Source organism: Cavia porcellus, unplaced genomic scaffold (genome assembly GCF_034190915.1).
Source record: "Cavia porcellus strain 051 isolate PalLab524CR breed Dunkin Hartley unplaced genomic scaffold, mCavPor4.1 scaffold_34, whole genome shotgun sequence".
Lineage (NCBI taxonomy): Eukaryota > Metazoa > Chordata > Mammalia > Rodentia > Caviidae > Cavia > Cavia porcellus.
Genome location: NW_026947517.1, coordinates 9,913,565 through 10,057,743, shown reverse-complemented (window position 1 = coordinate 10,057,743; position 144,179 = coordinate 9,913,565). Strand labels below are relative to the sequence as shown.

The 144,179-nt window shown below is 38.9% G+C and overlaps 1 long non-coding RNA gene across 1 annotated transcript; it reads left to right on the top strand.

Annotated features, from left to right (window-relative positions):
• Positions 1-48,089: 48,089 nt before the first annotated feature.
• Positions 48,090-100,948, top strand: LOC134474623 (uncharacterized). Its single transcript, XR_010045498.1, has 5 exons — positions 48,090-48,213; positions 60,266-60,327; positions 93,827-93,877; positions 100,529-100,655; positions 100,855-100,948. It is a non-coding gene; the product is annotated as an uncharacterized LOC134474623 (long non-coding RNA).
• Positions 100,949-144,179: the final 43,231 nt, after the last annotated feature.

Genomic DNA, 144,179 nt, shown 5'->3' with positions numbered 1-144,179 from the left:
GAAGAGGAACTTAATTCCTTCCTGGGAACTTTTCATCTGAAAACTGAGAATATTCTGTGGTGTCTCATTAGTGGACCTGGACATCTAGAATGAGTCTCCTTTTCTCATCTCTAAAATGGGGGGCCGTCTTAGGACTCATAGGTTTTGTTCATGCGTAGACTTGTTTTCAACCTCTCTATCGAGGTGATCTGAGCATGCTAGTATACTTAAGTGTCCCTTGTGAAATGTAACTTTTAATATGAGAATCCCTTTTCTGCAGGGACCATCCTGTGAGCCCATTACTAGGAGCCTCTGTGGACCAATTGGAGTGTGGGCTTTGCTTCATACCCAAACCGTCTTGAGAAGCCACATGCAGGACACCAATTCCATATCCAGCCACAGTCTCACCACATTGTCAGAAGTCAGGCAGCAGAGAGCCTGGCAGAGGTCTTTACAGGAAGCACAGTGCAGGCAGATGGGCCTCACAGCCTGAAGGAGCCTATGGACCTGGCCTTCTGGATAGATCTCCCAGAATGATCCAGATCCCTGGACTCCTCCAAGGAGGAGGATCACATCTCTACCCCACAAGCACCAAGGCTAAGAAGGGGAGTTCTTACCTTAGCAGCCCAGTGGGACTTGGCCACCAGGAATCAGGTCCTGGCCATATGCAAGGGCCTCAATCAACAATAGTTTACAATGCTGAATGGGTGGGGTCTGAGTGGATTCAGACCTCAGGGTTACTAAGGATGAAATGGGGGCTCCATGCCAAGTTTGGCCTTGGCCCCATGAAGACCTACTCTGGAGGCTGTGATGATTCTGATGGATGATCTTCCATCTCACTCACTGTCCAATACTTGGTGGTTGCAGTTTTTTTCTTTGGAAAGGAGATTGGAGAGTCACTTTGTGGCTTCAGGGTTTGTTCAACACAGGAAATCTTGAGAACAGCAAATTTTCCATGGCTGTCAGATGTCATGGAAGAGCAGATAGATGTCATTAACCCACAAATGTACATGAAGACACACTGTGTGCAGACACTTTTCTGGGCATTGACCATGATCCTATAAGCAGAGCCAGTGCAACCACTGCCCTTTTGAGTTTTAGTGTTCTTTGGAAGCTACAGAGTCACCCTTGGCAGCATAACAGATATTGCTCACCTCAAGGCCATTGTTCTGGTCCCCAGATCTCCCTAGATGTGGGGACAGACCATAAACAAGGAGTTATACAGAGGCAAAGAGAACTGGGCAAAGCATCACTGCCTGAGCTAGAGACTGCAGCCACACAGGACAGACACTGATTGATCCCTCACTTCTCAGATATTCATGGAGTGGCAGCCCAGAGCCCTTGAGTGCAAAGACAGGGAAGATTACACTCTCTGCATTCACCACACTGAATTGCCCTGGGGACGGGCAGAGAGAAATTGTTTCAGGATTCCCTGTACAAAGCAGAGGTATGATTCAACTGAGCAAGATCTCCCTCCCGCTGAGATTTCTGTCAGCCTCTGAGAGCTCCTTGGGCTGTAACTGCCCAAATATGGCTGGGTGAGGATGGGGATGGATGTTGAACAGACTTGACAGGAGGCCCATACACCCCTCTCTACAAGTGAGCTGCGCAGACATTGTGGCAGGAGAGGCCAGGCCTCTCACTCTGCTAGCTCCCTGTCTCCCCAGGTCTTCTGTGCTTGATGCCCCATTGGAAATATATGCTCATGTGGATCCTCAGGCTGAGCTTCTTCTGGAACAGCTGGAGCCTCCCGAACCACAAGGGACTGAGCCATAAAATAATTAGCCCTGGAGTGTGGGATGTGGGCTTGTGGGAGGTGATAGCCTTGGAACTCAACAAAGCACCCATATGCTTGCTGACCCAGGAGTGTGACACACTCAGCAGTCAGTGTATGAATACAGTCAGGGAGGCTTTGCTGGGGCTTTATTGGTGCACATGGCTGCCTGGACAGGCAGTGGGAAGGTTTTGCTCAGGAAGACCATGGACAGTTGGCGATCTTTTTACTTCCTGCAACTACATGGCCAGGTTCAGCCCATGTAGAAGTTGCACCAGCAGACCTTGTGCCAGCTTCACCTGCAACTCCCTCACCAGCTGTGATCCCAGAACAAGAGCCAGCACCTGGATTCCTTTGTCCAGCAGCTGGAGATCTAAGGCTCCTGGTGCCTCTACTCAGGAGTCATCTCTTCAGGTCTACCTGTGGGCAGCTCTTGACCCACACCTTCCATTCCCCTCTTTTCCAGATTTACTTATTACTGTATTCACTGCTACACTTATTTACCAGAGATATGTTAGTGATAGAACAAACATAGATAAAATTTAAGATTTTAATGTTGTTTAAAATAATCAGCTTGCTGGCATTCAGTGCATTCTCAATTTGAAGCTAATTTCCCCAAGGTCCACTTCCAGAATACATTCTTCAAATGTTTACACAACGGTGTTTTCTTTTCTTTCCCCTCTTGCATCATCCCAGCCACCACAGATTGTATATTCTCATAATTAACCTATATTACATTTCCCCCATCAGTGCCATAAAGTTCAATTTGTTCAGAGAATGCTGCTAATGACTTTCTAGGGTTAGAGTTAGGTTTAGGATTTGGATAGACTTTTAAGTTTAGGGTTGGGCTAAGTGCCCAAATATTGTATCATTACCCACTGTATTGGTAATACAGAAAGAACAATCAAGACAAAGCAGCACCTTGTGTTGCCAATGTCTTAGTCCTGAGATGTGTGCTCAATGCACAAAATTTTGAGAACAGTCACTGGTTGTTGGATTGTACCACTGGGGCCTAATTTCCATTCTATGCATCACATTTGCAATGGACCTATCACCAATGTAATCAGCATACACGGTATATAGGTACTAATAAAAATATACAATAATCTGTAAGCAAAACAGAATGCAAGAAAATCTATTCAGACATGTGGGAAAAAAGAGCAACTGATGAAAAACCTCATGCAGGGAGGACAAGCTCTAAATGGTCAGCAGTGGGTCCTTCATGCGGATGCAAACCTGTAGAGCAAAGCATCAGCTGTCCTCAAACTACATCCTCGCTAATGGAATTTCTGGGCTAATCTTCCTATCATAGGAATATGCACTTTTATACTTTTGTCTATGCACTACCTAACAGAGACACATAGAGGACTCACTGTGTGATGAGTACCAGAGATCTACAGAAGCAGCTCAGTCTTGGGGAGACAAGAGAACCCACACTGCCAACAGCTGGTGTTGACTGAGTCATGGAACAGAAAGTGAAAACCAAACAAAGGAAAGTCTTCTGTAGGAGCCCTCAGTTTGGCTCCAAAGTCCTGCCTTTGTAACTCTGTTCAGATCCCTGATTTCTAGCAAAGTGGTCAAAACTGCTGTCTCTTTTCTAGCCTCAGGATACAGGCTCAAAAGTGGGTCTAACAGAGACAGCTGGAGGTGACGCTTGCCCCTCCGTAACTGCTGTCTTCGAGGAGAAAGCCCCTTGTCTTCCTCCTCCTTCCTCCCCTGTCTCTCCCACTAAGTTTTAAAGGCTGAGCTGCTGCCCAGCAGTCTGGGAAGAGATGCTCAGCAGGGCCTTCAATACACTTTTATCAACATACTTTTATATGTGACATACTGTGTCACATACAGACAGTTTTCCAGTAAATTATCATGAGATGGAAAGATGTAGTAAAAAGTGACAGTTAGTTGGAAGGAACCCTGCTTTATACACCAAGATGCCCACACCAATGTGGTGGGGAAGGAAATATATGGGATTCTTGCCCCACTCCGTGGCCACTCAAAACTCAGCTGCCCCATTGCTGATCACATCCCACCACACTTGACTAAATTTTCATGGACACCAGGACTCGAACACTAGGTATTTCCCTCAGGATCCAATGAGCAGGAAAGTGAGAACTCAGCAGTGCCTGGCAACTAGCTGGCCAGACAGAAAAAAGAGATGACAATGTCCATGACCATCTTACCTGAGGGTCGGTCACTGAGAGGTACATTATGCACAGGTGAGCCTTGGGCCATCTCCTTTCCAGGTGCTGTCCACTACTGAGGGAACCAGAGATATACCAATAACAGGGTGATGACAATTCCAGGCCTTATAACATGGTCATTTGGTCTTGGGACAGAACAGAGATGTACTGTAACAGTTGGGAAGAATTTGTCCCCAGACACAGTTGGGCTTGGGCACCTTTATTTCCCTTCCTTCCAATGTGTGGTCCAGATCTCAGGGTCCTGCTTCAAGGTCTGGTTCACACAGCCTTTGTTCACTGGCCAGATCCAATTCTGCTCATCCTACAGGAGCTATTTCAAAGTTACTGTTTCTACTTGGATTGTGCCAGACAGGAGCATCTGCATTTGTCTCCCCACATATCCAGATACACATGCATCACATGGCAACTCACAGTTTAGATCAGCTTCTTCGATGCTCCACAGATTGGAGTTTCCAGACTGACCTTGAGACCTCTATTCTAAGCACCATATTCTGAGAACTTCTAGACCTGTTAGCCAACATTAAGGGCTTCTAGGAACCTCAATCCTAGGCCTTGGGCCAAGTGCAACACAGGTTGGATTAAGCTTGGTCTAGCTGATAACCAATACTTGTGGGAACAGGATTCTCTCTCAGACAAAAAAGGATGGAAGGGGCATAGAGCAGCTCCTATGCCAGCCAGGGCTTGCACAAGCTCAGCTGTGTGCTCTTAGAAGGAGAACAGAGTATAGAAGGAGGAGGGAGGGATGCCTGAGGAATGAGGGAATGGAAGAAGGAAGATTAGAAAAAGGCCCCAAATTACTCAGTGATGGACACCACTCACTGATTTTGTTACCCACCATAACTTTTGGGTGACAGCAGACATAAGTGACACTGGATTTTGGGCAGCTACATGTGCATTGCCTCCTCCTATGACTCCATTCAATGGTCCAGTGAAGATTGGAGTGGAAAAGTGGGGCCCTCGGTATACAAAGTCTGGTAGGGGAATGACAAAACAATGACCTTGTGGGAGGATGTCCTGGGCATGGGGCAGTGGTACACACTTTGTGTTGCCCAATGTGGCTGCCAGACATAGCCAGTGTCCACTGCCACCCTGACCCAACGCCCCCAGGCAAGGATATCCCTAGCTATTCAAGAGGGCCATCCCTATATCCTGACAGACACTGGGGTCCACACATATCTGAGAAGGGCTGCCCAACTCTATGAGTTCCATAGCACCCGATCCTGCCCTTGCTTTGTGCTCTCCCTCATAGCACTCAGCTACAAAGTGGTGCCACATATTAAGAACAGATGGCTTGCAGAGTACATGGGGAGCTGCCTTCAGGATGGTTTGTGCTGGACATGGGTTCTCCCTACGATGCATTAATGCTGTGCCTGGTTTTAACACACTATGATACACAGGAAAAATGAGTCTCCATGTATTCAAGGATCAAGGGAGGCTAAGATATGCTGGCAAGTAGCTCCACCCATGTGAGAGAGGGGCCAATGGACCCTATTGTCCTGGCCGACAGACTGGGACTGACTCACTTCAGACCATGGTCCGACCAAGCTGCTTGAGAACTGCACGTCTGCTGCTAAGAGAGCTGTGTTCCACTTCCAGGTCAGAACATTTGTGAATATTAATGCCCTGTGGGGTACAGAGGAGGGATGGAAGTGGGGCAAATGTCCATCACAGGGCTTAGGAAGTGATCACTAAGACACAGGCATAAAACTCAGTCTACATTCTTAAGCTGTATCCGAACAGAGAATTGGGCTTTTGGATGTGATGATTGGCTTGGAACAGGGCACAGGGAGTTTAGTTTTGTGGGGTATTAAAGTGCCCTGTGTCTGTGGTATGATATTGTCTCAGAGTTAGGGAGGTGAGTGGGTATTTTAGTGGGTAAGATCCCCAGGGAGAAGAAACCACACAGAGCCAACATTAGCAATGGTAGTAAACAAGCATTTTTATTATCCAGCCTGTATATATCAGTGATCCTCAGGCATTATTTCTTGCATACTGTCACAAGCCTGAGCACATTCATGGCTGTCTATGTTGACTCATGCTTATATAACTATGTCCATGGTGTGCACATGCCAATCGGTTGGGTGAGGTCCATACAGGTCCTCATACCCTTTGATATTGAAACAATATGCAGTGGTTTTTCTCATTCCACCAACTCAAAAATCAGGGAAAATGTGCTTATTGTAAGTGACTCATAGGGTGGAATCACGTATGCAAAGAACACGACAACAGTAAATGTACAGCATAATACCACTAATCCCACTGCAGTGCAGGTTATGGCCATGCAAAGCTAGGTGTATCCCAAGGATTCCCACCACTGCATGAGCAGGTCCTGCTTCAAGGAATCAAAGGCACAAAACTCCAGGTCCGTTACTTTTTTTTTCTTTTTAAAAATTTTTTATTTAAAGAAAGAAAATACGAAAAAGCAAAAAGGTATAGAATATAGAATTCAAAAAAATTAACATCATAAAATCACTAGTTGATACATTACTGATTGTTGTCTTAAAAATAGTTGTTAAAGTTACAAAAACAAAGCATAAAAGTCGCTGAACACTGAAACATTGACAGTGCAAACCCTCTTGTTCAATGATCTAATAGAAATTTAGTAATATGGTCATCTATCTTACATACTATACATACCATTATATCCTTTAGAGCACTTTTCTTCCCTTTCTTTTGATATCTATTGTACTCTTTTGGGTCCCATTACTTTGTCAGTTTTTATTATTTTTACACTAGAGAGAAAATGTGACATTTTCTAATGTGAGTCTTACTTATTTCAGTAATGAGGATATTCTTGTTACCTTCATTTACCTATAAAGGCCTCAAGATCATCCTTTTCTATAGCTGAGTAGTATTCCATTGTGTAAAAATACAATTTTTTCATCCACTTGTGGTTGATGGGCAGTTTGGTTGTTTCCAAGATTTAGCTATCACAACTGTGCTCCAAATATGGGTGCACATATATCACTGTGACATGATATTTTCAATTTTTCTGGGAAAATACCCAGGAGTGGAACAGCTGGATTAAATGAAACTTCCATCCTAGTTTTTTGAGGAATTTCCACATTGATTTTGATAGTGCTTTCACCAGTCTGCATTCCCACCAACAATGGAGAAATTCCTTTTTCCCTTCATGCTTGCCAATATTTGTTTCAGTTTATTTTTAATGGCAGCCATTCTTCCCAGAGTAAGATGAAATCTCAGTGCTGTCTTAATTTGCATTTATCAAATCACCAGTTATGGTGAACATTTCTTCATATATTTGTTTTCCATTTGTATATCTTCATCTTGGAACTGTGTGCTCATCTCTGATGTTCATTTTTGGAAAGGGCCTTTGATGTTTTTCAATTCTTTATATGTCCTGCATTTAAGTCCTGTGTCTTATATCCAGATGCTTTCTCAATCTGTTAGGTTTTTTTTTTCCTCACTTGTCTGATTTCTTTTGAAGTATAAAAACTTTTAGTAATATGACATCCCAGTTGTTGATTCTTTAAATATTTCCAATGCACTTTGCGTTTTATTCATGAATTCTCGGTCTACTCCTATATCTCCAAGATTTCTACCTACCTTGTCCTCCAGTAGACTTTTGTTTCTTTTTTAATATTTAGATCCTTGATCCACTTGGACTTAAGTTTAGTGTATGGTGATAGTTATGGGTCTAATTTCAGTCTTTGGCATGTAAACTCAATGTTTCCAACAGCATTTATTAATGAGGCTATCTTTTACCAGTGAAGATGTTTAGCCACTTTGACAAATGTAAGGTGGCTCTGTGTCTTTGTAGTAGTGTTTGCATCTTCTAATCTGTTCCATTGATCCTCAGTTCTATTTCTTTGCCAGTATCATGCTGATTTTATTACTGTGGCTTTGTAGTATAGTTTCAATTCAGGAATTGAGACGCCTCCTGTCTTGCTCTTGTTGCCAAGAATCGTCTTTGTTATTCTAGTTTTCTTCTGTTATCAGATGAGTTTCAGAAATATTTTCTCTAGATCTGTAATTATATTAATGATATTTTGATTGGGGTTGCATTGAATCTGTGTAAGAGTTTTGGAAGTATGTCCATTTTCTCAATGTTGGTTCTTCCTAACCAACAGGAAGAAATATCCTTTCATTTTCTAAAATTCTCTTGAATCTCCATTTCCAGAGTAGTATAATTTTCAGCATATAGTTCTTTTACATTCTTAGTTAAGTTGATTCCTAAGTATTTCATTTTTCAGATGCTACTATGAAAGGCTATATTTCCATAATTTTTCTCTCATGGAGTTTTTTGCTTGTGTGTAGGAATGCTACTGATTTTTAAGTGTTGACTTTGTTTCCAACTATGCTGCTGAATTTGTTTATTACCTCTAGTAGTCTTTCAGTGGAGTTTTTGGTGTCTTCTATGCAGAGTATCATGTTGTCTTCAAATAATGATAACTTAACTTCTTTTTTTCCTACTTTTTACTCGTTTTATTTCTCACTCTTGTCTGATTTCTCTGGCTTGTATTTCCAGAAGTATATTGAATAGGAGTGGTGATAGTGAACATCCTTGTCTTGTTCCTGATTTTAGTGTGAAGCCTTTCAGTTTTGTCCATCTAGTATAAAATTGGCTGTAGGTTTGTCATACATTGTCTTTATGAAATTGAGGTACATAGTGTATATTCTGAGTTACTATAGGGCATTATCATGAACAGGTGTTGTATGTATTTATTTTCCATTTGTATATCTTCATCTGAGAACTGAGTGCTCACCTCTGATGCCCACTTTTGGAAAGGGTCTTTGAATTTGGGGGCTTAACATTTTTCAATTCTTTATGTGTTCTGCATACAAGTCCTTTGTCTTATATCCAGATTCTTTCTCACTCTGTGGGTTTTTTTTTCACTTTGTTTGATATATGTTTAAGTACAAAAAACTTTTTAGTAATATGAGATCCCAGTTGTTGATTTTTTGAAGTATTTCTCATGTGGTTGTGTTTTATTCATGAATTCTCTGCCTAGTCCTATGTCTTCAAGATTTCTACCTACCATGTCCTCCAGTTAAATTTGTTTCTTTTTTAATATTAAGATACTTGATCCATTTTGACTTTAGTTTAGTGTATGGTGATAGGTATGGGTCTCGTTTCAGTCTTTGGCATGTAAACTCAATGTTTCCACTAGCATTTATATATGAGGCTATCTTTTTCCAGTGAACATGTTTAGCCCCATTTGACAAATGTAAGGTGCCACTGTGTCTTTGTAGTAGTATTCGCATCTTCTAATCTGTTTCATTGATTCTCAGGTCTATTTCTTTGCCAGTTCCATGCTGATTTTATTACTGTGGCTTTGTAGCATAATTTCAAGTCAGGAATTGAGATGCCTCCTGTCTTTCCATTGTTGCCCAGAAATGCTTTTGTTATTCTAGGTTTCTTCTGTTACCAGATGAATTTCAGAAATATTTTCTCTAGATCTGAAGTTATGTTAATGATATTTTGATTGGGATTGCATTGAATATGTATAACAGTTTTGGAAGTATGACCATTTTCACAACATTGACTCTTTCTAATCAAGAGCAAGTAATATCGTTCCATTTTCCAATATCCTCTTGAATCTCCATTTTCAGAGTAGTATAATTTTCAGCATACAGGACTTTTACATTCTTAGGTTGATTTCTAAGTATTTCATTTTTCTAGGTGCTATTGTGTAAGGCTACATTTCCGTAATTTCTCTCTCATGGAGTTTTTTTGTGTACAGGGATGTTATTGTTTTGTGAATGTTGACTTTGTATCCAGCTATTCTGCTTAATTTGTTTAATTTGTTTGTTACCTCTGTAGTCTTTCAATTGAGTTTTTGGGGTCTTCTATGTCGAGTATCATGTCATCTGCAAATAATGGTAATTTAACTTCTTCTTTCCCTATTTTTATTCCTTTTATTTCTCCCTCTTGTGTGATTGCTCTGGCTAATTTTTCCAGAACTATATTGACTAGGAGTGGTGGCAGTGGACATCATTGTCTTGTTCCTGATTTTAATATGAAGCCTTTCAGTTTTTGTCCATTTAATATAACATTGGCTGTAGTTTTGTAATAAATGGTCTTTATGACATTGAGGAATATAGTCTATTCTGAGTTACTGTAGGGTTTTTTTTTATCATGAACAGGTGCTGTATGTTACAAAGCTTTTTCTGCATGCATTGCAATGATTACACGATTGTATTTTTGCCTCTGTTGATGTGGTGTATTACATTCACTGATTTGTTTATGTGGAACCATCCCTGCATTCTTGGAATAAATCCTACTTGTTTATGTTGTATAATCTTCTTGATGATTTGCTACATTCTATTTGCCTATATTTTATTGAGAATCTTTACATCAATGTTTATTAGTGGGATTAGTCTATAGTTCACTCTTTGGTTGGATCTCTCTCTGGTTTTGGTATCAGAGTGACACTTACTTCCAAGAATGAGTTAGGGAGGACTACTTCTCTTTCAGTTTCATTGAAGAGTTTAAGGAGTATTGGAGTCAGATCTTCTCTGAATTTCTTATGGAATTCAGCCCTGAATCCAGCAGGATCTGGGCTTTTCTTTGTTGGTAAGTTTTTAATCATGCTTTGGATTAAAGTAGCTGATATTGGGTTATTCAAAATTGGTATATATTTTTGATTGAGCATTGATAGGTCACGTGTTTCTAGAAATCTATTTCTTCTGTTTTCCATCCTATGTGAGTAGAGATGTTCAAAGTAGTTGTTCATGATGTTCTGAATTTCCATGGGATCTATGGCAATTTCCCTTTCAGTCCTTATTGTGTGTTTTTTTCTTGATAAGTTTGGCTAGAATTTTATCAATTTTATTCTCTCAGAAAACCAATTCATTGATTCATTTATTCTTTGTATGGTTTTTTTGGTTTCAATTTCATTAATTTCTTCTCTAATCTTTAGAATTTTCACTCTTCTATGAAAGTTTGGTTTGATTTGCTCTTCCTTTTCTAGAAGCTTGAGATGTAGCATTAGGTTATGTATTTGTGTTCATTCCATTTTTTGATGTGACTACTTATTACTATGTATTTCCCACTTAGGACTGCTTTGTGTCCCATAGGTTGTGGTATGTTATTCTGCATTTTTATTGTATTATAAATACTGTTTTATTTATTCTTTAATTTCGCCTGTAACCCTTTGGTTGTTCAGAAGTTTGTTATTTAATGTCCATGTATTTATTCAGATTTTGCAGACTTTTTGCCACTGATTTCCAATTTTAGTGCACTATGGTCCCATAATACACATGGGATAATTTTGCTCCATTTGCATTTACTTAAAAATATTTTATGGGATAATATATGGTCTATTTTGGAGAATACCCATGTAGAGCTGAGAAGAAAGTATGTTCTTATGTGGTTGAGTGTAATACTATGTAAACATCCACTAAGTCCATTCACTTACAGGTATGACTCAGTTCTTTATTTCTTTGCTGACTTTTTGTCTAGTTGATCTATCTCTTTGTGACAGTGGGGTGTTAAGGTTTCCTATTGCAATTTTGTTCTTGTTTGTTTAGTTCTTCTTTTCCATTAGGATTTGTCTTACATTGTTGGGTGCTTCTATATTTGGTGCATATTTACTTATAATTTTTAGTACTTCCTGTTGTATTTTTCAATATACAAGTTTGTAGTGGCCTTCATTAACTCTTTTAATCATTTTAGGTTTGAAATTCACTTTGTCTGCAAACAGAATAGCTATCCCTGCTCTTTTCTGGTTTCCTGTTGCATGGAAACTGTTTTCCATGCTTTGATTTTTAATCTGAGTTTCTTTTTGAGTCAGATGTGTTTCTTTTATGCAGCATACTGTGGAATTCTATTTCTTGATCCATTCTGTCAACTTGTTTCTTTTGATGGGTGAGTTGAGCCCATTTACATTTATGGATATCACTGATATGTACTGGCTTGAATTTGCCATATTTTGTTCCTGTTTTTGGCCTCGTGCTTTCTTCCATTGTTTAGTTTTCTGTCCAGCCTGGTGGTTTCTTTCTGTTGTTCTGGAGATTGTGGTCATTTTTATCTCTATCTAGCACGTCTTTCAGTATTCTTTCTAGGGTTGGTTTGGTGGACATGAATTTCTTCAGTTGTTCTTTATCATGGAACTATCTTGTTTCTCCATTAAATTTGAATGAAAGTTTTGCTGGATACGTCATTCTGGGCTGAAAGTTGTTTTTTTGTAGGGCATGAAATACTTCACAGGAAGCTGATCCTTAACCTGAAGACTTGTGCTGAAAATTCTGCTGTGATTCTAATAGGCTTTCCTTGATAGGTGAGTTGTGTCTTTTTTTTTTCTAACAGTTTTCAGTATTCTGTTTCTATGCTGTGTGTCTCAATCTTAATTATTACATATCTGGGTGTAGATTTATGTTGGTTGTGACTGTCTGACAGTCTGTATGAATCATTTTTTGTATATCAGACTTTTACTGCCTTTGGGAAATGTACTACTATTATTTCTCTGAATAGTTTAGTTACATCATTAGTATCAACTCCTGTACCTTCACTGATGTCTACTACTGTTATGTTTCTCTTCACATCATCTTGAAGCTACTGAATTGTTATTTCATGTTGCTCTGCTGTTTTTAGAAGTTCTACCCTATCATGATCACTATGTATGACACTGTCCTCAAGCTATCCTCAGCTTCTTATAAATAGCTATACCAGCTTTCAATAGTTTTTTGTCTTGGATATCTCCTTGCACTTGTTTCATGGATTCTGCTTATTTTCTACATTATTCATTCAAAGTTTCAATCAATTTCCCATGATCTTGTCTTTTTCAAAATCTATTTCTTCTCTAGCTATGTTGTGCAACTAGTTTAATAAGGTTGGTATTTCTTTTTTTTTTTTTTTTTTTTTTTGTCTTTTTCCTTTTTATCGGTACCAGGGATCGAACTCACGACTGCCTGCTTGCAAGGCAGGCACTTATGCCGCTGAGCTAAATCCCCAGCCCCTGGTATTTCTGTCTTTACATGGGACATTCTTTCTAATTTGATTTCTGCTATAGCCTCATGGTTTTCTCTCTTTACTTCAGTTGCTATCTTTCCAGAGATTTCTGGTATATGACTTTTAAGATCCTATATTTCAGTGTTACCTGTACTTGCTCCTGACTGACTAGATGTTTGAGATTGCATTTTGCCCATTCACCTTGTCATTTTCATCCTTTGGGTACATATTTGGTATTCCAATCCCAACACAGTGTGGATTTTAGGGTCCTATTTCCTCCTGCAGGGCCTGTTTTGTGAGTTTTATATTCTTCCTGAACTAACTAGCCTAAAAGAATAGATCTAGTTCTTGCTATTGCTATGTCTTCAGGTTGTTGCACGTCACCAGATCTTCCTGTCTATAGTGTTTGTGTCAGCTGAGGCCCTATTGTGTCACTGTGTGTTTTATAAGCTCTTTTAATTTTCTCCAAGTGAGGGCAGGCCTTATTGGTGTACAACTCAACTTGTCTGATGTTCTCTGTGTGCAGTGTTACTCACTCTCTTGCCAGGTTTGCCAAGGACTTGTAGTTGGAGGGAGCTTCATTTTTGCTCCTATTTACCCATTGCAAACCTCTATTTTAGGGCACACTCACCACACTGATTGGAGCCTGCTGACAGCTTCTGTTTGTGTGAGGGGTTCCTGAGTCTCTCACTGAGCCAGCATGGGAATGCACTGTACTCCAAGGTTTTAGCAGAAAGTGTCAAAGTCAAATATCAACTGTAATACTAGGTCCAGGAGGTTGGGGAGTTTGTGTGGGCACAAATTGCACCCACTCAGATCCCGATTGTGTGGGCCTGAGTGGCAGTCCAGTGTGTCCTTGGTTGCCAGGTTGTGGGGCAGATCCATGGTGGCAGTCTGGGGGGTCTCAGGTGAACATGCATTTATTGGAGGGACTCTTGTTCCTATCTCTTGTTGGTCAGAGATATAAATGCCGTATTCTGCATGAAAGAGAGTGCAAGTACCTTGTTGGGCTGTGGTTCCCAAATCAAGGCTCATGTGGTTTTACAAAACCAACTTTCACATTTGAGAAGTTTCATACATGAGCAACACCAAGCCTAGGAAGTAAAGTTAATGGCATGGGCCCTGCATTAACAAGGGTTTAGGTCCATGATTTTTGTCCTTGGTAGCAACACAGCCACCAGAGAAAACTACCAGGCCATCTGTACAATATGGTGGCACCTATAGAACAGTTTCAAAATATTGCAGTGTGTCCATAATAATGGGTTTGATGGTGTCGTGGGTATATGGGAATACTGAGGTGGTGTCCTGGTCAGTGTAGGGAGAGTTATTGTCAGCCCTAGCTGACACAGACTTAAGAGGTTTCCACAGTAAGCCAATCAGTGGGCATCACCCTGATGAGCTTGTTGCCACCCCAAATGTCTGTGTCATTTTTCAGTGATACACAGTTACACAGGTGAAGACATATCCACACCACAATGGGGTGCCCAAATGCTGCATTTACCTGTTGAACAAAAGTGGAGCTGCATCTAGTTATGCTCTTTAGTTCCCTGTTATCGATCCCCAGACACTGTACATAACAGGCCCCAGTCCCTGTGGTGCGGTCATGCTCTCCATATTAGCACTTGCTGGTCTGGCATCTCTGATCCCAGCTGCTGCTATCAACAAGTTTATCAAAGTCTGCTTATCTGCTCACAGGTTGTCCTTTTCACATTCTGTAGAACTTGTCACATAGAGGCAGTGCTGGCTGGAATAAATTTGGCACATCTTCTGTGGGCTCAACTTTGTGTTATCAGCCCCATTTTCCCATAGCTATACACCCATGTAGGGACAGTTTCACTCACATTTTAATTCAACTGTCTCACCAGCTCCCATATTCTAGGGCTATAAAGATTGCATATGTGTATCATGGATAGAGAGGAGCAGTCCCTCAAGTCCCCCTCCTTGGGCTAAGGGCTCCTCCACCTCCACCTTCTGTCAAGGAGCAGGTGTGAGGGAACTCACAGAGACTGTCCTGGTCATGGGGACTTAACCTCAGAAGGAGGTGGAGCTCCCTGGTTCATGCAGTGTGACTTCAGCAGGAGCCTGCAGTGATTCGAAGGCCTCTGTGGGATCCACATGTCTATCACTTCTGAAGGCCTTCAACATGCTCTTGGGAGTTATGGACCCTTTCCAATCTGTACATGTCTCTTAACATTATCAGTAATCAGATAAGTGAATATTCATCTCACAACGAAAAATCCTGCTCATGTATTGAAGAGCACTAAGAGCCAACTTTGTTTTTTAGGTCAAAGTACACATATTGGTGTACTTTTTGCATTGCTAGTGGTATATTCACTTCAGAAATCATTTTGGTAATTAATTTAACAGTAGCAGATCTGACTACCTTAACATTCTGTGCATCCATTCCTATGTCATGAAGACAATTTCACAAGATATTCACATCAGCTTTGTTTTCATAACTGAAAACTACAATGTGAATATCCAATAACATCTAAATGAATAAAGAAACTACAACAAGCCATGAATTGAAATTCTAATAAAAAATATAAAAACACTGCACAGTAAACTCATAATGCTTGATTGGTGAAAGAAGGCAGAGAGGACAAATTTTGTCCAGTCATTACATACATTTGCAAAATAAAAAAAATACAAGGCAGGTCAGTCTGTGCCTATGTGATACATGAGATAATTCTCTGTTCTAGTAAGAGTTGCTGTGGATCAGGAATCCAGGAGGCTTTCGAGGCTGCTACCATAGTAGTTTGGTGCATAGAGCTACATACTCAGTGGACATGCCCCTCGGGCAGGATTTGCTCTCAGGCTTTGTCCTTTGTCTACAGGAAGGACTCAGGACAAAAGCCTAATGTCTCCTCTGTTTTCACTTTTCTCACTCAAGGTTCATCAACCTCTCCTCAGGGAAGCTGCAGAGATAGCAGTGACTTCTTTAGAGACAGAGATCCAGAGAGGGACCAAAAAAAAAAAAAAAAAGAAAGAAAGAAAAAGAAAAAAACCCACCATACTGCGGAGAACAAATGAAAAGATCAGGAGATTGGTCACAGTTATTTTCTGTGAACCTTTGTAGTACCATCACATAATCTCTGCCATATTCAGGTTTAAGAATGAGTCAGGAACTGGGGAGAGAGCTCATGATACAATACTTGCTTACCAGGCATGAGGCCCTCGACTCAATTTCAGCACTGCTAATGCAAAATTAAAATAATAATAATAACAATAAGCCACAAAGTTAGGACCATAGGGCTGGGGATTTAGCTCAGTGGCATAAGCACCTGCCTTGCAAGCAGGCAGTTGTGAGTTTGATCTGCAGTATCGATATAAAGGAAAAAGACAAAGAAAAGTTAGGACCATAATATAGGGAACAGGCTACTCAGGATATCACAAGATGAACTTTCAGCTACTGAGTAGGAGCACAGGCCATAGGCCTGGTGGCCCACACAGGTGTGAATATAGGAGCTATGGACTTAGACATGGGGATGTAGCTCCATTCATAGTGCTTGCTCAGCCTGTGTGAGGTCGATTTGAGTCCACAGCATCAATACATAGAAGAAATTGAGATGCTTATGGAAAATATGGATGTTTGAATCAATGCATTTCCACACCCTCATGAAGCCACAAGTGAAACATGTCCAGGAGGTGAGTCTCATTTCTACCACAACACAGCAGGAGCCAGCATTGTGTGCACTGTGTTCCACCTCCATCTAACCCTTTACCGGATTTCACTTCTAATTCTGTTCTCTATGTATACGTGACACCAGCCCACAGATTGTACAAATGTTATCTCACATCACTGATCATGCTCCCAGGTGGCAGATGCCAGGATGACCTCCATAGAGAACACTAACACCTTGGAAAGCTCCTGAGAGGGATGGTGTCTTGTCTAGGTTGACATAAGAAACAAGAACAAGTTTTATCCAAATTCCTGACTTGTGCATCTGAGCGGAGACCCTGCCTGCACTACTGTTTTTTCTTAGCCATGGGATATATTTGCATCCTGCCAAGGGTCCATCACTTGGGTGAAGAAGCTGTTGTTTATTGTGAAGGACAATGGAGAGTCATTCTGTGGGATTCCCTATTATCCAGAGCAGGAATTTCTGTGAGATATCATGGTCCACACAGAAATTATGCAGGAAGCTGGTGGATGCATTTAATTATCAATTTACTAGGCTCTGATAGATGTAATGACCAGATTAAACATAAACACTGTTGTCTTGTGCTTTAATGTTGTGCAGGCCACACAGTCACCCTGGAGAGAACACTATGTAATACCCACATTACTGTGAATGTGCCTGACTTCCAGGCCTCTGTACATGTGAACATATATTATGGTAAGGGGGGTTCCTCTAAGGCACAAAGAATGAGGTGATGCATCATTATATAAACTGAAGATGGAGGAAAGGCAGTCAGAACCCCCACTCTCTGTCCACTCACTTTGCAGATATTTATAGTACAGCACCCCTATAGAGTGACTATGAGTAGAGTAACACTGCAGACACCACTCTTGCTCAGAGACAACAGGCCACAAAGGTTGGAAAAGGGAGGTGTATGTCAGGCTTCCCTGAAGAAGGGAGGACAGGTGCTCACAGCACTATTAGGGACTTCTGTCAGCATGTGAGGACCACCTGGGCCAGCACTACCCCATTCAAGGCAAAGAAAAGGCTGGGGCAGGGCTCTGCAACTGCAGCAGGAGGTTGATGTCCAAATATATAAGATGCCCAGTTGAGTTAGGCCAATCTGAGCTCACTGAAAATGAGAACTGAAGTCAGAAGGGTTTGATCTGGGTCTGTGGGCCTCTGGGGAGTGCATGGGACACTTTACACAGACAAAGACTCCAAGACTCGGGGCCTTCTGCAACACTAAGACATGCAGAAGTGAGTGGGTCAAAGAAGAATGGGAAGCTTTCCTGGGGTGGATTTGTGCACAGAACTGTCTGTGACAGGCACCGGGGAGTTCTAGGACCTGTAAGGAACAAGGATAGTTGGTGATTTTTCTCCTTCTGCTGACACAGGGTAGTACCTAACTGAGCTCAAGTCCCACATGCAGAGTTTATGCTAGATCCATCTCCAGTGACCTCATCAGCTTTAGGATCAAAGTGAAAACTATGGCCAGAAAGCCTGTGTTGAGAAATTGTAGAGCTGAGACTTTTACTGCCTCCACAGCAAGCATCCTGAACTCCACTTAGGGCCACTCCTGCAAAGCACCTGCCTTTCCTTTCCCCTCTCCTTGTACAGTTTGTATTATTTTCAGTTTATATTTCTACAACTAAGTCTGTAATTCTTCTGCACATTAAATTCTAGTACAATTTACCTTTAAAGATAAGATACCATTTGTTTCATCATGTTCAATTCAGTAGCATATACGTACATCATCTATTTGTACAATTTCCACATCTGTTGATTTCCAGCTCTCTGCTCAGTATTGGAATTACCCATACCCCTGTCCTCTCCTGCTATACCCCACCCACCTCTGACCTTTTTCTCACTGCAATTTAGTACTCTGTGTCTTTAATAATCATTTATCAGATTATGTTCAGTCAGATTTTACTGGAAGACACTGGCTGCTGTTGCCCTTTGATAGAAGAGAAAACCCCAGGTAGACAATTCTATCAGGAAAATGTAGAGACCATTGTGTATCTACTCATCTTTTCATTTTGGAAAATGTTCCCATGACTTCAGTGATAGAAGGAGCTAGAAAGGTCTGATTCATTGCATTTGAAAAACAGAAACAAGTATAATGTAGAAACTACAGCAAGAAACCTTTCCTTACAAGCCATAGTCAGACAGATAGTTTGTGATACAGGTGGAAAAGAGGTGTCATGAGTCCATTCTGTGAGAGATGAAAAATTCTTATAAATCAAAAGAGAATCACCACAGGTGACCAACAAGGGCAGAAAACGCTGAGCCTCTAAAGCTGATTCATGCAGGCACACATCCCTGAGATGTGCTGTGTCTCCATTTGATGGCAGATTTTAAGGTAGGTGCTGAACAGCACTGGGGAGAACATGGGGGCCGAGCAGAGCCCCATCTTGCAGCTCCCATCAGAGTGCTATGACTTACAGAGGTTTATGACTTACAGAGAGCTGCACAACTTTGCAAGATTTCTTTTCAGGAGTTTGATTCACAGCTGTTTGAAGCAGGAAGGAACTGGGACCATCCCCATCTTCCACATAAAGGGTGTGGGGCATCAGTGTGGGCCACAGGATGCAGGGAAAGCTGGGGGGATGCTGAGATTGGTCTCCCTGGGTCCACAGGAAAAGAAGCCAGGGAATCTGATCATGAAATAATACATGAGTGTGAGAATAAGGATCTCGGTTTTCAAAGTGAAATGTCTCTTACATTATGGGATTCTGTCCTATATCCCAGATCTCCCAAACTAGTTTATGGTGGAGGTTAAATAAAAAGTGAGAAATTATATGATTTCTAGGGTTCCACTTTGAGGGTAAAGACAAAGGATTCTTGGTTTCAGTCCATTTATTTTAGGACCAAGGACAAAGGGCAGAGAAACTGAGGAAAGTACAATCAATGAGCAGAACCTTGGGAGTCACTTCAAGGATGTCTCCAAGTAATGAATCAAGTCAATTCAGTAGCACTGTCTTATCATGAAGACATGGTAGAAGTGAGACTGTAGGAGTAATCTTTGCATCTGCAGTTTCTACCTAGTTAATTGGTGTTGGAGCCAGACTGTACACAGCTGTAGCCTTATCTTGCCTTTTGAGGTATCTCTGGCCTCACAAGCCACTACAGCCCTCATCCAGGACCTGTGGTTCATAGAGGTTCACTTACTATGAATCAGCTCCCATGTGCAGGCAAGGGGCCTGGGCCTAGGACAGATTCACAGCTAAACATAGAGAGACAATTAGTAAAATTTAAATCCTGCTCAGAGCTGCTTCAGCTCCTAGTGGTTTCCAACATGACATTAAGGTGCATCCACACATAGACATGTAAGAATCTATGTCCAAGAATGGTGTCTCAGCACTGTAGTTCCTTGTGGTTACCCTGGCTCAAAATAAAAAAGAATATTAAAACAGAAGTTAGTCTAGTTCAGTGCAAGGCCCTTGTCATAGTTTATGTCTGTGGCCCCCAGGCCTCATGCATTTATATTATGCATTTGTGACTGGTTCATTGTTTATCTCTTGTACTGGGGGTGTGAGTGCTACACTGACTTAGGGGTGGAGCCAGGATGTGATGTAATGACAGAAAGAAGGCCTGTCTTGCTCTTTTACCTGTTTCCTCCTTGCTGTTTGTAGTAGCCATGAACCTTGGCCCTGCCATGCCAGCCTGCCTTAAAGCCAACTGAGTATGGACTGAAACTTCCAAAAATTGTAAGAAATAAACCTTTCCTTTCCCAACTTTTGGCATCAGGTATTTTGTCTCAGCAACAAGTATAAAGTAACTAAGACAGCCCTGCTTTCAATTCCTAGAATTCAGTTAAGGAAAAAACAAACAAACAAAAAAACCAAAAAACTGGGAGCAAGGCGAAGGCCTGCAGAGTACCATTGCTTGGGCTTTCTGAAGAGCAATGTGCCCCAAGTACCTTGAGCCTTCACACCTTTCTTTGGCAGTCTGATTTTAAAAAATGATCAGTTTCACGAGGGATGGTGAAAGGAGGATGTTCACCCAAGAATACAAAATCTCAGTCATGGTGGAGAAGAAATTTTGAATTCTCTACTAAACATTATGGTGACAACAGTTAATAAGAAGAATAGCTTTCAAAACTGCTAACCAATGGTATTTGCAGTCCTAGTCACTGTAAAGGAATTTGTAGATTAGTAACGTGGTAGGTACATTAACTAGATTGATTCTTTCTACAAAGGAGCCATAGATTAATGGCACATTTTTATCCCATAAATATACATAATTATTGTGAATTTCTAAGTAAGGATAGCCTGTACCTATACTCCCAGCACTCTGGGAGGATCACAAGTTTAAACCCAACCTGTGGAACTGAGTGAATTATTTAGACCCTGTCTCAAAAAAAAAAAAAAAAATTTAAAAGTGCAGGGGCATATAGCTCATGCAGAAATCCCCAGGATCACTAAACATAGAATATAAACTGCATAACATGAAACTGCATACCTCATACTAGTTTCATACTATGCAGTTTTAGAGTATATAGTTATATAAAGTATACTATAGTATATAAATATACTATAGTTTTATAGTATATAAACTGCATAGTATGAAATCTTTAATCTATAAGGGGTTTCATATTTTCTTTATTAGTATCTACTTGTGCTACATTAAAATAAGAGGAAAAAGTGTTTCTTCATTTTGTTCTGAGATAAGGTCCTGCTATGTACTGCAGCCTGACCTTGAACTCACCAAGTATTTCAGGTTAGCTTGGCATTCCCTGTTGATGCACCTGTCTAACCTTCCAGAGCGCTGGGATTACATGCATGAACCACCATGCCCAGCAAGAAAATGTTTTTTTAAATTTATTTTAAAGAGAATGAAGCCAAATGAAACAAAACAGAATAGAGTCAATCAAAATAAAAAGACGAATATGGTACATCACTTAAAAACAAAATCCAACAGTAGGTTGTGTGGCCTGTCTCTCAGTCTGCACAGAAAATGACTCAACATCTTTTTGAACTCTAAATTTTCCAAGGTAATTGGACAAATACCTAGATTTTGAAAGATGTAAACATGCCTTGTTTAGGCACCAGTTCGTGTCAAGTGTCACGGAAAGAACAGAGAACTCTGAATTAGTATTTCCAAATTCTAGAATTTATCCCAAGAAAAAATGATATATACTCAATGCAATTTTTCTAAGAGGAACTAGACTTTTGTACATGGTCAGTAACAGGATAACTAAATAAAGCTCTACCTATGCATATAATATAAATATTCAACACTATGCAAATATATAAATGATATGAGCAAAACTGGGTAGTAATGGTTAGAGACAGCCGAATATGGGCAAGATGTGTATTCTGTAGAAAGGTTCAATTATGTGGGTGAATTATCTTTATTTGTGGATTTAAATTTTTAAACCCTACTGATCACACTTTGCCTTGTTGTCAAAGCCCCATGCTGCATTCAGTCTCCTCACAAAATCTAAACACCCAAGTGGCACCAATATTAAAAGAAGCAGAAACCCCTTATCAATGGAAGGGACTTGAGCCAAAAGCATGTGAAGGTAGAATAATAACTGCTATCTTACTGTAATATCTTGGTCTTCTCTCAGTCTCTGTAGGGAGGAGCTTGGAGTCAAATGAAATCCTCATTTGGGGGGTAAATGTCCCTGGCTCAGCACAGCCAGGCTTAGTGACAGCAGAGGCCATGTGAGACCTGAGCCACCTCCCGCAGGTCCCACACCAGGGCTGGGCTCCCAGCAGCGCCTGGTGGGGACCAGGGACTTGGGACCGCGCGCCAGGCCTGGCTGTGCAGACCCCTGAAGGAGAGGAGGGAAGAAGGGAGAGAGGGGCCTTGCGGGCTGAGGTCGGGGTCGCCCCCAGAGCCGTGCCTGCTGCCCTGGGCCCGCGACCCCGCCCGCAAGACTCCCCGCCCAGGCACCTGCGCCCGCTAACCTCAGGGCCACCGGCACACGCCGCCGCTTACAGCCGGCTCCCGCCCGCCTACCTGGCCCAGACCCCAGCCCCCGCCCCGCCGCAGGCTAGGCCGCTGAAGAAAGAGCTTTCAGGTCTCCAGAGGGCTTCTGTAGTGGCAAAATGGCGACTCCGTGCACAAGACCTGCATCCACTGTGAGGGCAAGGCCAGGGGCGGCGCGGGACTGAGTGGGATGTGGAGGCGCAAGGCGAGGGACAGTCCGTGGGTGCGGCCACGCAGGTTGGGTCAGGTGGAGTGTAATCTTCGCTTGAGGCCAGTCGTGGGCCTCAGCGGCTAGGGAGGCGGGGCAAAAGGCGTGGCCAGAAATTTGGGACCCAATAGGTATGTAGTCCTCCTGTGGGGGGGGGTTAGGGTTAGGGTGAGGAAGGGGGCATGGCTTTGGGGGTTGGGTCAGGCTGAATGGAGGTGTGGTTGCAGGTCTCTGAGGAGGCTTGTGGGAGACTCTGAGCCCCAGGCCTGCTATGACAGGAAGCAGAGCAGTGGACTGAGTCTAGGGCTTGGAATTTATGGATGTCTGGACTCAAATCTTCCCAGGCCTGACACCTTAGGCACACTGCTTCTCTTCTGGGAGCCTCAGTTTCCACTATTGTTATTCTCCTATTATTTCGCTTTGAAATATTGTGGTGTTTTTCCATTAAAAAAACAAACCGTTATGAAAGGCAATACTCATCTCTTGGCACTGCTGTGAAGATCCAATGAAGAGCTCTTCCCATGGTTCCTAGCATATAGCAAGTGCTCAGATACAATTGTTATTTGTGTTGTTGTCCTTTTATTACAGAGAAATGAGTGTTTTCGGTATCCATCATCTGATTTCTTTATATCTTAAAAGTATCTTTATATGGGGGCTGGGGATTTAGCTCAGCGGCATAAGCACCTGCCTTGCAAGTAGGCGGTAGTGAGTTCGATCCTGGTACCGATTTAAAAAAAAGTATCTTTACATGTTAATGTAACATATTAATAAGCATATGTAGCACTTATAGGTGTCAGGCCAGGGCCCCTTTGAGACGCTTTACATATGTTAATTCTTACAAGAGTGTGAGTTAGGAATTATCTTCATTTTCATAGGTGTGTGAGCCTACACACCAACATTAAATACCTTTTCCAATAACAAAGCAGTGGACAGAATTTTAACACAATGGACCCAACACCAACATCTCTGTTAACTAATCCATAATTAGCACAGCACCGCTGCAGTTCTGCTTTGGATTTTTCACATGAGTGAGGCATGAAATTGTGCATGGGAGGTTGCACAGGTAGCTAGTAGTAGTTTGTGTCAGGGTTCACTAGAGGATCAGATTTAATTTGTGTGTGTGTGTGTGTGTGTGTGTGTGTGTGTGTGTGTGTGTGACAGATAAAGATTTACAAAGGAGGCTTAGGAAGGCCATCTGCAGAGTCAGGTGGAGAAGAATGCAAAAGAGCCAGGTGCTTATTGGAGATGCAAAAGGTCAACACGTAAGTCTAAGGCCTGGAGCTCACAGCAGAGTCCTGGGAAAGTCTATGGCAGGAAGCCGAACAATCTGTGCGAGGATCCTGGAAATGACACCTAAGTTGATGGCAAGGACTCAAACTCTTCTGAAGAGGCAGAAGCCAGACTTTCTCCTTTCCCTGTTTACTGCCTCCAAGATACAGGACTGTTGGTTGCCCACCACACACAGGGAAGGTCTTCCATCTTCAATGAGTCAGTAATCTACACACAAACACAAAACTGTGATAAAACAATCACCTAGGTGTTCTTTGCTTGTTGGCTATTAGTTTTTTGAGACAGGATTTTCTTTGGAGTTCAGGCTGGCCTTTAACTCACTGTGTTGCTCAAGCTAATCTCAAACTCAGATTTTCCTGCCTCAGCCTCCCAAGTGCGGAGTTCACAGGTGTGCACCACCTGTTCTTCCTTCCTTTGATTATACTGATTCCAGTATTCTTGCCATTTTCTTCTGAATCAATTCTGGAAGTCCTCTTATAAGGATCTTTAGTTTTGCTTTTGTGGCTGCCTCATTGTCTTGAATCAGTTCAAACTGTTTACCTTTCATGGTTATTTTGATTTTGTAGAAGAGTCAGAAGTCACAGGGTCCAGATCTGGTGAATCAGGTGGATAAGAGCACACCATAGTGTATATATGAGCCGTTCTTTCCATTGGATGGCACTCAGCAGCAGCACTCACTATATTTTTTATCTCAATTTATAAAGAAAAACTCGCAAAAGAGGACTTCCAAACTGCTCCAGAAATTGCAAGAACAAATGGAGATGTGAGTTTGAAGCAAGGAGGTGTATTTTATTTAATTTATTTTCAGAATGTATTTCTTAAGGAAGATTAATGAGTATGTATCTCTTATTGTAGTAAATTTAAAGAATTTGAATCCTACCTGTAAATTTTGATCAGGCCTTGTACTTCTTCCTTGAGGTTATTAATTAAGCTTCTGCATATTCAGTGTCATTTATACAAAATGATTGGGACAAGAAGTGTTTTGAATTTCTGATTTTTTTATTTATTGGAGAACTTGCATAAACATAATAAGTTGTCTTTAGGATGTGACCCAAGTCTAACATGTAATTTATTTATAGTTCATATATACTTCATACTCTGAGCCTGAAGATAATTTTATACAATATTTGTATTAATTCTGTGGTTAACATGTGTATTGTGTTGTTTCTCTGGTGTGGGAAACTGAAAATGTAGATAAGGACTAAAATAAAATAGATATTTGAACATTTTCTAATGAGATGGGGAATTATGGATGGAGGAGGGAGAAAGGAAGAAGGGAAATGAAAAAAATGATGAGAAAAGAAGGAAACAAGCCTTCTATAAATAAGGAGGGGAAAGGAGTTGAAGGAAAGGTAGGGGAATGGAGAAAAAAAAATTATATCATGTATGGTACAAATTTCCCACGATTAACATGATCAATATTTTCATCTAAAATGTACCAATAATCTTAATTAAATAACATTTTGTGTTTGAAACAAAATTTCTTTTTGTGGAATTTCTCAATTTAGCACTACATCACTACTCAAAAGTTTTGGATTTTGAAGCATTTCAGACTTCAGGTTTCAGATTAGGAATTTTCAGCCTATGATTGGATAGTGATTTGATAAATATCCCCCCTTCCTCAGTAGACCATAAGCTTCATGCTGAGAGTATGACAGCAGTCTCTGCCTCTAGTGGTGTCATAGTTTATGTCAGTGCCCCTCCCAAGCATCATGCAATAATGAATGTGGCCAAATCCAGTATTTCTGATTGGTTCATTGTCTAGCACTCAGATTGGTGGTATGAGTGCTACACCTGCCCAGGAGTGGAGCCAGCATACAGTGTACCTAAAGGAAAAAGCGTGTCTCTCTCTTTTGCTGTTCATGCTTGCTGTTTGCAGCCACGATTAACTGCTTCCCCACAACTATGTCACTTTGCCTTGGAGCCAACTGAGTATGGACTGAAACATCTGACCTGTAAGAAATAAACCTTTCCTTCTTGCATGTTGGGTGTCAGGTATTTTGTCTCAACAACCAATGAAAAGTAACTCACACAACTGGTAATCAGTTTTTCTCAATACCCAACTCAATCCCTGACAGAAGAATAGTGTGCTCTTGTTGACAGAAAGAAAACCAGCAGTAGCTCACAATTATAGATTTGTATCACACAGAATTTCACTGCTTCCAAGGCTCTGCAGTGAAATGAGGTCTCATCAGTTTTCCTCTCTGTAGGCACTAAGCTTGTCATTTCTTTTGCTTTATTATAGCAAATAATGCTCCTCTATCCATGTTCCATTCTCCCTATGGTCTTAAAAATCAATTGTAAGCTTTTATACAGTCTCATGCTGGGCATGGAAGTCAGGACCTCCTGCATGCTAGGCAAGTGCTCTACCCTCAAGATATGTTCCAGTCCTCCCTTTCTTATTGCTGGACTTTAGGCCATGGGAATGTACTGCAGTTTTAGCCCCAAGATGGCTGAAGTTATTTGACAGGACACTGTAATCAATAACTACCCAACTGAGCCTAGTAAAATCAGAAAATTGAGTGCCAATTATAAAATTTTGCAATAAGGCAATGAGTTTGGGAATGCTTTGTTATACAACAATGGCTAATGAGCAAGATAGGAGTAAGAGAGGCACTATTCACAATAACCAAGGCAAGCAATCTGTCTAGGTATGTGTCAGCAAGAGAATGGGCAAAGCAAACGTGGCATGCACATGTGCACACATGCAGGCGCAGACACACACACACACACACCCTATTCAACCATAAAAAAGAATGAAATCCAGTCATATGACAAAAAATTCAGGGAAGTGGAGGATATCATGTTAAACAAAATAATTCAGACAGACAAATATTGCATGTTTTCTCTCATATGTGAAAACTAAAAAATAAAGTAGAAGAGCGGCTATACAGGCCTGTGAGGAGATTTAGGAGAGAGAAAGAAGATAGGAGAGGGGTTGACAAACTTGACCAATACACAGTATATGCATATATGAAAATATCATAATGAATCCCCTTACTCTATACAACAAGTATGCATTAATAATTATAATGTGTAAAAAGGAAAAGAGATGGAACAAATTTTAAAGCATGTGCGCAGGTACACGCTAATGAATACATTGCTTAATTCCTTGTTAATCCCATGCACCTGGGGGTGTTTGCAGGTAATAGGAGTGCAGTGATTGCTGGGAAAACATCATTGGCCATACATCACACACTTGCATGTGGAACATGAATCAAGAGGCCCAAGAAGCTAAATGATGGAAGGTCCCCTCACCCCAAGCCATGTACTCTAGCAAAAAGATCCCCTGCCTTCATAGGGCAGGGAGGTAGCTGCCAGACACCAGGAACAGGGTCTGCATGCTCACTCTCCTATTGTAGAAATGACCTTGAACAGATCTGGTCACTTTTCCACACTTAGTTTTCTCACTTACAAATGATCACTTATGTTAGCAGCGGGATAGAGACTGGAGGAGAGAAACCGCATTTCCATGGTGTTCATGAGTTAGAGGTGGCCAGAGGAAACTGTTTTGCAGCATCTTCTTCAGCTTTGCATCTTGTGCCATCAAGGTTGAAGAACAAGGCTCTTGTTTCCCTAAGGAAAACAAGAGGACAATGGGTGGTCCTGCAGTAGGAGTCAGCAGAGGCCTAAATCAGGTTACCATGCTGGGGAGCTTTGAAGTTGCATCATTGAATCCTCTAATTTTTGTTTTTCTGTTTGTCTCTCAGTCATTGTTTTGGTAATTATGGTAATATTTACATATTTAAAAAGTACAACAAACAAGGAGAAAAAATTAGAAATATTTGCTCTTTTTCTATGTAGAGAGGTAACTATCTTTGGTACATTTTTTAGCCTCCCTTTTCCTGTTAATGATTTATTGTAGATGTGGTTCCAGGGTGATTAATTTAGGTTTACATCACTGTAACAGGAATCAGTGAAATGAAATAGGAATTAGAGTTCTACCAAGCATTAAGGACAGCAGCCCCAAAATGGAGTCAGGAAGTCCAAAATGGAGCCTGCTGAGTTGTGACCTTCCAGGGACCTTACAAAACATCTGCTGACTGTCCTGCAGTTTTTTGGGACCTGTCCAGAGCATGATCATGTAGGACATTGGCTGAAGGGTACATGGGGTGTGCATGAGCACTGTGTGAACACTTGTTGGCCTGTATTGTGGACTCAACGAAGATTTTGTTGGGTGAGGTCACAAAATTAGAGAATGTACCTTTTGAAGACATCAGCAACAGTGGTAGGCAGAGTGGAACAGAGCAGAAAACCACTGTTCTTGATGTATAATTCTTACACAGGTTGTTATCTCATATTTACATTCTTGTGCAGTGCTCTAACCTGTTCATATGAGTTCACCTGTGCTGTCATGGTTAAATAACTGCACCCCATTGTGTGCCTGTGCAGACAAGCAGAGTCATGTCCTCAGTTGTCTTTAGATGTCCCTGAACTGCTGTGAAGCAGTCTGAGTGGTTCCCCACAACAATACATAGATTGAACCCTGAAAAGTAGGTAGTCTTCCATAGGGTAGCTCTTTTCTAAACCCATTAACAACTTCTAGATAAAGACTCCCTCTTGGGTATCCTACTCAGGACCCCCTCCTTGCTGGTGGGAACTTTAATCCCTTGCCTTTAAATCTATCAGAGAGGAGGAGGCTAAGGGGTAAATTGCTTGTGAAGTCCCCAAAGACAGCAGTGAGGCAGACCTCAGCACATCAGCAGCAGCAGGCAGCAGGCAGGGAGAGTTGCGTCTTTATCATCCAGCCTCTCTATATGTTGTTATGTTTACATTCTTGCATGCTGGCCTCCCAGTGGTGCCACAGGCTGATGACCAAGCCTCTACCACAAGGACTGCTGAGGGACAATTACAATCCAAAGCCTCACACACACAAACAAGAAGCGTTTCTCATGTGTGCATCACTCAGGGGCCAACACTGGTGTCCAACTAATGTTGCCTGCACTTCCTTCCCCTCAGTGACACTGCACTTCTTACAGCAGAGGGAAAAGAATTTTTACTAATCACTCAATATCAAGTACAAAAAATAGATGTCTAAAGAAATGGTACATGGGAAACCGTGTTGCAATTCAGGTGTAACCCCTCAAGGCAGCCCCATAAAACAAATGCAGTGAAGTTTGTTGTAGAGGATTCCCAGAGTTATTTTCAGAGACAGCTCCATGATTACACAGACTCCTGAGTCACATGTGCATCTGACTGTTAGTTAACAAGGATGTTCCTGCATGAGAAGTGTTGGAGGAGTGAAGATATTCATTTGTTCTCAAAGTCTAAGGAACATCCTTCCGTTTCACCTTCAGTGGGTTTGCATACTGTCCTGTAGCCATTTCTTGACTTACCTCAGAAAGTCTTAGCTTTCCTGATTTTGTTTTATTGTCTTTCACAGCCCTGACTCTTAAGGCTTCTAGTGGGTAGTGACATGTGTCACTTGCATTCGTGTCTGACAACTATTCTCTCCTTGCCCGAACCCTAGTCAGGATCCTCTGTTCACCTGACAGTGTCTGAGAAGTCTCCACAAAGAGGAGATGGGGACCTCCACTCATCCTGGGCCTGGTGCAGAGGTTCCAGTCTTGTCATGGAGGAGAATTGCTATGTATCCCTATGAGAGGCTCAGGTAAATTTAGTAAGCAGATTCAAAGATGCAGGCAGTCAGAACAGAGTGCAGGTGCTCAGAGAATGAGGCCCATTATGGGCTAGGGCTGGGCAGTTTCTGTGTTATGGGGGATGGAAATCTGTGAAATTTGTGAATCTATAGAAGACAGGGGTTCAAGTTACAGGCAACAGGCAATGGCCCATTTTCTAGGTAAAAGGCAAAAGAAGGCCCAGTTTAAGGCCTTATTTTATCTTGAAGACAGTGGATTTTTTTTCAGTGAGTTTCTTGGAAGGAAAAAAAGACATTGTAACTGTATACATTTGTATCCTGAAGCTGGGATTTCCCAGGAACCATCTCTGGCTATACATGGCCTTCACATTTACCAGTCCTCTGGATACATCTTCACAAACCAAATTGTGCTGTCCCAGCAGCATTCCACTGAAACTACAGGTTTTGCATTCTTTACCTTAAACACAATGCATTTGTAAAACTTCCTCCAGAACAAACACTCATATGGCCTATTATAGCACAAAGTCCCTGGGGTGACCAGAAGTTAATCTAGTCTAAGATAATCTGTTATCCATATCTGGGTCAAATGGGACCAGCAATCCTAGTTTTTTGAGGAATCTCCACACTGATTTCCACAGCGATGCACCAATCTATGCTCCCACCAGCAGTGGAGGAGCTTCCATTTCCCCCACAACACCTCTAGCATTTCTTATTGGTTGATTTATTGACATAGACATTCTTTTCAGGGTGAGGTGGAATCTCAGGGTTGTTTTAGTTTTTCACCTATATTTATTTCATATTTCTCACTCTCAGTTCATTTTTGGCTTCTGTGTTCATATCTGCATTGTCCAGTTTTAGCAAGTGTCCTGCTAAGGCAGTTGGCCACAAGCCTCCATCCCTGATGTCTGATCACCCTTAACATCTGATTGGCTCCTCATCCTCCACCATTATGCAGCTCATGCCTGTTCAGCCTGGCCTGCCCTCTGCAAGCATCCCGTTAGGCTGTCAGGAAACAGCTCCCTTCCATCTGCTGAGTGTTTCCATCTGAAACACTCTTACTGTTGTCAGCTCCCTGACCTGACCCTGGCCTGCAGCTGTACATCCCTAATTTCCTAGGTGCATGTGGAGTTCTCTGTCCTCCATTGTTGAACTCCTAACAGTGACATCTGCCTCTCTCAGGATGGTCCCCAAATTGTGAGAAACTTTTGACAACACAAATAGGGCCCAAAGTGGTGGCACAGAAGACTGTGGCAACTTCCTGAATGAAATAAGTCAAGAAAAGACCTGGGACCAGCTGCCTACTGCTTCCTTGGTTGGTTGTTCTGTCCCTGTCCCAGGACAATTTTTATTGAGATCAGGAGAATCTCAGGTACAGAGTTAAGACTGCATATGTTTAAAGCATGGAAAACTAACAAGTGCTCTCTGTCACACAGTGTACATCTAAAGGTTAAACAGCAGTAAAACATATTTTAACATCTCTTTAAAGTTGGTCATGGTACTTAACGTTTGATCTACATCTACTGGAATTTATTAAATAAGCATTTTGTTATTGCATAAATAAGATATAATTGTATTGGTTAATAACTACACACACACACACATATATATATATATATATATATATATATATATATATATATGGTCGTTAATGCGCTATCCTAAATTTATTAGATTTCTACAGATGTCTGTTAAAAAATCTAAATTTTGCCTAAAGTGTAAAATCTAAGTAAATGTACACAAAGTTTTTATATGGCATTGAAACTAATTATTGCCAACCTCACGTTATGTCAAATACATTTCTTTTATCAAGGATGTAGGGTTTTATATGATATAGCATGTGAGAAAGACATCTTATCATATTGATGACTCTAAACTACAGTTGTAGGTGAGATCTGGGGTACGTAGGAGAGATGGCGACCAGAGGAAAGTGATTCGGTTGATGACTTTGTCCCAGTCCATTTGTGTGCACATGCGGGTTTGGGTCAGAGAGATGCTGTGTGCAGAAGGTCCCTAAAGTGATGTTTGCACGGTGACAGGGCTTGGTTGATTGGCTGGCTTTGTCTTCTGCAAAAAGTATTAACCAGCATCCCTCTCACTCAGCCCAACTGCACCAGGAGCCCTCTCTAGTCCAGCATTGTAGTTCACAGAATGGACAGGAGGTGGCGGCGGAGCAGCGAGTCAACTTTGACAAGTTTTGTAGGAAGACAGCAAGGAAAGTGCAGCTTTGGTAACAAGGAATAATAAAGGAAAATGTTGAATTCAATGAGTTTTCATAAATGAAATGAACATTCACCTTTTATGCTCTTTTCTGGCTGCTTCTCCTCTCCTCCCCCAAGATAAATCCTATCCAGAGATTAGTTTGTCCTGTTTTTATCAGTTATACATATGCGTGTTCATTTTATATCCATATATGTACTCTTACAGTTTGTGTTTTTTGAGGGTCTGACTTTTTCATTTATCTTTATGTTTGCGAGATTTACACACTGACTCATTCACAAAGCCATTACATTTATGACCTGCTTCATGTAGCTGTAGATGTCTTTCTTCTCATGGCTCCTTCATTTGTTCCTTCTCCTGGCTGGTCTCTTTCACTCACAGGTTGATTGCCATCTTGAACTGTATAGTGAGACTCTGTCTCAGAAAGACAAAAAACCATTAAGTCAATGAAAACACTGGGGATTGCATTTGTTACTGTGGATAAATCTTATGCTTTTGGGCTACTGTTTTCAGCTTTGAATTATATTAAATCTGATACAAGAAACAGACCAACAGATGACTTGAGTATTGCATGTGTTGCTCTGAAATGAAAGTAGTATGAGCCAACCTTTAACAAACTATCAGTGTGCATGCAACAGCCAAGATAACATTAATTGTGTGAAAGCATAACAAATGCAAACCTTCACTTTTCAATAAAAGGTTGTATCACTCAAAGCTTTGTGATTGTGTTTTTCTCTCAAGCAAAATATGTCAATGGATGAGCAGTTTTTTTCTAAACTAAAACTTCAGTTCAGTATTCAGATCTAGTTGCAGTGTAGGCAGTGCAATAAATAAGTGGGTTTTGGCTTGCAGTATGGGCGCTTGTTCTCTAAAAGGTTTCCCCTAACTGATCCAGGAGACCTAAAGGGTGAGGATTCCATGCCCAGGTCTCCTGGCTGGCCTCTGGCACTCACTGGAGTCCCAGCCATGGACGGGGCATTCAAACAAGTTCTGATTCCTCAGTTCATGCAAGGCAGATCCCAGCCTGAACATCAGTTCACTGGAAACTGTGAGAGTCAGCAACTAAGTTTGGGACACAGCCAATCAGAGTTCTGATGAGCTTGTAGTAGCAACAACTGGTTCATCTAGCTCTTTCCCCTAAAACACAGGAAGTGGAGCATCAACACATTCACCCTGCAAAGGGTCAGCTTTGTGGGGCATCTGGGCTTCATTGGGGAGTGGGGAGCTGCAAGGTGTGGGTCACTAGGCTACTGGTTTCCATGGTGTAGAAGGGGACAGTCTCTAAAGAGTTCACATCACTGCACAACTGACCCTAAATTGGATGTGGCTTGGATCCAGTCCCTCTTTTTTCCTACTGCCTCATGTGCCACACAAACCCATCAGGTGGAGTGTAGTCTGAGGCTCCCAGGACCAAGGAACAGGGACAGCAGCTTGATTAGATTCTGTGACTGCTCCCTGGCCCAGCGGATCTCAGTGAGAAACCCAAACCACATGTCCTATTGATGGGGTTGTAAAATGGACTGACTGCTGTAGGGAACAACATAGACATCCTCTCCAAATTCTATAGAATCTTTCTATGATTCAACAATTCTAAATATGTTTATACATCTTAACAGAAATCAGGAGCTCAAGCAGATGTATGCATTCCCATGTTCACAATAGGATTATTCCTAAGAGCCAAAACATGGTAAAAAAAAAAAAAAACCCAAATGGTGGATGAACAAAAGGTGCTATGTATATATTCTGCAATATTATGTTAAGGGAAGTAAAACAGAGAGAAAAGGAAATGTTATATGCTTCCAAATATGTGATGGCCCAGAAGAGTCCATTTCATGGAGACAGACAGTATAATGGTATTTCTAGGAGTTGAAGGTAGCTAAATGATGCTATTGTTGGGAGGGTTCACAGTTTCTGTTCAGAAACAGAGTTTTGGAGCAGGACGGTGCTGATAGTTGTACAAGGTAAATGTTCGTAACTCACTGACAAAATTAGTGCATTTTGTGTTGTGCATATTTTAACATATTTTCAATAGTAGATAGGAGATGATAAATTGGACAGAAGAGATGAGTGAATTTAGGGACAATTTTTTGACACCCTGTTCACATTTTGAGGAGTAATACTCTCCCAGGTCCTGATCATAACACACATCCCATATATTACTCAAAAGACAGAACTTACAGTTAAAAATTCCGGTCTCCTGACTGTGCGCATCAGATTCTTCACTTACACTCAGTGACATGTCTCTGATGGCTTCATTCTAAGCAGGGAGAGGAGAAGAAGCATTTGCAAAAGATCTCCGTGACCAGTGATGTCCTCAGGAGGCTCCCACTCTACAGGTCTGTAGTGGGGTTAGGGCCACTCCTCATCTGCTCTTCTTTCTTTATTAAGGCAAAATTCAATCTAAAATTCAGCATCTGTCCTGGAGCAAACAGCTCAGAGGCAATTCATGCACTCAGAGTTGTGAGAACCTCACCATGCCTGGTAAAGAATACCTTCACCATCCCAGGTGATAACCTAGGTTCATTAAACTGTCATTCTCCATTCTGCACATTCAGCCATGATCCACTATTGTGCTTCCTAAGGTTTTGCCTGTTCTGGATATTTATACAAATGGAAGCATAAAAATAAGTAAATATTTACATTTGACAAAAATTTAATTTTATTAGTCACAAGAGTTCTAAATCATGAAGAAGACATTTAACAGTATGTTTGTACACAGCTCATTATTTAAATGCATAAAAAATTGTAAACAATTCCCACATCTGACCTGAAAGTAAGTGTGAAATTACGGTAAATTCTACAAAAGCTGTGTAGGTTGAAGCACATATGTAAACATAAAAACAATTGTCTTGGTCAAGGTTTCCCATTAGCAGAGCACAGAATCCAAGACCCACAACTTGGAAGAGGAGATGTTTAATCTAGCTTATGGTGTCAGCGGAATCCGTCCTGCCTGGTTTTAAAATATTTTATACAATAGATAGGATATGATAAAGAGGACAGAAGAGATGAGTGGATTAAGGGACATTACTGTAACTCTCTGTTCACTTTTTGATGAGTAGTGTGCTCCTGGGTCCTGATTATAACACACATCCCATATATCACTCAAAGGACAAAATTTCAGTTGAAGCCTCCACTGTCCTGACCGTGCACACTTGTTTTTTCACCTACACTCAGTAACACATCTCTGAGCCCTTCATTCTGGGCAGAGGAGGGAGAAGAAGAAGCATTTGGGAAATGTTTCCATGACCAGTTCTGTCCTCAGGGGGCTCCCTCTCTACAGGTCTGTAGTCAGGGGTAGGGAGACTCCTCATCTGTGGTTCTTTCTTTACTAAGGTAAAAGTCAATCTAAAATTCAGCATCTGTCCTGGAGCACACAGCTCAGTGGCATTTCATGCACTCAGGGCTGTGAGACCCTCACCATGCCTGTTAAAGGACATTTCCACCATCCCCAGTGGTAACCTAGGTTCATTAAACTGTCATTCTCCATTGCCCACACTCAGCCACAGACCACTACCATGCTTTCTAAGGTTTTGCATGTTCTGGGTATTTATATAAATGTAAATATAAAAATAAGTAAATATTTACATTTTAGAATAATGTAGAATAAGTTCCATTAGTCACAAAATCTCTAAATCAGGAACAATACATTTAACAGCATATTTGTGAACATCTCATTTAAAAGGATAAAAAAAATTGAAAACAATTCCAACATCTGACCAGAAAATAAGGGTGAAATTATCGTAAATTCTATAAAAGCTGTGTAGGTTGAAGCACATATGTAAACATAAAAACAATTGTCTTGGTCAAGTTTTCCCATTAATAGGACACAGAATCCAAGACCCACAGCTGAGAAGAGGAAAGTTTAATCTTGCTTATGGTTTCAGGGGAGTCAGTCCTGCCTGGTTCCAAGGCAGGGACACCACAGCAGGAGGGTTTGATGGAGCAAAGCTGCACAGTTCATGGTGGCCAGGAAGCAGAGTGGAGGCACAGTGCCAGGGAGGAAGGGGCCAGAGACCAGATGGAGTACCTAGCATCATTCCTCTATGACCCGTACAGATGAGCCCAGAAGTACACTTTACTAATCCCTTGGACAGCTCTCAGGCCCATCAAGGTGACCATGAATATTAATCATCACATAGCAGAAATTTTGTGATATTAAAATTATATGTGCTTTACATATATGCATATATACAGTATTTTGAGGTTATTTCCACCTTTAAAATTCTAACCAAAGTCAAAAAATGGTGAATTTTGTGTAATAGAAATAATCTTTCCTTAGGTAAGTTTTATAAAATCAACCCAAAAAGACTGAAAAACGTAAGAGCAGGATTTAAAAATACTCACAGGAAGAGCCAGAATCTTAATTCTGTTGTGAAGAACTACTCTGAAAGACAGTTAAACATTCAAGGCATGAAATATTCAACTTCACACTAAGTATCTTCCCCAGGGAAATGAGTGCTACATCTATACAAACACAAGAATGACTGCAGCAAACTTATTTTTAAGACTAAAACTGGAAACAATACACAAGGCCTCAGCTGATGGACGCATGAGGATTTGTGGTTCATTCACACAGTGGGATGTGATGGCTCGGCCACTGACAGGGAGCAGCACATGGGAAACCTCACATGGTTATGAGGATTTAAAAAACTCTATTAGCTCCCCCCCAAACAAAAACAAAAACACTCTGTATAGTGTGTGGTTACAGACCTGTCACCTCTAGAAAATACAAAGTGATTCTCAGAGATAAAAAGCAGGTGCATTGCTTAGGATAGAAGGAAGCAATTGTGAGGAGCCATAAGGAAAATTTGGACATGACTTTTGCATCACCACTGGGTGATGGTTTTCAAGGGGCTCATGGAGGGCAAGATTCCTAGGGGTTGTTTTGTTGGTTTTTCAGTTTTAGTTTTGTTTTGTTTTTGGTATTTCGGAACCAAATTCAGGAACCTGTGGGTGCAAGGGAGCACTTTGACGCTGAGCTATATCCCTGGCCCATGTCAAGATTCTTCTAATTTTGTACTTTAAACCTGAAAGTTCATTGTATGTCAAATATAATGAAATAAAATTGCTTTTAAAACACTTTTCAACTGAGCTACCCACCATAGATTTTGTTTACTGATAGATTTACATACAAGCAATTTGTTTATTTATAAATTTATTTCCAAGCAGTTTTGTTTATTTATAGATTTATTTATAAGAAGTTTTGTTTATTTTTAGATTTATTTATTTCTGGCTGTGCTGGGGTTTGAATCCAATGCCTTGATCCTTTTATCATAATTTATTTCCAGACAGGGCCTTATTAGGTTGCTAAGTTGTTTAAGTTGGTCTTGAATTTCATCACATTTATTAGCATTTTTGTATACTGAAATATAACAAGGTTAATTAAATTGTGTAGTCTCAAGTAAATCAATAAATACAACTTAACAAACAATATCTGGACGTTACAGTACATGCCTTTAATACCAGCACTTAGGAGGCTGAGACAGGGGGATTGTTGCAAGTTCTAGGCCAACCTAGTTTACATAGTGAATTGAAGGTCAGTCTGAACTACACTGAGATGAGAGTCTCAAAACTACACTGAGATGAGAATTGAAGGCCAGTCTGAACTTTTGAAATGAGAGTCTCAAAAAATAAATTAATAAAAAAAAATAAGATAAAGACATGGACTAAGGCAAGTGTTTATCTTCTAGTCCAGAGCGTTTGCATCTTCAGAGGATTTACTTTAGAAGTTGTTATGGTCGGGCTGGGGAATTAACTCAGCGGCATAAGCACCTGCCTTGCAAGCAGGCAGTTGTGAGTTCAAGCCCGGGTACCGATAAAAATGAAAAAGACAAAAAATAAAAAATAAAAAAGAAGGATTTATGATTTGCATATGGGTGTTCCCCCAAAAGCCTCATGAAATCACAGAGGCAGCTAAACCTAGCACCACTGACTGGTTCATTGTTTGGTGCTGGGATTGATGATGAGAGTGCTTCACCATCCTGGGGTTTGAATTACTGGAGTAAAAGAGGTCTTTTGAGTCTATTTTGTGAGAGAAGTGAGATAGCCTTGTAATTCAAAAGGAAATCACCACCTGTGAACAACAGGTGCAGAAAACACTCAGCCTCCTAAAGATGATTCATGCAGGTACAAATCACTGAGATGTGCTGTGTCCCCATCCAATGGCATGTTTTAAGGCAGGAGCTGAACAGCACTGAAGAGAACATGGGGGGCAGAGCAAAGTCCTGTCCTGCAGCTCCCATCACAGCTATATGTAGACCTGTCCCTAGACCTCATAGGACTAAGAAGAGAGATTTCTCCAACACAGAATGCTGCCAAAGATTTCAAGATTTCTTTTCAAGTGTTTGATTCACAGAACTGTTTGAAGTAGGAAGGAGTTGGGACCCTCCCTAGCCTCCATGTAGAGCATGTACAGGAGAGCTGTTTGGAGGATGCTGCCCATGGCTGTCCGAGAGAACTGTGCCCTCGGCCATAGAGGTGCAGGTCTAGGTGTGAAAAACTCATGGCACAGCAATGTTTTCCAAGGGTCATCCAGTGCCCTGGCAGTCTACACTGAAAACCAGTGCTTCCCAAAACCAGGGCCAGCACTGGGCAAGGGCATTTGGATGTCAGAGTGGCCAGTCAGGTGAGGGTTAGCCCTGCCTGATGCAGCTGAGCAAAGTGTATCACTCTGGAGCTGAACCTCCAGCAGTCCACCTCACTTCCTGCTTCAGGTCTGTCACCAAGGATTTCAGAAAGAAGCAAAGCAACAGAACTGAACTTTGCTCAGACTAAATCATTTAGCTTTCTTTGAAGAAATGATTGAAAAAGCACAAGTCTGAGAAAAACAAGGCAACAAGGCTGAGAATAGCATTCTGCATGTTGTATAAATAAACTGACCCTTTAAAGTCATGAAAATAATGCCCATGGTTGGGTCTGCAATGGCAGACGTGTGAAATCACATGCATGCAGGTTTTACAATTGCAAAAGAAAAACTACAAATAAATGCTACATGTACATGATTTCCCTTTGGCACTGCACTACAGGAAGGAAAATCCCAGCAGCAATCTAGATTTACTGAGCCACCTCTGTAAATCCAGGGCAAAACCTACCAGATGATTCCATCAGACAACTGTGAAGGCTCAATAGATCTGCTCCCTGCTTGATGCTGCTGCTGGTTGACAATTTGGAGGTGTTTCTATCTTCATAAGCCATCACTGCCTCTCTCAGCTCATGGATGCCAGGATGTGGATCAGACTTTGTTTACATAAAATCCCATCATGATTTCAGGATGGGTGGCAGCCTCTTGTTTATTGGAAATTATTTTTCAAGTTTAGGCATAATAAACCTTACAGAATGTGCTTAGCCAGCTGAGGGGAAGTCAGAGTGTTTGAAGTAAATGCAGGAAACTTATTTGTCAGTGGGAGATTCAGTTGCTACTGAAGCACATATTTTGTGGGTAACATGTATGAGTCAGGGTTTGCTGTACAAAATGCTGGAAGGCACAGAAATGTCCCCAGGTTCAGTTTCTGCTTTGATTCCCTCATTCTACCAAGCTGGGGAGTGGATTCTCAGTATTCAAGCACGTAGAGTTTGAACTACAGTACAAATCGGTAAAAACTTCTGTCAACTGAGGAGTGAAAAGAAAAGGAAATATTTTTTAGGCAAAATGCAGTTCTAAATACATGCTTAAATAAACAGAGAAACCAGAAAAAAAGGAGAAGAAAAAGAAATGTAATGACAATGCTGTGCTTTGTTCCAGTGCCATGGCCTCAGTCAGAAAGATAGACTCAAAATTGGCAGATTGGAAGGGTCACTGTTTCAGTAGTCATTCTATCCTGAAGGCTAGAGGGTATGCCCAGCCCACTAAGCAAGATTAATGCAGGGCAGTACTTGAATCTTGGTTGAAGCTGAGACCAGGATCCCGTAACTGAAGCCCCTGGGGCTGAGGTGGCAGACTCTTTGCTGCATCCTGGCTGCTATGCCTTCCAGTGCCTGCAAGGCTACAGCAGGGATGTGGTGGGGGAAAGGGGTATAATGCAGGCCATGCTGGGCTCTGCATGTTGCACACTCCCTGCACTACCTGAAAGCAGGAATGTTCAGGATTTCCTTGCAGGAAAAATAGACTCTGTAAAAAACTCTTGCTGTCCTCTGGCAGTTGCAGGCACAGGTGAGCACGATGGCTTCTAAGGTAGAGAGGGCAGAAACACACACCACAGTGGGATCCTCATGGATTTATGTGTTGGAATTTTTAAAAGTTAGTCATGAACAATGTGTTCGCTTGCTGAATATCAAATCCCCTTATTTTGTATATATATATATAGTTGTATTCGATGTGTCTGTATTGTGCATAACTTTCATTATGTATAATGAAATTAAATCATCCATTTTCACATACCCATTCAAGAAATTAGCCACTATTAAATATTAACTGAATTGAATAAAAGGAATATTGAATAGAACAATATAAATAATGTAATGGAATGGAAAATAGAAAAAATTCCACCAAGGCCCAAGATCAATGGGCTGCCCTCCAGGAGGGCCTCTTTTTGTTCTTCCCTGCAATTTGGGTCTGCATCTGTTCAGTGCTGAGTGGAGAGAGGCCACCCCATGAGCTCTTCTATCATCTCAGGTAGGACTGGGGACATGGCCAAGGAATTGGCTTTCTTTCCACATTTTCAGCGGCCTAGGACAAGGCCTTGTTTCTGCATTTTCTGTGACTGTAATTTTATAATTGACTCAGCAGCTCTGCTGTGACACACTCATGATTTCTAACTATCCACACTCATAACTGAGGAAGAAGAGATTATAGGTGTCTGTCAATCGCATTTTATTATACTGAGGTATGAGAAGTGGAATTTCCAGGTTAAATGTATGTAAATTGAATTTCCTGGTCTTGGAATTCACACTAGAACTAAGCACAGAGTTCGGGCCTGGAAGGGGAAGCCCAGGAATGCTCATGTCTCTGTGGAGATCTGAAGTCTGGGGAAGATGGACCAGACAGATTTGGAGGACACCTGGGTACCTAGTAGGTAATCATGGGCAAGAAAGGCCCAGGTCCAGGCCTTCTGATCCATCAGTCAGCTTATCAGCAAGGCAGCACACAGAGCAGGGTCAATAAGAGAGGGCTGGAATGGCACTGTTGCCAGAGTTACACCCTGTAGGCCTGAGACCTCCCTGTCTCAGTCAGGGGAGCTCTGTATGAGAAGGTCAGCCTGTTACAGAGCCCACCTTGACTGCACATCTTACACCCAGATGAGATCTCAACTGCCGATGTAGACTCACCACAGCTGTGGAGCAGGACAGGTGTTTACACAGAGCAAGTGAGGAGGTAGGGACACTCCTCAGGCAGGTAAGGGTAAAAAGCCTGAAATAAGAGACCTGGCCCTAGCCTGCCCCAGTGTCCTCAAGGAGTAACTGCACCCTGCAACAATGTGCATTAAAAGACTAAGTAACTTAACAGATTACTGACAAAAATATATACTGTAGGGGAAGTTGGAAGATACAAAATAAATGGCTATGTCCCTAAGTAAAAAGAGACATGATCCTTAATGGGTACATGATCTCCTTTGGTGTCTCTGACCCACACCCCCAGGAGAAAACACACCATTCACAGAGCTATAACAAACATAGGCGATGGGTCAACAGTCATAACTTCTTAATAACAACAATAAAGGCCAGGATACAATAAATGCCCTACTGAAATTTATGAAGTGTATACTAAAGAATAAATACTGGATCTGGCCATGTTGGGACTAAGGCAGCTGAACAAGAAAAAAAATTCTCAGACCTTTCTTGCAAGTACCCCTGGTGGGATCCAGGAGGAGAACCACTCACCATCTCCAGTGAGCCTACTGGTGCATGGACTAAGAAACATACATCCCACTTGCTCACCCCCTGGTTAGCAACAAGAGGCTGAGTTCTGAGCACCTTTTGGAAATATGACTGTGTGCAATTTAGAAAATATGGGAGATTTCCTTCTATCTTCTGTTTGAAAACAAATGTCATCTTTAATCTTTTGCTTTGTTATGATTAATTGTTTTGCTCTATTCAATATTGTCCTTTTACTGGTTTTTAAACGTTCTTTTTTTGTTTTATTATGCTATAACTTATTGAGTGGAAAATTACTGTGAAGATAACGAGATATACTATGGTACCTCTTACTTGTTATCATGGTACCCTGTTGTAAAGTTCTGTACCGATTTCACTGCATTGTCTCCATTTGGTTTTTCGGGGTTGTTTTTTTTTTTTTTTGGTCATTTTTGTTTTTATCAGTACTGGGGATCAAACTCACGACTGCCTGCTTGCAAGGCAGGCACTTATGCCACTGAGCTAAATCCCCAGCCCCTTGTCTCCATTTGTTTGTTCTCTCTTGTTGTTTTGTACTTTACTACCTTCAAAATAAAATTTTCAAAAAGAATAAGTACTCATCATCTTTCATGTCTTTCAAGGGAAGGGAACCACCCCCAACTCTTTATAGATGATGAAGTCACCCTCATAACAAAGCCAGATTATTATGCATTAAAAAATGGTAATACTCTAATGCCCAATATTCTTATTGAACATACACAAAAATATTCAACTAAATGCTCATCAGCTAAATTCAGCAGCACATGCAAAAGTCAAACACCACAATAAACACTGGGTTAAGTCTCAGTGGTGCTAGAATGGTTCCACTTGCACAAATCATTCAGTGTCACTTGCCAAATTCACAGCATGAGGCACAATGAACCTCTCAAGAGGTTTGTAAACATTATTTTGAGAAATTCAAAAGTTCACCATCCTTTCATGATAGGAAGCATTCATAGACCATGGGTAGGAGGAGTGAATCTCAGCACAGCAAAGAACAAAAGGACAAGCCCATCCCTGACATACTGCTCAGAGGCTGACAAGCTGCAAGCTTTGCTTCTTGGTCCTCTCCTCTCCTCTCCTCTCCTCTCCTCTCCTCTCCTCTCCTCTCCTCTCCTCTCCTCTCCTGCACCATCCCCTCCTCTCCCCTCCCCTCCCCTCCTCTTCCCTCCCCTCCCCTCCTCTCCTCCTCTCCTCTCCTCTCCTCACCTCTCTTCCCTTTCTCCCTCCCCTCCGCTTTAGTTTGCTTCCAAATTTTTTTTTTTTTTTAGTTTTTTTTCTTTTTCCTTTTCAGTTTTTGGTCAAGTTCTTCCTGTGTAGCTCTGGCCTGAGCTGAACTCAGAGTGCGTTGCAGGCTTGTCTGGAACTCCCAGGAATCCTGCTGCCTCAGCCTCCTGAGTGCAGGCATTGCAGGCCTTTTCAACATTCCATGCTCAGCTGATGAGTTTTTAACAACACTATGATGAAACAAGGTCTGGTGGTGTGTCTTGTAATTCCAGCAGTCTGGAAGGCTGAGGCAGCAACATCACAAATTTAAGGACAGCCTCAGCAATGCAGCCACTTATCGAGAACCTGGATGAAAATAAAAAGAATTTAAAATGTGGAAGGCCATGGAGCTAAGTGCAAATCTCAGTATTCAATCCATAGAAACTGAATGCAAAACAAAAACAAAAACAAAAACAAAAAAAAAAAAAAAAAAAGAAAAACTTGGAAAGTCCAACTGTAGCAAAAATAGTATTTTACACTGTCCTGGCCTTCTGGAGGGCAATGAGCTCCAAGTGGCATTAGATTTCACATTTTTCTTGTAGTTTGACTTCAAACAATCATCAAAATCCATGATGGATTAAAAAAAAAAAAAACCAGAATGTGCTTCAAGGACACCAAGTATCAGTCCCCGTGCAGAAGGCATTTGCAGTGATATTCTGAAGGGCATGATGAGCACAGTTACAAATCAGAGAAACTACCAACAGTGTTAATGGGATTTTCAATAGTACTGACTATGAAAAAACTGCCAGTTAGGAAATTGTTAGATGACTTTACTAGATCCACTCTTTCTGCAAAGTGTCTAAAGATCAAAGCCAAATATTTCATTCTATGAATGCACAAAATTACTGCTGATTACCAACTCAGGATAATACCTGCAATCCTAGTACTCTGGGAGAGGGAGGGAGATTGAGTAAGGAAAGGTTTAAGCCTGGCCTGGGAAACTCACAATCTTAGTGAGATCATGCTTTAAAATTTGTAAAAAACATTAACAAATTTTACAAATGTATCAAAATATAGATCATTAAGTAATCATTGTGCACAATGCAGTAGCCAATGTTATTCTCTCATTATTCTTCTGTATTTTAACCTTTTATAGACTTAACAATAGCATCTTTTATGTGGTCCTTATTAATATGTACTTGAGTTACATTAAAATAAGTCAAGAAAGTCTTTCCAAAATACAGTAATCCTTTGCTCAAATCCTATTTCCATATATAAAGTTAGTACAAAAATAAAAAGAACCATCAAGTTCTCTTTATACTATGCTACCAAATCCTAAGATTGTGTTTTCAGTAGCATATATACATTCATCTCAGTTAAAAGGTCAAAAATTTAAACAGTTCAACTTCTTGGCAGTAGATCAGTGTCTGCCTCATGGTAAACCTACCGCTCAGTGTGCTGACTAAAGTACATATGTAAGAAAAATTCACAAAGACTTGATTTGTTGCTTTATAGATGATTTTTGTGTCTTTTTAAACCTTTTTAAATGAATTTTTATTTTGATTGATTTATTTATTTTTGAGAGAGGATTTTGCTATGAAGTTTAGGCTTTCATTGAACTCACATTGTAGCCCAGGCTGACCTCAACTCACAGCAATCTTACTGCCTCAGCCTTGTAACTTCTGGCATTAGAGGTGTTTACTACCAAACCTGGCTCTTGTTTACTTTTTAAATTTTTTCCACAATTAAATTACCCAGGATTATGTGATATGTCATATTTTATCAGGTGAGTTATACAAAATGAAATCAGAAAGCACTGAAAATGCACTGAAGGAGACTCAAAATCCTCACCAACACTAAACATAGTGTAGCATAACATAACATAACACATTATAGCATAAAAACACAACAAAACAAAGCAAAACAAAATAAGAAAACAGGGTTGGAGGTTTAGTTCAGCAGTATAAGTGACCCCTTGGCAAACCTGAGCTCATAAGTTCAATCCTCAGTACCAAAAAGAAAACAGCCACCTAACTCTGATCTTAAAAAATGCTTGCAAGTGTACCTTAACAGTTTGTAAGCTAATCATACACATGACATATAATCTGGCAATTTCACATCTAAGTACTTTTTATTTGAAATAAAAGTCTATGTCCACTCAAGACCATGTATAAGAGTGGCTGTGGCAACTGGCTTTCCAGGGCCAACCCAGAAACAGAACAAATGGGATCAGTAGATTGGTGACAGATGCATGAACAAGTTGCAGTTGATGGGTTCAGCCCCATGAGAGTGTGTGGTGGCTCCACCACCAATAAGCAGCAGTATGTGGAGAGCCCAGCACAGAGATGCTGCTTGAAGGAGACCAACCAAGAGCATTGAGAGTGAACAGGATCAGCACCATCACCTCTAGGAAAGGCAACCTACCCAGCAGGGACACAAAGCCCATGGTCTGTTTGGGATGGGAGAACAGGAAGTGAAAACAGTGACTAGGAGACAAATTCCCCAGGAGGGATGCCCATGTGTCCTCATCAGCACGGGGTGATGAAGTCCACGGCCTTGCAAAGCCTCTCCTTGCCCTCACCACCTGCTGTCCTTCCTCAAAGGAGGTCAGAGTACAGAGCACTACAGTGTGTGGCTGAGGTAAACATGAGTAAAACTTGCTATGAATCCTTCTTTCCAGACACATCGTTGTTACAACATGAAACATTTCATATCCTTCAAGGAAAATTATTTTGGGCATTATGGGAACATCCCCATGCTCCTTAATGATAATGAAATGAAACTAATGTAAGTCCAGAAAAGACAGTCAAAATAAAATTTGAGAAATCTCTAAATGAAGAAACTGCATCTCATCCTCAAGGGAAAGGATTTTTGGATGGAAAAGTCTAAAAACACATACATTTTGCTAGTTTTTAACTTGCTCTTTCTAAGGAGGACATAGATTAGCTCACAATAAAAACAAAGGAGGCATCGGAGGGGGAGCCTCAACTGTGGACCCCAGCACATAACCTCACTTCCTTGGCGACAAGTCCAAACAGAACTCTGAAGGCTCTGGTCACCAGGCACTGTGGTCTGGTGATATTTCTCCTTCATAGATGGCTGGCTTGAGAGAGTGAACAAGGAACATGCTACACTGTTTTCCCAGGGTGTTATGGTTTGATAAGTAGTGGTCAACTTAATGCCAGCTGGATTACATCAGCATGCATTGAGAGAAGATGCTCCACCTGAGGAGGGATGCCACGATAAATAGGTGGAGAAGAAGAGAGGTGAGAGAGGGATTGAGGCGTTATGGAGGCATTGTTGGTTCTACTACGAGTTGCTGTCTGAGCTGTTGGTTCTCCTGGAGGAGGTTTGGTCTTCACATTGAGCATTGCTTCCTGGCTCCAGAGGGGAAGATATGTGCTGCCTGGTCTCCAGGATGAACTTGTCACACTACTTCCTGGCACGTACCTGACTGTGCTTGTCCTCACAGGAGCTCGTGGCCTCCGTGTAGCTAAGGACAGCTGTGGTGCCTTTCAGGACAGCCCCACTCTTTGTTGTGAGTGTGACTTCTGGGCTCCAGTGTAGAGCCCTCATCCCACTAGCACAGGTCCTTCATGCTGCTGGCATAGACTTTCTGGCTTCCACCACTGACCCTTGGGTCTTCCCAACACGAATTGGTAAAAGAGACTGGCGTGAGTCCTTGTGGGCTCTGGACTTCCAGTTGGACTCGTGGAGGCATTGTTCTGAGCTCTGGGTTTTTATCTGGACTCATTTGGGTAATTTACCTTTCCTACCTTTTCTGCATCACTGCAGTTATGTTTCTCCTCTGACTTACCCTGCTGTAAGTAACTGTTTAACAGTTATCCACAACTCCAACAACACAGATTATTTAGTCAAGAGTCTAAACAGTTGTGTGCATTCTCCTGTGTTGACTTCTGGTGACCATTATAAAAATATTATAAACTCCATGTCCTGATCTGAATTGTTCTCTGTGTACAACCCTTGACTACAACACAGGGCTAGTGGCCCCAGCATCAGGACCCCGTGTCAGGGAACCACGTGGGAACATATGAAGAGGATGGTACACTTGGTCCAGAGGCTTCAGGAAGCTCAACTGGAAACACCCAGCTGTCACCAGCTCAGGCCAGGACTCATTGGCACACAGAAGAACCCAGAAGTGCCCAGAGACAAGAGGAAGCCCAGAACACATATCCCTAGGCCCAACCACCAGCCACTCAGAGACAATGAGTCCATGACTAGTTCAGATACAGGCAAGTTAAGTTCTCACCTGAGCAGCCCTGTGGGACTTGGCCACCTGTGTATTCAAGTCCTGGCCATGTGCAAGCACCTCAGTCTCAGTTTACAACACTGAACTGTGGGGTGCTGAGTGGGTCCAGAGTGCAGGCTCACTGAGGATGAAATGGGGGCTACATGGCAAGGGATTTAGCTGTGGCCTTGGCCCCCTGAAGGCGAGGCTGTCCTGATTCCCAGGTATGACCTTCCACCCACCTCACTGACACACACACATGGGGAAAACTGTTCTGTTCTTTGGAAAGGAGATTGGAGAATCACTCTAGGGGTTTCAAGGTATGCTCAGGGCAGAGATTCTTAGGGATGGCAAAGTGTCCATGGCCCTCAGGTATCACTGGAAAGTGGGTGGGTGTCATCAAGCCAAAATACACATGAAGACATCCTGTGTGAAGACACTTTTCTGAGTATTGTTCATGATCTTGTAAGCAGAACAGGTGCAACCACTGCTCTTTTGAGTTTTGATGTTCTTTGGAGGCCACAGAGTCAGCATTGGCAGCAGAACAGATATTGATCACCTCAAGGGAGGCTTTCTGTGTCCAAGGCCTCCCTAAGAAGAGGTAACAGACCCTGTAGGAGGAGTTCTACAGAGACCAAGAGAACTGGGCAGCAGATCTTTGCCTGACCTAGACACTGCAGAAAGGCAGGATAGACATCGATGACCCCTCACTTCTCAGATATTCATGGAGCACCAGCCCTGAACCCTTGAGTGCAAAGACATGGCAGATATCAGTCTTTGCCTTTGTTGAGCTGACCTGCAGTGGGGAAGGGCAGGGAGAAACTGTGTCATGCTTCCCTAAAGAAGGGAGTGATATCATACCACGAAGCAAGGACTGCCTCCAACAGAGCATTCTGTCAGCCTCTCAAAGATCCCAAGACCCACACCACCACACTGTAGTTCGGAGAGGGTGGGAGTGGACACTGAACTTGCTGGTATAGAGACCCATGTGCCTCTCCCTAAGGTAACCTGTATAGGTAGTGTGAGAAGAGAGGCCAGACCTCTCACATTGCTACATCCCTGTTTGCTCCAGGTCCACATCTCCTGTCCTTTACTCCTCACTGGAGCTGAACTCCAAGATGGATTCCCAAGCCAAGCTTCTCATGGACCAGCTGGAGTCTGCTAAGGCCCTGGCACCTAAGTCACAGGGTAAGGAACCCTGGATGTGGGTTGTGGCCTTGAGAGGAGGGATGTGCTAGGGAACTCAGCAATGTGCCCAGATGATGGGAGACACAGGAACATGATCCCCCAGCAGCCAGTGTGGTGATGCAGTATGGGAGGCTTTACTGGGGCTGTGTTCATGCACATAGCTGCCTTTGATAGGCAGTGGGAAGGTTTGGTCCTGAGAAGTCCCTGGAAACTCAGTAATGTTTTGTTCTCCTGCAACTGCAGAGGCAAATCCAGTGCATGCTGAATTTGCACCCACAGAGCTTGTGCCATCTCCACCTGCAGCTCCCTCACCAGCTCTGACCCCACAGCAAGGGCAGGCACATTTCCCTTTCTCCGCCAGCTGCAGAGCTGGATCTCCTGGTGGCTCCCCAGCAGGAGTCATCTCTTGACCTCTACCTGCAGGCAGCTCTTGACCCACTCCTGCCATTCCCCTCTCTTCCAGATTTCCTTATTATTCTATATATTATTCAATTCTGGGCTGCCAGTGGTTGAATCATTGTAAATGAAATTTAAGGGTTTATTCTTGTTTCAGTTGATGAGTTTGGTATGATTTAGTGCATTCTCCATATTGTGAAACCTTCACCAGTGTCCTCTTCCAGAACATTTTCATCAACTCACTACACAAATATATTTTCTTTTATTTTCCTTCCTACTATATCCTGGCCACCACTCATCCTATGTCCTTGTAATTTACCTTTCCTACCTTTTCTGCATCACTGCAGTTACGTTTCTCCTCTGCCTTACCCTGCTGTAAGTAACTGTTTAATCTCGCCTTATCTGAGAAGAGAAAATCCAGACAGACTGCATCAATTTCTCATGCACGTATTCATGGACTCTTGGCAGGGCATAGAAAAAGAATTCAGGAATTTTTTTGTAATTCTTAGGATTCTTTGTTTTCTTAATTATGTTCCTGGCTTTATAGACATATACACATCAAAACTGCTCCACGTTTAATTACATGTAGGTCATTTCATGTCTATTTCATATAAAAGAGACTAACACACTTTCTTTTGTTACAGAGCAGCACCACGGGAGTGTCACATCCATGTTTATACTTTAGAGATTTCCAATGATAAATTATTAATTTTAGTTTATGAGTGCTTAACAGGAAAAAAATCACAAAAGTAAAGTATTGTAGTTGTAATGCAACCATTAAAATGTGAGGCACTGTGTGTTCCAAAGAAAGTCTATAACCCAGTATAGAAAGTGCAGTGTCACTGGCAGCATGTCCATTGAATTCCCCTGTGGCTTATCTCCATGCAATGTCATGAATATGGCTGCATATGTCCTCTTCTCTGGACAGAGTAAATTTGCATAAAGTCTGGCTCAGCATGTCACCACCTATAAGTTTTAGTTCTTACCCAGTTCAGTCAAAGAACAAGACACATGAACACAGCCCACTTAAGAATGGGCTGTGTTCATAAGAAAAGAAACATAATGGTCAAGGAGGCAAACAAGCTGGAGAAATGAGCACTGGGAAACAGCAGAGGCATCAACTCCCAGGTAGTAAAAACCAGGCCAGAACTCGAATCCACCAGGCTCCTGGCCAGGCTGGGGTAGATGGTGGGGAACCAAGACCTCTCTGTGACTCCTCAGGGGCTAGGGTGCGGTCTTCAATCACAGATCTGCTGTGTCATGGTGTAAACCCCTGCAGCCTTCACAGAGGCCAGCTGATTGGTTGCTCCAAGCTATAAATGCTCCAGTTGAATTTATTCCCCCAATTCCTGGCTGCACTGTGCTGCCACTGGGGGCTGGGCAGCAGGAGAGTTTAGATCACTGATTCAGCAGCCACTAGGTTTCCCACAAAGAAATAGCTGAGCACGTGGGTGTCCCAGTATGAGTTAAGGTGTAAGTCCTTAATTCAATGGATGATAGAAAGTTTTCCCATGGTCTTATAATTTCCCATGGTCCATATAATTACATCACAAGTGCAAATCACTCAGGTCTCATTCATCACTGACACTTTCTCTCACTCACAGATGTGGCCTTTCAGTTTTACTGTATACTGATAGACATTTGCCCTATCTCATCACATTTATGCTTAGTCACCATGCTCAACAGGAGAGAATTTGTCAGTCTGAGCCATGAGATGCTGAGGGCAGAGTAACATGTTTTTTGATCAATACTATTTTCAGCATGCATAATACTTTTAGACCAAGTGAGTATGAAACTCACAGTGGTGATAATAAGGAAAAATTAAAAGTGCAAGATGCTGTAAGAAAATGAGAAAAAGCAGTGTGAAACTCACTAGCGCAAAAGAAGAGTAAAATTGCATTTTACCTAGAGTTGTTTGAATAACACAAATAGGTTACCCAGACAATGTTAATATAGTATTGATGGCAGAAACAGTAGTTTGAAGCAAAGGCGAGGGTCTGCTGACCATAGAGACATAGCATTGTTACACACTGTATAAATGTAAACTAAAAAGGAGAAGAGAGGCTCTGAGAAACTTATCCCTCTTGTGTTTGTAAAAGTTAGTAACATGTTGCAGAACCACTTAGGTTCAAGGTTGATTCTAGATGGAATAAGAGGATCCTATAGTTGAATTTCCATGAGTTCAGATAGGCCTATAGAGTTGTAATAATTGATTATTGGGAACTCAGATTGTGCATCCTACATTTTTTTCACATCAACAAAACCAGTAAAAGATATGGGAGACTTCAAATTATATTTTTTTTCAGAACAGAACAATTTAAGCAACACAGTATTTCACCACAAGACAACCCCATATATCAGTAGCTACCATAATTTCCCTTTCCTTGAAATAGTTGAGTATACCTTCATATACAATAATATCAAACATAACAAAATGATATAAAAAAGTTAAAGAGAATGAAATTATTACAGGACATTCAAAACCAAATAACAGAAAATGGAAAATTGTTACTATATTATTTCTATATTTATAAAATATTTGTTTATACTATCACACATAATAAAATCCAATTAGATAAAACATGATATAACCAATGGAAACAGAAGAACAAAACATGGAAGCACTTCAAAGCAAGATGATATTAAATTAGCATTGGTTATTATAATGTCTTATGTTCTTAAATTTAGCTGTTCATACCATCACAAATAATAAAATCCAACAACCCAGGATAAAATCATTACAACTAATCAATGGGAACATTATAAGTGTCCAAAGCAATGTAATGGGGAATCATGATTACCATAAACTCTTATGTACTCTTATTGGTTCTTACACTAGGGAGAGCATACAGTATTTGTTCATGTGTGTTTGATTTATTTCACGTATGAGTAAGGTTTCAAGTTGCATCCACTTATTTATAAATATCTCAATGTGATCATTCTTTATAGCTGAGTAGGACTCCATTGAATTAATATACCACGGATTTTTATACATTCCTCAGTTTACAAACACTTAGGCTGTTTCCAAGATCCGGCTGCTAAAAAAATTGTGCTGCTATAAAAATGGATGTACATATATCACTGAGGTATGATGCTTTCAGTTCTTCTGGGAATAGGCCTAGGAGTGGAATAGCTGGATCAAGTATTACTTCCTGTCTGTTTTTTGAGAAATCTCCATACTGACCCAAAATGGTTTCACCAGTTTAAACTCCCATAAACAGTGCAGGAGAGTTCCATTTTCCCCACAGCCTCTCTAGCATTTGTTGTTGATAATTTTTTTGATCCTGGCCATTCTTTCTGGAGTGAGATGGAATCACAGTGTGGTTTTAATTTGCATTTCTCTAATGAGTAATCATGATGAACATTTTTTCATGTATTTATTTGCCAATTGTATTTCTTCTTCTGAGAATTGTGTGTTCATCTCAAATGCTATTTTTGGATTAGATCTTTGAATTTTGGGAGTCTGATTTTTTTTAATTCTTTACATGTTTTAGACAGAAATCCTTTGTCTGAGGGCTGGTTCACTAAGATTTTTTCCCCAGTTTGTGGTTTCTTTTTTTTTCACTATGCTGGAAATTTCTTTTGACAAGCACAAGCTTTTTAATAAGATGTGATCCCAGTTGTTGATTCTGGGAAATATTAACCATGTGGTTAGATTACTGTTCATGAATTCTCTACCAACTCTAATATCTTCAAGAATTGTACCCTATTTATCTTCCAACAGATTTAGTGTTTCTGTTATATTACTCATATCTTGGATCCACTTACGTTTTAGTTTAGTACATGGTGATTTGCATGGGTCTATTTTTAGTTTTTGGCCTATGGTAAGCCAGTTATTCAAGCACAATTGATTAAAGAGGCTGTGGTTCTTCCAGTGAACATGTTTGGCCCCTTTATGAAATATAAGATGGTTGAGTTTGTTTGTAGTTGTGGTCGTATTTTCTAATTTTTTCCATTGATATTCAGAACTGTTTTTATTCCAATACCATGTTGATTTTATTATAATTGCTTAGCAGCATAAGTTCTACTCAGGGATTGTGATGCCTCCTGCCTTTACTTTGCTGTTTAGAATTATCTTTGCTATTCTAGGTTTCTTGTGGTTCCAGAATAATTTTAAGATTGATTTCTCTAGATCTGTCAGGTATGTTGATGCTATGTTCTTTGGGATTGCAGTGAATCTCTATAAAAGTTTTGAGAGAAAGGCCATTTTCAAAATATATATTCTTAACATGCATTGAACAAGCAATGTCTTTCCATTTTCCGAGATTCTCTTTGATGTATTTTTCAGGATATTAATTTTCCTTATATAGTTTTTTTTTTACTTCTTTCGTGAGATTAATTCCAAAGTATTTCATTTTTTGGAGTGGTAGTGTGAAAGGTGTGGCTTCTCCTATTTCTCTCTCAATAATTTTCTTGTTAGTGTATAGGAATGCTATTGATTTTTGAGTATTGACTTTGTATCCAGCTACTTCACTGAATTTATTGTATCTAGGAGACTTCCAATGGAATTTTAAGGGTCTTCTATGTAGAGTATCATGTCATCTGCAAACAATAATAATTTATCTTCCTCTTTTCCTGTCTTGACCCCTTTAATTCTGTCTATTATCTCACTGCTCTGGCTCGTATTTCCAGTACTATTTTGAATAGGATCAGTAATGAGGGCCATCCTTGCCTTGTGCCTTATTTTAAGGTAAAGGCCTTCAGCTTTTGACCATTTAATATGATGCTGGCTGTTGGTTTGTCATAGATGACCTTTATCATATTGAGGTAAAGATCATCTATTCCAATTTTCTGTAAAGTTCTTTTCATGAATGGACATTGCACCTTATGAAAAGCTTCTTCTGTATCAATAGAAATGCTCATGTGATTCTTACCTTTGGTTTTATTGATATGGTGGATTACATTGATTGATTTACATATGGTGAAACATCCCAGCATGCTGTGATGAATCACATTTGGTTGTGGTGTATCATCTTGATGATTTGCTGCATCCTGTTTGCCAATATTTTATTGAGGATTTTTGCATCTGTGTTCATTAGGGAAGTTGGCCTGTAGTTCTCTTTTTTTGTTGGATCTTAGGGTTTGCAACTAGAATAATATTTGCTTCCAGGAATGTTTAAGGAAGAATTGCTTTCCTTTCGATTTCATTGAAGTGTTTGAGGAGTGCTGGCATTAAACTTCTTTGTATTTTTTATAGAATTCCACAGTGAATCCAGCTGAACCTTGGCTCTTCTTTGTACCTAAGGAGAATTATTTTATTTTCAATTTCATTAACAGAGATTGAGTTATTCAGTAGTTTTAGATCTTTTTGATCAAGCTTTGGTACTTCATGTGTTTCTAGCAATCTGTCTATTGCTTCTGTGTTATTAAACCAATGAAAATAGACAATTTTAAAATAGGTGTTGATGATCTTCTGTATTTCACAAGAGTCTGTTGTGAGTTTGTCATTTGCATTCCTTATTTCATGAAGTTGAGCTTTTTCTTTCCTTTTTTTAATAGGGTAGGTTAGGTGCTTATCAATTTTATTTATTCTTTCAAAGAACCAACTATTTTATTCATTGATTCTTTGGACTGTGGTCTTAGTCTGTATAGCATTAATTTCTGCTCTGATTTGTATAATTTCCTCCCTTCTTTCGACTTTGGGCTTCACTTGCTCTTGTCTTTCTAGATATTTGAGGTTGTTTATTTGTTTTCATTATGTTGTGGGAAGTCAGTGCAATACATTTTCCTCTGAGGACTGCTTTATTGCATCCCACACATTCCAGTAAGTTGTATCTGTATTTTTGTTTGTTTTAGGTATTGTTTAATTTGTTCTTTAATTTCTACTGTGACACAAGGATTGCTCAAGAGTGTGTTATTCAATTTCCATGTGTTTGTGTGATTTTTGCAGTTTCTTTTATCATCAGGTATTAGATTTATGGCACTATGATCTTATAATATGCATGACATAATTTCAACATTTTGCATTTATTTAAAAATGTTCTGTGGCTTAGTATATGATCTATTTTAGAGAATATCCCATATAATGCTGAGAAGAATATGTATTCTTATATTGTTGTGAGGAACACTCTGTATATGTCCATCACATCCATTAGTTTACAGGTGTGATTCAGTTCTGTCATTTCTTTGCTGACTTATGTCTGGTTGATCTGTCTCTTGGTGTCCATGGCATGTTACATTCTCCTGTTAGAATTGTGTTATTACTTATTTGATTTTTCATTTCTATATATACTTGCTTTGGATAACTTTGTGTTCTGGAATTTGGTGCATATATGTTTAAGATAGTTGTCTCTTCCTCTTGAATTTTTCCCCAAACCAGTATGCAGTGTCTTCTTTATGTCTTAGAATCATTCCTGATTTGAAATTCACATTGTCTGCAAACAAAATATCTACCCTTGTTTTTTTTCACTTTCTGTTGCATGATGCATTGGTTTCCATCCTTTGATTTTCTGTCTGTGAGTTTCATTTTGGGTTAGATGGGTTTCTTATAGACAGCATGTGATCGGTCATTGTTTCTTGATCCATTGTACCAGTCTGTTTCTTTTAATTGGTGAATTGAGCCCACTCACATTAATGTTTATAACTGTTATATATTGGTTTACTGTTGACATGTTATCTTTCCATACTGGTTAATTGTCTGACTTGCTTAGTAGTTTTATTCTATGAGTATCTAAACTGTCTTTCAGTATTATTTGCAGGGTTGGCTTGGTGGTCATAAATTTCTTTAGATGTTCTTTGTCATGAAAGTTAAAGATGCAACAGCAGGATATAACATGTCAATAGACTTGCAAGTTAATTGTCAATATAAAATGACTGCATCTGTGAGTGGATCCTTTTTGGCAATTAAGGTACACAGAGGCCAGACAGCATGGGCTAAAAGGCTAGGTTCAGTTGACAAGAAGCACCATGTAGGTTCCTAACCCATGTGCTTCTTGATCATGCAACACAGAATGTAATGGCTTAATATCCATAGAAAATCTCTCAACAGTCTTCAAAACCAAGCTATTGATATAGCTGGGCTTCTCCACATGAGAAAAGTCACATGGCACATTAGTTAACTAAAAAACTTTGTCATGTCTGAAAAATGTCACCTCTTACCCTTTCCCATCTGTTGTAGTCAGGGTTTGCAAGGAAAGAAATTTAATATGCAACTTACAATTGATAAGATTATATTAAAATATTTACTCCCAAAAAGTCAGATTTAGAGATGTGTAGATCTGTCCACATACTAGATACCTAAAGAATCCAGCTGACAATCTGAATCCTATGACAATATACTTTTTAAGTCTTGCTGAACACCTAGAGCCCATGGCAAGGACCACAACAAGTTTACCTGGAGACCTAGAGGAACTGCCAATGTCTCATGCAAATCTCTATCAAGGTTGTGTACTAGGAAGAGTCAAAGTTCAGTGTTGGAAGCTACAAAGTCTGTGCACTTGGGTGCAGCATGCGTGCCATCAGCCTGAGTGATCAGTACTGGAGCCAAGACAAAAAGCTCAAGTTGAGGGCCAGAGATCTGCACAAGAAAATAGTAGCAATGCACAGTATTAATGATGTCCTGAGATCCTACTCCTCTGATGATGATGATGTCTGTGTTCATATCTGGAAAACTGTGATACCAGCTTCTCCATGAGAATCAACAGCCCAGCACATTCCCCTCCATTTCTCCTTTGACGGTGTTTGCAAACCTTTCAATGAATGCTCTATGTCCAAAACCATGGTGCCACAGTTCACTGGGTGATCCAAGTTGACATTACGAAGTGGGCCACATCACCAAAGCAGATCTTTAGGTACTTAAATTTCAAAACAGACTTTATAGGGTGCTGAGGATTGATCTCAGTGGCATAAGCATCTACTTAGCAAGGTCGAGGTCATGAGTTTAATCCTCTGTACAAAAAATGGACATTATATAATTTCATATCTTAAAGTAGTCATCTGGTCTACCTCACATAAACAACATTGAGAAAACCTGAGGATCACTCAAATGTAATAATCAGGAACACATACCTCCAGAGATTTGTCCCCTCATTTGCCTTGACAAACCTCTCATGGGAAATATGTGGTCTCTTTCCTGTGTGTGTGTGTGTGTGTGTGTGTGTGTGTGTGTGTTACACTCTGCTTAACTGTGGGCATTTGCATCAAACTGTAGACAAGGTTACTGATTGTATAAGGCAATTTTAAAATCTTTTTGAAGGAAAGTAGAAAAACAAGCAGTTATATACATTTGTACACATAAGTCTCACTGCAGTACACTGAAAGCACTGAACCCAGGAGAGACTGTCATGAGGCTGGTCATATGCACATCACTACCTCAATAAGGTCACAGTGGTTATAGATGCTGGAGTTAAAAAGTGGAAATACTTTAACAACCAAAACAGTTGAAAAAAATACTGAATATGCATTTAACATACCTAATCTAAACTGGGCCTGATAGCATGTGTGTGTAAGCCACGTACTTGAGAGGCTGAGGCAGGTGAATTGTTTGAGAACCCTCTGGGTTATAAAGTGATCTTAAAGCCAACCTGAACTTCATAGCAAGATGTTGCTTCCAAAAGAAAAACAGAGATGTGACCCTTAATGGGAATGTGGTCTCCTTTGGTGTCACTGACCCACACGCCTAAGGAACAAACACACTGATGAACAGAGCAAAAATGAATATAGGCAATGGGTCAACAATCAAAACTCATTAGTAACAACAACAAAAACCATGATAAGATAAATGACTCAGTGAATTTTTTCAAGTGTATAATAAAGGATAAATAGTAATCACTTTTGGATTCTTCCTAGAAATTGAAGGGAAAGAACCAACACCAACGTCTTTTAGATGACAAAGTCACCCTGAGAATGAAGCCAGACAATAATGTATTGAAAAATAAAATAAAAAACAATTGAAAACACCCTACTGACCAATATTCCAAATGAACATAAGTAAGATTATTCAGCTAAATGCTTGTCAGCTAAATTTGCAAGCACATGCAAAATTTAAGCACCATGATCAACACTTGGCTCAATCTCAGTGATACAACTACCATCACACTATAAAAACCATTAAGCATCACTTGCCACTTTCACAGAATGAGACAGAGCTAACCCTTCAATAGATTGGGAAAAATAGCTTTGAGAAATTCCAAAGTTCAACATTTTGTCATGGTAAGAACTTCTCACACACCATGTATAGGAAGAATGGACCTCAGCACAGCAAAGATGATACATGAGAAGCCCATCCCTGACATCGTGCTCAGAGGCTGACAAGCTGCAAGATTTTCTTCTCAGATCAGGAACCAGACATAGCTTGCAGCAACTTTCAACACAGTACTCCAAGTTTTGGCCCTAGAATTTACTCAAGAATAAGAAATGAAAGGCTTCCAAACCAGAAAGGAAGAATTAAGCACTGTTTCTGTTTCATGAGGACACAAACTTTCATATAAGAAACTTACATCTCCACTGAAAACCTTTTAGAACAAATTCAAAAATCACATAAGGTGCAGGGTACAAGATCCACATGTCTTAAACAATTCATATCTATGTGCTTCAAACAAACTGCAGCTTCAAATACAAAGAATACAATTCATTTCACAATTCATCAAAAAGAATTAATTCTTAGGAAGAATTTAACCAAACTCACATGTTCTTTAAAATTTGTAGAAATTGAAGCAAGCAGTACAATAGCACTAACAGAATAAAACACATATCATGATGGTGGATGGGAAGAATTCATGTTGTTATAATGTACATGCTATCCAGATCAACCAGCCCTTTCAAAGCATTCCTGTCAAAATACCACTGATATTTTCCTAGAAATCGAAAACACACTATGAAAATTCACAAGGAAGTACAAAGTGTCATCCTCTAGCCATGTAAAGAACATTAAACATAGAAGCACAAAAATACCTGGTTTCCAAATATATTATAAAGTGACAGCAGTCAAAAGGGTCTTATACTGAAAGAATAGGACTGCAGATTAAAGTGACTAGCCCAAAGACAAACCAACTCATAGTCACCAGGAAGTTGGATTTGTTTCTTCATTCCATTCCTGTCCTTTCCTGTATTTTCCTTTTCTTTTTCTTTTCACGTTCTCCCTCTGTCGATCTGCCCTGAGCTGAAATCAGAGTGTGTTGCAGGCTTGTCTGGAACTCCCAGTAATCCTGCTGCCTCAGTGGCCTGAATGCTGACATTGCAGGTATTTTCACCATTCCTTGCTCAGCCAGTGAGTTTTTAATAACACCATAATGAAACCACGTCTCTTGGTGTGTCTTGTAATCCTATCACTCTGGAAGGCTGAGGCAGGAACATCATAAATTCAAGGATAGACTCACCAACTTAGCAACTCATTGAGAAACTCCTCAAAAAAGGAAGACTTTTGGGGCTGGGATTTTAGCTCAGTGGCATAAGTACTTGCCTTGCAAGTAGGAAATCATGAGTTCGATCTCTGTTACCAATAAAAACAAAAAAGACCAAAAGGAAGACTTTTAAAAGTGGAATGTAATGGAGCTAAATGCAAAAGCTCTGTATTCAATCTCTAGAAACTGAATGGAAAACCTTAACCATAACCAAAACAAAACCTTGGAAAGTAGAAGGGAAGGCAACAATGTTTTATCCTGGCCTGGCCATCTGGAGGGCAGTGCACCCCAAGTTGCTTTAACCTTCACATCTTTCTTGGTATTTGACACCAATCATCAATTTCCATGAGTGACCAGAGAAAAAGAGAAAGTGCTTCAGGGATACCAAGCCTCAGTCCCCCAGAAGAAGGCATTTGGAGTGATCTTCTGAAGCACATGGTGACCACAGTTACAGTTAAAAAGCAGTGACTCTACCAATATTGTTAATAGGATTTTCAGTCCTACTCATTGTAAAAGAAACTGCAGATTAGGAAGGTGGTAGATAGCTTAACTAGATGGATTCTTTCTACACAGAGTTTAAAGATCAAATTGAAATATTTTATTCCATGAATACACAAAATTACTGCCAATTGCTGACTCAGGATAATATGTACACCTGTAATCCCAGCCCTCTGAGAGGGTGAAGAAGGAAAATGAAGGATTTATGCCTAGCATGGGAAATGGAGAAAATTGGTGAGACCATGTCTTAAAATCATTTTAAAAATTACAAATGTATGAATTTATTGATCATTAAGAAATCTTAGAAATCACTGTGCAAGGTACATTAACCACTGCTATTCTACAATTATTTTTATTTTTCCATAGACTTAAAAACAGTATATGGTCCTTTATATATGGTCCTTATAATTATTTTTAGAATAGTACTAATCTCTTGATCAACACTAAATATAAATATAGGAGAGGTTTAAAAAAAATAATCAAATTCTTTTCATACTGAACCACCCAAATCCTAAGAAGGTATATTCAGTAGCATATCTGCAGTCATCTCGGTAAAACATTTGAAAAAAATGAAACAATGCAAACCTGGCAGCACATCAATGTCTACATGATGGTAAAGCTTATGCTAGGTGTGCTGACTAAAGTACACTTGCAAGAAATACATATGTTTTTATTCTGAATTCACAGGTGATATTTGACTGTGTATTTTTAATCTTTTTTCTTTTTCTCTTCTTTTCTTTCTCTCTTTCTTTCATTCTTTTTTTCCTGAGATTGGGTTCTACTATGCAATTGAGGCTGGCCTTGATCTTCCCTTGCAGGCCAGGATGACCTCAGACTTACAACAATCCCCTGCCTCAACCTCTGAGTGCTGAAATGACAGGTATGTAGCAACATCACTGACTGTGTTTTTCTTTTTAAATTTTCTCCAAAAAAATCTTCCTCAGAGTTATGTCATATTCTTATATTTTCTCAGGTTGAATATACAAAATCAAATCAGACACCACAGAAAATACAGTTGCAAAATCCTCACCAACATGTAACATAATGTAACATAGCATAGCACAGTACAGTATACCATAATAAAACAAAACAAAAAGCAACCACCTAACTCTGCTTTAAACAACTGCTTCCAAAGATACTTTAAGAATTTCTAAGTTATCCATAAACCAGTAATATGATCCAGTAATTTCACATTTAAGTAGTTTTTCTTTAAAATGAAAGTCTGCATCCACTCAAGCCCATATATAAGAATGGCTGTGGCAGCTTGCTTTCAAGGTTTGACCCAGAAACAGAAGAAATGGCCATCAGCAGATGAGTGAGGGGTGCATGAACAAGTCACAGTTGATTTCATTCAGGCCCCAATGACATGTGGTGGCAGCACACTGGGAGCCCAGCATGGAGACACTGCTTGAAGGAGACCAACCAAAGAGCATTTTGCCTGATCAGCCTCAGGGCCATCACCTCTAGGAAAGGCAACCTACCCAGCAGGGACACAAAGCCCACGGTCTATTTGGGATGGGAGGACAGGAAGTGATAGCAATGGCTATGAGAAAAGTTCCCCAGGAGTGACATGCATGTGTCCTTCCTCCGCATGGGGTGATGATGTCCATGGCCTTGGAAAGCCTCCCCTTGCAATCACCACCTGCTCTCCCCTCCACAGGACGTCAGAGTATGGAGCAACAGTATGTGGCTGAGTAAAACATCTAGGAATGAATAAGTAATCACTCATAGGCCCATGAGAATACAATTTGTTAGGAATCCTCATCCCCAGTACATGAGGAGGTTATAAAATGAAACATTTACATCTTTCAAGGAAAATTATTATGGGTATTCTGGGAACATCTCCATACTTCCTAATGGAATTGAAACAAAACTAACATAAGACCAGGAAAGAAACTCATCCTAAGATTTGACACATCTCTAAGTTAAGCCTAATTCTCAATGAAAAGAACTTTTTGGATGGAAATGTGCACTTGACAACGAGCCTGCCACTCCTTAAGCCATCTATGTGTTTGTTGTATGAAAAATTTCAAAGTGAAGAAAAGTGTAAAAACACACTCCATTTTCTAGTTTTTCACTTGCCATTTCTTTTTTCTTTCTTTTTTTTTTTTTGTCTTTTTCATTTTATTGGTACTAGGGATCGAACTTGCAACCACCTGCTTGCAATGCAGGTGGAGATTACCCGAAGAAAGAGTAGTTGCTATCATTGGAGAATAGACCAACTAAAATACAGGTATTGGAGTGGTGCTGTAGTGTGATGCCTTATGAAAGAAAAGTTGACCAAGGTCCCAGATACTTGTCAATTGTAGGTCTGATTATATATATATATATATATATATATATATATATATATGAAAAGCTTTTGACATACAAAAGTTAGAAACTCAGTTAAAATGAACAAATACTTAAATGACAATTCACTTGAAAACTTAGGGCAAAAAGACACACTGAACATCATTGGTAATCAGGAAATGCAAATAAAATGTCACTGAGATATCACATCATACTAAAATGGATACATTTGTAAAAGTTATCCTTACCAGAAGTAGTAATTAAAACTTTTAGAGCCAAAAATAAACAACTGTGTGGACTAAAAGATAATTGCCAAAGTATAAGGAATCAGTTAGTTTATATAAAATTTTGACTAGGTAATGCCTACCTGTGTAGATCATATTTTTTCCACCTTTGTGTAGAGAATTTGTATGAATTGACTTTTATATATACTTTTTTCTCTCTCCATATTTCCTTGTTATTCCAGAAAGCCTATGTGAGCCAGGTGAAGTAAGATGGTTGCTGCTTTTTTCTAATTTTTGCCAGTGGAAGTTAACAAAAAAATAATCTTATACTATGCATTTAGTTACATATTATGCTTCGGAAACCAAATTTAAATGCCAAACAAATACAGCATTTTCTACATGTTTACTGAACAATTCTATTGTTAATTCTCAAAAAGAGAACATGAACATGTCATTATCATGATATAGTTTCTCAAAAGCAATATGTTCGTGTAAGCAATAAACGTCCTCATCTAACCTCCAAACCTTGGGTACTGTTATCTATGCTGCCTGCTTGTTCACATCTAAATCTTTCCTGCCTCTTCCTTTGAAAGATAATCTCATTTAAAATTTTTGATTTATCTAATGATTAAGACTCTGTGACCAGGGTTAAGTCTCATATTAATATCTTCTCTTTTAAGTAAAATATATATTGAAGTAAATTTGAGTTTTTAAGTAGTCACAGATAAGTGCATTCGTATTTCCATAATGCTTGATAAATTCTTGTACTTTATTAGCTTTGTAAAACACTTGTATCATTTATTTATAAATAAGCTTAGTATATATCATATTATACCAAAAATTAATGCTAAAAATAAGTGAAAAGAGCATCCATTTTGTTCTTTTGTTACAAATATACTGTGCATGACAGTGTAACACTTTTCTAATGAACTTGGTTGTGATAAGTTTATAAAGGCAATAGTGCTATGTAATTTGGGAATTTTATCACTTTTTTGCATTAAAGTCATATATTTGTGTTTGAATGAGAAGAAAATGTGGATCACTTGAAAGGTGTTTCATTTCACCTATTTTGGAACACGATAAATTTCATTTTTGGAGCTATTTAATTCATAATTTCACACATAAATATGAGCAAAATTTGAATGTAATCATAAAGACTTGGAAGAGATTTAAAACACTAAGGCAAAGGTTAAGCAGTTAGTTGTTCTTAGACCAGTATTCTTTTAATAAAGGGGAGAGTCACCTTCGTTTGTCACTGATGCATTTTCAGACCCTGGACAGGTGTATTGGTTCTTTTCTATATCACTAACATACTAAGTCAGAAAGACTGTAGACTAAAGTAAATAATTAAACAAGGATAGACATAGAGCAAAGATAGAAGGACGAGAAGGAATATTTTTAATATTCTTTACAGATGTGACGATAATCATTGACATTTAAATATTATTGAAATATTTTGTATATTTGAGGGAATTTAAATTCATATTAAAATTTTAGCAGTAGCAAGATGATATAACACTTAATGTGTAGTGATTGGCTGGGAAAGATAAGTTCTGAATATTGGATTTTTTTCTCTTTATATTCTTAAATACTGAAATGTGTGATCAATCTGTAAGTTGAAACTTGCCATTTACCTCTCCACAGTGGCATTACATACATTTTCCCAGTGATTCTTCTGAGTCCCTCATCCTAAGATTACTCATGTTAATGTTTGTAAAATTAAAGTTATTTTGCCTTCCGTCTTTGTGAGACTCTGCCTCCCCCAAATTTGCTATCAAATGATACTTCATATACAGGTCAGAGATTTAATCATAAACAACTTTAAAATATTTTAGTTGATCGCTATTGCTCCTGGCTTATATGATTTTATGATATATGTATATAAATTGATGTAATTGTATTTGTTTATCACATTATACAGATTATATGATTCACATATAGATATACATAGGTATATATAAATATACAAAACTGCACATGTACAAATAAACTTCGCCTTGCTTTTTGCACATGGTTTCATTATTTGTGTCTCTTAAAAATAAAATTTTGATTTAACTTTGTAGTTATTTCTTCCATAGCTCTTACAATCAAATATGTGTTATAGCCAAATGGAGTTACTATTAGCTTTCTGGATACACTTCACTGTAATGGGTAAATGTTTTGTACTAAAGGTTTGTCAACTCAGTATCCCATGTAGCTCTTCTCCAAAGTTCTCCCCAGATAACAAAACTATAATACTATAGTTGGATTTTCCTTGACTATACGGATATTTATTAAGCTGAGTGTTTAGTGGGTCTGTAACATGCCAAATCTTAGAATGTGAACGTGAACGTGAAACAAGTGGATGTGAAACAAGAGCTGATGACTGCTGCAAACCCTGATTTTCTCTGAAGCCTCCTCACACAAATCATTTCTGTGGATTCCTCTTTTGTATTTTTCCTACAGTTAAAACTCACTAATTTATGAGTCCCATGACTTTGCCAAAGTCACTACCCTATCTGTGCCCCATTTCTTGGCTATTTTATGTTTATTCTTTACATCTGCCATTTTCTTAAACGTGAGATGGTGGGAATGTCAATTACTTATTTTTGACAGTATTTTCAATGTTTTTATTTTTCCATGAAATAAGTTGTGAAAATCCAATGTATTACTTAGTTGGTATTCAGTCATGAAGTATGATACATTTTACAGAACACTGCTGGTATGGATTAGAATCATCTAGTGGAATTGCTGATGAATTAGAACAAATTATTTTTAATGGTGTATTCAGCTTTTAACTTGACTAAAGGAATTTATAATTCTTCTCTTTATATGTATATATTTTTTATCAATACTTAAAAATTTTTTCTGAAGGTTATGAAAAAAATTACCCAGATGATAGGAAAACATATTTAAGGTTAAGTAGATTCAAGCTCACATCAAACTGATATAACTTTTTTCAAAACCTGGATTTGGCAAGATGTAACTGACTGCAGGGATTAGCCATGTGCCAAAATCCCTGTGCACTGAATTTTTATTTTTAGGAGTACTATAAAACACTGGATCTCAAAGTTCAGTGGACATTAGAGTCATCTAAAAAACTTGTTCAGGCACAAAGAGATTGAATTTTTCTCCACAGTGTCTGAGTCAGCATTGTTGTTGATTTCAATCTGTTAGAGAATCATGTGTAATCAGTGAGGAAAAGCTTTATAATATCAAGAGGTATTGAAGACCAGTCTAAATGTTTCAATGATGCTTTATTCTCTGATTAGACAACAATATGAAATTCTTCTTTTTCTTTATTTGGGCATGTGGATTAGGAATTTAGCAGGAAATATATTTCAAAAATGAAGCCCTGTAGACTATTATACTTCATATCATTTTATTTGGAATGATGACTGACAGCAATGAAAGCAAATTAAGAATCTATGACCACATTTAAGTAAAGTAATGGGAAGGACTTTTATCAGTTACAAAATATTAATTGTAGAAATGTGCCAACTTCTGAAACATCATATTTAAAGATTTTGTATAATACAGTATATTATAAATGAATAATTTCGCTTACATATTTTGAGAATATACCTTCTGTTGAGTCTTATTCTGGAACAATAGCTACCAATTCTATTGTAGTATTGTCTATGAATTTTCAAGAAAATTAAAAGAAGTTCATTTAATGTATAGCAATGTTACTGGAATTCTCTCTCTCTCTTGCTCTCTCTCTCTCTCTCTCTCTCTCTCTCTGAGTAAAAAATAACTAAGATAGTTTTCATTTGCATTTCTCCAGTGAGCAGCTGTCTTGCATATTTTTTCATGTATTTATTCTCCATCCCTACTTATTCTTCTAAATGTCTGTTCATTTTGTTGCCCCTTTTTAATTGAACCTTTTATTCCAAGGAGTCTATTTTTTGAGTTCTTTATATGTTTTTGATGTTAGTCCTCTTTGTGAGAAATAGCTGGCAAAACAATTTTCCCATTTTGTACATTGTCTTTAACTCTGTCACTTATTTCCTTTGATATGAAGATTTTTAATTTGATACGATAACATTTGTTAATTTTTGTTATACTCTTCACACACTAAGTTTCTATTCAGAAAGTCTTTGCTTGCACCTATGTCTTTAGAAGTTATACCTAAAACCTTCCTTTGTATTAAATATTTCTATTTTAAGTGGATCTGTTTAAGCCTTTAGCTCCTTGATCCATTTTGATTTTAGTTTAGTACATGCTGGGATATATGAGTTTAGACTCATTCATCTATAAATAGATGAGCAATTTTCCCTGGACCACTTATTAAAAAGTTTATCTTTCCTACAGATTATGCCTTTTGTCTTTTTTTCAAAGATCATGTAGCTCAACAGTCTGGAGTTGTTTCTCCAATCTTTATTCCATTCCTCATCTCTGTTTTTGTGGCAGTATCATATTGTTTTAATTATTGTAACTTTATACTATAAGTTTATATTTAGGATTTCCATGCCTTCTGTTACTGAGAATTGTTTTTGCTACTCTAAGAATCTTCCATTTCCATGGTAAGTTTAGGACTTTTTTCTCTTAATCTGTGATGAATACCCTTTATATTTTTGTTGTAATTGTGTTAAATCTAAACATCAGTTTGGAGCATACAGTGCTTTTAATTCTCCTTTCTCTACCTCTTCAAAACATAAGATATTTTTCACTTTTCTGATATACTCTCTAATATCCTTTTTCCGATTGATATAGTTTTCATTGTAAAAGTCTTTCAGTTCTTTGATTAGAGGAATTCTTAAGTGTTTACTTTATCTGGATGCTACTGTGAATGGTATTATTTTCTAATTTTGTTCTCAGTGAGTCCCTTATTTGTGTATAAGAATGGGAAAAGATAAAAGAAGAAGGAACAAATATATATGCTTACAAGATACCTAAGATAATTGAACTACTAATAGTTTGTTGAAAGGAACAATCAGTGCTTATATTGTTTGATTGATTTTGTCTGCCTATATCTGGTAAACTGAGCAACTATTTTGAAGATAATAACATGCAGTGTGATAACCATTGTTAATTTCCTATTATCTTGTTTTGAAATTGTGTATCATTTTTATTGTTTTTGTTTATTCTATTAAAATAAAAAATATATAACTACCCAGTTCTGGCTCTCCAAAACTTCAAGAGTGGCTTTCTATCACTTCTGCAATAAACCTTTCCTTTGTACCATTTTGAACTTTTCTCATGGGCAGAGAAACTAGCCCTAAAAATTTAAGGTAGGCAAAAATTGAAGACCATTCCTTGTGACCCCTAAAACTCAACCTAGTGAGCCTGGGTGGCTTCCCAAGAAATTTGCTCTCCTTCATCCAATTGAGCTCAGACATCACAGCATTCCAGTGAACTCCAGATCAAAGCACATGCACGCCCTCTTTTCCTCTTGCTAAGCATTAAGCACTTGATTTATCTGTATAGCATTCAGTGAGCCTTTGTCCTCCCAGCACTATTTCTTTGTTCAGGATCTTCAATAAAGGTAGCTGTTTTTCCTTCACCACCAAAGATATATCTTGCAATTCGTTGTGTATCATGCACATTTAAAACTATGAGTAAAAAATGCATACAATGAATTTATTACTTGTATTTGGAGTTGCACCAATTTTGGTTCCTAAGATCAATGAATTTTATCCTTTAAAATTAAAATTACAATGGGCTACACACTCAGGATCCCTTCTTTCTCTCTCTCTCAGACAGAAGCTTTCTTTCTCTCAAAAAGATATTCTACTCTGAACCTCCATTGATCCTAAAATTCTTTCTTTGATTTTAGAGAACACGAACTCATATCAAACTACTAGTTTGGGACTATCTTTTCCCTATATCAATAATGCTGTTATTTTTCAAAATGGAAACTGTTTTATGGTATTTTATTGATAAAAATAATATAATAAAGTAAAAAAAAATAAAAGAATGTTACAGTTTTTGCACGTGTATTTTGTAAGATTGCTGAACTTAGCTATTAATTCTAGAAGTCATTCAGTGGCATTTTGGGGCCCTTTTATCAGAGTCATGCTGTTCAGAATTGTGATACTTTGATGTCTTCCTTTCCTGTACATATCCCTTTAATCTTTTTCCCCTGTCACATTGCCCTAGCTAATGTCTGAAGATAGTGTTGAAGAAGAGTGGAAACAGTGGCCATCTTTCTCTTGTCCCTACTCTCAGAGAGAAAGTCCTTCATTTTGCAACACTGAATACGATGCCAGAAGGAGGTTTGTCATGAATGTCTTTATTCATTTTGACATAAAGTCTGCCCATATTTTTTAATTTTCAAGTTTTACTCTTGAATGAATGTTGCAATTTGTCAAAGACTTCTCCAGTCTGTTTTGAGAGGATCGCATGAATTTGTTGGTGCTTCTGTTTATGTAATGGATTGCATTTATTGATTTGTGTATATCAAACCATCCTTAAATCTCTGGGATGAAGAATAGTTGGTTAAAGAGATGAACCTTGTCTGCTTTTTGATGAATTCTTGTATGGTCAAGGCGAGTCAGTAATTCTTGCTTTTAGGAGTGACTTTGTGAGTGCTCATCGTATTTCAATTTTTTTGAACATATTTGCCTTAGATCTTCCTTGAAGTGCTTCAGAATCTCAGTTCTGACTCCACCAGGTCCTAGGCATTTCTCTGTTGTTAGCTTGTTTTTTATTGTAGCTCCACTTTCATTACCTTTGATTGGATTTTCAGAGCTTGTAAGCTTTGGTTCACCTCTGGTTATTCTTTTTTTAAAATTTTCTTTTAAAGAGAAAGAAACAGAAAACAAAAGAGACAAACAGCAACTCCAAGAACAACAAAATATCCAAAACAGTAACACTATTGATCTTCAAAATAAGATGATAAGAATTTAACAATGGTTGTTATATGTCATATTGTTATTATCTATATATTCTTGCTTTTAATGATAGAGTGATAATATGTCTGTCCAAATGTATGGCTTTCTGAGTCAGTCAGCATTCATTTCATAGTGGAAATTAGAGAACACATGGTAACTTGGCACCCATGATTAAGAATTTAACCCCCAATAAAGGTGTTTCTCAAAAGGATAATTCAGATTTGTGGAAAGCATAAGGGTTTTGCTGCAAAAATCAAAGTCTACCCTATAATTCATCTATAAAGGCCATCAAAGTCTCTAACATCGTATATGTCACTGACAGGTGAAGAATCATTAGAAGCTAAATAAATGATACCAGTAACATAGGAAAGCCTATTGCCTGCCCTTCTTATATGTGTCCACTTAGACCGGTAACAACATGAGTTAAGTAAATTTTGCACACTAAGTGGAGAAGGCAGTCAGTTAATCTAGCTGCAGTCATGCTATCAGGTATTTTCACACATTAGACTACTTAACATGCATTTTGGAGAGCTTTTAAATGGCTTATTTTTGTACCAGGAATCTTAACTGTACATTATTCTTGTTAACTAGCAATATTCCAAGCAAGTAAAGTGACGGATTAACAAATTTCATTTGAAAAGTGAGATGTTTATAATTGCTCTGTTATGGCTCACTTGATGTCCTGAAATAATTCAAAATAATTACCATTCATGTTCATTTTGACTTGAAGAAGAACCAGAAGATGTGTGGTGCCAGTTTGGTGAATAAGGTGGTTGAGGGAACACTTTAATATTTTCATGAACTTATCTTTCTGTTGAATGGGACTTGACAGCTACATTTACCATATGACTAATCACACTTCATAATGTTTAATCACACGTTGTTCTGTGTATGCTCAAAAATAAATTTGAGCATGTTACTTATCATTTCATAATGATTGTTTTTCCCTTAACCTGAGGAACAGAACGAGATACCTCACCTAACCTCTGGAGAGTCTTAAAAGCTCGTTTATTCCAATATGCCAGGCATATCATTTGTGATACAAAATATTGAATGAAAGTCCAATTTTACTTGTTAAAATGAGACAATCCTATGATGATTTGATATTTATGATTGCAGAAGTCTGAAGTGCCAGGAGACGGCTTGGATTCCTCATATATGTCCATACTCACAGTGTTCAGTAGAAGAGCTTCACTTTGTCTTACTGGGATTCTGTGGTATTCTTAGGGGAATTTTAGGTCACTACTTCTTTTACTTCAGGAAAAATTACAATTATTCAACTGGTTACATCTTGTGTTCAAAGTAATATTTATAAACAACCTTTTTCCTGAGTGTTGAAAATGAAGCCCCCAGGCTGGGGATATTGCTCAGCAGCATAGTGCCTGCCTGGCAAGCACAGATTTGTGTTTGATTCCTGAAACACACCATAAATGAAGTCCCCAAAATGAATCAGTGCTTTAAAGAATTATCATGCTTGTTATTGTTAATCCTGGATTGGTGTATTTTTTCTGCTTCATAGCTTAACATATTTGAAGGACGTCTGAAATTTCTTTTAATATATTTTTATTTTTAAACACTTTGTATAATGTAAAAATACTGTTTAATTCGCTACTATTTAGATTGGTTTTATAATATACTAAAAACCCAGGTGAAGAATGAAAACTAGTACATTATCTTCATATTTAAATTTGAGCTAAAATAATGTGGTGAGAGTGATTTGCTCATTTTCATGATTTTATATGGTCATCTACAACTTTAGACAATTTCACCAAGATTTACAAACTCATAACTACCTCTACATAGATATCATTCCTAATAGTTCTGATAAATTGGTTCCACTGTGTTTAATCATAAATCTGATTTAAAATGTTAAGGGGTCATTCAAATATCCATTTGATATATATATATATATATATATATATATATATATATAATGAAATATGTCAGAAGTACATAAAATCATACATGTATATACTATATATAAATGATATCTGGAAACATTTTATTTCATCAGTGTAATAATTAAAAGAAAGAAAAAAGGTTTTACTTTATATATTTGAGGTACAGCATATGATGTTTGATATGCATGTCCATAATCAAGGAACTAATGTAGAAAAACAAATCAGCACCTTTAATTTTATATAGTAACTATATTTTTTTGGTGTTGAAAGTAAGCAAAATGTACTATTTTAAAATTAACACTGTAAAATATTAAGAATTAAAACTATAGCTATCATATAGTTTTCACTTGTTTAAAGAAAATAGAGCACTTACACATAGAAAGAATAGCAATCGCTTTATGAAAAGCACACGATTGATTTAACAAAATTTGTAATCAGACCTCTACATTCTACTGAAATTCCATGTGGGAAAAAAAGCCTCCTGTCTCAATTGAAGGAGAAAAATGATACTATGGTAGATAACTTTCAATATATTCCAAAATTAAATAGTTCGTTTGCATCTAAATCTCAAAGCCTTTCTCTTCATCTCAGCTCAGTCTTTCTTGGCTGCATCCTCTCTTGGTCTTTGCTTTCTCTATGCTAGTTTACATATATTTATACTGTTCTGTTTATTTTCTTCCATCTTCTCAATTACTTCCACCTGTGTCAAATTCCCATTCCAAGGCTTTTGTTGGGTTTTTCTCTTTTCCTTCCTGTCTTCTCACTTTCAAAACTTTTATTAAAATACAAGTTATACTTGACTACACACAATGTGAAAATTCCAACTGTTTTTCAAGTCACCTAGAGTACTCTTCCATCTCTTCATTGTTATACTGCTTCCAATATATTTCAATTATTCTCCTATCTTAATTTTAATACATAACAAACTGCTCTCACTAAAGTCACCAAAAATTTCTTAGCTTTACAATCAATTTTATTAATTAAGTATTATACAGGAAATTGAGTTTGGTGTATTCTTCTTGTGTGTCTTGTCTTTCATAATTTCAACAAAACTTTGCTTTTTATTTTCCTCTTACTTTTAAGATTGATCTGTTCATTATTTCTATTTTGCCTCTCCTTTGTTAAACACAGTGTTCAGGTTATAATAAGAAATGAAAATATGCTTACAGTAAAAAAATTGCTAGAATGTAATTAATACATATAATTATATTGCATGTATTCAAAGTGATGCTCCGTCTAAAATTTTGACAACAACTAAAGTTCTCAGTTGCATTCTTTTTGATCACAGTCCAGTCATCAAGGAACACCTCTCTAGGTAACTGGCTGACCTTTATACCTCTTGGAGAGTAAGTCTTAGTGACTTTTCATTCTCCTAAGTTTTGAGATATATATGGAGCAGGCACATCCCTTATGCTTGTTTCATACTCAGGACACTCTAGAGGTATACGTTATTAACCTCTTCTTGAAATACTATTCCACTTATTTTGTTCTACCTCATAGTTTCTGTTTCATACATTAAGTTTAGTAGTGCTGAGCAACAACAGCTTAGTGAACACTACACTAAAATTTCCTCTCTACAGGCATTTTATATTTCATGAAATATTTAATTAAAAAATGTTTTCTCATATCATTACATAAAGTTTTTCAGAATAAACTTGCTCCTTAAGAAATTGAATGTACATTTCTTCAAGTGGCATTCCATTCAGTTTAAAATCATGGCCATTCTAATACCTTAGCTCTGGACTCCTGAATATGTCTAGGACTCAGCATTTCCAGTCACATTTCATTGCTCCCAGTAAAGTCACTAGTGCTTTAAAAAGTGTCTTACTTTTCTAAATTTGTTACAACTTGCATATTTATTGAATTGGGTTCATTTAACTTTTTGCCATTTCTAACTCCCCAAAACTATCTTCTTACATTATACTAGTATATAGCCTGAAATGCTCAATCCAACATTGTACCCAAGTGGTTTACTCTCCACTCCTATCTTCTCATTTCCTCCCTATAAACATCATGAGTTTTAAAATATGTGCTCCATTTTATTTCAGGAGATATCCAGTGCAGACATAGAAATGAAAAATGCAATATTTTTCACAGGGTTTACTTCTCAGGACTCCCACATCAAGCAGAGTGGATGTTCCTGGCATTCCTGGCAATATGCCTCACCACCATTGTGGGGAACCTGGGTCTGATTAGTCTTGTCAAGAAGGACCCTCACCTTCACACACCCATGTATCTTTTTCCTTGGCAATTTTGCCTTTGTAGATGCTTTTTTATCATCCACTGTGATGGCTAAGGTGGTGGTTAACTTGTTAGACAAATACAAGGTGATATCTTTCTCTCCAAATGCATGGTAGAATGTTTTCTCCTTTGCAATCGGTATAACCTCAGAATGTTTTCTCTTGGCACCAATGGCTTATGATCGCTATGTAGCTATATGCAATCCATACTGTCATTATGACCAATAGACTGTATGTACAGCTATTAATTTCATCATTTTTAGGTGGCTTTCTCCATGCATTAATTCATGACAGTTTTTTTTATTCAGATTAACTTTCTGTAATTCCCACATCATATATCCCTTTTATTGTGACGTTACACTGTTGTTTAAGATTTCCTGTACAGAACCTGCTCTTAATTATCTACTTGTTTTTATTTTCTCTGATTCAATTCAGGTATTCAAGATTTTGATTGTTCTTGTCTCTTGAACACTTATTCTATTCACTGTTTTAAAGATATCATGGGGCTGGGGATTTAGCTCAGTGGCTTAAGTGCCTGCCTTGCAAGCGGGTTGTCATGAATTTGATCCATGGTACTAATAAAAAAAATAAAGAAGTGTCTCAAAAGCATAAGGAAAGCTTTTCCCATCTGCGCAGCCCATCTTTTGTCTATGTCTTTGTCTTGTTGCCCCCTTCTATCCATGCATGTGCACCCAGCATCTTCACAAGCAGATGGTCAGGATATGATCTTCTCTCTGTTTTACAGCATCATAAACCATGCACTGAATCCATTTATCTCCAGCTTGAGAAATAAGCAAGTCATAGATTCACTGAGAAAGATGTTAAATAGAAATGCTTACGTCTCATATTAATATCTGCTCTCTGTTAGCTAAAATAAAAACCATGAAAAATGTTAATGTTATCAGTATTATTCAGAGAGTCTGGCAGTTATAGTTCTATAATGTTAATGATTTATTTATGTGTTTTATTATGTCCTTGAAACATTCCCTTCACTCATAAAGAGTTTAATACCAAAGAATTTAAAGCTGAAAAAAGGAAAACATTTTACAGTTTGTGTTCTTGAATTATTTATATATTGAGCAATAAACCATGCATCATTCCAAAGGAACTGAGTATGATAAGTTTATACAGATAATACTATTGTGTAGTTGGGACTCATGTCACATTTACATTTCTGTGGCTGCAAATTTTTTTTTGAATGAGAAAAATGCACAGTATTATTGCTAGTCATAAAAACAGTGGTTTTTTTTTTCCTATTTGTATTGAGAAATGGTGAGTTTCACATCTCGGAATTATTCAAATCACATACCACAGAATTATCAACTAAGCTTTGTATATACTTATAAAAATGAGAAATGAGTTAAAAGAGCGAGTCCCCTGCTAAGAGTAAAAAAGATGTTCTTAGTTCAGTGTTCTCTGAGTAATAAGAAGATGTGTGTCACCTCTTTTGTCCTTGATTGCTACTAAGCCCCTTTATAGATGTCATGCTTTGTTTCTGGGCAATGTAAAAAGTCTCCTTAATTCAGAAAATTAATGAACAAATTAAACAATTAAGAATATATGTTAAACCAATAACAGTTTTAAATTGAGATATGAATGAATCTAACAATCTGTATGAAGAAACATCTGATAAAGTTTGGGAGGGCAGAAAGATGAACGTGTCAGCAGGATGGAAGATGTAAGAACTAGAAATTCATAAAAAAGTGAATAATTTTTACGGTGAGAGTTTAAAAAGTAGTAATATAGAAAGTATACATCTATCTTCCTTAAGTGTAAAGAAAATCATAATGCTTAACATTCAAACTTCATTGCAATGTTTTGTTCACATGAGGAACTTTATATGGATATTATTGAAGTACAAGTTGTTATAACATTGTATAATGCTGTGCCATCCCCTCTGAGGATGCGATAGGAAACTCTGAATGTTCTTCAGATTCTCTAAGTGTAGTGTGTGATCAAGCTGCAGGGCTCCCTTGGCCGTTTTCCTATCACACTTGATCTTGGGCAAAAGCCCAAATGGTGGTGCCACTTATCTGTTAACAATGAAATTCCATGCATTTTTTCTAGAAATACCAATGATTCTTTCTTTTAAGAATATTTTTTATTTTAAAAAATCAAAACAGAAAAAAACATAGAAATGATACAGAATTAAAATAAATAATAGAAAATTCTTTTACCATAAAAATGGATCACCTTTTAAGTGAAAATATAGTTGTTATATCTTCCATCCTGGGGACACTTTCATCCTTCTGCTCTCCCAAACTTTTCTATCAGATGTTTTTCGTACACACATCTTAGTTTTATTTTTATCTCAGTGTAATAGATTCTACTATATTTTCATTACTTCTAAATTACATAGTTCTGTAGGATAAGAGGTCTGTAGACAAGAAAATAGAATAGTGGCCTTCATAGGTCTTTTATGTAATGTCTACCAGAGAGAGTTAAAAAAAATTCTACTAGACAAATTCCCCTAAGATGCAAGTCATAGATAGGGGTAGAGAAAGAGAGAAAAAAACACATAAAGAAAGACACAAAATGGCCTTGGGAGTTGAAGCAGGAGACCAGAAAAAGAGCGTATAGGCAGGATACAGAAAGCCAGTATACAAATGATTAGCAGCCCTTCCCTCCAAAAGAATTCAGGAGAAGCAACCTGGAAGTGTATGTGTAAGTTTAAAACAGTATATACAAACACCCATACTGTATACATATGTAATTACTCTAAAGTCATTGTGTTATTCAGTCTAGAGTCACTGTATTCATTATATAATATAGACTATGATAGATATCCATTGACCCCTTACTAACTCTAACATAATGATAAATGAGGCACACTTTGCCAATCAGCTGGCAACCACAATGAGAAGGCTCTAAATAGAAGATCAAAGAGAAGTAAACAAACAAACAAACAAACACAAGGACAGTGAAAAAATGACATTAGGTAGAAGTACCAGGAAGCCAGTTCAAGAACAAAGGAGACATGGGTGCATCCTTCATTCATAAACTAAATTATTTTAGTGCAGTATTCATGTCATGCCAAATGTTTAATGCTGAAAATAAGTAAAAGCAATATACAGGTTGCATTATAAATACACTGACCACTAACCTGAAATGCCGTTCAAAAGGACTTGGATGTGGTAAGTTCAAAAAGATAGTAATGCTGTTAGTTTGGGACTCTTACCACATTTACTCCATTGTGGTGGCAGGTTTGTGTTTGAATGAGAAGGAAATACAGGAGTATTGAGGATCATGAGGTAGATCTTTCATTCCACTCGTTTTGAAAAGTGATGTTTCAGTTTTTGGAGCTGTAAACAGCTCTGAGATATCAAACAGAATTATGAACAAGAGTTTGAAGATAATCTTACACAATGAGAAGGGAGTTAAAAGAGTGACATGAAGGCTAAACACTAAGCTTAGTTCAGTGTTCCTGAGTAAAGAGGAGTGTGGCCTCTCTTTGTCACTGATGCTGCTTAGGGACTATCTAAGTGTCTAGGTTCTTTTCTGGGCAACCAAAATCCTCACTAACTCAGAAAAATAATAGATTAAATTAAATAATTAAGCAAGGGTGGGCATAGAGAAAGTTGGTGGGAAAAAGGAAAGGTTTTTAATCTTTAAAAATGTAAAAATACTACCATTGAAAATTTATTGAAGTGTTTGGTACAGACGAAGGAATTTAAATTTATATTACCAAAATTTAAGTAGTGGCAAAATGATATGACATTTAGTGTCCAGTGACTGGCAGAGAGACAAAAACACTGAATGCTAGATTTTTTCTCCTCACATTCTTTATTATACTACGTGATCCATCTGCAGTCTATTATTTGACATTTACCTCTCCACAGTGGAATTCCATACATTTTTACAGTGATACTACTGAGTCCTTCATCCTAAGATTACTCATCTTACGTTTTCAAAATTCTAGTTATTTTCATCTTCCATCCTGCTGACATGCTGCCTTCCCAAACTTTGCCATTAAGTGATATTTCATAGAGACCACAGATTAAATTGTATTTCACTTTAATATTTTTCAGTTGATTATCTTTGCTACTGGTTTATGTACATTTATTGTACATGTATCTTGATCATTATAATTTTATTTGGTCATCAGTAGGTTCAACTAATATGATTTACATATAGATGTGCACAAATACCATAAATATGCAAAATGTACATGTATATATAGCTTACATTCTCTTTTTACATTATTCATGTTTCTTAAAAATCAGATTTTGGTTTAACTTTGTGATTATTTCTTACATAGTTCTTAAGACAAAATGTCTGCTATAGTCAAATTGAGTTACTATTGTTTGTTCCTTTAATTTGGTCAACTCAGAAATCCATCCAGCTGTCATTTTTGCACAGCTGTAGTTGATTGATTTTTACTGTTGTATAATGTCCCCATTGTAATGATCATTTCCTTTTAGTTACCTAGAATTATTTTTGTTCATTCACCTTTATAGCACAGAGGTCAAATATTTTCAATCAACTGGAGTTCTTTCATCTACTATAACAAAGGTGTATTAGTTTAATTTTCTTTTCCTTACGTTTACATGGATATCAAAAAAGAATGTTTGGGCAGTGTCTGTAACCTCTCAAATTTTACTTTAATTTTAGTAAATGTACAACAAGTTTGAGGGCTTCTCAGAAGCTCCCACTTTCTGTGCAGCTTTCTCATACACATCATTTCTACAGAGTCCTTGTCTTGGTTTTGCTTTTTGATTTTAACTCATTGTTTAATGTTTCATGACTTTGCCAAAATCCTTATATTTTTTGTAGTCTCATTTTCTTTGTCGGTTTTCATTTTTCCTTTTTATCCACCATTTTCTTAAATGTAAGATAGAATGCCAAACACTTATTTTTGACAAGATATTCAACATTTTTTGTTTTCCATTAAATTGTGAAACTCCAAGGTATTATTTAATTGGTATTTACACATGATAAATTGTATAGAATTCTGCTGACATTGGATTAGAATTATCTCATAGCAAGTGATGATGATACAGAAGAATATGTTTGTGATGTTATATTCATTTTAACTTGGATATTCAAAAGAATTCATAATTCTTTTTATATGTATACAATGTGAACTTTTATTATGATTTAAAATGTTTACTCTGAAATTAACAAAATTACCCAGGTGATAGGAAAATATATCTATGAATTAGGCATGGGTCAAAACCTCTCTGATCTAATTTTTTTTCAGGAGTGGCATTTTAAGACACTGGGTCTCAAAGTTTAGTGAACATTAGAATCATCTAAAAAGCTTGTGCCAAAACAGAAAAATTGAACACAAAGCCACAATATCTGAGTCAGCACTGTTAATGTCGTTGATTTCACACCACTTGGACAATCATTATACTCAGTGAGGAAAATATAATGTCATGCAATGCTGAAGATCCCTCTAAATGTTGTTTCAATATTCCTTCTAGTTTATGATTAAACAACAATATGCAAATATTCTCATTTGTCTGTATTTTGGACAGATAGTTTAAGAATTCAGCAGGGCATATATTTCAAGGGTGAACTGCAGACTACAGTGCTTCATAACTTTTTATCTGTGATGAAGCACTACAGTAATGCTAGCAAATCAAGACTATAAGCACATTTCAGTAGAATAATGGGAAGGATTTCTATCAATTGCAAAATATTAATTGTCAAGATTTCCCAACATTTAGAGCATCATTTTAAACATTTTGTATATAATTCAGCATATTCTGGTGGCTGAAGTACTTTTGCATTCAAATTTTGAAAATGTGCATTTTATGTGAGACTTATGTTGGAGCAATAACTAACAATTCTATTATAGTATTGTCTATTAATTTTCAAGAAGAATATAGGAAATCCAGTACAGTAATGTTAGTTGGGGTCTCTCTCTCTTTCTCTTGCTTTAATCCGTGTCCTTTTCCCTTCACTCTCCCTCTTCCTTTCATCTCTGTCTCTTTCTCTTGAGTTTTATTAGATTATATTTGTAATACACAATGCTTACATTCATTCTAGGTAGTTGGTCCAGGTTTTGTCTACTCTCCCTCCCCATACCCTTAGCTCTTAACCCAGTTTCTACTTCAGAAAGAGCTATCTCCACAATTTGTATTGTCTGCATTTTATTTTGTTTCTCATTTAAATTCTGGTATTTTCATATATAAGAAAATGTGATATTTAAGCTCATATGTTCATTTTATTTCACTTAACATTGTTTTAAAGCTCATCCATTTTTCTACAAGTGACAAATTTATCTTTCTTTATGAAAGAGTAGTATTCCATTGTGAAAATTTCTCATTTTCTTTTCCTTTCTTTTGTTGATGTAAATAAAGGCTGTTTCTAATATTTACCTGTCATGAACTTTGACGCTATAAACATGGACATGCATGTTCCAGTGTAGCATGATGTTCTTATCTCTTAGGAAGATACTGAGATGGGGACCAGCTAGGTCAACTGTAGCTTGTAGTTTGAGTTTTTGAAGAAACTCCATACTGATTTCCATAACAGTTGTACTAGTTTGCATTGCCAACTCTTGTGTAGAAAGGTTACATTTTACCTGCAGTTCCCACTCAGCATTTGTTATTTTGTTTCTTGATGGTATCTTTTCATCGAGCATAAAGTAGAATCTCAGTGTTTTAATTTGCACTTTTCTAGTTATCAGAGTTGTTGAACAATTATTTATTTTTATTTGCCATCCAATATTCCTGTAATGATGAGTGTACATGCTTTCATTTTGCTTTTATTTGCCTGGCCCTTGTATTTTAAGGGGCCAGTTTTTATTTTTTTTTTGAGTGTTTCATATATTCTAGATATTAGTCTTTTATCTGGTTTAGCAGAGAACTTTTTATTCTATTCTGGAGGACTCTCCTTAGTCTGTTAACTTTTGCTTTGTTGTATACATGGGTTTTGACTTGATATGATTCCATTTGTTAGTACGATTCTTGATGGTATTATGTATACAAGTTAAATTCTCCTCAGAAAGTCTTTATACTAAGTTCATATACTCAAGATTTGTGCTTATTTTACCTTCCAGCAGATAAGTGTCTCTGTTTTAATATTTAGATATTTGATCCATTTTTATTTGAGTTACTACATGGTGAGTGATTTGAATCTGGGTTCAAATTTCTGCATGTGGGTGGCTGGTTTTCCCAGAAGCATTTATTTAAAGAGGCTCTCTTTCCTGTAGTGTTTGTTTTTGAAACCGCTGTGAAAGAATACATAACTGAATGTGCTTGGCACTTTTCTGCATCATCTCTTCTGTTACACTGATGTACATGTGTTTTTGTGCCATTAATATGCTTGGTTTGTATCTTAGTAAAATAAGTTGAAATATAGGGTGGTAAAGTCTCTAGTTTACTCTTTATATAAAAGTTCACTTTACCTATTCGAATCTCTTCAGGACTGTTATGAATTTTAGGATAGTTTTCTCTTGTTCTTTAAAAATGCTTTTGGTATTTTAATTGAGGTTGTGAGAAACCTGTATATCAATTTTGGCAAAATATCTGTTTTGTCTAGCTTTGTTCTAGTGAACCAGGATTAAGGGAAATCTTCATTTTCTGATGTCTTTTTGTCTTTTCTTCTTCTTTTTTTTTTTGTTTTGTATTCTTTTGCAGAGTTCTTATGTGTTCATTGTAGATGTCTTTGTTTTCCTTGGTTAGGTTAAATTTCAAGTATTTAACTCTACTTGTTGCTGTTGTGAATGGAATTCTTTTTGTAAATTGTTCTTTATTGGTTTATGAGAACAGTACTGAGTTTTTTTGTGAATTGTTTACTTTATTGCTAGAGTGCTAAGTTTGGTTATTAATTCTATATGTTTTGGTAGAATTTTTTAGGTCCACTATGTAGCAAGTCATATCATCCATGACTAATATTTTAACGTCCTTGTTTTTGTTCTTATGGTTGCTGTTGTTGCTGTTCTCTTGCCTGATTACTTTGGTTAAAGTTGCACTAGTTGTATGAGTCATGCTTGTCTTGTTACTAATTTTATAGTAAAAATTCTGTGTTTTTCCCTCTATTATATCATGTTGGAAGTAGGTCTGTAACAAATGACGTTTATCAGATATTAAGTCCATAATTACTCTAATTAATGGACATTGGATATTTCAATGGCTTTTTCTGCATCTATTGAGATGATTGTATAATTTTTGTTTCAGCTATTCTTTATGCAGTGGGTTACATTTATTTATTTGTGTGTCCACCATCTTTGCATCCCTCAGATGTAGTCTACTTTGGCATGAAGTATGGTCTTTCAAATGATTTGTTGCAATCTGTTCAACAGTATTTTGTTTAGCATTTTTCACCTAGGTTCTTTAAAGGATTTGTATTGTAACTTTTGTTTGTTTTTCTGATTTTGGAATCAGGATAATGTTGACCTCCTGAATGTCTCTGGGAGTATTTCTTCATTTTAAATTTTACTAAAATGTTTGAGGAAGGTTGGCACTAGATTGTCTCTAAAACTTAGTAGAATTCAGCAGTGAAAGTATGAGGACCTGGATTTTTTCTTGATAGATTTTTGACTGTTTTTACTGTTGTCTGAAGGTCAGTGCCTGTTACTGGATTATTCTGGGTTTTTAAATATTCTCAGTTCAGTTTTAGTAATGTGTAAGTTTCTAGGATCCTATCTCATATCAAAATGTTGGAAATATTTTCTCACACTCTGCAGATTATCTCTTGGCTCATTTGCTTACTTCCTTTCCTGTGCTAAAGACTGAGTTTTATATTATCCCTTCTTAATCGATCTCTACTTTTCTTATTTGTGCTTTGCAGAATCTATCTCCAAAATTGTCTCTACTGATATTTTGAATCATTTCTGCAAGTTTTCTTATAATACTTTTGTACTTTCCAGTTTTACATGTAGGCCTTTGATCTATTTTGAGTTAATTTTAATGTATAATGAAAGATAATGGCTCAGTTTCATTCGGCATGTGAATATTAAGTTTCTACATCATAATTTATAGAAATAACAGTCCTTTCTGTAATGTATATTTTAGGTGTCTTTGTCAAAGATCAGTTGCCTTACACATTTGTATTGATTTGTAGATTTCCTATTCTTTTCCATTAGTTTATATGTTAGCTTTATGTCGCATCACTTGGATTCTTTAGCACAATTTCATAGCATGTTTTGAGTTGGTGAGTTGTGACGTATGTGAATTTCTCTTTTGTTCAGGATTGTTTGAGCTATTTCAAGTCTTTAGTGCTCCATATAAAATTTAGGACTATATTTTCCATTTCTGTAAAGAACTATATCTTTATTTTGATTGGGATTGCCTTATATCTGAGTTGTACAATATTTTAATTCTTTTAACCCAGAAATATAGAGTCTCTATTACTTTTTTTGTCATATTCAAATTGTCTTGTGTATATTATGTTTTTCATGTCGGAGATATCTTAGTCTTCAGATTAAAATTAATCAAAGTATTTAATTTTTTAAAACAAGATTATAAGTATTATTTTCTTGATTTCTTTTCAGCAAGTTTGTTATTGGTATATAAAACAATTTTTATTTTTCACATTTATTTTATATTATTACTGAATTCATTAGTTCTCTCCTTTGAAAAAATCTTTAACTTTCTGTACTTATGAAATCATGTCACCTGCAAGTAGGGATAAGCTGATTTCCTCCTCTCCCCTTTGGATGACTCTTACTTCCTTCTCTTGCTTTGGCTGGGTCTTCCAGACCATTCATGAATAACAACGGGGGACAGACATCCTTGCCTTTTTCCACAGATCGGAGGCAGTGCCTTTTGATTTTTCCCATTTTGTATTATGTTGCCTATGGGTTGTTGTATAGTTACCCTGTATTGTTTTGAGATGTGTTCATTCTTACTTTTTTTTTTTTTTTTTAGGGTTTTCCACATGAAGAAATGGAGAATTCAGTGAGTGCCTTTACAGTGGCACCTTGAATGTTCACATTTTTTGTTTTTCCTTCTGTTGGTATAATGAATTATATTTACTGGTTTGCATAGGTTGAAGCTTCCTTACATAGCTTGAATAAATTTTAGATCACAGTATATGGCCATTAGCTGTGCTCTTGGAGTCAGCTTGCTGGTTCTGTATTTAGATGTTTACATTAGTGCTCAGCAAGGATATTAATCTGAAGATTTACTTTTTGTTATATTCTGATCTCATTTTGGTATCAGTGTAAATCTGGCATCTCAGAGTGATTTGAGAAGTGTTCCATGCCTTTCAGTATTTTGTGGTACTTCAAACATTACTGATTCTTGCTTTTCTTTGGAGCTTCATAAAATTAATCTGAATTGCCAACTAGTCCTTGACTGTTAATATTTTGATATAAAATGTCCTTTGAAGCTCCTATTCAGAGCTGGGATCTCGTTACCAGGAGCAGGTCACTGGGGAATGACCTAGAATGGTGCATTATCACTCTTGGCTCCTCCCTCCTCTCTCTGTTTCTGGGTTTACTTGAGATGAATTGTTACCCTAGGCCAAGCCCTTCTAACTTTCTGCCTTGAAGTCAGCCAACTTAGGACGAAATAAAGTGGAAACTGTGAGCCAAATAAACATCTGTACGAATTAGACAGATTTGAACAGGACAGCAATTTTAGAAGCTCACTTTATTCAGGTCATGGCTGTTGAGTAGGATGTCCCAGCAACAGCAAATGACTTATACGTCAATCTTCTTTTTTCTAAAGATTATATTATAGATGAAGTACTATTATTACTCATTTTTCTGTTCATTTTTTATGTATATAGAGTTCAGTATTAGTCGGCTTTATGGATCCTAAAGTTTATTAATTTCTATGTTGGCTTCTAGCTTTTTTGTTTTGAGGTGGAGGGTTATATTTGCTTTTTTGTTTTGTTTTTGGTACTAGGAATTGAACTCACAATCTTTGCTTGCCAAGTAGGTTCTTATGCCACTGAGCTAAATCCACCGCCCCCAGCATATAGTTTTTATGTGTAGTTTTTGGTGTTTCTTTCTGTTTCTGAGTTATCAGTTAGACTACTGACTTTTTAATCTATGTTTTACTTAAGTCTTTTTTCTTAATCTAGCTGAATGTTCATGCTTTCAAATAGCCAGTTATGTGGTTAAACAATATTTACATTATTTCCATACGTTCTATTTCTTCCTTTTCTACTCTACTTTCTATTATTTCCTTCTTTTTAATAGTTTTGATTTGTTTTGCTCTTGATTTACTAGTTTCTTTGTATATTTCATTAAAGTGCTTTGAATTACCTTTTTTTTAAGGCAAATATTTCTTTCTAAAATTGTGTAATATTGCTTTTTAGGATTCCATGGATTCTTTTATGTTGTGTTTTCATTTTCATAATTTTCAAGAATTTATAAAATTTCTCACTGGCCATCCAGGCACAGGTGGTTCAATTTTCATGTATTTGTACATTCTATAAAGTTCTTGTGATATTTTCACCTCTTGAATTGTAAAAACATGATACAATTTCAATGCTTTTGATGAACTGAGATACTATTTTATTGGTTGAAGTCTGTGTGATCTGCCTACTAAACCAAATGTACCTCTATTAGTGATTTAAATCTATCTGTCATTTTACATATAATAATGTTCCCTTTACCTAATTTGATCATTATGGTTTAGATCAAGAATGATCACACTACTGATGGGAATGTAGATAGGCATAGCAATTACGGAAAATAGTGTGAAGGTTTCTGTAAAACTAAAAACTGAATACTAAAAACAGAACTACTATATGACTGATCAGTCCCACTACTTCTTTTTTGAGATTATGATTTTTTAAAATTCTATTTTAAAAATAGTAAATATTCAACAGAACAGGACAGAACAAGGCCAACTGACACAATGCAGTGAAATTGCATTGTAGGATACTGCACAGTAGGATACTGGGAAGGTAGTAATAAGTACTATGGTATAGCTCATTATCTTCACAACAGTTGTCCAGTCAATGAGGTATAGTGAAATCAAACCAAAAACAGGATATTATAAAACCATTTGAGATTATTGAATAGAACAAACAAAACAAAACAGTGAAAACAATCTTTGCCTTCAAACAGAAGTTAGAACGAAATCCCCTATATTTGCTGTATTGCATATGGTCATCCTTCTCAAGAGATGCTGAGACGTCTATCTGCAGTAGCTAAATAGGGGCAAGGGGTTTGATTCTCAGCCCAGTAGCTGAGCCTACAGTAGGTTTAGGAGGGGCACCAGTTGTTCTCCTGGCACATGCTGGGGGTGCCTACCAAGAGGGGTGGATGGGTGAATAAATGACCTAAGTCCCACCATGGCCAGATCTCAGGAGCACTAGTTCTCCTCCTGGCCCACACCTGGATGCTTACAAGGGGGTGGGTGAATAAACTGTGAAGTCCCACCATGGCTGGATTTTGGGAGCACTGAATCAGTCCCACTTCTAATTAAATATCCACAGAAATTTTAAAGTTTTTTTTTCAGAACAGGGATCTGCGCTCCTATATTAACTACATCATTATTCACAATAGCCAAAATAAGGAAACAACTAAAATGTAATTTGACAGATGAAAGGTTAAATTTATATATACATTTAACAAAACAGTACTCAACCTTGACAAAGAAGATGTTGCCATTTGCACACAACACTGAAGAACCTAGAAGAAAGTATTCTTAGTGAAGTAGGAAAGATATAGTGGACAAACACTCCATGGTCCTGCCTATATGAAGAAACTAAAAGAAAGAATCTCATAGAAGCACAGAGTATGATAGTGTTTTCCAGGAGCAGTGAATGAGTGGAACGAGGAATTGTTGTATATATAATTAATATATTTAATTATATTAGGTGAATAATTTCTGAATGCCTACCGTGAAATGTGATGTTTATAATTAGCAATACTGTGTTGTATAGTTGTTTTTGCTAAGAGGTAGATTTTAAATCTTAATTTTTAATGTTTTTAAACTTGTACATGTTTTCAGTATATAATGTTTAGTTTCCCTGCAGTACTTGGTACATATATATGACACATCTTAATTCCTTTTTCATCACTTTTCCCTTGTTATCCCCACCCTGCATCTCTTGATCCTCCCATGCTTTCATGGAGGATGGGCTTTTCAGAGAAGGATGAATCTAGAATTTGTGACTGACTCATGGTCCAATGCTAGGATTAAGGGGGTGAGTACTACACCCATCCTAGGGTGCCTGGCCTGCATACTCTATAAGAAACAGAAAGAGGCTTATTCTTTCCATTTCTTGTTTTTTGCTCTCTTCTACCACTATGAACTATTGTCCCTTTGTCATGTGCAACTCTGTCTCGGAGCCAGCTGATTATGAACTGAAACCTCTACCAACTGTGAGCTAAATAAATCTTTCCCCCAGGGTAAAATAGAAAGAATGATCACTAAAACTCTCCAACGGACAGAGGCAGAGCTTTTAAAAAATGACTGGATTCATTTTGGAAATACAGCTGACTTGTTCTTAGAACATGACACAAAACTGGATTAAGGTCACTGTGGGTACAACCTGGAAAGGCATATCTCCTTTCCATATTCCTTCCTTTCTCAATTCCTGGTCGTGCATGCCATATTGATATGACCACCAAGAGGTTTTTCCTGAGCTGGGACTCTGTACAAATCCACTTTCAGAAAGCATACCTCTGCTAAGAAGAAAGCTTTTTGGGGAGTAAGTCTAACTTAATAATAACATTCCAACTATTCCCCCAAAACTTACGCACCTCTCTTTATGTCACTCTCTTCTTTGACTCACTTGTTCATAGAAAGCGTACATTCTACAGGTCTGTTAGGTGTTTCTTAATCAAATGAAGTAACATACCGGGATAAATAGAGACAACTCATTGTTGCTACACCAACACATATCAGACCTAATTATTGCTAACCCACAAGTGAAGACATCTCAGATTTATAATTTTAACATAAAAAATACACTATTTATAACAAAAAATGCTATAATCCCAGCTATAAATTTTTATTTTTATTTTATTTTTTTGCCTCATTGTACAATTTAATTCTTTTTTTATTAAGGAGAAAAAGAAAAAAAAACAGAAACAGGGTACAAGTTATACAGAATTTCAGAACAAATAAACATTAGGAAATCACTAGTTAATAGATTACATATTGTTATCTTAGAAACAGTTGTTCAAATTACAAAATTAAAGCATATAAAGTGGACTTTCAAATAATGAGACTGGAAACAGTTTTGTTCAGTAATCCAACAATACTCAGTAATATGGTTATCTATTTTATCCTTTCATTGAAATCTGCACAGACATTTCTTTAACCCACAACACTTAAATCTATTTAAGTGTATAAGATAGATAACCAGCTATAAATTTTTAAAGATTCCAGAGTTTCTCAAAATTCAAAGTGTCTTCTAAGATACAGGCCAAATCTTAGTTGTGAGACACTAAAAATGCAATTCAAGTTATGTAATCCCAAGGTGCAGTGCCGGAAGGCAAGTATTTCCATTCCAAATTTAGAAGGGGGATAGAAAAGAACTGAATCAAAGCCACTTTAGAATACAGCTAACATCATCAAGCACTGTTGATTCATATCTGGCATGCAAGGCACACCGTCGTAAAATGTGAGTTCCAAGAGTATTTACTGTTGTAACCACTACGACATTGCTGATTGCAGCCCACATAGCATTTCTACTGAGTTGCTCCCCTCAGCCTGTAGCTTTCTTTAGTAGACATTTCACATTCCTACTATCTTCAACTTCCTGTGATTGCTACTGTATCTGTGGTTTTATTCCCACAGGTTTATATCTTCCCCTCTCAGGCCACTGCTTGGCCTCACCAGCCTTTCATTGAAATCTGCACAGACATTTCTTTAACCCACAACACTTAGAGCTTGCATGTTCATAAAATCAGCATCATACTAAAGAAACCTATCTCTGCTCTCAGTAGAACTAGTGTTCATAGTCTATTAAACCATGGTTGCAGCAGATGGTAGGTATCTTGAGTACTGAACACAGTAAAATGAAGCACAGGCAACTCATTCATCATAAGGCCATTTTAAGAAAGGGACCTAGGGAGTGGCCATACCAAAAAAAAAAAAAAAAGACTGACATTTTTGCACACATGAGCCTCTAGGGGCTGAGGCCTTGCTGATGTTTGAAATACTCTTGTGGCATATTTCTTTTTTATTCTGGTAAAACAACTTTATTTCTGTAAAAAGGAAATAATCTCTTTAGTACCCTTGAGTTTTGTTCTCAATTTTACCTATGCTATCTTCAGGGCCAAATTTTACGCCTTTTAAATTTCTCTGATCTGGCTTTGATCTCTGATACTCACTGTAAATCTGGCTAATGGCAACCAGCAGTACCTATGCCACACCCTGAATGTTGTGCTTCTTTGAAACTTTTCCTAACAGACTGATTAGTCCACAGTCCTTAATCTCAATGTCTCACAATAGTCTCAGGTCTTGCGTAAAATATAGACAAATTTTATGCCAGAGTGTAAAACAGCTGGCATATAGACCAAAGCCATTGGAGTCTCTACTCTCCACTGAAACTCCCCAAATCTGATGATTATTATCAGCATTTCTGGCAGCATTTGATCTTTTGCCCTCTGACAAGAATCAAGAATAAGGATCTACTAAGAATATTTTAGACTGTATCTGCAAATCTTACTATACTCCTTCTACAAACCTGTTTCAAAGGCTTCAAAACTAATAGACCAGATACAGTCACAACAACAGCCCACTTTCTCAAGTAGTATTCTTTTATATTAATCAGTGTTCCTGTCACTGGAACATAACATGCAACTCATGAAACATAAGGTGACTTAATTTAGCTCATGTTTTAGGAAATCCCATTACGTGAGCATCAGGCTCCAAGATAATAACATTATGGCAGGAGGGCATGATAGAGCAAAGCTGCTTAGTTCGTAGTGGTGGCAAGAAAAGCACAGAAATAGAGCCAGAGGGAAGCAGGTGAAGGACCACATGTGGTATCTAGGTCAGGCCACCACAACGCACTCTTATGAATCAGGAGTACGTTCTACTAATTTTCTGTTTCTCTTTTGTTTTATTTTAATATATTTCATTTGAAAGATGATAAAGCTGAACAAAATAAATAGAATAAAGCCAATTGGAATAGAACAATAAAAGCAATATAGGACTTCAAAACAAGATAATAGGAAATCAACAATGGTTACTGTAATGTCTCTTGTTGTGTTCAAAATAACTGCCCACACCATGTGAAATAATAAAATCAGACAAAACAAGACAGAATAAAACAAAAACTAACGCAACAATGAAAACAATATGGTAATTCATAATAAAATAATAGGAAATCAACAATGATTATCATCTTCCATTTTAGAGCCTTCCTATGCTGTCACTTTCACAATATCCATTGTACATTTTGGGACCTATTTACTCCTTCAGTTTTTTATGGTATGGCCATAACAGAACACTCACTCATATGAGTTTGAAACATCTCTCCCGTAAGCATAATCTCAAGTTGCATCCATTTAAAGACCCTTGAAATTATCCTTCTTTATACTGAGTAACTTCCCATAAAAATACCATATCTTTCTTATCCATTCTGTGATTGATGGGCAGGACACCCCTGCCTTTTTTCTGGTTTTCTGTCTCATGGCACACTGTTTTCTCTCCTTTGACTTCTGCTTTGTGAATTTCGTTTTGAGTTAAAAGTTTTCTTGTACACAGTATATTCATGGATCTTGTTTCTAGATACACTCTCCCTGTTTTTCCTTTTATGGTGAACTGAGGCCATCTACATTAATGATTGTTGTAACTTGCATGCATTGGCTTGTCAGTGCCATGCTAACCTCCTGCTGTTGGTTCCCCACTTCTCCCCTCTATTCAATTATCTGCCCTGTTTGGCAGTCCCCTTCTGTTGCTTTTCCTGGAGCTGTGGTCATCTTTATTTTTCTCTAGAATATCCTGCAGCACTCTCTTGAGGTTGGTTTGGCGATCATGAATCCCTTCAGTTGTTATGTGTCATGGAAGTATCTTATTTTTCCCTTAATTTTGAAAGATAGTTTTGCAAGGTATATCAAAGCACTGGGTTGGAAGTTGTTTTCTTTCAGGATTTTCACACTTCATTTTACACTCTTCTTGACTTGATGGTTTGTGTTGAGAAGGTTACTTGATGAGTTTTCTTTTATAGATGATCTGTCTCTTTTATTTAACAGCCTTTCATATTGTGTTGTGAGGAATATCTGAGATCTTGATCATTACTCTTCTGGGTGTAGATTTATTTTGGTTATGGGTAGTTGTAGTTGTATATGCCTTGACTATCAGTATACCAAGTCCTTTCCCATGTTTGGGAAGTTTTCTGCTCTTACATCTGTAAATAGTCTTTTTATGTTATTCTTGTTGACTCTTTATTTGCTGATACCTATCATTCTTAAAATTTTTATTTGTTTTGTCTTGCAACCATTGTATTATTCTTTCCTGGTTCCCTGTTATTTTTAAGAGATCTTTCCTTTCATAATCACTACATACAATCCAGACTTCAAGGTCTGAAGGTCTTTCTTCAATCTCGTTTGCCAGTTTTTGCTGGAAGTTTTTAATTTCTTTGAGTCTGTTTTATGCATTATATTCCTTCCTATGTGTTCATTCAAATTTTCCTTCATTTTCCTATGCTACTCTTTTTTATTTGTGTCTTCTCGAGATATATTCAGCAATTCTTTCCCTTTGTGATTTCTTTTACCTAAGATATTATTTCTGATCTGATTACTTCTACAGCCTCAAGAATTTGTTTCTGTATTTCATTTGCTCTCCTTTCAGTGATTTCAGGTACGTGATTTGCATTGTCTTCTATGACTGTATCTCCTAGACTTGTTCTGTGTGGACTGTAGTTCTGGGATTGCCTTTTGCTACTTCACTTTGAAATTTTCCTGACTTCCTTCTGACAAGCTGGTTGTGGAGTCCAAAGCACTTCCCACATTGGCCCCCCCTCCATGGTGTAGAAGAATGGACCAGCCACCTGGGTTTCTCTAAACCCTAGTTCTTGGGGAGGCAGTGGGGCACGGCTGTGTAGGGATTCCAGACTCATGCAACTACACTGGGGCTTCCTTGATGGACATAGGTGTGTGGCTGTGTTGCTGCTGCTTCTCTTGGCCTTCTCAGGACTCCTCTAATGGTGGCAGAAACACAGGGTGTATCTGGCTGTTTCTCCCTGCTTGTTCTGGTTCCCTGAGGAAAGCAAGCGTCCCAGTGGCAGCAGGTGTGTAGAGGGGGTGTGGCTGTCTCCATTTCCTGTTTCTTAATCAAATGAAGCTGACATATCCATAGTAATGGTGACAGTATGTTTTTTTTTAATGATAGTGGTTTCTGTCTTTTAATGTATACTATATCAGGGCTGGGGATTTAGCTCAGCGGCATAAGCACCTTCCTTGCAAGTGCACCATTGTGAGTTCGATCCCTGCTACCTATTAAAAATTTTTTATAAAAAGCAAAAAAAAATTATATTATATCTTTCTTGTTTGCTGCATATTACTTATATAGAGTTGTGGGTTACATGTTGGCATGGGTTTACATGAGTATAACATATTTTCTCATTACCCTTCCCTTTTGTTCCTGAGTCTACTAAGCCCCACATCTTTCTCTAATAGTATTTCTTACAGTTTCAGATCATCTCTTTCTCTTTATAAAATTATTTTACATTCTTCTTGTGAGACAAAATGTGATATTTGATGTTGTGAGTTGTGTTTATTTCACCCAATCTGTGGGCTCTTGTTTCATTTTTATGTAAATTACAATGCACTTTTATACAGCATTTTCAATTTCTTCTTTAAATCTCTTGTAATTTTTCTTGTAGAGTTGTTGTCATTCCATATCTAGGCTTATTTCTAAAGTGTTTTTTCTTTTAATTTTTTGAGGTGATGGATACAAAATATATTATTTTGTTATTTTTCCCCAGAAAGTTTGTTATTGGGATTTAGAAAAGCTATTAATTCAGTTTGTGTTGTTTGCCTTACCACTTTGCTGAATTCTTAGCAGAAATAAACATCTTCAGTGCACTTTAAGGATCTTTTACTGAATGTCTATTGTCTATAGAGATAATTTGTTTTTACTCCTGTCCTATTTGCATACAATTGTTTTGCTTTTCTTGTCTAGTTGCTCTAAAATTTAAAGTCATACAATTTAAAAAACATAGCAATAGTGGACACCATTATCTATTTCCAAATATTTAGGAAAAATATTTCAGTTTTTACCCATTAAATACCACATGGGAAAGCAGTGAATTCAAATTTATTTAGATTTTTTTTCAGTCTGTCAAAGCATCAGATGAAGCCTACCCAGAGGCAGCAAGACCTTGTGCTTTCTACAGGATTACATAACACAACAGCAAAAAAAAACAACATATTGAGACACATGCACAAAGAAGAAAATATTCCTAACAATTCTAGTCTTCATTTTTCTACCTAGTCATATAGTATTTGTAACTTTTTACAAACCTATTATATATTCATTTTACTTTCAAAGAATAACAAAATTAGTCACAGTTTATTAATTGGTGTGACAATAAAAAGATCTGTGTCAATGTAATACTGCATGGATTGGTTGTTGAGCTTTCCTGTTGAACTAATAAACAGAAATAGAACATGATGATACAAAAAGATGATGCAAAGGAATCCCTTGCACCCTAGAATTTTCTTTTGTACCTCAGCTATGGAGAAATACTCCAGTCCTCTTGGAGGCTAGGATAAAAAATTATCAAGCTCAGCATAATCACTAAGTCTTTTCAGATTCATTTGGAGGAAGAAAAATCTTAAAATGTACAAGTAGAAATTTTAGATTCAAGTTTAACGGATATTTGCATATAACCTGGTAGAAACATTTCTCCTGGAAGTAAGTCATCTAAATCAACAGAGCATGAATTCATACAGTCAAAAAAGACTAATTTCACTAAAGAATCATTCATAATGAATGGTCCTAATTTTACATCTGGTGCTTAGTGTCTGGCTCTTGAATCATTTCAGTGAGTAAAATAGCAACATATTTGAGGCTGGCTCAAAAGATATATTACTTCCTGGAGAATCTTTCCCTCCACCACCAAAATATCACTACCTAGCTTTTATTGTATTTTGGTCTTAATAGGGGCACTCCACTCTTCTATCAAACTAACTTCTTCAGATGATAGAAACACAATACAGTTTACAAATTCAATTAGTAGATACAAATTCTCACTTTTCATTTGCTGTATTTTGATAAACAAGGCTGGTAAAATTATCAGGTGGCCAATAACCTTGATTAAATGGTTTGAGAATTGTAATAAAAAAGCATCTTTTGAGCGGAGCCAAATGCCATGTCTCCTCATAACATCTTGTCTCTTTGTTTTTCCAGTCTGACATATGTGCATTCACCAGTGAAGTTGTCCTGGCTAAAACACCTGGCACCAGCTTCTTTCCATTTGGTTTTCCTGGGCATCAACCTTCATCCCGTCGACTCCCCTAGGCTCCAGTACAGCGCCCTTTGCCAGCAGGAAGTAGTTAAAGAGAGAAATCTTTGCCCCTTTTCATAATAATAATCATAAGACGGGATATGAAAGGTTTTGGCCCAGACAGGACACTGTAGCCAGAAAGCCACAACCAGAAGCAGGAAGCCCCATCTTGCCCTGCCCCTAGGAAGTTACCTGTGATGCCATCTTCCCGCCCCTGGGAATTTACATATGGTGCCAAACCTAGGACCAATGGGCTACCTGTGTATCCCTAATGCCCGCCTTAGGTTCCACCCCAAACCGAGGCTATTTACAGGCCCCCACGCCACGTGTCCGCCGGAGAGATCACCGGATGCCAGCGGTGGGGGTGCCGGTCATCTCTCTCTGTGTTCTCGGAATAAAGGCCACTTTTTATTTTATATTTCTCATCTTTTGTTAATATTTTTCATCTTTTGGAAATAACTCTATCATTTGGTGCCGTGACTCGATCGGCAGGCAACTGACTCTTGGGCCACATACCCAAAGTCTCCTAGCCGATAACCAGATAACATCCTGGATTAATTCCGAGCTTTTTCCTCTCCCGAGATGTTCCTGTCGCCAGCCGCCTGCACTCCGCATCGGCCAGACTGATTTCAGGTGAGCACTCCCCGGGGAACTTTTCGCACTGGGCAGCCCCAGTGGAATGTTCTCCCCATCTGCGTGGGTCTGTGCATTTTCACATCCTTAGGACCGCCCAGGGCAGGGTTCTTTCTGGGCAAACCTGTGCCCACAAAATCTCTCACGTTCTTTGGGTTCGGATAGCCCAAAGCAGAGATTTTTGGGACCGCCCACACTGAAAGAAGAATGCCTCACTTCCCTTAAAGCCTTACGCTTTCATGGGCAAAACTGTTACTGACCCCACGTAGACTCCATTCGTAAATCTCTCAGTGACGACTGGAGTTTATGAGTTTTTGGAACCGTACCCACCGCGTGGTACCACAAATAAGTGACGACTTTTTCTGGACTTCCGGTTTTTTTTTCTGAATCAGTTATGGGGAACGTATTTGGGTAAAATTTTTCATTCGTGAAAATGTAGGTTTACATAATTTATAACTAAATATGTCAATGGCAAATTAAACATTTTTAATAGTCATATTTAGTATCTAAAGTAGTTGGGGATGGGGATTGAGTTCAGTAATACAAGGAGCTGCCTGGAGAGTACAAGGTCATGAGTTCAATCCCTCATACAAAAAGAAAAATTCACAGTTGTCAATGATGCAGTGCTGTGAGCACATTTATTGAAACTTATGCTTGTTAATTAAGAGGCTCAATATTTCTTTTTTGGTCTATGAAATACCTGTAGATAACATGGCAATTACAGTGAATGATGTACTGTCCCCTATAGGATTGCTATTTTCTGAGTTGTTTTTAGTTTTTGTTTTCCTACAAATTTGAAAGTAGAAAATGTTGGCTGATGCTAGCTAGAAAAAACTGTGGTAAACATTTTTTTCAATTTAATGATATATTTCCCTATATCCATTAAGAACATTTATTTGCTACAATTACTCCAAATCAAATTCATAAACAATTCTTAAAGTTACAGGCAGCTGAGTTAGTTAAAATACATGCAGCCATACCATGATAAAGTGGAATGCAATTACTGACCTTCTATGTCTGGGATGAGTTTGGGTTCTCTAAAGTGCAAGAATGAATTTTAGAAACAACAGAGTTGAAGAGCAGAATATATTTATTGAGGGAGAGAAAGTGAAAGTATTTTGCTCTAAATAGGATATTTTGGGAGTGGGAGGTGGAACCAGGGAACTTTTTCCTTGAAGTCACTTTCCTTTTCCCTATTCAACTTACCTGTGGCCAGAAAAGAATCTCAATCAGCTACTTGCATATCAGCAATGCCAACTTTAACCACCACCCAACTCAAAAACTATATGTGCCACCCACACATTTCCAGAAGAAAAAGCCAGACCGCCAGTTGTCATGGGATTCTCTCCATATTCTTAGAATAAAGGCCATTTTGACTTTATATTCTCTTCTTTACTACACCAAAAATCCTATCAGAAAGCTTCTGTCTGAGAGAAACAGGAAAAATTCTGAGCTGGTAGCAAAGGACTCTGTCTTTTCTTGGGACTTTATAGAATAAAATCATGTTGTGAAAATGGTTTAAAGTGGGTTAGATTACTGAGATTACTGAGGAGGTAGCTTAGCACAATAGAGAAGCTGAATATAAGAATGTAAAAGTGGCCTTTTATTTAAAAAATGTGGAGACAAGCCCACAGCCACTAAGGGATTGGCTTTTATTTTTATCTGACTGACTATGGGGTTATGGGGTATATGTGACTTTTGACTGGATGTGGTGCTTGGAGGGGACATTGAAGTCATGCTAGGAGCTAATGGGAATTTTATTTAGGCCCCTGGGAAAGAAAGAGGATGTTGTAATCAAGGAGAAAAGAGGAAGTGGCCATATGAGTAAGCATCCCTGAGTTCACCTTCTTCCACCTTGAACTACCGCCATGAGGTCCTGTAATTTTTCTAGGGCAAAACTCTTTCAAGTACATCCTTTGGTTTCAATGAAGTAATCAAAACAAAGAATTTTTGCTATCTGTCTTCCTCCATGGCTGGTGATAAGCCATTCATAAGAAATATTTTGATTCAATTCCTTAATGCATTGTTGATAATATAACCAAAATTACAGATCAGTTCATTTTCAGAAAAAGAAGCAGCACTTAAAGGCAGGGATAAAGTCCTTCAATGCAAGTATCCCTGGCAAGGTGAGATCAACATTGTGTAATATAAACTACAACTGATTTCTCTGACTTCCAGAAAGAGAAAAGTTTATACTGATATTGCTCTAGCAAAATCAATCTCCTGGTCTGCTATATCTGATATGAGGCTTTTATTCTGTAAAGTCAAAGACTTAATTTTAGGAACAACAGAAATTAACAGAAGAATATACTTATTGAGAGAAAGAAAGCTGCCTGAGACAGAGAAGTGGTCCTGAGCAGGTAGCCAAACACTGTCCTTTCTACGGATTTTTATAGAGTAAAATCATGTGGTGAAATGAGTTTAAGGAGGGGAAAACTAGGAACTCACAATGCAGATGGGCATAAATGGGACAGAGCTATGGTAGCCAATAAGATTATAAGTTCAGTTAAAGTTGATTAAGTTGGGAACAAAGAGGGAGGGGAGTCACATAGAAAGCAGGCATTCTTAGGCATCAGTGACTTCCCTTAGGGGTTTGGGAGGGTGACTACTGAGGTCATCAGGATGACAGGAACTACCTAGAATGTCAGTCTTTAAAAGGATACATTTCTTTGAATGGTGACTCCTGACTTCCTCAGAGTGCTAGGGAACTATTTAGAATATCCATCCTTAGGATATGGATGAATTTGCTTGTCATTTGTCTTGAGCCTTGGCCCATAGATTGAGGTGTCCGTCTTCTCCATAGTTGCAAGCTATCTGGTCTCCTGCATGGGCTCCTTGGGGGACCTAGCCCTGTCTCCTGCCAATACTATTTAAATAACTCAGATCCCTGTAACAGCACTATTTGGAAAATTGATTACAGATGTCTTGTGCTCTATGTGAATGATCTGGGGATGGCAATGTGCAATGTATATACCAGTGTTGCCCCCTGATTAACATGTTTTGAAGTTTAATTTTAGTTGATGTGTTCTTTTTTCCTTGAAATCAAATGGATTTGAAAATTAAAAGCCTGAGGTAAAGCTCTTCAGTACAAACACTCCTCTGTCGAGCTGAGTTCACCACTGTAGAAGAATGGCAGCTCCAGAAGTCTCTGCACTACAGTCTATCATTTGGGATCCTCTCTTGCAGGGAGGGGCTCCTTTCCCTGTTTATTCTTGACTCAGAAGGAGGGCAGTAGAGCAAGAGTCAATCAGTGATGAAGGGGCAGGCTATATGAACTGTCCAATCAGATGGGCCATTGCTGGCTGTGACTTCTGTCTCTTCTGATGTCTCATCATGATTTACCTGTTCTGAGTAATATACTGGTATCAAAATGCTTGCTGGATCTCATTTAGTACTTTTGATGTCCTTTGGCCTGATTAGCAAAGAACCTGAGAGATCCTGGAGCCATGGAATGGTGAGGTTGTGGATGGGAGCCCAGAAATATGGTGCATTGGGCGAAACCAGTTACAAGTGTTTAGGAGTCGTTCCGATGTCTGGGTCCTCAGGTATTTAGTTAGCTTCAGCTCCTGATGTCCTCCAGCATTGCCCATGGGTCATTCACTGTCCCTTTTGCCTCTTGCTGTTGGCAAGGGTGATTTGGGGTCCCCAGAACCCTGGCTCCACTATGACAGCAGCAGACACAAGTGTCATCTTTGAAATTCACTGCTGGCCTGGTAACTCCACAATCTTAGGCATTGGAAGGAGCTTGGGAAGACCCTGACTATGATGCTTTTTATAGCTTGTAGAGCAGTAATGAGCTACGTCTCTGCTCTCTTTCCTCAGAGTAGCTGATCTGGAATGTCCAAAGTTCATTAATGCCTGTAATGCAGGGCCTCATAGCCAAAATGGATCAAATTAAACTTGGGCTTTTTTGTATTTATAGTGATCTGCTAAATTTATAGTATGTTCTCATATTTCCATCCTCATGACAGGTAGTGGCAAAGGTCCTGAGAATTCAGAGATGTGTAGTAGTGTGCCTCAGTGGAAAAAGGCTTCCCAAACAACTGGTGAACTCATGTGTATTATACAGATCAGTGCAAAATATTTTCTGAACATACTTAATTATTTAGGTGGCACCCTTGCTCACAGACTAGATTTGTGAGAACAGCAATAGAGTTTTGAAGTCTGAGAAAAATGAAGCAATTTTGAAAGTGTTATCAAGGACGGGGTAAAAATTTGTGAAGGGCAAATTCTAGAAAGGGCTACCTGTTAAATTCTCATCAAAAAATGCCAAAATTTAGGAATTTTCATGGACATATACACATGATATCCTTCTGAATGGAAAGGAATAGGGGTGTCATCTCTGAATTAAGAGCTGATTTAGTAGCTTGGTTGTTCATAGACAGTTTAAATATGGAAATGCTCTACAATGGAATTTACTAAGTGGTGTAAAGGAAAAGCTCTAAAGAGAAATTTTGCAGTGATATCAATAGTTTGGCGTGAAGGGTTTCCTGCTGAGGATGGATCAGAGGAGTATGGAAAGGATGTGCAAGTGACTGACAGGATGCAGGAAGCCAATAGCAGGACATACAAGAGAGAGGGTCTTCACTGAAATTCAGGTAGTTCTTAGTGTAAGTATGAAGTTAAAGTTGGGTTCTGATCGCTTCCTTGAGGTGACCAACACTAGCTCTGGCAACAGTCAGTATTTCAGATCCCTGTCAACCCATGTATTTTTTGTTCCATACCTGAGATCTAATTTGGATTATCTCTAATTATGCCCCAGTGTCATGAAGGTAAAATTTGGATTTTTTTTTGTACCAAGGATTGAACTCATGACCTATGCTTTCCAGGAAGGTGGTCATGCCACTGAGCTAAATACCCAACTATGAAAGTGTTTTCTGTGTAGTATGGAAGATATCCACATTGTTTCTCCGAAGGTGTTGAACATTATTGGCATTTTTCGGTATTATATGGCTATAATTTTAAAAAACAAACCAAAGGTGTCTTATGTAGTCTGTTTTCAAGTTTCACTTTGTGTGTGGGGTGTCTCAGTCAGGGTTTCTCTATTTTAGACAGCTCTGTAACTTAGGATAGCCCCAAATTCAAGGAAGAACTCCTCCACCAGCCTCCCAAGATATATTTCTTATATCTGAATTGAAAGTGATCGCTTGGTGACAGTGAGCTATAAATTACAGCATGGGCCTGGTTCCATTTTATATACTTATTTTTTAAAAACAGTGTTTTCCACTGACATTTAAGTTATTAGTTTTGTACCATATTGGATGTTATTTATGTTTTGTTCTATGAAACCAAATGCATGTTTCAAAATGCTGCTGAAGTATATTAAGAACAAAGTACTCACTGGCCTAAATGAGATTTGAAGAGACATTATCTGTAGCCTATCAAAGTGATTCATGAGATTTTTTTTCTTTTTTTAAATTTTGAAAGTGGTAAAGTACAACAGAATAAGGCCAACTAAGATCATACAGTGAAATTGGTACACAACTTCACAACAGGTTACTGGGATAACAGTAATAGGTATCACAGCATAATTTATTATCTTTATAATAGTTGTTCTTTCAAACACGTATATCAAAATGAGATGAAATACAGAACATTATAGTAATTATCAAAACAGAATATTGAATAGAGAAATACCATTAATCAGAATAGAGCAAAACAGTAATAAAAATATTTGCCTTCAAAGAGATAGTAGAAGGAAGTCCCCCTTATTTGTTATGGTCTGCTTCCCAGGAGACGCTCAGATTTCTGGTTCCCATTTGATAACGGGGGGGGGGTGACAGGAGGAGAGGGTTAGGGAAGAGGGATATTTGATTTTAGGCCATGCATCAGTAGGTTCACTATTGCTTAGTAGGGAGACAGGCTGCTTGTTTGGTTTCACAGCGTCCTAAGTTCCCACATGGCACGGATCTCAGGAGCTTCTGCTGGTTCTCCCCCTGGAAGGGCCGCCTTCTGCCAGACTGCCACCACTTATCAGGGAGAAGTGGTTCTTGCTTCCCTTCCAAGTGTCCTAGATTCCAGCATGACATGGATCTCAGGAGCTGCTGCTTGTTTGCCCCCTGGATGAGCCACAGTCTGCCACATTGCCACCACTTATCAGGGAAGGGAGGTGCTTGCTTGGCTTCCCAGTTGATTGATGGGCTATTTATCTGCCTCTGTGCTTTGTGGATGCTGGTCCGACAGGCTTCTCACTGTGAGCTCTGCTTTAGAGACAGTACACAGGGAATCTTGCAGTGACTCAGCACAAGAATCAGTGCTCCTATTTCACTCTTACATTAGCAATGAGTTGCAATCTATCATCAAATTTGCTGTCTTCAAAAATGTGTATATACACAAAATTAATGACCAAAACATGGATTTAAATTTGACAAAATCAGTCTTCATTCAGCTGTTTTGTTTGGTTTTATTAGTTTTGCTCTGTTTTATTGAGACAAGCTTTCTGTATGTATATCAGCTGGATTTGAACACCCTATGGAGCCTAAAATTGCCCTGAACTCACCAAAGCCATCCTGTCTTGGCCTTTTGAGTGCTGGGATTATAGATATGCACCACCACACTTTGCTTTTGATTCAGATTTGTAGGAGAGAATTTAAGATATCACAAACCTGGTGTCTCAACCTTCGTGTGAGAACTATTTGTATGATCCTTTAGGAGGTGGTGACCTTTGAGGATGTGGTCGTGAACTTCAGCAATGAGGAGTGGCATTTGCTGAGTCCATCCCAAAAGAACCTCTACAGAGATGTGATGGGCGAAACCTTTAGGAACATGACTGCAATTGGTAAGGACAAAATACTTTTGTCACTCATGCTGTCAGAATGTTGTATGTCGCTCATCAGTGCTGTTTCATTAAAAACAATGTGAAAATATTTTTAAAAATAGCACAGACCTGGACACATTATATCATAACTCTAAACAAAATCTATTAATTTGTATGTATTATTCTACTGAGTGCTGGTATTTCTATGTCTACAATTCAGGAGGACTTGGAGATATCCAGGAAGCTGAAAAAGAATGCAAAATTTACTGGAGATACTTAAGGTAATTCGTACTCACAAGGAGAAGGAATGTTCCTGAGTAATTAGTGAGTCAGCAGAAAAATGACTGCCAAAGAAATGAGGCACCATTCAATTTATTGTCAGTAATATTCTACGAAGACGTATAAGCTAGGGTATGTATAATAAGTGAATTAAATCATGAAAATGTATGACATCGCATATAGATGTGTACGAAAGGCATACACTTTGAGTTATGACATTCTCCCTTCAGTTTTTCTACCCATATATACATGTGAATACAACACATTCATTATCTAAAATTTTCTACGATTGCAATAATTTGAAATAAAACGGAGTGCTTGTGTTTGCAAGCCATGCTCTAAAGAATCAGCCATTCTGAGTAAAATGCTTAGAAGGCTGGTGGAATGTTAAGTGCACTCATTCTGAATATCAGTGTGCAGTTGTCTCTAGAAATTGATCTCCTCATTCTTGTCCTGGATATATTTTTAAAAATTCAAAGTCCACATAAAATATTGATACATGCTTACTCATATACAAAGCAGATCAAGTTATAATATATCAGGCCTTGAAGAAGCTTAGCTATCTATCACTGGATTTGTGGAGAAAGAAAATGTTAATAGACCCCCTGTGGTTGTGCATTCTTGTAAATCCAGCACACTAGGAATCAAATTTTGCAGAATGGCAAATTCAAGTTCAAACTTCACAGCTTAATGATCAGCGAAAATCTCTTAAAACAGATTTAAAAAGCTATAGATTTTATGCTAATAGCTGTTGTTCATTCCCAGCACGGAAAAGAAAAAAATGTGTTATATAATGTCAAAAAATAAATAATATAATGTCACTTGCCATAAGAAATAGGTGGTTCTTTCCCCCATCAATTCGGTGAAATAGCTCAGCTATAAAACCTAAAATGTCACAGGGTTCCTTTTAGATGAGAAACCAAAATATAAATTGTGGAATGAAATGAAAGAGTTAATAGAGAAAAGTAAGACTGACCATATGGAAAAGGGAACTACAGGTTAAGGACAGAAGGGAGATTGTGATGGGGAAACATATCAGAATGATCTGTATGTGATACACATATGTACCCATGCCCAAAGTGAAGCTAAAGATTCTGCATTTCAAAAGGTACCAAATTTTAAGATTTCCAAATGTGTACCAGTCTTTTGGGAATGGTTGTTTTTAACATGTCTTACAAGGCCATTCTGTTACTTCATGGTCAGAATTTCTTAGCAGGCATTAGAAACAGAACGTGACATTAATTTAGTCATTAAACTGAGACCAATTTCACTGTGAATGTTTGTTTTTCTATTTAATGTAAGGAAAGACTAAAAAAAAAAACAAAATAAGTAGAAATGATACCACTTTCAAAGTGAAAATAAACAGTAAGAAATCTAAAGACAATGATTACATATGCTGCTCATAGAAATAGTTAATGAAACACAAAAGTGAAACATATGAAGTGGGGATTCAAACAGCGAGACTGCAAACAGTTTTGTTCAACTCTTCAATAAAAACTTTGTAATATGGTTATCAATCCTATATGTGATTTTTTTTTTACAGAAATGAAAAGCTCAGGAAATCCTATGGACATACATCTTGGAATTAGTGTAAAGAAGTATTCCCTTGTACTGCAGAAGGTAATGTGAATGTGAAAGAAGCAGAAACACACCACAATGTTCAGATCCATGAAACATATTGCAGTGGAGAGAAACCCTATGTATGTCAGCAATGTGGAAAAGGGTTCACAAAATCTGAACATTGTAAGCAACATGAAAGAATTCACACTGGAGAGAAACCATATGTATGTAAGCAATGTGGGAAAGGTTTTACCATCTCTGGACATTGTAAGGAACATGAAAGAATTCACACTGGAGTGAAACCATATGTATGTAAGCAGTGTGGGAAAGGTTTTACCCAACATGGACATTGTAAGCAACAGGAAAGTTCACACTCAAGATAAAACCAGTGTATATAAGCATCATGAGAATTTTTTTAGCACAAGTACATATTGCATAATGCATGACAAACTTCACACTGGGCAGAAAACTTATATATGTAAGGAATGTGGGAAAGGTTTCAGCAGAAATGCTCATTGTCCAATACATGAAAAAATTTACACTGTTGAGAAACCCTGTTTATGCAAAGAATGTGGGAAAGCTTTCACCACACATGGATTTTGTAAAATACATCAATGACTCCACACTGGTGAGAAACTCTATGCAGATAACAATGTGGCAAATCTTTTACCACATACAGTCATTGCAAAACACATGAAAGAATTCACACTGGGAAGAACCACTGGCTACACAAGCAAGTGGAGACACTTTCAGCAGCCAGATTGTAAGTGAAATATATGAAGAAACTCACACAAGAGATAAATCCTATGTGTTATGGGAATACTCTCAGCACACATGATCATTGTTACATATCTGAAAGAGCTCACTGGATCCTACGTGTATTAACAGTGTGAGAAATACAGCAATCCATGTTTGTTGTTAAATACATAGAAAAAGAAGCACTCTTCAGACAATTTTGATGTAAGTTTACTTTAAAAATTCCAAGTAGACCTGAAGAAATAATCAATACAGAAGTTTGATGTCAATCTTTTTTCACAAATTTTCCAGAAATGACAAATCTGATGTGGAGCTCTACTCAAGTACACATTTTGTATGGTTTTCAGTTAATCACTTATACCTCTTTAGATTTTTTAGTGTGTCTTTGTGCTTCAACATGGCATCTTGTAATTAAACATGGTAATCTGAAATGGGCTTTTCACTTTCAAGTATGGATAGTGTCTATGTACTTAATATTTTGTCTTTAAAACTTAATTTTCATATTTTTGTTGAATTATTTTTATTTGAAGAAAAAAACCAAAAAGTGTAGAAATAATACAGAATTTCTGAAAAATAAACAATAAAAAATCACTAGTTGATTAGTTACATATTGTCATCTTAGAAGTAATTGTTCAAGTTACAAAATTAAAGAATACAAAGAGATATTCAAATAATGACACTGCGAACAGATTACCTCAGTGATCCAACAAAAACTTATTAATATGCTTATATGTTCTACAAACTTGTTTTTTATCTTAAAGATGGTAAGATTAAACATGACAAAACAAAACAGAACAGTTCATAAGGAAACAAGCTAAGGAAACACAAGTTTCAAAGCAGGTCCCCTGAGATGTTCATTTTCTATCTTACTGTCTTTAGTTTTGTTCAAAATAGTTGTTCGCAGCTTCACAAGCATTGAATATACTGAACATTATAGAGCCAATCAAATAATTACAGGATGATGCAGGATTTTTTGATCTTCAAGACTGATTTTGGGGAAGTTGATAATGATTACCATAATGTGTCTCATTCTCTTCATAGTCTATGTCTTTATTTTTATGTATGCTGAAACTGAACATAAGAGACTAAACTAATATCACTCTGAACAGTGAATAATAGTATCCTGAGAAGGAGAAAGGCGATGAATTGCCTAAAAAAAGAAGGCAGAGGATATTGTTAAAAGTGTATCAGGATTTAAAAGCTACAGTAGTTCTGTTGCTCTGTTTAGTTTGATTATATTTTGTTCTGGTCTGTCTACTCATATTAGATTTGAGGACACAGCGAGGTAACCCAAAAATAGCAGGTTATACCATGATGGTAACTGTCCTTAATTTCCTATTAACTAAAACTGAAACCCTGTATTACTTACATTGTCTTACTATGACTGATCTTATTGGAAGCTGGTTTGTTTGAATGTTATTTGGCCTTGACTGATTTTATTCACATTTGGTATGCTTGCTGGTATCAAGTCCAAGAGTAGAGGCCACTACTCTAAAGTTGACAAGATGTGAAAGATATATACTGGGGGGCTGGGGATTTAGCTCAGTGGCTTAAGCACCTGCCTGGCAAGTGTGAGGTAATCAGTTTGATCCCCAGTACCAAAAAAAAAATAAAAGATATAAATTCCAGGTTTAATTTTTTTATTTGAAGAGAAAAAAAGAACATAAAAAAAAAAGCAGTAAAGGGTACAAATCATACAGAATTTCAAGGAAAAAATACAGTAAGAAATCACTAGTTAATAGGTTACATATTGTCTTCTTAGAAAGTTGTCCAAATTATAAAATTAAAGCATATAAAGTGAACATTCCTATAGCGAGATTGCAGACAGTTCCGTTCAATGATCCAACAAAGCTCAGTAATATGGTTTTCCTCCCTACACACTCAAACAGGAACTTACATCTCTTAGTCCACCTTCCTTTCCTCTCTTATTCACAATAACAATTACACTTTTTGGTTTTTTTTACTCCCATAGTTCTTATTACTCTTTTTGAAGAGAATAAAACCTCAAGTGAGTTACCAAAACAGAGTTGGTTAAAACATAAGAATGGGCATAGTACTTGATGCAAAAATAGAATATCAGGTGATCAAAAATGGTTACCATTGTGCCTCTTGCTATTTTTAAAAAGAGTTGCTATATCATCAGGTATAATAGAGTTGATCAAAACAGTACAGAATAAGAACAATAAAATCTACACTGGAGATCTTACAGGATTTAAAAAGAGGATAATAGTGAAACCATAATGGGCATCATAGTAAATCTTATTGCCTACAAAGTGGTTGCCTATATCCTCAAACTTGATAATATCAAACAAAATAGAATATAGTAAAATCAGGCAGAACAAGATGGGGAGAGCAATACTGAGATTAAAATCAGGTTAATAGGAAAACAAAAAAGTTACTATAATATATCCCATTACCTTTTAATTTAGTTTTCCTTTAATTGAAAAAAAAAATAAGAAAAAATAGAATAATTTTTTTTAAAAAGGGTGGAGATCGAGATAAAAGAGACATTGTAATAGAACAACACAGGTCAGAACTGAACAATTAAAGCATCATTTTGTTTCACCACCAGATAATCTAACATAATATTAGTCACCATAGTGTCTCTTTCCTTGCATTGTTTGAGTATAACTTCGTATACTATAGAATCAGTCATATCAAGACAGTGAGAATCCATTCAAGAGAATGAAAGAATTACAGAGTATTTAGAGTCAGTTAACAGAAAATGAACAATGATTTCTATATTATCTCTTTGCCTGTGAAAAATTTTATTTATACTATCACATACAGTAAAATATATTAAGATACAACATGTTAAAACCAGTGGAAACATGTACAACAGCTTGATGGGAGTTCTAAAGAAGATGATATTAAATCAGCACTAGCTTTTATGATGTGTTATTTTCTTCAGAATAGCTATTCGTACTATCACCGATACTAAAAGTGAAAAACCCATGGTAAAACCATTGTACTTAATGAGTGAAAACATTATATGGATTCAAACCAATATGATTGGGTATCATGATTACCACATACTTCTATATATTATCATTTCTTATACTAGGGAATATATTTGGTATTTATACATGTGAGTTTGATTTATTTCACTTATGAGTATGGTCTCAGTCTGCATCCATTTATTTATATGTCAATGTGATCATTCTTTATAGCTGAGTAGTACTCCATTGTATAAAAATACCATAACTTTTTATCCATTCCTCAGTTGATGGACACTTAGGTTGTTTCCAAGATCTGGCTATTACAAACTGTGCTGCTATAAAAATGGGTGCACATATATCACTGTGGAATGATGCTTTCAGTTCTTCTGTGAATATGCCTAGAAGTAGAATAGCTGGGTCAAAAGGTGCTTCCAGGCCCAACTTTCTGAGAAATCTCCAGACTGATCTCCACAATGATTGCACCAGTCTACACTCCCAAAAACAGTGCAGAAGAGTTCCTTTTTCCCAACAGCATCTCCAATATTTGTTGTTGGTGGTTTTCTTGATTTGGCCATATTTTCAGGAGTGAGATGAAATCTCAGTGTGGTTTTAATTTGCATTTCTCTAATGACCATTGATGGTGAATATTTTTTCATGTATTTATTTGTCATTTGTATTTCTTCATCTCAAAATTGTTTATGCATCTCAGATGCTCATTTTTGGATTGGGTCTTTGAATTTTGGTGGTCTCATTTTTTAAAATATGTTTTAGACAGAAGTCCTCTGTCTGAGGGGCAGTTCATTAAGACTTTTTCCCAGTTTGTGGGTTTTCTTTTCACTATACTGGAAATTTCTTTTCATGTGCAGAAACTTTTTAATAAGAGGTGATCCCAATTATTGATTCTGGGAAGCATTTCCCATGCAGTTTGAGTCCTGTTCATCAATTATGTACCTACTCCTATGTCTTCAAGGTTTTTACCCAATTTGTCTTCCAATAGATTTAGTGTTTCTGTTTTAATATTTAGATCTTTGATCCATTTAGATTTTATTTTAGTACATGGAGATAGGCATGGGTCTAGTTTTAGTTTTAGGCATATGGAGAACCAGTTTTTCACCACCATTTAATAAACAGAATGTCATTCTTCCAGTGAACATGTTTGGCCCATTTATCAAAGATAAGGGTTTGTTTGTAGTGGTGGTTGTATCTCCTCATCTATTCCACTGATCTTTGGCTCTGTTTCAATTCCAGTACCATGTTGATTGTACTACAGTTGCTTTGTAGTATAACTTCAAGTCAGGGATTGTGGTACCTCCTGCATTGCTTTTGCTGCTTCTAACTGTCCTTGCTATTGTAGGTTTCTTGTCATTCCAGATGAATTTTAGGGGTGATTTCTCAAGTTCTATGAGGTATGTTGATGGTATTTTTATCAGGATTGCATTGCATCTGTATGGAAGTTTTGGGAGAATGGCCATTTTCACAATATTTATTCTTCCTATCCATGAGCAAGTGATGTCTTTCCATTTTCTGAGATCATCTTCAATTTCATTTTTCAGTGTGTTATAATATTCCCTGTATAGGTCTTTCACTTCTTTCGTGAGAGTAATTCCTAAATATTTTATTTTTTTGGTTGCTAGTGTGAAGGGTGTGGCCTCTCTTATTTCTGTCTCTGTGACTTTGTTGTTAGTGTATAGGAATGCTATTGATTTTTGAGTATTGATTCTGTATCCAGCTACATTACTAAATTTATTATATCTAGGAGTCTTTCAATGGAGCTTTGGAGATCTTCTATATAAAGTATCATGTCATCTGCAAATAGTGATAATTTAACTTCTTCTTTTCCTGTCTTTACGCCTTTTATTTCTCGCTCTTGTCTAATTTCTCTGCCCAGTATTTCCAGTACTATATTAAATAGGAGCTGTGATAAGGGACATCCTTGTCTTGTGCCTGATTTTAAAGTATAGGCCTTCAATTTTTGACCATTTAGTATGGTACTGGCTGTTGTTTTGTCATTGCCGGCCTTAATTATATTGAGCTAAGGACCATCTATTCCAATTTTCTGCAAGGTTCTTATCATAAATGAATGTTGGACCTTATCAAAAGCTTTTTCTGCATCTATAGTAATGATCATGTGATTATAACTTTTGGCTCTATTGATATGGTGTATTACATTTATTGATTTACATATATTAAACAATCTCTGCATGTCTGGGATGAATCCCCCTTGGTCATGATATATGATCTTCTTGTTGATTTGCTGCATCCTATTTGCCAATATTTTATTGAGAAATTTTGCATCCTTGTTCATTAGGGAGATTGGTCTGTAGTTCTCTTTTTCAGTTGGGTCCTCCTCTGGTTTTTGTACTAGAGTAATATTTGCTTCTAGGAATAATTTATGAAGGATTGCTTCCCTTTCCATTTCATTGAAGAGTTTGCAGAGTGTTGGCATTAGGTCTTCTTTATATTTCTTGTACAATTTTTCATTGAATCCTCCTGGGCCTGGGCTCTTCTTTGTAGGTAACAATTTTATTATGTTTTCAATTTCATTAATATAATTTAGGTTATTCAGTAGTTTTACATCTTCATGACCTAGCTTTGGTACTTCATATGCTTTAGGAATCTGTCTATTTCCTCTGTGTTATAAAACCTTTGAGAGTAGAGGTTTTCGAAATAGGTGTTGATGATCTTCTGTATTTCAATAGGGTCTGTAGTAATTTCACCTCTTTTATTCCTTATTGCATGAATTTGAACTTTTTCTTCCATTTTTAAAATAAGGTTGGTTAGGGGCTTTTCGATTTTATTTATTCTTTCACAGAACCATGTCCTTGATTCATTGATTTTTTGGATTTTTTTTAGTCTCTATTTCATTGATTTCTGCTCTGATTTTTATAATTTCTTCTTTTCTTTTGGCTTTGGGCTTGACTTGCTCTTCTTTTTCTAGGTGTTTGAGGTATAACATCAGGTTATTTATTTGTATTCATTCGGTTTTCCTAATGTGGGAACTCGTGCAATAAATTTTCCTCAGAGGACAGCTTTCATTGCATCACACAGATTCTGGTACGTTGTATTTGTGTTTCCATTTGTTTGTAGGTATTGTTTAATTTCTTCTTTAATTTCCTCTGTGACTCACTGATTACTCAAGAGTGTTATTCAGTTTCCATATGTTTGTGGGATTTTTGCAGCATCTTTTATCATTAATTTCTAATTTCATAGTGGTATGGTCTGATAGCATGCAAGGGATAATTTCAAAACCCTTTTGCATTTATTTAAATATGCTCTGTGAATTAATATATGGTCTATTTTAGAGAATGACCCATGTAGTACTGAGAAGAATGTGTATTCTGTTGTTGTTGGGTGGAATACTCTGTATATGTCTATTAAGTCCATTTATTCACAGATGTGATTCCGTTCTTTTATTTCTTTGCTCATTTTCTGTCTGGTTGATCTGTCCATTGGTGTCAGTGGTGTGTTAAGATCTGTTAGAATTGTGTTACTGCTAATTTGATTTTTCATTTTTGTTAGTACTTGTTTTATATAATTAGGTGCTCTGGAGTTTGGTGCATATAAATTTAAGATAGTTTTCTCTTCCTCTTGGAGCTTTCCCCTAACCAGGATTTAGTGACCTTATTTATTCCTTCTGATCATTATTGGCTTGAAGTTCACATAGTCTGCAACAGAATAGCTACCTCTGTTTTTGTTTGTTTGTTTGTTTGTTTTTTGTTTTGTTTTTGGTTCCTGTTGCATTGAATATTGCTTTCCATCCTTTGACTTTCAGTCTGTGAGTATCCTTTTGGGTTTAGATGGGTTTCTTGTAGATTGCATATGGTTGGATTTTGTTTCTTTATCCATTCTGCCAGTCGGTTTCTTTTATTGGTCCATTGAGACCATTTACATTAATGTTTAGAACTGTTACATATTGGTTTATTGTTGACATGTTATCTTTCTGCTGTTGCATCTTTATCTTTATGCTCTTTTTAACTGTCTGTTTTGTTTCTTTTTTTGTTTGTTTGTTTCTTTTTTGGTTTTTTGTTTTTGTTTTTGTTTTTGTTTTTATCGGTACCAGGGATCGAACTCATGACTGCCTGCTTGCAAGGCAGGCACTTATGCTGCTGAGTTAAATCTCCAGCACTCTGTTTGTTTTGTTAGGAGGTTTTTTCCTAAATGTATCTAGGCTGTCTTTCAGTATTCTTTGCAGGGTTGGTTTGGTGATCATGAAGTTTTTCAGCTTTTCTTTGTCATAGAAGTATCTTATTTCTCCATTGATTTTGAAGTACAGTTTTTCAGGGTACATCAGTCTAGGTTGGAAATCATTTTCCTTTATGATCTGAAATACTTCACTGCCTGCTCTTCTTGACTTTATTGTTTGTGCCGAGAAGTCTGCTGTGATTCTGATACGTTTTCCTTTGTAGGTGATCTGTCTCTTCTCTCTGACAGCTTTTAATATTCTATTCTTTTGCTCAATTTCTGGGATGGTCATTATTATATGTCTGGGTGTAGATTTATTTTTGTTATGGCTATTTGGATTTCTATATGCTTCATTGATCTTGATATCAGTTTCCAATCTTGTGTTCAGGAAATTTTCAGCTATTACTTCTCTAAATATCCTCTTGACATCCTTTACAATGTCCCCTTCTTTTTCATTTATCCCTATCAACCTTATATAGTTCTGCCTTGCATGATCTTGCAGGTGTTGAATAGTTATTTCCTGATTTCTTGTTATTTTTAAAAGCTCTTTCCTTTCCTGTTCACTGGCTGCAATCTTGTCTTTGAGGTCTGAGATTCTATCTTCATATTCATTGAGGCAGTTTTTACAACTTTCAGTGGAGTTTTTGATTTCCTGTATATCACTTTGCATCTGCTTTATGTATTCTGTTTGTTTCTTATAGAGTTCATCCAGGGATTCTATCTTTTTGTTTAGTTCCTCCAATTTTTTAACTGTGTCTTCTTTAGATATGTTCAGAATCTCCTTCATGTCTTTTAACATTCTTTTTTTACCTACGAAATTATTTCTAGTTTGAATTTCTTTAATGCTTCCCAACGTTGCTTCTTTATTTCAGTTACCATTATTTCAGGGATTTCAGTGGAATGTGTTTTCTTCTATTCACATGGCTCCTAGGCTTCTTGGGGATGGGATGAATGTTTGAGATAGCATTTTGGTCTTTCATTTTGTCATTTTGCTGTATTTTCAAGCTTCAAGTGTTTTTCCAAGTGAGGGAGTAAGTTCCCTAGATTGGGACTTGATTCCATGCCTTGGCCGAACTTGGTGGCAACGTAGGGAGTTCCCCTAGACTGGAATTGGAATCTGTTCCTCGGCCCCACTCTCTGGTCCCAGCAGGAATCCGTGGGCTGGTCCCCAGGTGAGGGAGAGAGTTACCCCAAACTAGGAAAGGATTCTGTGCCTTGGACCAACTCCCTGGTTCCAACTCACTGGTTCCAAATCACTGGTCCCGTTGGCAACCATGGGCTGGTCCCCAGGTGAGGAAGGGGGTTCCTGCAGACTGGGATGGGATTCTGTGCCTTGGCCTGAATTGCTGGTCATGGCAGGAAACCACGGGTTCTACGTCAGGTTTGATTATTAACTGTTTCACATCCTACAACGTCTTCAAATATGTGTTTTCATAAAAATAGCTATATAATGTTATGCTTAATTGTATAGTCCCTGATGAAGTGGACAATTCTATTGAAAATAACAAGAGAAAGCATAGTAAATACTGTATATCAAGTAATATTGCGGTCTTACATGTCTCTTTCATATCATGATTTTCTAGGAAATTTTTTGTTGTCTTATTTTGATCTGTTTTCCCCCATAACACAGAAAGGATAGATATACACATATAGATTCACACAGCGGAAGAATTTCTAACCTATTTTTTGAACAAATAATATAATGCATAATGTAATGAACAAATACTCTGAAGAAGTGACACTAAGAAACCCAGTGCTAATTCTGTAGCCTTATGATATGAAATTGAGCAATACTATTTATTATTCACTGTTCAGAGTGATATTAGTCTAGTCTCTTATTTTTTGGGGAATTGTAATTTTAACATGGCGTTGTTTTAATCTTTTTATGCACATGCTTCATTTTCTCTTTCATAAATGATGTTTCTGAAGTTGAGGCAATATTTGGAATTAAGATATACATTTGTAGAGGCTTGGAGTATGTGTTTTTGACAAAGTTGTGTTCTTTTCAAATAACTTGTACATTAACAAATGTTATGTTTTCCAAGTTGTGACAAGACATCTGCTGATTTCCTAACATCACTGGATATCATACCAGGTAAATTATGTTGCCTGAATGTGTTTCTCAGTGGAGCAAATATTTGTCATTTAAGTAAACTTTTGTTTTTCTAACCATCAGAATTTTACTTGTTATGTTTATATTACATCTTTATTTGCTAGTAAGGTTTCCCCACATGTACCAAATGTAAACCATACTACTGTGAATTTCTGATTGTGCCATACTGACAGAATCATAACTTGTCTCCAATAGCACATCACAATATATATATCAATATCTCCAGAAATTATAAAATTTGGCATGATTTATGAGTAACCATACTTTGAAATCAATTTTGCTTAAATGTGGAGTTGTTTTGGGGGAAAATGTTGTTATTGGATGTATCATGAAAATGCCTTTATTTTAGTCCTTGATGCTGTGAATGAATTATATATTTTGTAATTATTACTGTTTTTTCCTAAAATACTGAAGTAATGGCATGAAAGGAAACCTAAATTTTGAGCAGTCAACACAGTAAAAAGTAAATCTGCTTAATTAAGATATAGATTATGTTCTGTTTTACTGAATTGTGAATTTATATAATGGCATATCACTTTATTTATAAGGACTAGTGCATGATGTTTGTGGTGTGTACTGATTATCTTTAAACACATATACTGGGCCATGAGTCCCAGTTCGTTTCCTGTGGCCTGTGGTTTTCACACTCATTTTAACATTCATGTAATTTGCAAAGTGTTTAATGCCTTGTTGTTGAATACAAAATCTGCTTAGGAATTATGTTGTGAAAAACTGTGGTGTTATGAAAACACAAGTGAACTTTGCATTAAATACCCCTAATCCAGTGAAGATGGCTTGCCCAAGTCTTGATTATCCTTGAGAAAATAAATTACTCACCTCTTATGTAATCACCACTAAAACTATATCTATTTTGTTCCTGAAGAACCTGATATACTTCACAAAGTAAAAGACACTGTGAAGTACATTGTCAGCCTCTATGCACTACAGCATGTGGCCAGATCTCCTGCAGCATATTTCTGCTTACCATCAATGGGAAAATTTTGAGTTTGTATTGCAGCTAATAATGGAATACTGAATCTATAAGACATATATCCTGAGTACATGCACTTTCTCATTTTACCATGGAAGTAAATCTTGCTGGTTCTGTTTGTGCATGCTTGTAATTCTAGCACCTCAGTGGGCTTAAATTAATGGAAGAGGAAGTTGTGTCTAACATACACAATTAGAGTGACCTTGTCTCAAAATATATCTTCAAGTTCTGCAGATGTTGCTTAATGCTGTAGATCTCCTCCCTTTCTTCCCAAGCATCAACATTTTTTCTTTTGGTCTTTTTTGGTACCAGGGATTGAACTCACGACTGCCGGCTTGCAAAGCAGGTGCTTATACCGCTGAGCTAAATCCCCAGCCCCTCATCAACATTTTTTAATACTCACAATTGCACATCAGTAGTTGTCCTTTTATCAGTTGGCCAACTAGCAGTTATCCCAGAGAATCACTTGGGAAACACATTTGATTATGCAGTGACCATCCTGAGCATCATTTTGCCAGTTGTCAATTTAACCCATTCATTCTTGTATTGAATACAGTAGAATTGTCACTTTTATATTCTTGTTATTTAAAAAAATGAACAAAAAGTATGCAATTTTTGATCATTTTGTATTTATATAATTGCATTTGTAAGGAGTTACCTATAAAGATTAGGCTAAAGATGATTTTTTCAGTTCAATCATCAATAGAGAATGAGATGGGATGATAATGGCTTTGAAGCTGACTTTGGGAGGCAATTGCTAGATGGTTTAGCAGAGTATGAAACAGTTGTTTTTATGCCTGCATTTGAAGTTTAAGGAAACAAGTACATTGAGGTCAGGAATATAAATGTACGATAGGATAAAAGAATCACTACTGCAAATTGTGATTTTTCTTTACTCAGGAAGTGTACTTTTTTTGGTAATTTGTGCAGCAGTCTCAAATATGCCTCTATTGGAGTAAAACATAGTGAAACACGAAAGAGCCAGACATTCCGTGTTCTGAATGTAGAGGTAATAAAAAACATTTTTTAATACTATTGCTGCTGTTTTGTGTAGAAAATAAGATAGGGTGACAAAACAAGCAAAAAGGACTTTGTAAGATTTTAATCCTCCTGCATAAACAAAGAAGCCACAAAAGAGTCAAACCAAAAGGATGAAGAAATAAACTACAGAATGAGAGAAATTTTGCCTATTACTCCCTGACAGCTAACATGTAAAACCAATAGGAACGTGAAAGGAACACACATTTTTCAGAATATGTACAAAGTGCCAAGAAACACTTGAATAACTATTGAGCATTTTTGCACAATAGAGAAATGCAAATAGGGACATCATGTCATTGCAGAGAGAACTAATCACCATAAGATCTAAAGAACATTCAGGAGACTACAGGAGAAAAGGAACTATTTAATCTTGTTGGTTGAAATGTAGGTAAGTAGATCAACTATTACTGAAGTCAGTTTTTAAAGTATTCAAAAGACTAAAATCAGTAGCTCTCATTAGTGCAGTGCTTCCATTAGTGGCTCTCTTCCCCAAAAAGTTAAGGAAATATTGCAGTGATGCATGCCGATTCCTGGTACTGCAGCAATAGTCATTTTTCTGTGGAGAGCAGCAGCAAGCACTGCTCCATCACCACCAAATACCAATGACGAACAACAAATACTCGCTAGTGTACTCCATTTGATAAACGATGTGATATTTGATTGTGAAGTCGGCTGTGACTTAGGTTTTCCAGTAGACTACAGGTCAGTATAAATATGATAGTGATGCTGATGTCACAAGACCATCACTAGTACACTATTACGTTCATTAGATTTGATGTATTTATCTTTTTGAGGAAGCAAGTTGCTATGAAGTTCAGGCTGGCTTTGAGGTCACATTATAACCCAGAGTGGTCTCAAACAATTCTCCTTCCTTAGTGTCTCAAGTACTGGGCTCCACACAAGAGCCACCAGGCCTAGTTTATATTTGGTATATTAAGTGCATATTCAGGATATTTTATTTCAACTGTTTTTGTTGTTAAAGTATTTCCATATTTTACCTCCAGCATTTGTAGAAACTTTGGCCTTGTTGAGGTGGTGATGTGCATATCACCAGCCTCATGACATTGTCTGCTGGGTTCAGAGCCGTCAGTGTACTGCAGTGAAACATAGCTGTACATAACTGTTTCTTTTTCTTCTTTGCTTAGAACAGATTTTTAAAATAGCCATGGATAATCAGAGGGTCAGTAACCCTGACTAGTGTTTCATGCAAATGCTGATAGTTAAGTACAGTGTAGCACTGACCCGAAGATACTCTCTGTCATCTGAGAGTCTTTATAGTCCTTTCTGTACACACACTTTGTGCCTGAGCCAGCACCTGTTGTGGGTCCCAGAGTCTTCTGCAAGGCCATGGAACACATAGCTTTGTGACCGCCTCTAGACTGGTGTCCTATATGCCACTCTGCTGAGGCAGAGCACAGCTTCTGGCAGGAAGCCAGAAGCTCTGAGGCTCTGAGACAACACAGGTTTTACTTTGTGAACACAGATAATCTTACATTTCTGTAAGACAGACAGCTCTGTCCCATATTTCTACTGAGGAAGACAGAAGAGGAATCTGGAGTCTGTGGATTAAACAGGGGTGCTGCCCTTCTGCTCCACCAGCCTGGTCTTGGGTGGGAACCTGACAGTGGCCCAGGCTTGCATCCCCCCCAGACCTGCACATGCCCATGAGGATCTGCCCTCAGGGCATGTCAGACCCACTCACACTTGACTTAGGGCAGGAATTGTGTAGGGGGATTCACAGTGGTGGTCAGGCCTTAATGTTACTCTGCTGGACTCAGTCAGTCTGAGTGGCTTGTGGCTGAGTCTAGTGACACCTGTCTTGGTCTCTCTCCTGCCTCTGGGTGCCAGAAGGCTGGGGACAGTGAGCCCTGTCCTTTAATGCCCTTATCATTTGGAATTTGCCCGCAATCATCCTGAAGGCTCTGGAATGAGTGAACCATTTTTTCAGCCATTCCCACATGGTTTACCTATGCGGGACCCTGAGGCTGGGGTCTTGTGTCCTGGGAAAGCAGCATAACCTGCTCCCTGCTCCCTGTCTTGAGCCAACTGTCACTAGACCAAGGTGCCTGGTGACCTGAGACTTCAGAGTTCTGTTTGGACCTATCGCCAAGGAAGTGAGGTCATGCACTGGGGTCAACATTTGGCCTTCCTCTGTGATATCACCTTTCTTTTTGTTGTGGAACAAATCTATGTCCTCCTTAGAAACAACAAGTTAAAATGCTAGAAATCTGAGTATACTTTTAGACTTTGTTGCACTTTGAAGATTTTAATGCAGCAAACATGTAGATGCTTCAGATGTGTCAGGCTGGGTGCCAAACACAAATGTCCATTGAAAGGGTCCATTATCTCAGAGGATGAAAGACACATTGTCTTCTGTTAAAGATTTGTCAAATGTTAGGATGACTTCCTTTCTTGGGCTTATCTTACTTTCATTTCAGTTCCATTAGGAAGCAGAATACCCATAATAATTTTACCAAACAATATGAAGGCCTCATGTTATAAACCCCATATATCCAGGGGAGGAGGATTCATAGCCAGTTTTACTCTCACGTGCTTAGGAAACATTATTTATTCATCCTTAGATGTTCAACTCAGCTATACACTGTAGTGATCCAAACTCTGATCTCCAGGGAGGGGGGACAGCAGGTGGTGAGAACAAGGGGAGGTGACATCATCACCCCATACTGATGAAGGACACATGTGCATCACTCCTGGGGAACTTGTCTCCTAGCTGCTGCTGTCACTTCCTTTCCTCCCATCCAAATCAGACCATGGGCTTTGTGTCCCTGATGGGTAGTTTCCCTTTCCTAGAGGGGATGGTGCTGAGCCTTTTCAGTTGTAATACTCTTTGGTTGGTCTCCTTGAAGCAGTGTTTCCATTCTGGGCTCTCTCTGTGCTGCCACCACCCACTATTATGTGGCTGAACCAAGCACATGCACCTGTCACCCATCTTGTGATGGCCATTTTTTATGTTTTTGGGTCGGACTTCAAATGGAAGCTGCCACACTCATTCTTACACAAGCATTTGAGTGGATACTGACATTTATTTCAAAGAAAATGCATCATATAGCTGGTATATGGATAACTTAGAAATTCTTACTGTATCTTTGGAAGCAGATGTTTAAAGCAGAGTTATGTGGTTCCTTTTTTATTTTTTTTTTGTGTTATTATGCTATACTATATTATGCTCTGTTATGTTATATTATGTTATATGTTGGTGAGGATTTTGAAAGCCCTTCAGGGTGTTTTCAGTACTTTCTGATTTGGTTTTGTATAACCAACCTGATTAACTTTGAAAATATCAAAAACTTTGAGGAGTTTTGTTTTGGAGAAAATTTAAAGAGGAAAACACAGTGAGGGATTTTGTTGCACACCTGTCATTCCAGGACTCCGAAGGCTGAGGCAGAAAGTTTGTGGTGAGTTTTAGGTCATCCTGGGCCACAAGGAAAGATCAAGGCCAAACTGGACTGAATAGCAAAACCCTGTTTGAAGAAAAAAAGGAAAAAGAAGAAAGAGAGCAAAAAAAAAAGATAAAAATGAAAAGTCAAAAATAAACTTTCTAGTGAGAATTGTTTGTGAGGTTCTCTTGCCATGTGTACATTAGTCAGCACACCTAGCATAAAGTTTACCATCATGGAGACATTGGTGTGCTTCCTGGTGTTTGTACTCTTTCAATCTTTAAATGTTTTTTGCTTAGATGACTGCAGATATGCTGCTATATATATCCTTTTAGGATTTGGGTAGTTCAGTATGAAGAGATTTTGATCAGTCTGTTTTTTTTTTCTGTCCTAAAATTATATTTAGTACCAGAATTTGAGCTAAGGATTACTATTTTGTTTAAGAAATAATAATAAGAATCATATAAAGATACACTTTTTAAGTCTATAAAGAGATAAAATAAGTATAGATCAATAGTGATTAATGTACCTAGTTCAGTGACTTCTGAGATTTCTTAAAGATCAATATTTTCATAGATTTGTAAAAAGCTTTTGTTTGGTACAAATTTTAAGACATGGTCTCACTAATTTTCTAAATGTCCCAGGCTAGGCTTAAACCTTTCCTCATCATTCCTCCCCCTCCCAGAGTGCTGGGATTACAGGTGTATATTATCCTGAGTCAGCAATTGGTAGCAATGTTGTGTATTCATGCAATAAAATGTTTGGCTTTGGTCTTCAGATACTTTGTAGAAGGAGTCACTCTAGTTAAGCTGTCTTCCACCTTCCTAGCCTGCAGCTTCTTTCACAGTGAGTAGGACTTAAAATCCCATTAACACTGTTAGTAGATTCTCTGCTTTTCTAGCTGTGGTCAGCAGGCACTTCAGAAGATTACTCCAAATGCCTTCTGCAGTAGGATTGAGGCTTGGTGTCTTTGAAGCACATTCTCTTTTTCTTTGATCCCTCATGGAATTTGATGATTGTTTGAAGTCAAATAGCAATAAAGGTGGGAAGGTTAAAGCTACTTGGGGCACACTCCCCTCCAGAAGGCCAGGCCAGTGTAAAAATTTATTTTCCCTCCTGGTGTCAGTTGCAAGGTTTTTTTGTTGTTGTTGTTGTTGTTGTTGTTGTTTTTTGTTGTTGTTCAATTTCTAGGATTTGAATACAGAGCTTTGCATTGGCTTCTTTGTCTTCACCTTTTAACACTTTCCTTGTTTTGAGCCAGGTCCTTCATAAATGGCTAAATTGCTGAGGCTCACTTTGAATTTGTGATGCTCTTGACTGCGCCTTCCAGACTGCTAGGATTACGAGCCACACCACCAGACCCGGTCTCATCATAATGTTGTTAAAAACTTATTGGCTGAGCAAGGAATGGTGAAAATGCCTGCAATGCCTGTACTCAAGTGGCTGAGGCAGCAGGGTTCCTGGGAGTTCCAGACAAGCCTGCAACATATTGTGAGTTCAGCTCAGGCTACAATGACACAGGGAGACCCTGCCTATAAAAAGAAAATGAAAAGGAAAGGGAAGGGAAGGGAAGGGAAGGGAAGGGAAGGGAAGGGAAGGGAAGGGAAAAGGGAAAGGGAAAGGGAAGGGAAAGGGAAGGGAAGGGGAGGGGAAGGGAAAGGAAAGGAAAGGAAAGGAAAGGAAAGGAAAGGAAAGGAAAGGAAAGGAAAAGAAAGGAAAAAGAAATAAAATAAAATAAAATAAAATAAAATTCCTAGTGATTGTGTGACTTGCTTTGCAACTGGGCAAGCTGTTTTAGTCTGTGATCCTTTTCTTCCAGTGTAAATCCCTTTTGCCTGCTGTTACTTTATAATACCTAGAAACTAGTATTTTGATCCCTCTACTTTTAATGTTCTTTCTATGGCTATAGGATGACTTTGTAAGTCCTTGTGAATTTTCATATGATTTTGTTATATTTCTAGGAAAATGACACTGATATTTTCACAGAAATGGCATTGAAACACCTGGTTGTTCTGGATAGCATGTACATTATAACATGAATTCTTCCCATCCCTCATCACAGTATGGCTTTTCTTCTGTTAATATTCTTCTACTTATTGCATTAATTTTTACAATTTTCCAAGAAGAGGTGAGTTTGCTTAAATTTAACCTAATCATTAGTGATTTTTGATGATTCATGAAATGAATTGTGTTCTTTGTATTTGAGGCTACAGTTTGTTTGTAGTACATAGTAATGCATTGATTAGGGCATGTTGCTTGTATATCCTGTAATTTAAGTGATTTGTGAATTTGTTCTATAAGGTTGTCAGTGGAGTTTAAATTTCTTATATACAATGCTGCACCCTCAGAAAAACTGAGAGAACTGTTATTTTTACTTTTGGATTTGGAAGGCTTTGCTTTCTTATTCTTGATTAAATTGTATGGCCAGGACTTCGAGTACTGTATGTTGAAAAGAGTTGCAAGCCTTGTCTTCTTCCTGACCCTAGAAGCAAAGCTTGCAGCTTGTCAGCCACTGAGCACCATGAAAAGGATGAGCTTGTCATGCTGTGCTGAGGTCCATTCCTCCTACATATAGTCTATCAATGATTTTTATCATGAAAGAATGGTGAGCATTTGAGGTTCTAAAAACTGTTTTTCCAAATCTCTTGAGGGATTAGCTGTGCCTTATGCTGTGAATGTGGCAAGTGACACTGAATAGTTTGTGTAAGAGGGACCATTTGTACACCACTGAGATTGAGCCCGGTGTTGATCATGTTGGTTTATTTTGAATATGCTGGTGAGTTAACATGGCAAACATTTAGCTGAACACTTTTGTGTATGTTCGTTAGGAATATTAGCCAACAGAGTGTTTTCCTTTATTTTATTTTTAACACATTATTGTCCAGCTTCATTCTCAGGATGACTTTGTCACTTAAAAGAAGTTGGTTGTGGTTTTTCCTTCAACTTGATGGAAGAATTGAAAAATGATCAGTATTTATTCTTTAATATATACTGGATAAAATTCACCAGCGCACTTATTGTATCCTAGCTTTGTTGTTGTAATTAAGCAGCTGTGATGTTTACCCATTGCCTGTGCTCCTTATTACTCTGTTCATCAAACTATTTCCTTCTGATGCATGTGGTTCAGGGACATTAATGGACATCACATATCCATTAAGGGTCACATCTCATTTGACTTATGGATGCTACCATTTACTTTTGTATATTCAAACCATCTCTATAATATATAATTTTGTGAGTAACTCCTTTCAGTTGCTCAGTTTTTAGTGCACAATCTTGCAGGGTTTGGCTACTGCTGGAGGAAACTGGGGCTGGTGAGAGCCGGGTCTCTTATTTAAGGCTTCATGCCCTGACCTGCCGGCAGTGTTCCCATCTCCTAACCTGCTTGCTGTAAGCACCTGTCCTGCTCCATAGCTATGGTGAGTCCACATGTGGCAGTTGAGATCTGCACCTAGGTGCAAATTATTCAGTCAAGGTGGGCTCTGTAACATACTGACGTTCTCATACCGAGCTCCCCTGAGTGAGACAGAGGGTCTCAGGACTGCAGGGAGTAGCTCTGGAAGCAGGAACATTCCAGCCCTCTCCTGTCCAGCGTGCAGTGTGTGATGCTTTCCTGAGAAGCTGAGTGATGGATGAAGTGGCCTGCATCTCAGTATTTTTTGGCCATGGTTCCTGCTGGGAGCCATGGTGTCCTGACCTTCTGCTTGGTCCATCTCCCTGACTTCAGATTTCAACTGTGTCTGAGCTGACTCAGGCATCCTCTTCCAGGCTACAACGCTATGCGGAGGCTTCAGGTGAAAAGTCTGCGACCCTCAAATTTATCTTATATACGTTTAACCTGGAAATTCCACTTTTAAGGGTCACTACATAAAATGAGATTGATAGACACCATATTCTCTTCTTAATCAGTTAAGGTGTGGACAGTTAGAAACCATGAATGTTCCACAGCACAGCTGCTGAGTTAATTATAAATAACAGCCACTGAAAATGCTAAAAGAAGGCCATGTCCTAGGCCATGTTCCTGATCTTTCCTGAGATGGAAGAGAGCTTGTGTCCTGGCTCTCTCTCCACCCAGCACTGAAGAGACACAGGCCTGCACAGCAGGTGAGGACAGGAGAGAGGAGCTGGTCAATGGCAGACCTCTCATCCTGGGAGGGATGCCTTTGTGTTTTTTTATTTTATTTTCAATTGCATTATTTATAGTGTTTCATTCAATATTACTTCTCTTCTGTTCGATTCAGTAAAGAATAAATAGTTGGTATTGAATAGGTGAGTGCAAATAGATGACTTAATTTTCTTTTATGTGTAATGTAGGATACGCATATAGAAGAACATTCAAGCATCACTTTATAGATATATAAAATAAGGAGTCTTTTTATTCAGAAAGGCAACACGTCATTCATGACTAACTTTTAAACCCCCAACACATGAAGCCATGCGGATCCCGCTGTGGTGGGTGTCCTGCCCTCCCTACCTGAGAAGTCACTGTGCCCATCTGTGTCTGGTAGAGGACACCCAGAATCTTCTGCAGAGTCTCTTTTTCCAGAAAGGAGGACTTGAATCTTCCTGTGCTCAGGCCAAGCAGGGAGTGTGCAGCATGCAGAGGAGCCCAGCACCTCCTGCCTTACACCCATTTCCACCACCGCATCCATGCTGCAGGCCTGCAGGCCCAATAAGGCAGAGCCACCAGGGTGCAGCAAAGACTCTGCCACCTCAGCCCCAGGGGCCTCAACTCCTGGGTCCCGTCCTCAGCCTCCACCAGGCCCCAGGCTCTGCCCTGGGTTGGACTTACATAGTGGGCCAGACACACCATCAGTGCCTTGGGGCTAAGTCCATTTTACACAGTGACACTTACATTCTGCAAATTTTGATCCTTTCCTTTCTAAATGAGGCTGAGGCATTGGAGACAAAACCCCACACATTAGCATTGCTTTTTGTTTTTCTCTCTTTTCCTTCTTCTTTTCTTCTTCTTCTCCTCCTCTTCCTCCTCCTCCTCCACGTCCTCGTCCTCCTTGTCCTCCTTGTCCTCCTCCTCCTCCTCCTCCTCCTCCTCCTTCTTCTTTTTCTTCTTCTTCTTCTTCTTCTTCTTCTTCTTCTTCTTCTTCTTCTTCTTCTTCTTCTTCTTCTTCTTCTTTTCTTCTTCTTCTCCTCCTCTTCCTCCTCCTCCTCCACATCCTCGTCCTCCTTGTCCTCCTTGTCCTCCTCCTCCTCCTCCTCCTCCTCCTCCTCCTTCTTCTTCTTCTTCTTCTTCTTCTTCCTCTTCCTCTTCCTCTTCCTCTTTTTCTTCCTCTTCATCTTTGTCTTTGTCTTCTTGGTTTCTTTGATGCTTTAACCATATATTTAGAGGTGTATTTTGCCAAAAACTTTACTTGTCTTTTCACTCCCCAGTTAACTAAAGTTTTTACAGATTTCTACTGCAGTTCACACCCTATGTGCTTAAACACTTAGAATCTATTCTACAGCTTAGTAGAATGAGAGAAGCAAAGCAGAAACTGAAATTGGTGAAGTCTCTGTGCCTTCCAGCAGCCCTGACTCATGTCATTTTACCTCAGAAATATGGGCTTCAGTAGCAGCTGAGTCTGCCACACACAAAATATTTTCCTGCATTTATATCAAACAATCTTATTTCCTCTCAGGCAGATTGTATAAGGTTTGTTATGGCCAAACTTGAAGAATTATTTCCAGTATAAGAGAGGATTCCACTGGTCCTGAAATCACAAAGGAAATTTTTGTAAACACATAGTCTGATCTACATCCTGTGGATAGAAGCTAAGAGAGATGGTTGGCACAGGTAGAAACACCTCAAAATTGTCAACCAACAGCAGCAACAAGCAGGAACCAAGTTGCTGAGCTTTCACAATTGGGTGATGGAATCATGTGGTAGATTGTGCCCTGGGTTTACTGAGGCAGCTCAGTAAATCTAGGTTGCTGTGTGGATCCTCCTTCCTGCAGTGCAAAACAAACAGAAAGTCATGAACATGCATCATTTATTTGTACTTTTTCTATTCCAGTTATGAAACCTGTATTTATGAGAGTGCACATCTCTGCCATAGCAGACTCACCCACAGGCATTACCACCAAGTCTTGTAAAGGTTCAGTTTATTTATACCAAATGCAGAGCGATGTTCTAAGCCTTGATTTTCCAGACTTGTGTATTTTCAGTCATTTCTTGAAGGGAAGCTAAACAATTTAGTTTGAGTAAACTTCAAGTGTGTTGCTGTGCTTCTGTGTGACATCCTTGCTTCCAGACCTGATGAAGGCAATGAGTGGGACCTGCTGGAGGTTTAGTTCTAGAGGGACACACTTTGAACAGCTGTGGCAGACAGGGCTGCCCCTCACCTGACTGGCCACCCGGGCATGCAAATGCCCTTTCCCAGTGCTGTCCCTGGCTTTGGGTGGTGATAGGTTGCAGTGGAGATACCCAGTGCACTGGCTGGCACTGGGGAAAACTTATTGTGCCGTGAGTTTGTCATTCTTAGCCCTGCACCTCTGTAGGCCTGGGGCCAAGGCAGAGTTCCCCCCAATTGCTGCGAACAGGATCCTCCAGACAGCTCTCCTGTGCATGCTTTAAATGGAGACTAGGAAGGGTCCCAGTTCCTTCCTGCTTCAGACACGACTGTGAATCAAACACTTGAAAATTTTTGCAGCATTTTGTGTGGGAGAAAACTCTGTTCTTATTCCTAGGAATTCTAGGGAAGGCTGTGTAGAGCTCTGATGGGAGCTGCAGGACAGGGCTGTGTTCTGCCCCCCATGGTGTCCCCACTGTTGTTCAGCACCTGCCTTAAAAGTTGCCAGATGATGGGGAAAAAGCACATCTCAGGGATGTGTGCCTGCATGAATCAGGTTTGGGAGGCTCAGTGTTTTCTGCACTTGTTGGCCATGTCTGGTGATTCCCTTTGAGTTAGAAGATTTTGTCATTTCCCTCACAAAATGAATTCATGAGACCTCTTTCACACTTGTAATAAAAACCATCTATCTGACTATTGCTTGTAAAGAAAAGTTTCCTGTTGTGGTTTTTGCATTATTGTTGTTTTTCAAATGCAATGAATCTGCCCTTTGTAGCTCCCTTTGTATCACTGAAATCATGGAAAATATTTTCCGACATGAAAAGATGAGTACATACTCAATGGTCTCTACATTTTCCCTGTAGACTTTGTATCTCTAGCATTTTCTCTTCTATCAAACTGCAATAGCAGCAAGCCTGCTCCAGGAATGTTTGCCCAAACAGAATCTGATGCAATGATATGAAATACCCAGGGTATTAAATCACAGTGAGAGAAAGGTCAGCTTTGGGTGGGCACTAGCAGGAGAGAACAGGGGTATGGATGGGTCCAACACTTAGCAGAAAGCTGGAATTCGACAGATGTGAAGACTGTACCAATTGATGATGTGCTTACATGTGACTCAACTGAACATGTGGAAACTAATGAAATCTTAACTTAATATTAAAATTATCTTAGAATTTAATGCTTCAAAGAACTATAGATTTAAGAGTAGAAATAAAAACTGAGATAAATAGAAGAGGTAAAGGGAAGGGGAAGTGAAGGGCAGGTGCTTTGCAGGACTGGAGCCCTAAGTGGAGCACAGAACACCTGCCATGGAGCCAGCAACAGACCTACCTAGGAATTCCACCAGACAGGGTATCTGCCCTTGATTTTCAGGTTGATCCCAGAGCTGGTGAGGTCATTGAGGTGGAGCTGGCACAAGATCTGTAAGTAGACCTTGGGCTCAGTCCAGTACCAGCCCTGCTTTAGAAAAATCACCAACTGTCCTTGCTCCTTGCCGGCTGCAAAACCTCCCAGGGCCTGTCAGGGACAGCTCTGTGCACAAATGCATCCCAGGAAAGCTTCCCATTTTCCCTCACCCCACTCTCTTCTACATGCTTCTGTGTTGCAGGAGTCCCCAAGTCTGAGAGTCTTTCTCCCTCTAAAGTGCCCCATGTCCTCCTCAGAAACCATAGACCCAGGCCAATTCCTTCTCACTGTAGTTCTTATTTTCAGTGAGCTAGGCTTGGCCCAACTCAATCAGATTAGGTTGGGCTAGTTGTCGCACCTTGTTCAGCAGAACCTGCCAGGTGCCAAAAAGGGAAACTCTGATCCTGAGGAGGACAGGTGTAAGCAGCACTACAGGTCTGGCCTCCCTCCCAAACTGTCCTCCCAGGGTATCCTGTGCACTAACCATAATCAGCCCTCACTTGCTGTCAGAGGTCCCTGGACAGCGCTGTGACCACCTGTCCTCCACTCTGCAAGAAGCCTGAAATGCAGTTCCCTTTTCCACCCTTGTGGCCTGTTGCCTCTGTGAGAAAGAGAGTGGAGTCTGCAGTGTTACTCTAATCATGGGTGCTCCACAGGGTGCTGCTCTATAACTATCTGAGAAGTGAGTGGACAGTGGGAGTGCTTCTTGCCTGCCTTTCCTCCACCTTCAGTTCATATACTGATGCATAACCCCATTCTGTGAGCCTTTGTGAGTCTCCCTTTCCCCTATTTTATGTCCATGTGTACAGAGGCCAAGAATTTAGGCACATTAACCACAATGTGGGTAGTACCTGGTCTGCTCTCCAGGGTGACTGTGTGGCCTTCATAACATGGACGAACAAGAGACCAGTGTTCATATCTGCTCTGCTCATTGCATCATGGTCAATGCCTGGTACACTGATGATTTAAGGCACCCACCAGCTCCCTCCATGATGTCTGTGTGGAACTGGGTCATCTGGCATTCCCCAGAGAGTCTTGCTATGGATAACATGGAAGCACATGGAATGACTGCCTAGTTTCCCTCAGAGTGAAGACAACTTCTCCACCCAAGTGATGGATCCTTGGTAGGAGGCAAAGCTTCCCCACGGGAAAGGAAAAACTACAATGAAGCCAGAGTCCCCGGTCTGAGAAGACCTAGTTTTAGACCCAACTCCTCCTTCTTACTTCCCTTGTCAACTTAGAAAAGACACCATGCCTCTCAGGTCCTTTCCAGTGTGTCCCCCTGAACTATGGAAGTCATATTGGCATCTGCTTTCTAGGGACATCATCAGAGGTGAGAGATGACACTGTTAAAGCTTGTGAGCTGGTGTCATGTGTAGGCAGTGTACAGAATTAGAGGTGAAATCCATGAAGGGTTAGGAGGGAGGTGAACACATTGCACACAGGCCTAGATCTTTCTGTATGGTGGTGTAAATGACACTCACCCCCTGGACATGTCTCGCTGGTGGCCTCATGAGGGGGCAAAAGTTTATCAGATCAGCCATCATTATGTTCCCTAAGCATGTCAATTCCTTCTATGTATTGGTGCTGTGGCCTCAGACCTCACACAGGCTAAGCAAGCACTATGGATGCAGATGCACCCCCAAATCTACCAGCACTGTGCCTACATTCACACCTGTGTGAATCACTACAACCATGGCAAGCATGTTCAACTGCTGACAGTTCACCTTCTGATGGCCACCTCCTGAGTAGCCGATTCCTTGAGCATGGGTCACAGGTAGTGAATTTTGCTCTGATTTTTATTAGCCAGGCTGAAACTGAGCCCATGTCCTCATGCATGGTAGACAAGTGCTCTATCCTGGGCTCTCTCCCCAATTCCTTACATGTTCTTAATAACAGAACATGGCAGGCATGATGGGATGTGACTATCAAGGTTCACACATAAAATGACTGACTAATCTGTTCTCCCCTTCCTCTGTTCTTCCTTTCTTCCTCTCTGTTTCATTCTGTCTTCCTCTCTATATCTCTGACTATCTCTGCATCTTCCCTGAGGAGAGGCTCACTCTTTGCAGAGAAAAAGGGTAACAGACAGAGCAGATATCAGACCTCCACATCCTTGTTCCTGCCTGTTAGTAATAAAGAGAGCCTGAGAGCAGATTCTGCCACACCTGTGTTTCCACTGAGCCTGCAGCCTAGTCAGGAGAAACTATGGTGGATCCCCCAGCAGCACCTCCTGAATTCCTGACCCATAGAACCTGAGAGAACTGATGTTTACCTGTTGTACCTAAGTTGGCAGCCACGCATTCATCAGTGGTCAGTGAGGCACTATAACAGTTGTGAGGTTCTGCCCCCACCCCTATCCCTCCCCCACTCCTCCCCTCCCTTATTCTCACCAGGCTTTCTGTTCTCACTTCTCATCTCTTTCTTGACTAAAAAGAGTTTGACTTTGAATCTCTAAATGGTTGGTCCTCTGTCTTCTGCCACACAGACTCAACTCTGTACAGCATTAGGGCCTGCATGTCTCAGGTTCAGGCATCAGTTCCATCTCAGTGAGGCTGTTCAGATGCCCCCATGTGGTGACCTTGACCTCTGTGTGCCCTTGCTTTGTTGGGATATAGTGCTGGGTCTTCTCTTCCACTCCATTCTGCAGTGATTTGTGCCTCTCCTCTAGCCTTCCAGCTTCTGGGTGGCCAGCAACATATTGTCCTTTTCTATGTTGGTGCCAGGCAGGTTCAGCCCAGGAATAAGGTGAGAATTTGAGGCATGTAGCTTGCATAAATCAGATCACTTTTCCTCTGAGCAACCCAGAGTGTGCCCATGGCATCACTCTTCGTGTGTGTGTGTGTGTGTGTGTGTGTGTGTGTGTATGTGTGTGCACATGTGTGTGTATCCCTTGGGTTGCTGCTTGAAATCAGTCCCACATGTTTAGGCTCAGGTCCCAGGAGCCTGGGGGCTGCTTTTCTAATGCCTTTGGGAGTGGGCTGGTCCTGTGCTAGGAGGTCTTTCTCCTTTGGATTTCTCCCCCATCCTCTTCACTCTGCCCATGTCCTGTGCCTTGGGACTGGCATTGTCCCTCTCTGGGCACTGGTTCTGAAATGTCCATTGGGAATGGAATAACATGCATAGTCCTTTACTGTGGAGATACTAGCATGTTTGGGAATGAGGCAATAGACGGTCACATGGATATGGGTTTCTCTTCACCTGGGCACTGTCCCCATCCACACCTGCCTGTAATTTGATACCATCTTTTCTAAAGCCATTAACTTCGGGTTACCTCACTTTGCCATTTTCACATGCAGTTCATTGGGCAGGGCAAGGCCTGGACTTAGAACTCACCACTCACTGTCCCCGATACCTTGCCCCAAACCTGTGACTCTTTATAGGCTCACTTGGTTCAAAGACCATGGGAAAACTTTCTGTCATCCATAGAATTCAGGAGCCACAACTTAGCTCACACTGGGGCACCCACATGCTCAGCTATTTCTTTGTGGGAAAGCTAGTGGCTGCTGAATCAGTGACCTAACCTCTCCTACTGCCCAGCCCCCACTGGCAGCACAGTGTAGCCAGGCCTTGGGGGAATAACTTCAGCCTGGAGCATTTATAGCTTGGAGCAACCAATCGGCTGGCCTCTGTGAAGGCTGCAGGGGTTTACACCATGACACTGCAGATCTGTGATTGAAGACTGCACCCCAGCTCCTGAGGAGTCATGGAGAGCTCTTGGGTCCCCCCATCTACACCAGCCTGGCCAGGATCCTGGTGGATTCGAGTTCTGGGCTGGTTTTTACTATCTGGGACCTGATGCCACTGCTGTTTCCCAGTGCTCATTTCTCCCACTTGTTTGCCTCCTTGACCATTATGTTTCTTTTCTTATGTACACAAGGCCTCATTATTCTTAATTGGGCTGTGTTCATATATCTTGTTCTTTGACTGAACTACTGGGTAAGAACTGAAATTTGTAGGTGGTGACACATTGACCCAAGGTTTTGCGAATTTACTCTTTCTAGAGCAGAGGACATAGGCAGCTGTATTAATGACATTGTATGGAAATAAGCCACAGGGGAATTCAATGGACATGTTGCCTGTGACACTGCACTTTCTATACTGGGTATTAGACTTTCCTTGGAACCACAAAGTACCTCACATTTTAATGGTTGTATTACAACTACAATACTTTACTTTTGTGATTTTTTTCCAGTTAAGCACTCATAAATTAAAATTAATAATTTATCATTGAAAATATCTAAAATATAAACATGAGTGTGACACTCCCATGGTGCTGCTCTGTAACAAAAGAAAGTGTGTTAGTCTCCTTCATATGAAACAGACATGAAATAACCTACATGTAATTAAACATGGACAAGTTTTACGTGTATATGTCTATAAAGCCAAGAACGTAATTAAGAAAACAAAGAATCCTAAGAACTACAAAAAATCCCTGAATTCTTTTTCTATGCCCTGCCAAGAGTCCATGAATACACGAATGAGAAATTGATGTAGTCTGTCTGGATTTTCCCTTCTCAGACAAGGCAAGAATAAACAGTTATTCACAGCAAGGTAAGGCAAAGGAGAAACATAACTGCAGTGATGTGGAAAAAGTAGGATAGGTAAATTACAAGGACATTGGATGAGTGGTGGCCAGGATCTAGTAGGAAGGGAAATAAAAGAAAATATATTTGGGTAGTGAGTTGATGAAAATATTCTGGAAGAGGACACTGGTGAAGGTTTCACAATATGGAGAATGCACTAAATAGTACCAAACTCATCAACTGAAGCAAGAATAAACCCTTAAATTTCATTTACAATGATTCAACCACTGGCAGCCCAGAATTGAATAATAAATAGAATAATAAGGAAATCTGGAAGAGAGGGGAATGGCAGGTGTAGGTCAAGAGCTGCCTGCAGGTAGAGGTCAAGAGATGACTCCTGCTGGGGAGCCACCAGGAGATCCAGCTCTGCAGCTGGTGGAGAAAGGAAAACATGTGCCCGTACTTGCTGTGGGGTCAGAGCTGGTGAAAGAGCTGCAGGTGGAGCTGTCACGAGCTCTGCGGGTGTAAATTCAGCATGCACTGGATTTGCCTCTGCAATTGCAGGAGAAGAAAACATCACTGACTTTCCAGGGACTTCTCAGGGCCAAACCTTCCCACTGCCTGTCAGAGGCAGCTGTGTGCATGAGCACAGCCCCAGTAAAGCCTCCCAGACTGCGTCCCCACACTGACTGCTGAGGGGATCATGTTCCTGTGTCTCCCATCATCTGGGCACATTGCTGAGTTCCCTAGCATATTCCATCCTCTCAAGGCCACAACCCACATCCCAGGGCTCCTTACCCTGAGACTTAGGTGCCAAAGATTTAGGAGGCTCATGCTGGTCCATGAGAAGCTAGGCATGGGGATCCACCTTGGAGTTCAGCTCCAGTGAGGAGTCAAGGAAAGGAGATGCGGACCTGGAACTAACAGGGAGGTAGCAAAGTGAGAGGTCTGGCCTCTCTTCTAACACTACCTACACAGGTTACCTTAGGGAGAGGCACATGGGTCTCTATACCAGCAAGTTCAGTGTCCACTCCCAACCTCTCCCAACTACAGTGTGGCAGTTTGGGCCTTGGGATCCCTGAGAGGCTGACAGAATGCTAAGTGGGAGGCAGTCCTTGCTTAGTGGTATGACACCACTCCCTTCTTTAGGGAAGTGTGACACAGTTTCTCCCTGCCCTTCCCCACAGCAGGTCAGCTCAACAAAGGCAAAGACTGATATCTGCCATGTCTTTGCACTCAAGGGCTCAGAGCTGGTGCTCCATGAATATCTGACAAGTGAGGAGTTATCAATGTCTATCCGCCCTTTTGCAGTGTCTAGGTCAGGAAAAGATCTGCTGCCCAGTTCTCTTGGTCTCTGTGGAACTCCTACATGGTCTGTAACTACTTCCAAAGGAGGCCTTGGACACAGAAAGACTTCCTTGAGGTGAACAATATATGTTCTGCTGTCAATGCTGACTCTGTGTCCTGCAAAGAACGTCAAAACTCAAAAGGGCAGTGGTTGCACCTGTTCTGCTTACAAAATCATAGACAATACTCAGAAAAGTGTCTTCACTCAGGGTGTCTTCATGTGTATTTTGGCTTGATGACACCCACCCACTTTGCAATGATACCTGAGGGCCATGGACACTTTGCCATCCCTAAGAATTCCTGCCCTGAGCATACCCTGAAACCCCTAGAGTGACTCTGCAATCTCCTTTCCAAAGAACAGAACAGTTTTCCCCATGTGTGTGCCAGTGAGTGGGATGGAAGGTCATCCCTGGGAATCAGGACAGCCTCTGTAGCAGGTCTTCATGGGGCCAAGGCCACAGCTAATCCCTTGCCATGGATCCACCATTTCATCCTCAGTGACTTTGCATTCTGGATCCACTCAACCCCCCACAGTTCAGTCTTGTAAACAGAGACTGAGGTGCTTGCACATGGCCAGGACTTCAATACACAGGTGACCAAGTCCCACGGGGCTGCTCAAGTGAGAAATTAACTTTCCTGTATCTGAACTAGCCCTGGACTCAAGATCTCTGAGTGGCTGGTGGTTGAGCCTAGGGATGTGTGTTCTGGGCTTCCTCTTATCTCTGGGTGCCTCTGGGTGCCTCTGTGTGCCAATGAGTCCTGGCCTGAGCTGGTGACAGGTGGGTGTTTCCAGTTGAGCTTCCTGAAGCATCTGGACCAAGTGAACCATCCTCTCCATATGTTCCCACGTGGTTCCATGACACGGGGTCCTGATGCTGGGGCCACTATCCCTGGGAAAGCAGCATAGCGTGTTCCTTGTTCACTCTCTCAAGCCAGCCATCTATGAAGGCCAACTATCACCAGACCTCAGTGCCTGGTGACCAGAGCCTTCAGAGTTCTGTTGGGACTTGTCACCAAGGAAGTGTGGTCATTTGCTGGGGTCCACAGTTGAGGTTCTCCTTCTGATGCCTCCTTTGTTTTTATTGTAAGCTAATCTGTGTCGTCCTTAGAAACAGCAAGTTAAAAACTAGCAAAATGTGTGTGTTTTTAGACTTTTTCATACATAAGATCCTTTCCCTTGAGGATGAGGTGCACAGTTTCTTCATTTAGAGATTTCTCAAATTTTATTTTGACTGTCTTTTCTGGACTTAAGTTAGTTTCATTTCATTATCATTAAGGAGCATGGAGATGTTCCCAGAATGCCCATAAAATTGTCCTTGAAGGATATGAAATGTTTCATGTTATAACACCCATGTGTCCAGGAAAGGAGGATTCATAGCAAGTTTTACTCTCATATGTCTATGAATGATCATTTTTTCATCCTTAGATGTTTACCTCAGCCACACACTGTAGTGCTCCATACTCTGACCTCCTTTGAGGAGGGACAGCAGGTGGTGAGGGCAAGGAGAGACTTTGCAAGGCCGTGGATATCATCACCCTGTGCTGATGAAGGACACATGGGAATCACTCTTGGGGAATTTGTCTCCTAGTCACTGTTTTCACTTCCTGTTCTCCCATCCCAAGCAGACCATGGACTTTGTGTCCCTGCTGGGTAGTTTGCCTTTCCTAGAGGTGATGGCGCTGAGCCTGTTCAATCTCAATGCTCTTGGTTGGTCTCCTTCAAGCAGTGTCTCTGTGCTAGGCTCTCCACATACTGCTGCTAATTGGTGGTGGAGCCACCACACACTCTCATGTGGCTGAACCCACCAACTGCAACTTGTTCATGCATCTGTCTCCCATCTAGTGATCCCATTTGTTCTGTTCCTGGGTTGGCCCTGGAAAGCCAGCTGCCACCACCATTCTTATACATGGTCTTGAGTGAACATAGATTTTTATTTCAAAGAAAAAATACTTAGATGTGAAATTGGCAGATTATATGTCTTATGTGTGATTAGCTTACAAACTGTTAAGGTACACTTGGAAGTATTTTTTAAAATCAGAGATGGTTGTTTTCTTTTTGGTACTGAGGATTGAACTTATGACCTCAGATTTGCCAAGTTGGCACTTACACTGCTGAACTAAACCTCCAACCCTGTTTTCTTATTTTGTTTTGCTTTGTTTTATTGTGTTTTTATGCTATAGTATGTTATGTTATGTTATATTATGTTATGTTATGTTATGTTATGTTACACTGTTTAGTGTTGGTGAAGATTTTGAATCTCCAGTGCATTTTCAGTGCTTTCTGATTTCATTTTGTATAATTCACCTCATAAACTATGACATACCACATTATCCTGGGTAATTTAATTTTGGAAAACATTTAAAAAGTAAACGAGAGCCAGGTTTGGTAGCAAACATCTCTAATGTCAGAAGTTACAAGGCTGAGGCAGCAAGATTGCTGTGAGTTGACATCAGCCTGGGCTACAATGTGAGTTCAATGAAAAGCCTAAACTTCTTAGGAAAATCCTGTCTCAAAAATAAATAAATAAAACAAAAGATACATTTAAAAAGGTTTAAAAAGACACAAAACCATCTATAAATCAACCAATCAAATCTTGGTGAATTTTTCTTACATACGTACTTTAGAGCACACTGAGCGTTATGTTTACCATGAGGTAGACATTGATCTACTGCCAAGAAGTTGAACTGTTTCAACTTTTTTGAGCTTTTAACTGAGATGAATGTAGATATGTTACTGAATATACACTCTTAGGATTTGGAGAGCTTAGTATAAAGAGAATTTGATGGTTCTTTTTATTTTTGTATTAACTTTATATATGGAAGTAGGATTTGAGCAAAGGATTATTGTTTTTTTGGAAAGACATTTTTGTCTTATTATAATGTAACTCAAGTACATATTAATAAGGACCAATAGCATTTTTATGTGGTCCTTATTAATATGTACTTGAGATGCTATTGTGAAGTCTATAAAAGGATAAAATACAGAACAATAATGAGAGAATAACATTGGCTACTGTATTGTGCACAATGATTTCTTAACGATCTTTATTTTCATACATTTATAAAATTTGTTAATCCCTTTACAAATTTTAAAGCATGATCTCACTAAGATTGTGAGTTTCCTAGGCCAGGCTTAAACCTTTCCTTATTCAATCTTCCTCCCTCTCCCAGAGTGCTAGAATTTCAGGTATTATCTTGAGTTGGTAATCAGCAGTAATTTTGTGCATTGATACAAAGAAATATTTGGCTTTGATCTTTAGACACTTTGCAGAAAGAGTGGATCTAGTTAAGCTATCTACCAACTTCCTAACTGGCAGGTTTTTCAAAGTAAGTAAGTAAGTAGGATTGAAAATCCCATTAACACTCTTTGTAGATTCTCTATTTTGTAACTGTGGTCATCATGTGCTTCAGAATATCATTGCAAATGCCTTCTGCACTGGGACTGAGGCTTGGTGTCCTTGAAGCACATTCTGGTTGTTTTTTTTTTTTTTTCCCTCATGGATTTTGATGATCGTTTGAAGTCAAACCACAAGAAATGTGTGAAACCTAATGCACTTGGGGCACACTGCCCTCCAGAAGGCCAGGACAGTGTAAAATATTATTTTTTCTACCATTGGACTTTCCAAGTTTTTTTTTTGTTGTTTTGTTTTGCATTCAGTTTCTATGGATTGAATACTGAGATTTGCACTTAGCTCCATGGCCTTCCACATTTAAAATTCTTTTTATTTTCTTCCAGGTTCTGGAGAAGTGGCTGCATTGCTGAGGCTGTCCTTAAATTGGTGATGTTGCTGCCTCAGCCTTCCAGACTGCTGAAATTACAAGCACACCACCAGACCAGGTTTCATCACAGTGTTGTTAAAAACTCCTTGGCTGAGCATGGAATGTTGAAAATGCCTGCAATTCCTGCACTCAGGAGGCTGAGGCAGCAGGATTCCTGGGAGTTCCAGACAAGCCTGCAACACACTCTGAGTTCAGCTTAGGCCAAAGCTACACAGGAAGACCTTGACCAAAAACTGAAAAAGAAATAGAAAGAAAATTACAGGAAAGGGAAATGAAGGAAAGTGGAGGGGGAGGGGGACAGGAGGGAAGGGAAGGAAAAAGGAGAAACAAAACAAAATTCTTGGTGACTGTATGAGTTTTTCTCTACTGGGCTGGCCTTTGTAATCTGTGGTCCAGTTCTTGCAGTATAGGACCCTTTTGACTGTTGTCACTTTATTGTATACCAGAAAACTATGTATTTTGTTGACTCTACTTTAATGTTTTTTCCATGGCTATAGGATGACTCTTTGTGTTTCCCTGTGCATTTTCATTTTGTTTTTTCTATTTCTAAGAAAATGGCTCTGATATTTTGACAGGAATGACATTTAAACACCTGGTTGCTCTGGGTAGTATGTACATTATAACAACATGTAATCTTCCCATCCACCATCACAGTCTGTCTTTTCTTCTCTTAGTGCCACTTCACTCATTGCTTCAATTTCTACAATTTTTCAAGAACAGGTGAGTTTGGTTTAAATTTTACGTAAGTATTAATTCTTTTGGATGAATTATGAAATGAATTGTGTTCCTTGTATTTGGGGCTGCAGTTTGTTTGAAGCAGATAGATATGAATTGATTATGACATATGGATGTTGCACCTTGAAACTGAAGTTATTTGTCCATTTGTTCTAAAATTTTTTCAGTGGAGTTTTAAGTTTCTTATATGAAATGATGTCTCCTCAGGAAACAGAGGCATTTCTTATTCTTCCTTTCTGATTTGGTAAACTTTTGGGTTCTTATTACTGACTAAATTCTAGGCCTAAGACTTGAAGTTGTGTGTTGAAAAGAGTCCAAAGCTTGATCTTGTTCCTGACCTGAGAAGCAAATCTTGCATCTTGTCAGCCTCTGAGCATGATGTCAGTGCTGGGCTTGTCATGTCTGTACTTTGCTGTGCTGAGATTCATTCCTCCTGCACATGGTGTGTGGATGGTTCTTATCATGAAAGGATGGTGAACTTTTGAATTTCTCAATGTGATTTTTCCAAATCTCTTGAGGGGTCAGCTGTGCCTCATGCTGTGAATGTGGCAAGTGACACTGAATGACTTGTGCAAGTGGAACAATTCTAGCACCACTGAGGGTGAACCCAGTGTTCATTGTGTTCAGCATTTATTTAAAATTTTCATGTGCTGGTGAATTTAGCTGATAAGCATTCAGTTGAATATTTTTGTGTATGTTCATTAAGAATATTGGCCATTAGAGCATTACCATTTTTTTAATGCATTATGGTCTGGCTTTGTTATCAGGGTGACTTTGTCATCTAAAAGAAATTGGTGGTGGTTCCCTTCCCTTGAAAGACATGAAAAATGATTAGTATTTATTCTTTTTCAAAATTTTATTTTGATGATAGTAAAATACAACAGAGCAAACAAAACAAAGCAAATTGAGACAATGCAGTGAAATTGGTACAGAAATTCACAGCAGGGTCCATGATAACAGTAATAGGCACCATAGTATATCTCATTATCTTCACAATTGGTTTCCATTCAATTAGTTATAGTGAAATCCAAACAAACACAGAACATTTTAAAACCAGTCAAAAGACAATATTGAATAGAGAAAACAATTAATCAGAACACAGCAAAAAATTAAAGACATTTGTTTTCAAACACAAGATAGAAAGAAATCCCCCATATTTCCTATATTGCACACAGTCATCTTCTCGAGATGCTCCGAATTCTGCCTCTCCTTGCTAACCAAGGCTGGGCAAGTGAGATGTATGGTTCTTAGTCCATGCACCAGTAGGCTCATAGGAGATGCTGATTTTGTTCTCCTCCTGGCTCGTACCAGAGGTGCTTGCCAGGAAGGCAGGAGAATTGTTTTCTTGTTCAGCTGCCTAAGTCCCAACATGGCCAGATCCAGTATTTATGCTTTACTATACACTTCATACAAGTCATCAGGGCATTTATCATATCCTGGCATTTGCTGTTGTTATTAAGCAGTTATGATTGTTGACTCATTGCCTGTGTTTGTTTGTTTGTTTGTTTGTCTTTTTCATTTTTATCGGTACCAGGGATCGAACTCACGACTGCCTGTTTGCAAGGCAGGCACTTATGCTGCTGTGCTAAATCCCCAGCCCCTGCCTGTTTTTGTTAATGCTATGTCAAATGGTGTGTTTTCTTCTGAGCATGTGGGTCAGGGACAACATAGGAGATGATGTACTCATTAAGGATCACGTCACATTCTACTTAGGGACATAGCAATTTATTTTTGTATCTTCAAACTACCTCTACAGTATATATTTTTGTGAGTAATCTGTTAAGTTATTTAGTTTTTTAAAGCACACGGTTGCAGGGTGCAGTCACTCCTGGAGTACACTGGGGCAGGCTAGGTCCAGGTCTCTTATTTCAGGCTTTGTACCATTACCTGCCTGCAGTGTCCCCACCTCCTGACCTGATGCCTAAAAACATATGTCTTGCTCCACCGCTGTGGTGAATTCACATATGGCAGTTGAGATCTCACCTGGGTGGAAGACATTCAGTCAAGGTAGGCTCGGAAACATGCTGATCTTCTTGTACAGAGTTCCCCTGAATGAGACATGGGGACTCAGGCCTGCAGGGAGGAGCTCTGGCAACAGGGGCACAACAGCCCTTTCTTATCCAGCATGCAGTGTATGCTGTTTGCTGAGAAGCTGACTGATGGATCAGGAGTCCTGGGCCTGAGCTTTTATTGCCCATGGTACACTACTAGGTGCCGTGGTGTCCTCCACATCTGCATGGTCCATCTTCCCCCTACTTCAGATCTCCACAGAGATCTGAGCAGCCCTGGCTTCCCCTTCCAGGCTCCCACTCTATGGTGAGTTTTAGTGTGAATTTTATGATCAGAAAATTCAATTTATATACATTTAAGCTGGAAATTCCACTTCTATGGCCTCATTATAAAAAATGAGATTGAGAAACACCCGTGTTCTCTTCTTATTCATTTATGAATGTGGATAGTTAGAAACCATGAATGTACCACAGCTAGAGCTGCTGAGTCAATTATAAAATTATAGTCACAGAAAATGCTGAAAGAAGGCCATGTCCTAGGCCATGTCCTGGATCCGACCTGAGATGATAGAAGAGTTCATAGCCTGGGCCTCTCTCCACCCAGCAAAGAAGAGACCCAGGCCTGAATAGCAGATGAGGACAGATGAGAGGAGCTCCTGGAGGGCAGAGCAGTGAACGTGGGGGGAAGCGTTTTTGGTGTTTTTTCCATTTTTCCATTCCATTGCATTATTTATAGTGTTCTATTCAATATTCCTTTTATTCAAATCAGTTAATATTTAATTGAGGCTAATTTCTTGAATAGGTATGTGAAAATGGATGATTTAATTTCATCATATATACTGAAATTTATGCACAATACAGACATTTCAAATATCACTGTAAATATAAAATAAGGAGGCTTGCTATTCAGCAAGCCAACACATCGCTCACGACTAACTTCTAAAAATTCCAACACATAAAGCCATGAGGATCCTGCTGTGGTGGGTGTCCCTGCCCTTCCCACATTAGAAGCCACCTTGTGACCTGTGCCTGCTACTGCCAGAGGAGAGCAAGAGTTTTTCTTCAGTGTCTAATTTTCCAGCAAGGAAGACCTGAATCTTCCTGCTTTCAGGCAGCACAGGGAGTGTGCAGCTTGCACAGGAGCCTAGCACTGCCTGCCTTGCACCCTTTTCCCCCACCTCATCCATGCTGGAGCCTGCAGACAAGGGAAGGCAGAGCAGCCAGGATGCAGCAAAATCTCTGATTCCTCAGCCCTGGGGGCCTCAGTTCCTGGGTCCTGGTCTCAGCCTCCACCATGATTCAGGTGCTATCCTGAATTCATCTGGCTTAGTGGGCAGGGCACCCAATCTGCACCTCTGGGGATCAAGACCATGAAGACCACTGTCTTCAGGGACCCTTCTACTCTGCAAATTTTGCTCTTATACTTGAGACTCAGGCAGTGGCATTGGAACAAAACACAATATTTCCCTTACATTTCTCTTTGTTATTTTTTTTTCTGGCTTCTTTGTTTATTTAAGCATATATTTAGAACTGCATTTTGCCAAAAACCATTTCCTTGTCTTTTCATTCCCCAGTTAACAGAAGTTTTTACAGATTTCTACTGTAGTTCAAACCCTATGTGCTTGAATGCTGAGAATCCACTGTCAAGCTTGGTAGAATGAGGGAAGCAAAGCAGAAACTGAACTTGGGGACACTGCTGTGCCTTCCAGCATTTTGTACAGCAATCCCTGACTCATGCCTGTTTACCCATAATATATGGGCTTCAATACCAACTGAATCTGCCACTGACATATGAGTTTCCTACATTTACTTCAAACAATCACATATCTCCTCAAATTGCTAAGCACATGATCTAAGGATTCTTACATCCAAAATTCAAGAATAATTTCCAGTAAACAAGAGACTGCTACCCATCCTGAAATCATTGTGGGATTTTATGTAAAGACATAGTCTGATCCACACCCAGGCAATCATTAGCTAAGGGGGTGGAGATTGCCTATGCAGATAGAAACATCTTGAAATTGTCAACCAGCAGCAGCATCAAGCAGGGAGCAGAGCTGCTGAACCCTCACATTTGGGTGATGGAATCACCTGGTGGGTTTTGCCTTGGGTTTACTGAGGTGGCTCAGTTAATCTAGGTTGCTGTAGTGCAGTGCCAAAGGGAAGTGATGTCCATGTAGCATTTATTTGGAGTTATTCTTTTGCAATTGTGAAACCTGCATGCATGAAGTTTCACACCTCTGCCACTGCAGACTCACCCACAGTCATTATTTCCATGACTTGCAATGGATCAGTTTATTTACACAATGTGCAGAATGCTGTTCTCAGCCTTGTTTTTCTCAGACTTGTGCATTTTCAATCATTTCTTCAAAAGGAAGCTAAATGATTTAGTTTGAGCAAACTTCAATTGTGTTGCCGTGCTCCTGTGTGATGTCCTTGCTGACAGACCTGAAAAGGAAGTGAGGTGGACCTGCTGGCTGTTCAGCTCCAGAGGGATACTCTGCTCAGGTGTGTCAGTCAGGGCTGCCCTTCACCTAACTGGCCACTCTGGCATCCAAATGCCCTTGCTTGGGGTTGTCCCTGGTGTTGGGAAGCACTGGTTTTCCGTATAGACTCCCAGGGCACTGGTTAGCCCATGAAAAACCTTGCTGTGCTATGAGTTTTTCACCCCTAGACCTGCACCTCTATGGCCCTTGCCAGAGTTCCATCCAACAATCATGCATGGCATTCTCCAAACAGCTCTCCTGTGCATGCTCTGCATGAAGGCTAGGGAGGGTCCCAGTTCCTTCCTGCTTCAAACAGTACTGTGAATCAAACTCTTGAAAAGAAATCTTGAAAATGTGTGTAGCATTCTCTGTGGGAGAAACCTCTCTTCTTAGTCCTGTGAGGTCTAAGGAGGGCTCTGTATATAGCTGTGATGGGAGCTGTGGGACAGGACTCTGCTCTGTCCCCCATGTTCTTTCCAGTGCTGTTCAGCTCCTGCCTTAAAATGTGCCATTGGATGGGGACTCAGCACTTCTTAGTGATTTGTGCCTGGGTGAATCAACTTTGGGAGGCTGAATGTTTTCTGCACCTGTTGGCCACAGGAGGTGATTTCCTTTTGAATTACAAGCCTTTCTCATTTCTCTCACAAAATGAACTGGTGAGACCTCTTTTACTCCAATAATACAAACCCCGGGAAGGTGAAGCATTTTCATCACCAATCATAGCACTAAACAATGAACCAACCACAGATGCTAAGTTTAGCTGCCTCTCTGACTTCATGAGGCTTTGGTGGGGACACCGAGATACAAACAATAACACCTTTGAAAGTAAATCCTCTGAAGATGCCCATGCTTTGGACTAGAAGATAATTCCTTGTCTTAGTACAGGGTTTATCTTATTTTATTAATTTATTTTTTAAGACTCTCACTGTGTAGTTCAGGCTGGCCTTCAATTCACTGTGTAAATTAGGCTGACCTAGAACTTGCAACAATCCTCCTGCCTCAGCTTCCTAAGTGCCAGGATTACAAGCATGTACTGTCACACCCAGCTATTGTTTGTTAAGCTATATTTATTGATTTACTTGAGATTACTCAATTTAATTACCTTTGTTATACTTAAGTATACCAAAATGTTAATAAATGTAATAAAATTCCAGCCCAATGTAAACAACTTCACAACTTAGCAAGGCCTTCACATTTTCCTTATGGCTCCTTATAATTGCTTCCTTCCATCCTAAGCAATGTGTCTGCTTTTTGTCTCTGGGAAACACTTTGTATTTTGTAGAGGTGACAGGTCTGAAACCACACAGGATGCAGAAGGTTTTTGTTTTTGTTTTGGGTGGAGCTGGTAGGGTTTAGAATCAGTTAAAAATAAAATTTGGTACCAGGGACCTGGTAGGTCAATCCTAATAACCATGTTAGTTTTCTCAAGTGCTGCTGCTTGTCAGTGGCTGAGCCATCACATCCCACAGTGTAGATGAACCACAGATCCTCATGTGTCCATCAGCTGAGGCCCTTTTTGGTGTTTCCAGTTCTGAGCTCAAAAATAAAGTTGCTGTGGTCATTCCTGTGTTTGTATAGCTGTAGCACTGATTACCAAGGGGAAGATCCTCAGTGTGCAGTTGAATATTTCAGGTCTTGTTTGTTTAACTCAGAAACTGTTTAACTGTCTTTCAAGTAGTTGTTCAAAACAGAGTAAAGATTTCTTGCTCTTCCTGTGAGTATTTTTAAACCCTGTTCTTTTTTAAACTCTTGTCCATTTATTTTTCAGTCTTTTTCAGTTTATTTTATAAAATTTACCTAAGAAAAGTTTATTTCTATTACATAAAATTCAGCATTTTTTGACTTTGGACAGAATTTTAACTGTGGGAAAAACCCAAAATACTATATATATATATATATATATATATATATATATACATATGTATATATGCACATATGTAAATCACCTATAATTTTAACATCACAAAACTTCTGCTATGTGATGATTGACTTCATTGTCAAGTTGATGGGCTTGAGAGTTGTCCAAGGGATTAGTAAAGTGTACTTCTGGGCTCATCTGTAGGGGTCTTGGAGGAATGATTTTAGGTACTCCATCTGGTCCCTGGCTTCTTCCTCCCTGGCGCTGTCCCTCTACTCTGCTTCCTGGCCACCATGGACTGCTTAGGGCACTATATAAGAATGTAAATACGAGATAGCAAACTGTAAGAATTATACAACAAAAACAGTGGTTCTCTGCTCTGCTCCACACTGACTACCACTGTTGTTGATGTCTTGAACATGTACATTCTCTGACCTTGGTACCTCACCCCAGAAAATCTTTCTTGAGTTCCCAAAGCAGGCCAACAAATGTTCACACAGTGCCCACGAACAGTCCATGTTACCTTCAGCCAATTCTTCTGCATCTCCAAGGAGAACATGGCCCTTTTGTGTTCTCCCCATGAGTCTGCAGAAGGCCATTCTAATCCTACTTTATAAATCCATTATGTGTCACACACACACACACACACACACACACACACAATTTAAATCTATTCCTCTATTGAACCCTGACACAAACTGCCTCTAGCTCCCTGTGCAACCTCCCGTGAACAATTTCATGCATCACTCATGTGAAAAATCCAAAGCAGAACTGTAGCAGTGCTGTGCCAAGTATGGGGTAGTTAATGGAGGTGTTGGTATGAGGCCCAGTGGGTTAAAATTCTGTCCACTTGTTTGTCATTGGAAAATGGATTAAATGTTGGTGTCTTGTCTCACACAGCTATGAAACTGAAGATAATTCCTAACTCCTACTCTTGTAAGAATTAACATATGTAAAGCACCTCAGAGAGGCCCTGGCCTCACACCTGTAAGTGTTACATATGCTTGTTAGTGTGTTATATTAACATGTAACATATTTTTAAGTTATGAAGACATCAGATGAGGGATACGGAAAGCACTCATTTCTCTGTAATAAAAGAAGGGCAACAACGCAAATAACAATGGCATCTGAGCACTTGCTGTATGGTAGGAACCATGGGAAGAGCTCTGCGGGGTTTTCATTGGATCGTCACAACAGTGCCAAGAGATGAGTATTGCCATTCATCACAGTTTGTTTTTTTAATGGAAAAAACCCCGCAATATTTCAAAGCAAAATAATAGAATAACAATAGTGGAAATTGAAGCTCCCAGAAGAGAAGCAGTGTGCCTAAGGTGTCAGGCCCAGGAAGATTTGAGTCCAGACATCTATAAATTCCAAGCCTCAGCTCAGTCCACTCCTCTGCTTGCTCTCACAGCAAGCCTGGGGCTCAGTCTCCCAGAAGCTCAACCTGCAGCCACACCCAGCGTCAGAGAAACCCTAACCCCCACTGCCACGCCCACCGCCTCATTCTTGCCTCCTGGAGGGCTTTGCACCTCCTGGGTCCCAGGTTCTGGCCCCGCCCCTCACATCGCTTGCCCCACCCCCTGGCCACGAGGGGAGATTACACTCCACCCTGCCCAACCTGGGCGGCCTGCGCCCAGGGACGGTCCCTAGCCACTGGCCTCCGCTTCCCACTCAGTCCCGCCCCGTCCCCAGCCTCGCTTCACAGGGGATGCACGGAGTGGCCATTTTGCCGCTAGCGACCCCTTCTGGAGACCTGATCACTCTTCCTTCCTTCCTCCGCCTAGGCTGTGGATGGGCTGGGACTGGGGTCTGGGCCAGGTAGGCGGGTGGCAGCTGGTGTTGAGTGAC